The 144,179-nt window shown below is 43.2% G+C and overlaps 1 protein-coding gene across 1 annotated transcript; it reads left to right on the top strand.

Moving 5' to 3' along the window:
- Positions 1–80,821: 80,821 nt before the first annotated feature.
- LOC129825625 (protein eva-1 homolog C-like) lies at positions 80,822–132,193 on the top strand. Its single transcript, XM_055885835.1, has 5 exons — positions 80,822–80,831; positions 102,715–102,938; positions 111,371–111,494; positions 112,857–113,009; positions 131,529–132,193. The coding sequence occupies exons 1-5, from the start codon at positions 80,822–80,824 to the stop codon at positions 131,804–131,806; spliced, it is 789 nt and encodes a 262-aa protein (XP_055741810.1). The 3' UTR covers positions 131,807–132,193.
- Positions 132,194–144,179: the final 11,986 nt, after the last annotated feature.

Here is a 144,179-nt window from a genome sequence, read left to right as displayed (position 1 = left end):
AGCATAATTCATGGCGGAATTATTATTTGACATTTGTCAACATAAGTACGAATTAACAGCATAAAGACTGCTTACTATTTGCTGAGCTTCCATCAGAATCTTGGGCAAGGTGTCCTCTCTCCAGAACAATTGTCTTTTGGTTGAAAGATGTCCTCTTGTCCTGTCGAAATGGCCGCTAACGTTAGCCACCCACTGGAGAAGTGTCCAACTCGTGAAAGCGAATGACAAAGAAATCCAGGAAAATCGCAATAAACTGATATAAACTGCTATAAATCGGTTTAAATTAACAACATTATGATGTCTTTAATACCTATATCGAATAAAAACAGAGCTGGATATATCTAAGAGCTAAAACAGGAGCTTCTAACACGACATGCCAAGATCCTCCCTGCGTCAGAGCGAAGAGTCAAAAGATGGGACACCTCGTTTCCAAGCTATTTATAAACTTTCAGATCTGCCTAGAGACTCCATTTAAAGTCCCTCTATTCGCTGACATCCAGGGGAAGGCGTATGCAGTGCATCTCAACCAATAGAGGACAGGCAATTTAATAAACTGTTCTGGGAACAGCGAGTAGATTTCAGCATTTTCAAATCCTCATAGGGAAATTGCTCTAAGTCCAGGTCTGTTTCACTCACAGACATAATTCAAACGGTTTTAGAAACTAGAGAGTGTTTTCTATCCAATAGTAATAATAATATGCATATTGTACGAGCAAGAATTGAGTACGAGGCAGTTTCATTTGGGCACTATTTTTTCCAATGGGGAAACAGCGCCCCCATATTGACAAGAAGTTAATAAAATATATGGAGAGCTTGTCTTTTACTTAGTGTAACTAGCCTGTTCTGAGGGCAAAAGGTGGGAGAGCAAATCAATATTAGGAAGGCATTCTTAATGTTTTGTACACTCAGTGAATGTTTCCGGACTCGTTATTCCAATCAAATGACCCAAGCCTAGAGGCCAGGGCATGCCTTGCCATTATTCCGAGTCTTCACAGAGATCCCCATAACAATGACTTATAGGAACTTAACCATCACATGTTGAAACTGAAACTTCCAGCCCATATCGGTTTTCCACCTTCGTCTAATGGGAAGGACAGATGTTTAAATGTAAGGAGACGGTGTCTGGTGTGTGTGTGTGTAGGGGCCCCCCTATAGCAGCTTAATCTGACAGAAGGTAATCAGATTGATGTGAGAAGAACAGAGTGCAGTACTGTACACAGAGAGTCACGGAGAGGCAACATGAGCTGGGTGAGAGGGAGAGAGCGATACAGATATAGACTCCGAGGGAGGAAATCAGGTTTACAGGGATGGAGAGATGGAGGGTGATGGAAAGTTACCCGCTAACAAGGACGAGGAAGTCCAGGGAAAGAAAGATAGAAGGAGGGAGAAATGTAGAAAACGAGGGATGTTTAGAAGAGTTGAGAGTTGGAGGGAGATGAAAAGATATCCCAGTACGGTTGATAGAGACTGCACAATAGAGAGAGAACGGTTGTAAGGGGTGAAGAGAAATGGGAGGGGAAGAGAATGACAGAGGAGGGATAAAAGGGGGAGAAGGCAGGAGGGAGAGAAGGAGGGAAAAGGGGGGATGAGAATGAGTCACGTTGGCAAGAGAAAAGGGGGAAACAGCTGAGAGAGTTTTTTAATTGCATATTTGGCTCCGCTCTCGCTTTTATTTTGGCTGAGGTAAGGAGATACTTATGACTGTTGGGTCTCTCTCCTTCCTCTCTCCCCTCTCATTCCTCCCTCTCTCTCTCTCCCTGCTCTCCCCTCCCCCCCATTACCCATTCCCATTTTGAAGTGGTCTTTGGCTCCGCTCTTGCTTTTATTTTGGCTGAGGTGAGGAGATACTTATGACTGTTGGGTCTCTCTCTCGCTCTCCTCTCTCTCCTTCCTCTCTCCCCTCTCTCCATCCCTCCCTCCGTCTTGTTCCCCCTGCCAAGATCTTGTCATAGGTGGTGATCTGAGTGTTTCCACATGTGGTAGCCCTGCCTGTGCTACTGGTTTGGCCTGTAACACTCGCGCTTTCTTTCCACAAAAAGGCTCCACAGAGTAGGGAGCAGCAAACAGGAAAAACAGGAAAAAGCATAGGATCACCACATGCTTACCTCACTGTTAGGAGGTTGGAGAGAAGGTAAAACAGTTGGCTGTAGTGAATCAAATTTGATGGGGGTTGGTGGGCTGGTGGTCTATGGTAAATCATTAATTAGCCTATTACCTATCAGTGAAAGCAAGCCCCTGCCATAAACCCCCCTCAAATGTCCTTACCAACGCGTTCTCTCTCTCTCTCTCTCTCTCTCTCTCTCTCTCTCTCTCTCTCTCTCTCTCTCTCTCTCTCTCTCTCTCTCTCTCTCTCTCTCTCTCTCTCTCTCTCTCTCTCTCTCTCTCTCTCTCTCTCTCTCTCTCTCTCTCTCTCTCTCTCTCTCTCTCTCTCTCTCTCTCTCTCTCTCTCTCTCTCTCTCTCTCTCTCTCTCTCTCTCCCCCCCTCCCTCCCTCCCAATTGAAGATGGCAAAGTTGGCTACTTGGCTAACAAGGAGGAACAGGGTCAAAGGTGAGGGGATAACATGCCCTTTACTAATATTTAATAGGATGGTCTCTGCGCGCCTTAGGGTTGAGTTTGAGTTCTATAGATTGATAAAAAATGTGGAGATGAAAAAAAATGCTAATCTAGCATAACGTATCTGTGTGAGATGGAGGGTGAGGCATGAAGGTAGCTAGCCTTCTCCCTTCCAACTACTTAAGTGGGAGGGAACTGCATAGATACTAGGGGTGGGGCCCTCCACGAACGATGATAGAGAGTATCACGGGGGGGGGAGAGGGGGGGGACCCCCGAGAATGCTCGAGGCTAATCCTGTATAGGGACCCCTGAGAATCCTAGAGGCTAATCCTCATGGAATGCTCTAGGAATGTGAAAGTTGAGTCAGGGATCAAACAAGAGAGAGAGGTGGGAGAGCTGGAGAGAATAGAGAGAAGGGCTAGAGAAAAGCGGCATTGAAAATGAATGAAATGAAAGAGAATGAGAGAAAAGGGGGGAGAGGGGAGGTTTAGATTAGAGAGAGAGCTGGGAGAGAGCAGGAAAGGGGAGCGAAGGATAGGGAGAAAGAAAGGGGTACAAAGGAAGAAGGAGGTCACTGAGAAAAAGAGGAAGGAGAGGTAAAGTCACATCATTTTGGAGGCAGATTGTGGGGAGTGTGTGCGTGCGGTGCATGTGTGTTTGTGTGTGCGTGCGTCCGTGTGTTAGCTCATTCATGCATGTGTGTTTGTGTGTGCGTGCGTCCGTGTGTTAGCTCATTCATGCATGTGTGTTTGTGTGTGCGTGCGTCCGTGTGTTAGCTCATTCATGCATGTGTGTTTGTGTGTGCGTGCGTCCGTGTGTTTGCTCATTCATGCATGTGCGAGTTCGTTTGTGCAAGCGTGTCTGTGTGTGTCAGCCAGGTCACTCGTGATACAAGTCAGTATTCGACGTCCATCCATGTCTGAGGATATCGGGAGATGACATGGAAACCAGCCACTAGGGGCAACAGTGGGCGCTGTTACCTTCAAGTAGGTTTCGGTTTTGCTAGGGCATGGCGGATGGGCCATGCATGTGCCTCTGATTCCAAAGGTTGCAAGTTTGAATCCAGCGATATAAAGTTGTTAACCTTAAGCCTATCCCAAACCTTAACCCTTACCTTAACCATTCAGAGTTAATACCTAACCTTAACATTTCGGAGTTTATACCTAAACCTATCCCTAACCTTATCAATTCGGAGTTAATGCCTAAACGTAACCTTAAACACTTCGGCATTTGATCTCAGCAACTATTTCAAAATTTGACGTTTGAAAAACACGAGACTGTGAGAGCTAGTTGGTGTGTGTAGGCTGTTCTCAAACACTAAGAACGGAATTTGACATTCCACCAGTCATTACAGGAGCAATAAGCCTGATAATCTGAATATTGGGAAATAGTTTTCTTCCTGACCTACAAGTAGATAACACAGCTATGCAGTGGGCATAAGAAACCTGTCATGTCATGAAACACACACACACACACAATCACACACACACACACACACACACACACACACACGCACACACACACACACACACACACACACACACACACACACACACACACACACACACACACACACACACACACACACACACACACACACACACACACACACACACACACACACACACACACACACACACACACACACACACACACACACAGGAAACCTGTCACGTACTGAAACGTGTGCATGGTTTCATAATAACAGCAGTTAGGAGCTAGGCGTACACCATTAGAGCTTATACTTCTCAGGATGTGCCCTTGCTTGTCTCTGGCTTCCTGGTTCCACTCACAAAGAGACTCCCCACGTTGACTCACAGACAGGCAGAGAGACAGACATGCTGACAGATAGACAGACGGACAGGCTGACAGACAGACAGGACAGGACAGGGTAGATGTGGGTAAATGTGTTGTGTGATATGTGATATGCTTGGCCACCTGTGATATACTTGTCTGTGTGTGTGTGGGAGGGAGGGAGGGGGGAGGGAGGGAGGGAGGGAGAAATCGTGGTGTGTGTCTGGCTGTCTGAAAATATGCCTGAAAAGCTGTCTACATCTGTTTCTCTCTCTGTCTCTCTGCTCTTGAGTAAAGGTAAGAAGTTACTGTTAAAACAAAACACAGCACACAACACTTGAGACCTCTGCATGCAACAGCTGCCCTGTCTGTTGACCTCTGTTTATGTGTGTGCATGTGTATATGTGTGTGATGGCCTACATCTGTCCCAAGGAATCCCCCCTTAGTCAATGTAGCAGCATACTGTCTAGTGTGTGTGTCTTCGGGAGGCTGTGAAGTTCAGAGCGGGTTTAATTGTTGTCTGCCAGGCCTCAGTGAAAACCCAGGAGAACGTGGGACAGACTGGGGCACAGAGACAGGAATCCTTTTATTAGGACAAACCTGCCCTCCTCCACTTACTGTAGGACTATCCAGCTCTCTCAGTCTGTCTCTATCTCTCTGTCTCCCTCCTCCAACTCAGGACGTTATCTGTCTCCCTGTTTCTCTTTCTCTATCTATTTTTCTCTCTCTCTGTCTCAATCTCTCACCATCTCTCAATTTCCATCTGTCTTCTCTCCCTCTCTCCCTCCTCGCCCACTCTTTCAGCCTCTCCCTGTCTCTCCATCCCTCTCCAGCCTCTTTATCTCTCAACCGCCCACCTTCCCCCTCCCCCTCCCTCCCTCTCTCGCTCCGGCGGCGGAATAGTTCTTCTGTCTGATGTACGTCCTTGACCGTGTGTCTCAGGGGCATGTAGTGACCATAGCAGCACACGAAGCCAGGCAGCCCTAATGATTGGAGCACTTGCTGGCATACACACGTGCACACACTTGCGCATGCACGCATGCACGTTTACACACACACGCCCGCACACGACTGAGTTTGGATATATAGACAATCCGATTTTTTTTTAAACTAATTTGTTTATGTGAACTCAGTTTAAGGCTTATGGCTTGTCTTCTGCCTGTAGTATAGAGATCTGTTTCTGTCTGTTAGTGTTTTACAGTCTTGATCTCCTTTCTCAGCCACAGGGCCTGAACTTGACTCCAGGTGCAGTGTGGAGCGGAGTCAACCTGAGGGCATGGGCGGGATATACCGTCTGTATCCCATCCCCCCAGGTTTCTCCATCAAGCATGGAGACGAACACGGATGCAAGCACACACACGCACACACACAATCCTATGCCGTCACTCTCTTTTTCCAGGGCCAGTGTGGAATCTTCATTGATAAAAGCCTACAGTCCAGTGGTCCCTCAGGTCAGTTCATCCTGTTGTCTGGTAGTGCTTTTAGAGATAGCGGCAAAGAGGACGGATTTGGAGAGATTGGTGGATTATGGTGTGTGTGTGTGTGTGTGTGTGTGTGTGTGTGTGTGTGTGTGTGTGTGTGTGTGTGTGTGTGTGTGTGTGTGTGTGTGTGTGTGTGTGTGTGTGTGTGTGTGTGTGTGTGTGTGTGTGTGTGTGTTTGTGTGTGTAAATTGGTTAACAGCATGGCACACGCCGGACCTCATTTACTTATAGCTTCAAAGGAAGCCCTGAGATCTCTCCAGAGCTCCTCAGAGAAATTAGAGCAATAAACACACACACACACACACACACACACACACACACACACACACACACACACACACACACACACACACACACACACACACACACACACACACACACACACACACACACACACACACCCCCACCCACATTCTGGAAGAAAACAAACTGTTGCCCTGACGACTGAACCCTGACCATCAAGCCCGCCCTGCTGGTAACCATCTGTTTCCACAATTTGTTTGTTCATTGACACAAACACACCAGAGACTGGACTTTTGGGAGGGGGGGGGGGGTATTTTCTTAAAACTGCATCGTTGGTTAAGGGCTTGTAAATAAGTATTTCACTGTAAGGTCTATAGACCTGTTGTATTCGAGGCGCATGTGATAAATACAATTTGATTTGACTAAGCGGCAGGGGTTATCTTCACATAGGTCCAACTGAAGACAAAAAAAAAATGTAATTAGATGTGATTGAGCCAACCCGAAGGAATTATGGGCCGGCTGATTTGAGTGGTTGAGATAAGCTGTGACCACAGCGGAATGACTAGCCTTAGGGAAATATGGCTGTGTTTCTGGTCACTCGACACTTTCTCAAATCATGACTTAAGAATGTCTGTCCTAAAGAGCAGACATCTAACAGTGTCCGACTTTCTCAATAGTCACGCGCGACATCGGTAACGAGGTCGCTGAGAGTCGGGAAGCAAGTTCAGGGAGTGAGTGTTAATAAATAAACAACATGAATACAAGATAAGAAACAGGAACAACGCACAGACATGACACAGGAACAGAAACAACGACGGCTGGCGAAGGAACCGAAGGGAGTGACATATATAGGGAAGGTAATCAGGGAAGTGATGGAGTCCAGGTGAGTGATGACGCGCAGGTGCGCGTAACGAATGGGACAGTTGTGCTCCCTAATGAACAGGCTGGTGACCTAGAGACCAGAGAGGGAGCACATGTGACAACATCAATGTGAGATTCCCTAAAAAGTTACTTGCATATCTCCAGTTAGAGTTTTTCCCATGTGGGTGAAAGCTCAGCGAAAGACTATGGTTGACTATCAGATTGGGATGCTCAGCACGTGCCAAAGAGGTCGCATTCCCCAGGTCATTGCTGTAAATGAGAATGTGTTCTCAGTCAATTTACCTGGTAAAATAACGGTAAAGATGTACGGTCGTATGTCAAATTTGATGGACGATACGCCTTTTAAATTTGAATTCAATAAATAGCTGTATTTTGAAGGGCACTTTTTCATCTGAGGGTCTCGAAACCTCACAACCACACAACTGTCCGTTCCTGGAAGTAGAGTATATCAATAACCTCCACCGGTGTGTAAAATGCAAACTGCTAGGCCTAACAGCAGCAGAAGCTCACCAGAACACCCTCAATACACACACACACACGCTACATCAGTCTTTTGAGAGGTGTGGAATTTGACAGGGCGATAATGTACACCCTTGCACTGTACGCCACGGAAAGACTAAAAACCTAGCAGAGATCAATCAACACTTTTCTTTTATCTCCTTTCCCAAAGAGGAAATGCAGATAAACACTCTCTCTCCAAGATCAATCCATGCCTGACACTAAAAACCTTAAGTGTGTCCCAAATGGCACGTTATTCCCTATATAGTGTTACCCTAAATAGTGCACTATATAGGAAATAAGATGCCATTTGGGACTTATCCCTGGTCTTTTATCCCAAGTCCCAGACAACCTAGAGAGACGGTGAACATAAATGTTTAAGTTTCGGGAGCTGGGAGGCACTGTGGGGAGTGCCTCCCAGAGCCTGTTCTCTCTGAGATAAATCATGCTGATATCCGATTGCCATGGGAGGAATGTCAACACCGCTGACCTCTGACCTCTTGCCTTGTGTTTTACAGTGTTGTGTTGTGGCGATGACCTCCTGCTGTACTTGCCAGGACCTCCACTCGGACCCGGTCGAATGGAGATTTTATGGGGAGTATTTCGCTCACTCGTGACTAGAAGATGTATCGAACCACCAAGGTTGATGGTGGTGGTAATGGGGATGATGGTGGTGGTTATGGTGATGATGATGGTGGTGAACATGATTTTACGGAGGCTATTTCACTTTGTCCACCTGACTGGATTCTCTGGGAACCAGATTTGTTATATCTAACTAACTAGGCTAATAAGAATGGTAATTAGTGGTTATGATGATGATGGTGATGATGGTTAAGGTGATGGTAGTGATGGTGGTGATGATTATGGTGGGGGATTGTGATGGTGATGAAGTGGTGGTGATGGTAATGGTAATGAAGTGGTGGTGATGGTAATGACAATGATGACGAATGATCCCAATAACTTTGATGTTGAAAGATAATGACGATGATACTGAGCTTGACGATCACAACGAATACACTTGCAACATTCGGACTTCAGACAGGCCTTCTGGATAACATCACACATGTTTCTCCAGACAAAGGACACTCAAAACTAACACTACCCCCTTTTCCCCTTTTCCCTGGCCTTAGAGTGGTTGGGCTACAGAGACCTGGGTAGGCTTTGAGGGGCTCAGTGGCCTGGAGACAGCTTCAACCACAACTGACAAATCCAAAGGGGCCCTCTCATCGCCTTGCTACAGGCACCCGGCACGGGAAAGCACCTGGAATTAATGTCTCAGCTCCCCGGAGGGAATTACTTTTTTAGGAGCGAGGGATGGAGGAAATGATGGCGGGATTGGGGGGGGATTCTCAAAGGAATCCGTCATTCTTCAATCCCAAGATAGAACAAACCTCCAGGGATGCAAAAAGGGGGTACCAGCTCTTTCTAGACTTTCCCATCCTCCCCTTCATTATCTTCCCTCTCCGTACCTTCCTCCACCCCTCCCTCCCTCCATCCCTATGGAGGCGAGTGTGAACAGCTGTGATGCATGTATGTCTGGGGCTCTATAATGTAGCCATGTCGTTAGGGCTGGACATTGCTAACATGTGTGTTTGTGCCTTTTTAAACGAGCCTGCCACAGTTCAAAGAGGCTGCCGCTTAGGCTATCGGCTGCATCCTAAATGGCGTCCTATTCCCTATATACTGTAGTAGCGTACTTTTGGGTGTCATTTGGAACACAGCCCTTGTCCTTTCTGGTCCCGATACCTGCTGTGCCTGTAAAAGACGAATAAAAAAAGTAAGTCAAATGAAATGAATGTTCTACTATTTATACCTCCAAGAGAGAAAACAGGGGAGTCCCCCGGGGCAATTAGGTGTGTGTGTGTGTGTGTGTGTGTGTGTGTGTGTGTGTGTGTGTGTGTGTGTGTGTGTGTGTGTGTGTGTGTGTGTGTGTGTGTGTGTGTGTGTGTGTGCATACTTGTGTGAGGAGGGGGTGTGGGAGGGCAAGAGAAAGAGGGAGTGGTATTTTGAGGGGGAGGGGTCATTTAGCTAAATGTATCTATTGAAGTTCAGGCCCCTTGTTTGACACAGTCCATCTGTAGCCCATTTCCCTTTCCCTCCAGCTGCACATGCTCACATGTACAGGAACAATAAGATTGAGGACCATAAATCATCTCTCTCTTGCACTCCTCCTTTCCCCTCTCTTCTTTCCTCTCTCACCCCCTCTCTTCTGTTCCCCTCTTTTTGTCATCTCTCTCAATTCAATTCAAAGGGGCTTTATTTGGCCTTTATTTATATCCACCTCACTCTCTTTTGCTCTCTCTCCTTCTTCGCTACCCTCCATCTCTCTTTCCGTCTCGCTCTTTTTCATCTCTCTCTCTATCTCTCTCTTTCTTGCTCTACTCCCCATCTCTTTCGGTCTGCCTATTGAATTCCCCTCTCTTTGTTTTCACACTCTCTCTCTCCTCCCCTGTTCTAGTTCCTCCCCTTTCATGTCTCTCTCATCATACAGTAGCTGCTGACTGCAGCAGTAACCCTTATCACAGACACGCCGCCATAAAAGGTATGAATTAATTGATTTCCTCTTAGCGAGAGAGAGGGTCCTATCTCGTTCCGCTCCGGTTTCCAACAAGCCCCCTCCCACATCCATTACACACAAGCGCACGCACTCGGACACATACGCACGATCAAATGAAGACACACAAATGCGCGCCCTTGAATGAACAAACACACATGCACAGACACACTCTCTCTCTCTCTATGTCACTCCGTCCCCCCTCTCCCTCTGTCTCTCATCGCGGTTGGCTCGCGGAGAGTGGAAGTATCAGTTGGCCCCTGGGCGGGTCCCGTTGTGGTCTGGGTGTCCGTGGCGGTAAATGAAATATGGTAGCTGTCGCATTAGGAAATCCATTGATGTTAATGAGGGCCGGTGTACTCTGCGGCTCGGCTGCTGGAGCCACATCTGCTCCTGGTTAGGCGCCCATCCCCACAACCCAGACACCACTATAAGGGGATGGAGAGGTTGGGTGGTGGGGGTGCTGGGAGGGTGACGGTAGTCCAGCAGGGTAAGGCTGGGGTGAAATCAGGAAAATGGACCTCAGGGGTGGTATTAAGTGGTTGGCTTATACGGGTGGTGACATGTTATAGACACGTGACAGGTGATTCAAAATGGAGGTTTCATCTCAAGTGGTACCCTATTCCCTATGTGATGGGAGTTCTCAGAGTGTTCCCGGAACGTTGCTGTGCAAGGTATGCAAGGTCAATGAGAAAAGACATTAGCCTGCTCGCCAAAATATTGTTAAATGCTAACGACTTGTGCAGCGGAGCTGAAAATAGCCACCTATTTGGGGGTACCTTGGGGGTATCTGCTATTGGAGGGTAATCGACTGTAATTGGGCAGTGATCGTGGCCTTGATAGAATGAGGCAGTGAAGACTGGTCTAAGAGCAAAGCTCTTAAGAGTTTAAGAATCAACGATTTACAGTAAGTAGCCTACGTTACACTTCAGCTGATGAACATGACTAAACACTGTTGAACAGACAGACAGATAGGCAGGCAGACAAAGTAATATGTGACAAAGTAATTGCCCCACTGGGAAAACAACGGAATAATGGCGGACGGAAAACAGGGGTGCGGCAGGTGCCGCTTCTCATACGATTGCTGTTATGTTATCGAAAACATCAGGTGTACCCCGACCCCCGCTAAGTAACTCATGCAAAGAGTTAAAGCGCAATTATGTGTTTTATCTCCAGTATTTTGCCATGATTGTCCGTTATGTAGCTGCTCTACTGATAATCTCAGTGCGTCCTTGCTGGGATGACACAATCAGTTTACTACCGGAGAATATCAACACCAAACACATTGGTTCATTGTTCCACGGGAGCGGACAGTACACAGCATACCATAATGTTCTGAATAATGGCCAAGTCTACCTCTCTCCCTATTCCACTGAACCGCTTAGGCGTAACAAACACAAGTCCAACATTTATCGGAAACTTTTAAACTACCTGTTCACTACCCTCCTACTCTACGGGGATGTGCAACTCAATCCTGGGCCTAACATCACCGAGCCAGCGATACTCACCGGAGTGGAAAGCAGTGAATGGCCTCGTCCACTGATCGTCGCCGCTGTGGAAGTGGGTGAGTGCTATGGTCCCATGGTTTCTCTCGACTCACCCGGATCCAGGATAGATTTTCACTCTTCAAACATACCCAAGTCGCTATATGCAATCCCTGACTCTGCTTCTGGTACGCAAGCTGTTTTAATTAGTTCCCCGCATCCAGTGCAGGCGGGAGGGATTGTTAATTGCGCTACCGAACTGCCCCTAATCAAAACGAAACAAAACGGCCTAAACCCAGCCGTCAGAAAACACCGAAAATTAAAAAAATGTCAATGTGTCAATCACTCTCGAGTCACCTGGGACCCACGAGCTAAACCCAAGGGACTACTAGGGGGGCACTTGAACATTCGTAGTGTCATTCCAAAGAGTGATCAAATTCAACATCTACTCACAGACTCCAACCTTGACTTCCTCTGCCTCTCAGAGACATGGCTCCATAAAAACTCTCCATATGCTGTTTTGATTGTGCCTGGCTACAATGTTTTCAGGAGAGACAGGACTGAAGGAAGAGGAGGGGGTGTGATGATTTACATTAAAGAACATATCCGATGTAAACAAGTTGAGTGGTCATGTGATAATGAACTAGAATGTATTGGCCTGAACGTTACACTGTCTCCCCAAATGTATTTTACCCTTATTGGAATGTATAGGCCAACTTCCACAAAAAGTGTGTTTTTTGATCAGTTTAATAACATGCTTAGAGAATGTGATTTTGGGAAAGAGGTCATCTTAATGGGAGATTTTAATATTAATTATGAAGACAAGTCTTGTAGGAAAACCCTCAAACGGATCACTAATACCTTTGACCTTACGCAGCTAGTTAAAGGGCCAACCAGGGTGACTTGTTGCTCTAAAACACAGATTGATTTGGTGTTCAGTAATAAACCAGAGCGAGTGACTAAATCATTCAATATGGTTACTGGGCTATCTGATCATAATCTGACACTTATAGCCAGAAAGCTGTCTAAGAGCAGGTTTAACCTCTCTACTGTTAGAAAGCCGGATCAACTAAGAATACCTAAGAGTGAATAAAAACTATTTTGAAAACGCAATTAAGGGAATTAACTGGAATGATCTCTTGTCCTATACAGACGTGGAAGCTGATAGTCAGGTTTTCTATCCACAATCCAGACTACAATAAATGGTTTCCTAAAGAAAAGAAAATCCAAACCTGGCCAAAAGAGCACTCTTCCTTGGCTAAATGGAGAAATCTGGAAATTGATGAAAGAACGAGATTATGCTCTAAAAATAGCCCTAAGATCCAAATTAGAGCATGACAGACGTAGGTTTACCATGTTGAGAAATAAGGTGATGAAAGAAATCAGACAGGCCAAGGCAAACTTTTCTATAAACATAATTGGTGAAGCAAAGGGAAATTCTAAATTGATCTGGGAGAATCTAAAAAAGTTAACAGGGAAAGACCTTAGTAACACTGCAAAAAGACTAGAAATCATGGTGAATAACAATCTAACACAGGATGCAGTCGAAATAGCAATAGCCTTCAATTCCTACTTTATTGACTCTGTCAGGGTACTGACACAGAACCCCTCCACTGGTTTCTTGGGCTCAGTGAATGACGCTCAACCTGTCTTCATCATAAGGGAGGTTTCTGAGTCAAAGGTGAACAAGGTGATTAGCTCACTAAAGAACTCTAAAGCCAAAGATTTGTTTGGGCTGGACTCTACCTTTCTTAAAAACTACAAAGAGTCACTTATTGGCCCCATTACTAAGGTCACCAACACATCTATTGGTCTCGGGGTGTTTCCAAGGGTATGGAAGTCGGCCATAATAACGGCCATCTTTAAATCGGGCGACCCTGCTGACGTGAGTAACTACAGGCCCATTAGTATACTACCTGTGGTGTCAAAGGTTGTTGAAAAGTGTGTAGCAGAACAACTGATTGCCCACCTCAACAACAGCCCCTTCACATTACACTCCATGCAGTTTGGATTCAGGGTGAAACACTCCACAGAAACGGCCAACTGCTTTCTTCTGGAAAATGTGAAGTCCAAGATGGACAAAGGGGGCGTTGTTGGTGCTGTGTTTCTGGACCTAAGGAAGGCTTTTGATACTGTTAACCATGAGATTCTCATTTCAAAATTGCCCAAGTTCAACTTTTCCCCCGATGCCTTGAGATGGATGAAATCATACCTTGAAGGCAGAACTCAGTGTGTCAGAGTGAGCAAGGAGCTGTCGCCCACTCTTAGCTATGATGTGGGCATGCCCCAAGGGTCAATACTGGGGCCCCTCTTGTTCAGCCTGTACATTAATGATCTGCCTTCTGTCTGTACCGGGTCTGAAGTTCAAATGTATGCAGATGATACAGTGATATATGTGCATGCAAAGAGCAAACAACAAGCTGCACAAGAACTCACTACTGTAATGGTCCAGGTTACAAAGTGGCTCAGTGACTCACTACTGTAATGGTCCAGGTTACAAAGTGGCTCAGTGACTCACTACTGTAATGGTCCAGGTTACAAAGTGGCTCAGTGACTCACTACTGAATTGGTCCAGGTTACAAAGTGGCTCAGTGACTCGTGTTTGCATCTCAATGTGAAAAAAACTGTTTGCATGTTCTTCACAAAGAGGGCAACAGATGCTACTGAGCCAGATGTCTATGTGTCAGGGGAGAAGCTCCAGGTGGTATCTGATTTTAAGTACCTTGGCTCCAACCTCTTTTAAAAAGCATGTGAAAAAGATAATTCAGATAACCAAATTCAACCTAGCTAATTTCCGATTTATACGAAATTGTTTGACTACAGAGGTAGCAAAACTGTACTTCAAATCTATGATACTCCCCCACTTAACATACTGCTTGACTAGTTGGGCCCAAGCTTGCTGTACAACATTAAAACATATTCATTCTGTCTACAAACAGGCTCTCAAAGTGCTTTATAGGAAGCCCAATAGCCATCATCACTGTTACATCCTCAGAAAGCATGAGCTCCTGAGTTGGGAAAATCTTGTGCAATACACCGACGCATGTCTTGTATTCAAGATCCTAAATGGCCTGGGTCCCCCTCCACTCAGTATTTTTGTTAAACAGAAAACCCAAACATATGGCAGCAGATCCACAAGGTCTGCCATGAGAGGTGACTGTATAGTTCCCTTAAGGAAAAGCACCTTTAGTAAATCCACTTTCTCTGTGAGAGCTTCCCATTTCTGGAATACACTGCCATCAGACACACATACTGCACCACATATCACACTTTCACAAAATGCATGAAGACATGGCTAAAGGTCAATCAGATTTGTGAACATAATCCCTAGCTGTGTATTGCCGCTTTCCATGTTGTCTGCTGTCTGTAGCTTGTGAGGTGTGGAAACACTGTTGCTTTAATGAATTTTGTCTTGCTGCTTTTTGTTCTATGTTGCTCTGTCTGTATGCTACGTCTTGCTTGTCCTATGTTGCTCTGTCTGTATGCTATGTCTTGCTTGTCCTATGTTGCTCTGCGTGTGCTCACTGCTCAATGATTGTACATATTGTAATTGTTTTTAATAACCTGCCCAGGGACTGCGGTTGAAAATTAGCCGGCTGGCTAAAACCGACACTTTTACTGAAACTTTGATTAGTGTGCACTGTCCCTTTTTAAAAATCAAATAAACTCAACTCAAATAAACTCAACACACAGATGGATGGACGGACCCGCAGACAAACAGACCCACAGACAGACAGACCCACAGACAAAAATACCTTAAATACCCATCTGACTTCTCTGAGTCCATACAGTAGGAGGTTTTGTAAAGGGACAGATGAAAGGTGTCAAAAGTTTAACTACAGTACGGGTGAAAGTTTGAATGAGTGAACGAGGAAAGCATTGAGACTTAGACAGATGATTCAGTTGCGTTGAATCGACAGTCACAGCTCTTTCAGAAAACGTTCCCAAAAGCACCCCAGTTCAGACAGGAGTCCTAGGGTCATCCCAACTCAGACAAAGAGTGATGAGAACGCTCACTTAACCCCAAACAAACCTCCTACAAACACTGTCCGCTCACCCATGGCAGGAGGTCCCAGACACAAACAGTGGGAGTGAGTCATTCGTCTGCTGACGACGTTTTCAGCTAAGCATCTTCAGTATGTGACTCCGAGACATTGTCATCTGTCTCCGGCCCACATTCGGTGTCTGTCCTCAGTGTGTCGTTTTCACGTCATTTGTCAATAGATCAGAGTGCATCTTCGCTCATTCGTCTTGTGTGTGCATCTACAGGGATCTAAAGAATACTTTCCTCTGGAGAATTACTGCTCATTATACCACAGCATTGTTGAATACTCATTTCTGATTGGCTAAAATTGCATTCTTCTTGTGTGTGCATCTACAGGGATCTAAAGTGTACTTTCTTCCAGAGCGTTACTGCTCATTATACCACAGCATTGTTAAATACTAATTTCTGATTGGCTATAAGGGAATTCCATTGTGAGGCATGGTGGTGGCAGCATCATGGTGATAGGATTTTTTTCAGCGGCAGGGACTGGGAGACTAGTCGGGATCGAGGGAAAGATGAATGGAGCAAAGTACAGAGAGATCCTTGATGAAAACCTACTCCAGAGCGCTCAGGACCTCAGACTGGGGAGGGCGAAGGTTCACCTTCCAACAGGACAACAACCCCAAGCACACAGGCCAAAACAACGCAGGGGTGGCTTTGGGACAAGTCTCTGAATGTCCTTGAGTGACCCAGCCAGAGCCCGGACTTGAACCCGATCGAACATCTCTGGAGAGACCTGAAAATAGCTGTGCAGCGACGCTCCCCATCCAACCTGACAGAGCTTGAGAGGATTTGCAGAGAAGAATGGGAGACACTCCCCAAATACAGGTGTGACAAGCTTGTGGCGTCATCAAATCTATTTTTTTTTGGTCACATACACATGGTTAGCAGATGTTAATGTGAGTGTAGCGAAATGCTTGTGCTTCTAGTTCCTACCGTGCAGAAATATCAAACAAGTGACAGAGTTAGAGAATATTTGACTCGTGGCTGTAATCCCTGCTAAAGGGGATTCAACAAGTACTGAGTAAAGGGTCTGAAGACTTATGTAAATGTAATATTTCAGTTATTTTTTATACATTTTCAATCATTTCTAGGAACTGGTTTTAACTTTGTCATTATGGGGTATTGTGTGTAGATTGATGACGGAAAAAAACAATTGAATATATTTTAGAGTGAGGCTGTAACGTAACAAAATGTGGGAAAAGTCAAGAGGTCTGAATACTTTCCGAATGCACTGTATTATACTTTATAACCGTCACGCCCTGATCTGTTTCACTTGTCCTTGTGCTTGTCTCCACCCCCTCCAGGTGTTGCCCCTCTTCCTAATCATCCCCTGTGTATTTATACCTGTGTTCTCTGTCTGTTTGTTGCCAGTTCGTCTTGTTCGTTCAAGCTTACCCGCGTTTTTCCTGTCAACTCCCAGCCTCTCTTTCCTCATCCACCTGGTTTTGACCTTTGCCTGTCCTGACCCTGTACCCGCCCGCCTGACCCTGAGCCTGCCTGCCGTCCTGTACCTTTGCTCCACCTCTGGATTCCTGACCTCTTCCTGTCCCTGACCCTGAGTCCGCCTGCCGTCCTGTACCTTTGCCGTACCCTGGATTTTTGACCCCTGCCTGCCTTGACCTGTCTTTGCCTGTCCGGTTGCTACAATAAACATTGTTACTTCGACAGCCTGCATCTGTGTCTTGCCTTGATTCCTGATAATAACGTGTTGTTTATTAGCCTTTATAATGTCTCATAACAAGTGTTACTGGATTTTTCACTCCAAAATCAAAGTTATAATATATTGAGATGTACAGATCTCAGCCCATCTGTTGTGTAGATCCACCTACGTGCCTCAATCCAAATTGAATGGGAACCAAAAGCGCCATATGATGTCACGATTTTATTTGGTGGATATCTTTTCAATGCATTTTGGGTCTGGGTTGGGTTACGTAGCTGGATCGACACAATTCATGGTGCGGGACGTGGATTCATCTTTACTTCATGTGATGTCTGAAATAATGATTGACACCCGCGTTCTCATATCGGCAAAATAGCAAGATTTAGTACTATAAAAGGTGATATACTGAACATTCTTTGATTTGAGTGAAACGGAACATCAGTTTCCCTACTTTATCCTTGCAGTGAACTGCACATTCGCAATAGTTATAAAGCAGAGGTCATGCGAGGCAAGCACCCCTACCTCATTCCCTCTTGTGTGTCCTGCCTGCTGCATTCTTGGCAGAGGATCAAGGTGAATACAGAGTAGCGCTCACAGAGCGGGGAAGAGGGAGAGAGGGGGAGAGAGGGAGAAACAAAGAAAGGGGGAAAGAAAGAAGAAAAAGAGATAATGTAGGGAGAGAATGAAAGAGAGAGTGTTGAAAGATGGAAAGAAACTGTCCCATGTTTAAAGTTCTAATTAGCAAATCGCCTGGACTTGACTTCACTGTTTTAACTTGCACTCCTCCCCTTCCCTTTGCTTTCAACCTCTTAATTAAACGAGGCTAATAAACCCCCCCTCCCTCTCTCCGTCCCTCCCTCTCTTCCTCCCTTTCTCTTTTCCTCCGATCCCACCTCTACCTCTTCTTCCCTACACACCTCCCTTTCTGAGACCAAGCCGTTTTTTCCCCCCTTGTTACTCTTTCTTCGGGAATTGGTCATTGTTGCAGGCTAAAGCTCTAGGATTTCCTCCCATTCTCTCTCCTTCCCAGTTCAGCGCCGCAATTAAAGCTTTGAAAGAGGAAGACGACCAGCTGGGAATGAGGAGGTAGCTAGCTTCCATGTCGAACTGTAAGGGCACCACTTAGTGGCCACAGTCTGAAAGTACATCCACTTTCTTTATAGTGATTTTGTGGAAATCCAGTGTTTCCCAACACTCTCCTGTGTAGACCGCCCACCAGACATTCCACATGTTTGTTGTAGCCCCGCTCTAGACTGGTCCTTGATCTGTTTGTCCCAACTCCTGTAGTTGTTGTTATGTTTGGCAATGCAACAACCATATGAGTTTGCTATAGGCTATAGCACTGGCGCACTAAGGTCTCCGTGATTAGTCGATGAGTTGAATTAACTAATTAAATCAGGTGTAGAGTGCAGGGCTAGAACAAAAATGTGGACTGTCTGGCGGGCTATCTAGGAAACAGTTGGCAAACAACACATCAGTATACAGCTAGGTTCACACAGACAAAGACCACACCTTCTGCTCCCCAGAACGTGGTTGGGTTACATTGACCGCACAGGAATTACTACTTGTCAAGGCGATACAATGTGCAAGGTTTTGACCTGGTGCTCAGGTCCTAAGTGCACCAACGGATAAACAAACATGAAAGTAATTAACTGTGCAGCTATTTGGCTTTTTAAATACACTTTTGGGGCAGAACCCTATGTATGTCCTGTTTTATACAATATCGAAGCTCTTTTGCAAAATGGAGATGTGGAGAGGCCCATCTCGCAATTGAGACTGGTTGATACAGAGACACATCCCCACATAAACGTGTCTGTTCTTTTTGTAACTCTGGTTCCATTGCGACTGAAGCTCATGCCTTGCTTTACTGTGGGTTATACAGCAACATTTCAGATGATGTTTTCTGTCAGCTGTGCAGCCAAAATAAACATTTGAACGGTCTTGATGCAAACAATAAAATAGTAGATCATTTACTAGGTAACAAGAATGTAAATGTCTACGCCTAAGCCTGCCATCTTATCCTCCAATGGAGACGTTTCTTTTAAGTGCTTAATTATCCTTTAATAAGCCACTGTACTTTGCCTTTTTTTGTTATTTTGTTGATGCATACATGTGTATAGATTATATTATATATTATAGATGACGCCTGTACCATGTTTGACCATAATTGTTTTTGTGTCTCAAAACTCCATTTGAATAGTCCAATCTGGGCTTTTTTAAAACTGTATTTTGTATTATTGTGGAGTAACACTTAAATACATTGTTCTAACTTTAACACACACACACACACACACACAACGGCGGTGGAAGGAACATGGGGTTATATGAAGGAAATGCAAAGAATATATTAAACAACCTTGGCAGTGCTTATCTTAGACTGCATGTGGGGAGGGACATCCTCAAAGCACAACACACACACAATCACCCGCACACACACACACGCACGCACGCACGCACGCACACACACACACACACACACACATAAAGGCAAAGACACAACAAAGGAATACATGGATTCCACCACCCATACACACACTCACACAAACAGTTTTTTTTTATTAAAGACAAAACTGGACAGCTGGGTGCATCGGGGTGGTTGAATTTGTGTAATGTTATTTTTGTGTTACGGCGTATCAATATAGAATCCATATAAATGCTTGTATGGTAGGCAAATTTGCAGGTCATTCAAACACACATTCATACACATTTGCACATGCACACACAAACACACACACATTATAAATACTTTATTTGAAGATACAAATCACATTTACATCCAATACCGAAGCCTAATATATTCACACATTTTTCAAATACATAAGTAATATGTACACTAATATTTGAAATAAATATATCTAAATACATGTATTATCTATACATGTGTCACAACTTCCGCCGAAGTCGGTTCCTCTCCTTGTTCGGGCGGCGTTCGGCGGGCGACGTCACCGGTCTTCTACCCATCGCCGAACCACCTTTCATTTTCCATTTGTTTTGTCTTGTCTTCCTGCACACCTAGTTTACATCTCTGCTCTCCTGCGCCTGACTTCCATGCACTAGCTACACCCACCATTGACAGAATACCCCACCATCGATAGAGTAAGCCAGGTGTTTGACAAACATTTCACAAATATATTACATTTTAAATATGCTTTCATATTTTTTAAATATACAGTTGAAGTCTGAAGTTTACGTACACCTTAGCCATAGACATTTAATCTCAGATTTTCACAATTCCTGACATTTTATCCTAGTAAAAATTCCCTATTTTAGGTCAGTTAGGATTACCACTTTATTTTAAGAATGTGAAATGTCAGAATAATAGTAGAGAGAATGATTTATTTCAGCTTTTATTTCTTCCATCACATTGACCCAGTGGGTCAGAAGTTTACATACACTCAATTAGTATTTGGTAGCATTGCCTTTAAATTGTTTAACTTGGGTCAAATGTTTTGGGTAGCCTTCCACAAGCTTCCCACAATAAGTTGGGTGAATTTTGGCCGATTCCTCCTGACAGAGCTGGTGTAACTGAGTCAGGTTTGTAGGCCTCCTTGCTCGCACATGCTTTTTCAGTTTTGCCCACAAATTTTCTATAGGATTGAGGTCAGGGCTTTGTAATGGCCACTCCAATACCTTGACTTTGTTGTCCTTAAGCCATTTTGCCACAACTTTGGAAGTATGCTTGGGGTCATTGTCAATTTGGAAGACCAATTTGCGACCTAGCTTTAACTTCCTGACTGATGTCTTGAGATATTGCTTCAGTATATCCACATTATTTTCAGTCCTCATGATGCCATCTATTTTGTGAAGTGCAGCACAACACCCCCACAACATGATGCTGCCACCCCCTGTCACGGCTCTTGTCAGAATGCATGGACCACAACGCAGCGTGGTAAGTGTTCATGATGTTTTATTAATCAAAAAACACTCAAACAAAATAACAAAGAGAAAAACAAGAAAAAAAAACAGTTCTGTCAGGTGCAGACACTAAACAGAAAATAACTACCCACAAAACCCAAATGAAAAAGGACAACTTATATATGATCCCCAATCAGAGACAACGATAGACAGCTGCCTCTGATTGGGAACTACACCAACATAGAAATAAAGAAACTAGAATGCCCACCCTAGTCACACCCTGGTCTAACCAAAATAGAGAATAAAAACCTCTATGGCCAGGGCGTGACACCCCCGTGCTTCACGGTTGGGATGGTGTTCTTTGGTTTGCAAGCCGCCCCCTTTTTCCTCCAAACATAACGATGGTCATTATGGCCAAACAGTTCTATTTTGTTTCATCAGACCAGAGGACATTTCTCCAAAAACTACAATCTTTGTCCCCATGTGCAGTTGCAAACCGTAGTCTGGCTTTTTTATGACGGTTTTGGAGCAGTGGCTTCTTCCTTGCTGAGCGACCTTTCAGGTTATGTCGATATAGGACTCGTTTTACTGTGGATATTGATATTTATGTACCTGTTTCCTCCAGCATCTTCACAAGGTCCTTTGCTGTTGTTCTGGGATTGATTTGCACTTTTCGCACCAAAGTACGTTCATCTCTAGGAGACAGAACGTGTCTCCTTCCTGAGCGGTATGATGACTGTGTGGTCCCATGGTGTTTATACTTGCGTACTATTGTTTGTACAGATGAACGTGGTACCTTCAGGCATTTGGAAATTGCTCCCAAGGATGAACCAGACCTGTGGAGGTCTACAATTTTTCTTCTGAGGTCTTGGCGGATTTCTTTTGATTTTCCCATGATGTCAAGCAAAGAGGCACTGAGTTTGAAGGTAGGACTTGAAATACATCCACAGGTACACCTCCAATTGACTCAAATGATGTCAATTAGCCTATCAGAAGCTTCTAAACATATAGTGTATGTAAACTTCTGACCCACTGGAATTGTGATACAGTGAATTATAAGTGAAATAATCTGTCTGTAAACAATTGTTGGAAAAATTACTTTTGTCATGCACAAAGTAGATGTCCTAACTGACTTGCCAAAACTGTAATTTGTTAACAAGAAATTTGTAGAGTGGTTGAAAAACGAGTTTTAATGACTCCAACCTAAGTGTATGTAAACTTCCGACTTCAACTGTATGTAAGTATATTTACATGTATATCTTATCCATATGTGGTCATGTGAATTTTAAATAAGTTTGCTATTCATATATTTACATATATTTGTTTAAAATATATATATATATATACATATATATGAATAATACATTTTTATATGTGAGTAGTACATACCCTGTAGGTCATACTATATGGTGATTAATGTGCAAGAAATGTTATTAAATGCATGTCAAATGCAATAGAAAAAAAGGCACAAAACACAAACAATTAAGACTCAAAAATGTATTGTTTTCCTTTGTCAGCTCAGAAAGTCACTCGAAGGTCGCACCTGAAAAAATGTACGAATTACCTCTGTGCACTGTCTTTGTATTTGAAAATAAGGTATTTAAACAAGTTGACAGTTACCCTGAGGATAATGCAAAAGAGTTGCATTATGAAGAATTAGGAGTTAATGTGTGACTACCTAGTAAGGTCAGGCTTCCTGATTTGGTTGGGCTCCACTGTTAGCAACGGTTCTGTCGGTCCTAACAGAACTTTCAGCTGTGCTAACATAATTGCAAAAGGGTTTTCTAATGGTCAATCAGCCTTTTGAAATGATCAACTTGGATTAGCTAACACACTGTGCCATTGGAACACAGGAGTGATGGTTGCTGATAATGGGCCTCTGTACGCCTATGTAAATATTCCCTAAAAACTCTGCCTTTTCCAGCTTCAATAGTCATTTACAACATTAACAATGTCTACGCTGTATTTCTGATCAATTTTATGTTGTTTTAACCTGTCTAGGATCAGCGTGGCGCTAGCGGCACACCCCCCCCCCCCCACTGAAAAACCAGTGCCGCAAAATTCAAAAAAAATATTTTTTTTAAATATTTAACTTTCACACATTAAAGTCCAATACAGCTAATGAAAGACACAGATCTTGTGAATCCAGTCAACATTTCCGATTTTTAAAATGTTTTACAGGGAAGACACAATATGTAAAGATGTACATCTATTACCTAAAAACACATTAGCATAATCCACCATCTTTTATTTGTCCACCAACACCAGTAGCCATCACCAATTCGGCTAAACTAAGATATTTATAGCCCCTAACCAACAAAAAAACTCATTAGATGACAGTCTGATAACATATTTATGGTATGGGATAGGTTTTGTTAGAAAAAAGTGCATATTTCAGGTAGATGGCATAGTTTACAATTGCACCCACCATCACAAATGGACTAGAATAATTACAATGAGCAACGTGTTTACCTAACTACTAATCATCAAACATTTCGTAAAAATACACAGCATACACGAATCGAAAGACACAGATCCTGTGAATACAGACAATATTTCAGATTTTCTAAGTGTCTTACAGCGAAAACACAATAAATCGTTATATTAGCTTAGCACATAGCAATTAGCAGCCCAGCATTGATTCTAGCCAAAGTGAGCGATAAAAGTCAACATCGCCAAAAGATATTAATTTTTTCACTAACCTTCTCAGAATTCTTCCGATGACACTCCTGTAACATCACATTACAACATGCATATACAGTTTGATCGAAAATGTTTATATTTAGCCACCAAAATCATGGTTAGACAATGTGAAATGTAGACAAGCTGGTCAGAAAATGTCCTTGCGCCACTTAGACAGTGATCTACTCTTATACATAAATACTCATAAACGTGACTAAAAAATATAGGGTGGACAGGGATTGATAGACAATTTAATTCTTAATACAATTGCGTTATTACATTTTTTAATTTATCCTTACTTTTCAATACAGTTTGCGCCAAGCGAAGCTACGTCAAAAAACATGGCGTCCTAAGCCACTAAAATGTTTCGACAGAAACACGATTTATCATAATAAAAATGTCCTACCTTGAGCTGTTCTTCCATCAGTATCTTGGGCAAAGGATCCTTTCTTGGGAGAAATCGTCTTTTGGTGGAAAGCTGTCCTCTTGCCATGTGGAAATGTCAACTGCGTTCGGGATGAACTGAAAAGCGTGCCCAACTTTTCACATCGTTGCAAAAATAAATGTCCCAAAATCGCACTAAACGGATATAAATTGCTATAAAACGCTTTAAATTAACTACTTTATGATGTTTGTAACTCCTATAACGAGTGAAAAGATGACCGGAGAAATATAACAGGCTAAACTAACGCTTGGAACAGGAGAGGGTCGGTGTCTTCCACGCGCGTTACGCAGCAAGAAAAGACTTGCTAGCTAAAGGTTTTTTTCATTTGTAGTGCCTGTGAACGCGCAATCGACCCCATTGGAATCGTCATCACGTAAAGGCATCCAGGGGAAGACGTAAGAAGTGTCCGTATAGTCATAGCAACGACAGTGCCCTTTTAACTGACTTCAGAAAAGTGGCCAACATTTCTCAAATCTGACTCCATGTCAGGGAAATTGCTGTAGAATGGGCTCTGTTCCACTTAGAGACAAAATTTCAACTCCTATAGAAACTATAGACTGTTTTCTATCCAATAATAATAATAATATGCATATTGTACGATCAAGGATTTTGTGGGAAGCCGTTTAAAAAATTAGCCAAATTAGCATAAATAGTCTAAACAGCGCCCCCATCCCCAACAGGTTAATGGACAGAAAATGTGCTTTTCTTTCAAAAACAAGGACATTTCTAAGTGACCCCAAACTTTTGAACGGTAGTGCACGTCTCGTGTCTGAGCTGTTTAATTATTATAATTTTTATTTTTTATTTAACCTTTATTTAACTAGGCAATTGCGACTCCACTTTGTCTCTGTACTGACGTGTTGCCTGTTTGATTACCTTACAGAGGGAATAGCTGCACTGTTTGTATTCAACCATATTCCCAGGCACCTTGCCGTGGTTAAATGCGGTGATTCACGATTTCAGTTTTGAGTGAATGCTGCCATCTATCCACGGTTTCTCGTTTGGGTAGGTTTTAATAGTCTCCGTGGGAACAACATCCCCTATACACTTCCTGATGAGCTCAGTCACCGTGTCCGTGTATATGTCAAGGTTATACTCAGAGGCTACCCGGAACATATCCCAGTCGGCGTGATTAAAACAATCTTGAAGCATGGATTACAATTGGTCAGACCAGCGTTGAATAGACCTTAGCACAAGTACTTCCTGTTTGAGTTTCTGCCTATAGGAAGGGAGGACAAAATGGAGTCGTGATCTGATTTGCCAAAGGGAGGGCGGGGGAGGGCCTTGTAAGCATCCAGGAAATGGGAATATCAGTGATCGAGTGTTTTTCCAGAGCGAGTACTACAGTCAATGTGTTGATAGAACTTCAGTAGCGTTTTCCTCAAATTTGCTTTGTTAAAATCCCCAGCTCCAATAAATGTGACCTCAGGATATGTGGTTTCCAGTTTGCATAAAGTCCAGTTGTGACGACCCTCCCACTCTGTCTGCCGTATTCTCTCTTTGTTCTTGTTTCCTTATTAGGATGCCGGTGGGCGGAGTTGGGAGGGTCGTCAGCTACATGGGAAACACCTAGGCCCGGTGTCTCCCAGGATAAATACACCACTTCTCCATTCATGGAGGAGACTCTCTCCATGCAGACACCTTTATAGATTTTGTTGTGTTTCTTGGTGTTTTTTTGGTTGTTTGCTTTAGCATCTTTCAACACCCTGCATTATCACATTCATGCATGCAAAACACTCACTTACACTAATGATTACTGATTACACACACCATTGTATATTATACCTAGTTACTTTATTAAATAAATATATATTTTGTTACTCCTTATCTCCACGTTGTCTCCCTTTTGTTACGGGCTTTGAGCCGGTTCGTGACACAGTGTAGTTCCTTGAGGGGAAATATACACGGCTGTGACTGTAACTGAAATGAATACTCTTGGGAGGAAATATGGTCGGCATTTGATTGTGAGGTATTCTAGGTTGACTGAACAAAAGGACTTGAGTTTCTGTATGTTATCACAATCACACCATGAGTAGTTAATTATGAAACATACACCACGCCTTTCTTCTTCCCCAGAGAGTTCTTTATTACTACCTGCGCGATATACTGAGAATCCAGCTGGCTGTATGGACAGGGCCAGTATGTCCTGAGAGAGTCATGATTCAGTGAAACAGAGTATGTTTACAGTCCCTGATGTCTCTCTGAAAAGAGATCCTAACCCTGAGCTCATCTACTTTAAGTAATATACTCGGAAGCGGTGGATGGGTGTGCACCCCTCCTGAAGTGTCAGCTGGAGTGGTGTAAAGCTTGCCGCCATTGGACTCTGGAGCAGTGGAAACGTATTCTCTGGAGTGATGAATCACGCTTCACCATCTGGCAGTCCGACATACGAATCTGGGTTTGGAGGATGCCAGGAGAACGTTACCTGCCCAAATGCATTGTGCCAAATGTAATGTTTGGTGGGGGAGGAATAATTGTCTGGGGATGTTTTTCATGGTTCGAGCTAGGCCCCTTAGTTCCAGTGAATGGAAATCTTAACGCTACAGCATCTAGATTATTTTGTGCTTCCAACTTTGTGGCAACAGTTTGGAGAAGTTTCCGCATGACAATGCCTGCTTGCACAAAGCGAGGATCCATACAAAAATTTTGTTTTTGGAAATTGGTGGGAAAGAACATTACTGGCCTGCACAGAGCCCTGACCTCAATCCTACCGAACACTTTTGGGATGAATTGGAACGCCGCCTGAAAACCAGGCCTAATCGCCCAACATCAGAGCCCGACCTCACTAATGCCCTTGTGGCTGAATGGAAGCAAATCCCCGCAGCAATGTTTCAACATCTAGTGGAAAGCCTTCCCAGAAGAGTGGAGGCTATTATAGCAGCAAAGGGACCAACTTAATATGGACCAACTCCATATTAATGCCCATAATTTTGGAATGAGATGTTCGACGAGCAGGTGTCCACATACTTTTGTTAATGTAGTGTATATCAAATATTTTTGATGTACTCAAAGGTCCATTATTAACATATTTTAATCACTCCTATAAAATGGTCAGATACTCAGCAAGAAGGTCTGATTCTACTATTACTTAAACACGACCCAAATGGTAAATATAAAGATCCAGTCCACCTAAAAAACTGGAGACCCCTTACACTTCAGTGTTGTGATGCCAAAATCCTAGCAAAATGCATAGGGCATAGAATTAAAAAGGTATTGTGAGATATTATTCATCCTAATCAGAAAGTTTTTTTTACATGGACGATACACTGGAGATAATATAAGACAAGTACTGGAAACATTAGACCACTATGAAAAGTCTGGGAAACCAGGCCTGGTATTCATAGCTGACTTTAAAAAGGCATTTGATAAAGTACGACTGGAATTTCTATATAAATGCCTGCACTATTTAAATGTTGGGGAATCTTTTTTAAAATGGGTTAAAGTTATGTATTGTAACCTTAGGTGTAAAATAGTAAATAATGGCTACTTTTCAGAAGGTATTAAACTGGCAAGAGGAGTAAAACAAGGCTGTTCATTATCGGCATATCTATTTACTATGGCCATCGAAATTGTTGCCATTAAAATCAGTTCCAACAATAATAGCAAGGGGCTAGAAATCCAGGGCTTAAAAACTAAGGTGTCATTGTACGCTGCCGATTCATGTTTTCTTTCATGTTTTCATGTTTTCTTTTAATTATGGCTGCAAGGCAAAGTGTTGAGTAGCCAGTGAAATCGTGCCCATTTCAAACGGCCTCCTACTCAAATCTTGCTCGTACAATATGGATATTATTTTTCTTTTTGGATAGAAAACACTTTCTAGTTTCTAAAACAGTTGGAATTATTTCTCTGAGTGAAACAGAAGTCCTTCTGCAGCACTTTTCCTGACCAGGAAGTGAAATGTCAGAAATCGATGCTCTTTTCAACTTGATGCCTATACATGGTCTTGACACTTAGGAGTCTACTTACACTCCATACGCCTTCCTATTGGTGTAAAGAGGATGTGAGAGAATAAATTTTGTGCTCATCTTGGTCTGTGGTGGAAAAAAACCTATTTCTTTGACGTGACCGTCCACTTCCGGTACTCTGAAGGAAGTGGGATTGACTTCTGTTTTGCTGCCGTAACGAACGACTAACATCTCCGTCTCGATTTTTTTTTGATACATGTGACCATATCATCGTAATGTATGTTTTTTCAATATAGTTTAATCAGATTATTGAAATTGTTTTGGGAGTTTTGCCGTGTTCCGTCCTCTGACTGTGTTTACGTTGGAGAAATTTGTGCCACTCGGCTAGTGCCAATGCTAATTGAAGAGGGAAATTTGCCATTCTGAATCCAAACAACGACTCATCTGGACAGAGGACATCTTGTTCAACATTCTGATGAAAGATCAGCAAAAGTAAGACCCATTTTATGATGTTATTTCATATATCTGTCGTGCATGTGAACTGGCCGTGGGCGCCTAATTGTTTCTGTCTATTGTGGCTACGCTAATATAGCGATACATTTTGTTTTTGCTGTAAAACATTTAATAAATCGGAAATATTGTTTGGAATCACAAGATGCCTGTCTTTCAATTGCTGCAGACTATGTATTTTTCAGAAATGTTTTATGATGAGTAATTAGCTATTTGACGTTGGTGTCTGTAAATATTATGGCTGCTTTCGGTGCAATTTCTGATTGTAGCTGAAATGTTAACCTGTTGGGGATGGGGGCGCTGTTTAGACTATTTATGCTAATTTGGCTAATTTTTTAAACGGCTTCCCACAAAATCCTTGATCGTACAATATGCATATTATTATTATTATTGGATAGAAAACAGTCTATAGTTTCTATAGGAGTTGAAATTTTGTCTCTAAGTGGAACAGAGCCCATTCTACAGCAATTTCCCTGACATGGAGTCAGATTTGAGAAATGTTGGCCACTCTTCTGAAGTCAGTTAAAAGGGCACTGTCGTTGCTATGACTATACGGACACTTCTTACGTCTTCCCCTGGATGCCTTTACGTGATGACGATTCCAACGGGGTCGATTGCGCGTTCACAGGCCCTACAAATGAAAAAACCCTGAAGCTAGTCATTCTTTGGGAGCTGCGTCATGAGCCTAGAGGACACCGGCGCGCACCTGTTCCAAGCGTTAGTTTAGCCTGTTATATTTCTCCGGTCATCTTTTCACTCGTTATAGGAGTTAAAAACATCATAAGGTAGTTAATTTAAAGCGTTTTATAGCAATTTATATCCGTTTAGTGCGATTTTGGGACATTTATTTTTGCAACGATGTGAAAAGTTGGGCACGCTTTTCAGTTCATCCCGAACGCAGTTGACATTTCCACATGGCAAGAGGACAGCTTTCCACCAAAAGACAATTTCTCCCAAGAAAGGATCCTTTGCCCAAGATACTGATGGAAGAACAGCTCAAGGTAGGACATTTTTATTATGATAAATCGTGTTTCTGTCGAAACATTTTAGTGGCTTAGGACGCCATGTTTTTTGACGTAGCTTCGCTTGGCGCAAACTGTATTGAAAAGTAAGGATAAATTAAAAAATGTAATAACGCAATTGTATTAAGAATTAAATTGTCTATCAATCCCTGTCCACCCTATATTTTTTAGTCACGTTTATGAGTATTTATGTATAAGAGTAGATCACTGTCTAAGTGGCGCAAGGACTTTTTCTTTACCAGCTTGTCTACATTTCACATTGTCTAACCATGATTTTGGTGGCTAAATATAAACATTTTCGATCAAACTGTATATGCATGTTGTAATGTGATGTTACAGGAGTGTCATCGGAAGAATTCTGAGAAGGTTAGTGAAAAAATTAATATCTTTTGGCGATGTTGACTTTTATCGCTCACTTTGGCTAGAATCAATGCTGGGCTGCTAATTGCTATGTGCTAAGCTAATATAACGATTTATTGTGTTTTCGCTGTAAGACACTTAGAAAATCTGAAATATTGTCTGTATTCACAGGATCTGTGTCTTTCGATTCGTGTATGCTGTGTATTTTTACGAAATGTTTGATGATTAGTAGTTAGGTAAACACGTTGCTCATTGTAATTATTCTAGTCCATTTGTGATGGTGGGTGCAATTGTAAACTATGCCATATACCTGAAATATGCACTTTTTTCTAACAAAACCTATCCCATACCATAAATATGTTATCAGACTGTCATCTAATGAGTTTTTTTGTTGGTTAGGGGCTATAAATATCTTAGTTTAGCCGAATTGGTGATGGCTACTGGTGTTGGTGGACAAATAAAAGATGGTGGATTATGCTAATGTGTTTTTAGGTAATAGATGTACATCTTTACATATTGTGTCTTCCCTGTAAAACATTTTAAAAATCGGAAATGTTGACTGGATTCACAAGATCTGTGTCTTTCATTAGCTGTATTGGACTTTAATGTGTGAAAGTTAAATATTTTTAAAATATATTTTTTTTGAATTTCGCGGCACTGGTTTTTCAGTGGGGGGGGGGGGTGTGCCGCTAGCGCCACGCTGATCCTAGACAGGTTAACTATGGTTTATACATGAAATATGGAAATTTTTCGAACAAAACATATGCTATACAATAAATATGTTATCAGACTGTCATCTGATGAATTTGTTTCTTGGTTAGTGGCTATTTATATCTTTATTTAGTCGAATTTGTGATAGCACCTGATGGAGTAAGAAACTGATGGAGTTAGAAAAGTGGTGTCTTTTGCTAACATGGTTAGCTAATAGATTTACATATTTTGTCTTCCCTGTAAAACATTTAAAAAATCGGACATGTTGGCTTGATTCACAAGATGTTCACCTTTCATCTGGTGTCTTGGACTTGTTAATGTGTGAAAGTTAAATATTAAAAAAAAATATCTTTTGAATTTCGCGCCCTGCACTTTGAGCTGGATGTTGTCATAAGTGTACCGGTGTCGGGCTGCCCACCTAACAGGTTAAATCCAAAATTGTGATCAATAAGAAAATATATACCAGTTTCATTTAATAACCAAAATATTTACAGCTGCACCATACAGGTTGCAAAATAGTTGGGAGGAGATTTTCGGTGTACTGATTACATGGCACATGGTTTATGAACTGATACACAAAACGACTCAGATTAAAAACTTTTTCAATTTAAATAGAATATTATATATATATGGGGGATACAACAATTCCATCACTGCAGATTTTGCTGCAAAGAGACAGAATAATTAGATCACTTGTTTTGGTAATTTTTGGTCGCAGGTTCAGGAATGGCTGAAAAATGTCAACATTTATGGGGGATTGGAAATGATGCAGACAATGACATTTATTGAAGCCACAGTCTATCTGCAATATTTAAGCTGATCTACCCCGCACAAAATGTTTGTTTTTTTAAACAATACTGTTGGTCACAGATACCTTAATAAAAGGTAGGGGCCTGAATCAGAAAACCAGTCAGTATCTGGTGTGACCACCATTTGCCTCTTGCGGCGCGACACATCTCCTTCGCATAGAGTTGATCAGGTTGTTTATTGTGGCCTGTGGAATGTTGTCCCACTCCTTTTCAATGGCTGTGCGTAATTGCTGGAAATTGGCGGGAACTGGAACACGCTGTCGTACAGGTCGAATCAGAGCATCCCAAACATGCTCAATGGGTGACAAGTCTGGTGAGTATGCAGGCCATCGAAGAACTGGGACATTTTCAGCTTCCAGGAATTGTGTACAGATCCTTGCGACATATTCCCGTACATTATCATGCTGAAACATGAGGTGATGGCAGCGGATGAATGGCACGACAATGGGCCTCAGGATCTCGTCATGGTATCTCTGTGCATTCAAATTGCCATCAATAAAGTGCAACTATGATCATTGTCCATAGCTTTGGTTGTGCAAACCCACAGTTTCATCAGCTGTCTGGGTGGCTGGTCTCAGACGATCCCGCAGGTGAAGAAGAAGTACTACCAAATTGTCTAAAATGATGGTGGAGGAGGCTTATGGTAGAGAAATTAACATTCTCTGGCAAGAGCTCTGGTGGACATTCCTGCAGTCAGCATGCCAATTGCACATTCTCTCAAAATTTGAGACATCTGTGGCATTGTGTTGTGTGACAAAACTGAACATTTTAGTGGCCTTTTATTGCCCCCAGCACAAGGTGCACCTGTGTAATGATCATGCTGTTTAATAACTTCTTGATATGCCACACCTGTCAGCTTATCTTGGCAAAGGAGAAATGCTCACTAACAGGGATGTAATCAAATTTGTGAACGGTAAACCATTAACAACATGTGCAACAGACTCCACTACATTTAACTCAGGGTGTAAAATACAGAACGAACCATGTTTTGCAGGGTACGAGTGCTAGGTTGTATTTTGCCGGTATAACTTGCAGCCTCGGCTTAACGGTAAAGGTGAGAATGTCCTCACCAATGGCAGCATTCTGGTACATGGAATAGTAGATCACCACATTCCAGAGCAGAGAGTTTCACCTGCAGCCTCAGGCCAGTCCGTGTCCATCTAAGCTTTATTAACGTCCAGTTGCACAGGTCATTGTGGTTCGGCCAGTCAGACCAGACTTCATCGCCCGCAGCACGAGTATTCCATTGGCCTTCCTCCTGAAGCCCAGGAAGTTGTCCTCAGTGTCCGTGGCCTGTGGGAACTTCCTCCTCCCTAAGTCAAGAACCTGGGAGGGTCTGGCTAACTCCCTAACTGTCACGTCGTCACCGTTGAGCATGTTCAGCAGGTGAGTCAGTCTGGTAGCAGTGTACATCCACTCGACATTTGAGACACCCAAACCCCCACCTTTTCGACTCAGGAAGATAAAGTCACATGTGGTGCGTGTTTAAGCATAGCCACTTTCTCACCACTTGTAAAGTTCTGTTATTTATTTCCCTCGTAACCTTATTTGGGATATGCACATTTGCAAACAGATGTTGAATCTTTGCTATAGGGCCACCTCTCTCACAGCCTCTAGCTTCATGACCACAAGCAAAGGGGAAATGTCAATCACATCAAGCCTGGTAAAATACTAATGGAAAAGCTTCTCGACATGTTCCCCGCCAGAAACATTAAACTTATGTTAAAGATAGCTGTATGTTTCACGAGAAGAGTACACTCTGATTGGTTTATTCATTAGATTAAAGGTCGGGGCTTATCAACCAGTGGTTGCCTCTGCTGCGTATTTCATGGAACACTGCACATTTTGTGTCTTTAATTCCAGCCCAGACCATTTCAAAAAGTAATCTGTACGAGAGAGCATGTTTTTTTTTATAACATGCACCTTTCTGGAGGTGATCTGAATGTCATGAGCATACCCCAGTACTAGGTTCAGGGGCACACTTGCATAGCCATTTCAGCCACTGGTTGATGGCTTGGATGAAGTTAACGGCACTCCATGGGTAGTCTGTTTTTATTCCAACCCTGAGTGGGATGTGTTCATTCAGCTGCTTCCCACAGATAACACGGAGAAAAGAGTCTTTGTACACGTCAGATATCATGTCCACAAAAGGCTGAGGCAGTAGTATTTCCTCAAGTGCATTGATCATTACACTACGTGATCAAGTACCAAAGGCATCTCTAAAGTCCAAAAACACCATGCTTGAAGTCATCGATTCCGGTTTTTAGGCAGAATACATGCTCATTCATGCCCTGTCTCTATATGCTATTTGTTTGGGAGAGAGAATGCCTGTATCTACAAGCCATGGTAGTATGCGGGCAAGCATTCCATGGACACTTTATAGGCAAAGGGGAAGAGAGAGATGTCTCTCCATGTAGATGGATTGTCTGGAACATTGTCTTTTTTGGGGTATTCTGTGGATAAGAGCACCCTTCCGTGAGTACCTTTCCCTTAATCAGACAGGCATTGGAGATATGCATGAGGGCACGGGAGGACTGGGGCCTTGAGGCCTTTAAAGTCTCATAAGTGACGCCATCTGATCCATTTGCCTTGCTGTTTGGTAGTGAAGTCAAAAGATTATCTACCTACTCAAGGATGAAATTGCATGTCTCTGCGAAATCGTCTGGTTGTACCATTTCCATGGTTTCACACCAACGGGACGTGGTCATCTGAGCTCTATTGAACAGGGCTTGGCATTTTTCATTACGGTAGTTCTGTACAGTAGCAACATTACTAGTACTGGGCGGGGGACTGGGGTATACACTATAGCAGCCATATAATGCTTGTATGATAGGCATGTGCACAGGTCAATTAAACACACATTCATACACACACACACACACACACACACACACACACACACACACACACACACACACACACACACACACACACACACACACACGCACGCACACACACACACACACACACTTGTTATAGGTACATGTGAATGTGAGGGCAGTTCCTGCTGTCAGTATGATTAAAATGGTCTTTATTCCCGTCAAATAGCCCTCTCTGCCCTCGGCCATAGTGTTCCCCTGTATATGGCAAACACACACAGACGGCAATATATAGAGAGCTCTGGCATGTCTCAAGCCTTACTGCTCTGTCGTGTCTTTATGGGCTAACACACACAGAGCAATAATGGCCGTAGTCACTACCGCCTATTCTAGATGAAGAGTATAGCCTCTCCATCTTTGCAATCACCCAATCTTCTCTAGTTGGTGGATTGAGTCACAGCCCTCACCCATTCGCTCTCTGTTCTATTCTGTCATACCCCACATTAGAGATTTTCTGAATCGCAAACAAGATGTGAGTCCAAAAAGACACAGAACTCTGTGGCCTTTTGCAGAACAGAAAATGTGTTTTCAAAACATGAATACAAAATTCAAAACAACATTATACCATGGAAATTGAGAACACATTAATCAAAAGAACACGATTGCCTGCAAAAAGATTAACATAGGCTTTACATCAACTGGTGAATTTGATTGAATGTAGCTATGTTCCCATGTTATATCCAAATGTAATGACATGAAAACAATTGGCAGATTATTATCAATGACATATGAACAGGTCCTCAGGAAATCCTCACTGGTACCCTAGTTTATGGAAAGACCCACACAGTATACACTGTCTCAACAGAGTGTACCTGAAGCCTGTATGATATTTACCAATATCCTTTTGCATTTGTCACCGCACAGTTCTCATGCACACACACAGAGAGAGAGAGAGAGAGAGAGAGAGAGAGAGAGAGAGAGAGAGAGAGAGAGAGAGAGAGAGAGAGAGAGAGAGAGAGAGAGAGAGAGAGAGAGAGAGAGAGAGAGAGAGAGAGAGAGAGAGAGAGAGAGAGAGAGAGAGAGAGAGAGAGAGAGAGAGAGAGAGAGAGAGAGAGAGAGAGAGAGAGAGAGAGAGAGAGCAGAAAAGGACAGAATGAAAGACAGAGAGAGCAGAAAAGGACAGAATGAAAGACAGAGAGAGCAGAAAAGGACAGAATGAAAGACAGAGAGAGAGAGCAGACAAGGACAGAATGAAAGACAGAGAGAGAGCAGACAAGGACAGAATGAAAGACAGAGAGAGAGAGCAGACAAGGACAGAATGAAAGACAGAGAGAGAGAGCAGACAAGGACAGAATGAAAGACAGAGAGAGAGAGCAGACAAGGACAGAATGAAAGACAGAGAGAGAGAGCAGACAAGGACAGAATGAAAGACAGAGAGAGAGAGCAGACAAGGACAGAATGAAAGACAGAGAGAGAGAGCAGACAAGGACAGAATGAAAGACAGAGAGAGAGAGCAGACAAGGACAGAATGAAAGACAGAGAGAGAGAGCAGAAAAGGACAGAATGAAAGACAGAGAGAGAGAGCAGAAAAGGACAGAATGAAAGACAGAGAGAGAGAGCAGAAAAGGACAGAATGAAAGACAGAGAGAGAGAGCAGAAAAGGACAGAATGAAAGACAGAGAGAGAGAGCAGAAAAGGACAGAATGAAAGACAGAGAGAGAGAGCAGAAAAGGACAGAATGAAAGACAGAGAGAGAGAGCAGAAAAGGACAGAATGAAAGACAGAGAGAGAGAGCAGAAAAGGACAGAATGAAAGACAGAGAGAGAGAGCAGAAAAGGACAGAATGAAAGACAGAGAGAGAGAGCAGAAAAGGACAGAATGAAGACAGAGAGAGAGAGCAGAAAAGGACAGAATGAAAGACAGAGAGAGAGAGCAGAAAAGGACAGAATGAAAGACAGAGAGAGAGAGCAGAAAATGACAGAATGAAAGACAGAGAGAGAGAGCAGAAAAGGACAGAATGAAAGACAGAGAGAGAGAGCAGAAAAGGACAGAATGAAAGACAGAGAGAGAGAGCAGAAAAGGACAGAATGAAAGACAGAGAGAGAGAGCAGAAAAGGACAGAATGAAAGACAGAGAGAGAGAGCAGAAAAGGACAGAATGAAAGACAGAGAGAGAGAGCAGAAAAGGACAGAATGAAAGACAGAGAGAGAGAGCAGAAAAGGACAGAATGAAAGACAGAGAGAGAGAGCAGAAAAGGACAGAATGAAAGACAGAGTAGACAGAACGTGAAATTGAATCCAGGCTGTATCTCAACAGGCTGTGATTGGGAGTCCCATATGATGGTGCACAATTGGCCCAGCGTCATCTGGGTTTGGCCAGTGCAGGCCGTCATTGTAAATAAGAATTTGTTCTTAACTGACTTGCCTAGTTAAATAAGTAAAGGGTTAATAAAAAAATAAAAAAATATCACAGTAAGACACTACAATCATGATGGTACTGTAGCCATAATCGGCCCACCATACTTCTGGCTGGGTTGTTATAGAGGGACAGGATTAGAACCTGCTTGCCTACATGACCCTGCCTGATGTCACGTTGACCACCAAAAATGCCTATCAGCTTTCAAACAGTGATCTCAGAGAGAGAAAATTGTGTTTTGTAGCTGTCTGCCTGTCTGCCGGTCTTTCTGTCTGCAGCCTGTTCCGTCTGTCTGTATGCGTCCGTTCGTCCGCAGTTGTCCGTCGGTCAAACTGAGTTTGGATACAGGATATAGACCGTCTGAAGAAATGTAGACTCATTTGTCTGTGGGAACTCAGTTTAAGGCTTATAGCTTGTCTTCTGCCTGCAGTATGGAGATCTGTTTCTGTCTGTTAGTGTTTTACAGTCTTGATCTCCTTTCTCAGCCACAGGGCCTGAACTTGACTCCAGGTGCAGTGTGGAGCGGAGTCAACCTGAGGGCATGGGCGGGATATACCGTCTGTATCCCATCCCCCCAGGTTTCTCCATCAAGCATGGAGACGCACACGGATGCGAGCACACAAACACACACACACACACACAGGGAAAGGACGCTTCCTTTCAGTCATAACTCAGGGGCCTGAAGTTCCAACTGGTTCACTGGCTCAGTAGTGTCACCTTGGTATGTCGACATTTCAAGAGCGAGACATGTTTTGCAACCGCCTACATACATAAAGTATATGACCATCAATTAGGCCTGAAACTAGTACTGAAAGAGGAGAACTTTGAAGATCCAGCAGGAGATAAATCTTTACAATGACAGGTTCTTTTTTTTTTTTAAGAACAAATATGTCCTACATACTTGATTTGTTTCTTGCTGTTTTATTGAGATTGAGCAATTAGGATTGAAAGGAGACATATTAGAGAGTGAAGTGACAGATCAGTATTTGACCCGCGCCAGTAGGGACAGTGTGCAGTCTCTGGAGACGGCAACACCACCACTAGACCAGATTACACCAATACACTTTTAAATTACGAGAGAGGCTGGGTGGTTGGAGGAGAGGAAGCCATGCATGGGGACTCGACTCGGACTCATTCTCATAGACTTGGTTCTAATTTACGCTCATAGAATTGATTCTGACTTGCCTAACGTGACTTGTCTGGCTGGGTTACATAACACTGGGAGACGGAGAGAGATGAAACAGAGCGAGTTAAATCCGTATTTTCTTTCGGGGTTTTTTTTTGGTCAGGGACGAGCACAACAAAAAACATACGTCTCAGAGCACTGAGAAACACAGTCACATCAGATTTAGCCAATAGCTAATTTTCATCTGTAGTCCCTAAAACATTCAGACACAGGTGAACATCTAGACATGGAAACATTATATGCAAAACAGAAAAACAGAAATATATCACACATTTAAAAAATAAATAAAATGAGATACATGCAGACTTGTTTCAACACAGATGTCAAAACATTGCACATAGAAACAAACACATTGCTATTGGATAGAAATGGCAATATACATATTAATAAAAATGCAATATTGTACATAGCCCAGCTATTGCACATATTGCAATTACACCTGTGTATGTATTAATGTGTCTTCTGTTGCATTTACAAGTTAGTATGGCCCTTTAAGTTCAAATCAATGAGTGCATGACTGATTGAACTTGATCATTTATTTTGTCTCAGTCGAGAAAGGCTTGGACGCTGCTAACTGTTTTCAGAGCAGAGGGGAGGCCATTCCATCTCTCGGCTACTTTGAACAACGAAGGTTGATTGTGCAAAGGTAGCGGGACCGTTTGGGGAGGCTACAGTCCCCCCTGGTGGAGGTTCTTCTTACCCTGCTATTTTGCTCAGAGCCTAGGTTTACAAACACCCTCGGGGGTGAGGAGATAGATTGTGAGTTATCTTGTAAACCAGGCAGATGATGGAGAACAGAATGGAGTTGTAAAAACTCAACAGGTTGAACTTGGTGATTATATTGCAGTGGTAGTAGTGACGTGTTTTTTTTTTGTCCAATATTTTCAGTGTTATTTTAAGTTGAGGGTAGGTATTGAATTCTAAAACAGTTTAGATATTTTGGACATCTATGAGGATGTCGGGGTAGACCTGCTGCTTTTGATTGACGGAGAAACACATGGCCACTGTTTTCCCCACATTTAGGGTGAAACAGGAGTCATTGAGCCATTGTGAAACATTCTCCATAACTGATGTTGACTTGGCAGCCACTTGCTCAGCACTCTTTCCATGGATGTAGATGACCGTGTCGTCAACGTACATTTGGATCTCCACTCCCTGGCATGCAGAAGGAAGATCATTGATATATGAACTGAACACAGGGGCCCATCCCATAGTGCATCTCATTGGGGGTGAAAGGTCATTGTTTCTCGGGACACACTGGACCTGGTCAGCTAGATGGGACTCCAAGTTTCACAAGTCTTGATTAACAGGTTCTAATACGGATAATATCCAAGTATTGACAGAGATTTTATTCTGTCACAGCTTCACATTGTGTATGTGTTGTGGCACCAGCTGGGCGTGCCCCTGTGTGTGTGTGTGCATATGTGTGCGTGTGTTTGTAAGGGTGTGTGGTCCATAATGAGTTGAGTAAACATCTGGTGCTCCTGTATTAGAGACTGCTCCTCCTGTAATGTGGGTAAATTAGAGAGTGTAGGGGAGAGTAATTCCCAGCACACACACACACACAGATCACAGACATGACATACTGGCTCCAAGTGTGTTTACAGTGCTAACTGGAACTAACACTATGGAACATGTCGTCTCTAACAAAACCACAAGGTTTTTCCACTTGTAATGTCCACTAGTAATGCACGGGTTGACTCGTAACACGCACAGGTTTATAAGCTTTGGGCCTAACTGTACACACGGCAATCGCCAAATGCTTTTGGGGACAGGCCGAAAAAATGTTTATGTCCGTCCACAGAGTCAAAAAGGACCATGTCTGAGTTTCATAAGAGAATAAGAGAATAACAATGTCTTATTCTCATAAGAGGGGAGGGCCAGAAAAGTCATGTTTGGGAAAGATTTGGTGAAGTGGTAAAATAGGATGATAGCAGTGCCGGCTATTTATTTGTGATGATTGTGAGGAGCTATACAAATTCGACAGACACAAGGTGGGAACTTCAAATAGGCTTATGGAAGGTAAAGGGAACTGTTGCCTACTGTTCAGATGGGTTGAATGGAAACTGAAATCTGGACACTGACTTCAGGTCTATAACCTCTCACATATCCTTAGTATTAACTCCGGCAGAATTAAGCATTTCTCGCAGTGAAATTACACACCAAATAAATGTAGGCAAAATGTAGACTCGGGGACAGGAGTGGAGAAATATGATTTCTTTCTTTCAGCATCTTGAGAGAATGTGAATGCACAGGTAGATACCGTCTGCAGAGGTGTTATCTTTATCAGCACAATAAAAGCTGATAGTGTTTCAACCACAAAATATGCATCCAAGCCAAACTGAAATCTAATCAGAAACATATTGGGTCGTTTTCCCAGCTTTCTATTTCCTTAGGGAATGAGCGCTCCCCGCTCCCCGCTCCCCGCAGCCTGTAACATGTCACATTTCTGAAATGGCAGGCTATAGCCATGAAATAATAATAATAATAATAATAATATAGCCGAAATAGTTTTATTCCGTTAGGCTACCGGGCTTTCTCCAGACCGATTTAGAGTTAGTATGCTGTTGAATAGCCTGTTGAAATGTCAAACGTCAGTTTATAGTGGCAGAATCACACAAAACTTCCCAAGCAAAGTCCGTTTTTTGTCTCCTCGGCTACAGAAGCACAGCCTCTGAATGTCATAGACACAAACCAACGATATCTCATATGCTTCGGAGTCAGGTCTTTCCCCAGCATTTTACAGCTTGTTTCTAACAGAAAGCATTGCGCACTGAAGACCAGTTGTAGATAAGCTATTTGCCATTTTCTTTAACAAAAGCCACAATATTTTCACATTCCCCCTCAATTCAAGCCCTGGTTTTAACTTAACACACTGAGCTCTTCACTGACACAGATATTTAAGGAGTGCATGGTGACTTCTCTGGGATATGTGGGACGCTAACGTCCCACTTGGCCAAAAGCCAGTAAAAATGCAGAGCGCCACATTCTAATAAATTACTATAAAAATCTAACTTTAGGGGCCTCCCGGGTGGAGCAGTGGTCTAGGGCACTGCATCGCAGTGCTAGCTGCGCCACCAGAGTCTCTGGGTTCGCGCCCAGGCTCTGTCGCAGCCGGCCGCGACCGGGAGGTCCGTGGGGCGACGCACAATTGGCCTAGCGTCGTCCGGGTTAGGGAGGGTTTGGCCGGTAGGGATATCCTTGTCTCATCGCGCTCCAGCGACTCCTGTGCCCGCTAACCAAGGGGGCCAGATGGTGTTTCCTCCGGCACATTGGTGCGGCTGGCTTCCGGGTTGGAGGCGCGCTGTGTTAAGAAGCAATGCAGCTTGGTTGGGTTGTGCTTCGGAGGACGCATGGCTTTCAACCTTCATCTCTCCCGAGCCCGTATGGGAGTTGTAGCGATGAGACAAGATAGTAATTACTAGTGATTGGATAACACGAAAATTGGGGAGAAAAGGGGAGAAAAAAAAAAAAAAAATACAATTTAAAGTAAAAAAAAAAATCTAACTTTCATGAAATCACACATGAAAGATACCAAAATAAAGCTACACTTGTTGTGAATCCAGCCAGCATGTCAGAATTCAAATAGGCTTTACGACGAAAGCACACCAAACGAATATGTTAGGTCAGAGCCAAGTCACAGAAAAACACAGCCAATTTTCCAGCCAAAGAAAGGAGTAACAAAAAGCAGAAATAGAGATCAAATTAATCACTAACCTTTGATGATCTTCATCAGATGACACTCATAGGGCTTCATGTTACACAATACATGTATGTTTTGTTCGGTAAAGTTTATATTTATATCCAAAAATCTGAGTTTAGGCGGGACGCTACTGTCTCACTTGGCCAAAAGCCAGAGAAAATGCAGAGCGCCAAATTCAAATAAATTACTATAAAAATCAAACTTTCATTAAATCACACATGAAACATACCAATTTAAAGCTACACTTGTTGTGAATCCAGCCAACATGTCAGAATTCAAATAGGCTTTTCGGCAAAAGCATACGATGCTATTATGAGGATAGCAACAGAGTAAACAAAGAAAGAGAAGCATATTTCAACCCTGCAGGCGAGACACAAAACGCAGAAATAAAAATATAATTCATGCCTTACCTTGTCACGAGCTTCTGTTGTTGGCACTCCAATATTTCCCATAAACACCACAAATGGTCCTTTTGTTTGATTAATTCTGTCGATATATATCCAAAATGTCCATTTATTTGGTGCGTTTGATCCAGAAAAACACCGGTTCCAACTTGTGCAACGTTACTACAAAATATCTCAAAAGTTACCTTTAAACTTTGCCAAAACATTTCAAACTACTTTTGTAATACAACTTAAGGTATTTTTTTACGTAAATAATCGATAAAATTGAAGACGGGATGATCAGTGTTCAATACAGGATTAAAACAAACTGTAGCTAGCTTTCTGGTCACGCGCCTCTAACAAACAGTACACTTTAAGTGACCCTCGTTCGTGCTGGCCGTACTTCTTCATTACACAAAGGAAAAAACCTCAACCAATTTCTAAAGGCTGTTGACATCCAGTGGAAGCGGTAGGAACTGCAAGAAGGTTAATTAGAAATCTGGATTCCCAATGAAAATCCATTGAAAAGAGAGTGACCTCAAAAAAGAAAAATCGGAATGGTTTGTCCTCGGGGTTTTGCCTGCTAAATAAGTTCTGTTATACTCACAGACATGATTCAAACAGTTTCAGAAACTTCAGAGTGTTTTCTATCCAAATCTACTAATAATATGCATATCTTATCTTCTGGGGATGAGTAGCTGGCAGTTGAATTTGGGTATGCTTTTCATCCAAACGTGAAAATGCTGCCCCCTATCCTAGAGAAGTTAAGGAATTGGCTGGCAAAATCTATGAATAGTAGACTATAATTTCATCTGTCAAACAGTTAGGCCTACCTCTTATTTCTTGAATAGGATGAAATAGGCTCCAACACAAAGTTGGAGCCTATTTAAAAAAGTCCTTAAAAATTTAAAAAAGTCCTTCTCAAATTAAAAAAGTCCTTCTCAAATTAGCCTCTTCGCGGCTGCCGCTTCATAGTTACGTAAGTTATGTAAAATACTCAAATATGGCTTATTGTGAGGTCAATAACTCTGATAAATAGCTTCATTATTGGCAACGAAACACATTGTTTTTATTGAAATCAGTTATAACAGTAGCAAGTTTACCTCCGGTCCTCCTTCTCATCTTTGTGCCCTCACTTTCGAACTGAACATGGCCAGTTTCCTGATAGCGATGGAACTTAGGCTTAACAATGCATCTTTCTTACAACAGCTGCAAATGTAATATGCGTTTCCCAAAACAACATGCAGAGAGTACGATTGCAAAGACAATGGTAGTCAACTTTATTCTGAAGTTATCCGATGTCACAGAGAGATGGATAAACCATGTGATTCTATGTTTAGCAGAGGTCCTCTGTGTATAAAGTGACGCGGGAGGGGAAAAAAGCATCTAACGACCCACCTAGCATGTTCTAGGAGTGGTCTGAGGCAGGTGGTATATTATGAGCATTTTCAAGTGCAACGGTAATAACGATGGTTTTGGGAAACAGCTCGAATGTTTAAAGATGCTCCTACAAAGCTTCTAACGTTGAGCTTAGCCTTAATTAAGATGCTTTCGGGAAACTGAGCCCAGGACATCTGTAGGCCTAGTCCGCATGCACAGATGCTACATTTTTGAGACAAATTAAAAAGTATTTTCGGAAGAAGCCTTTAACTCGCCTCCTGAAGTGCCATTGTAAAGAGCACAGTCATTGTTTAAGGGAAAGGGAAAGGGGGATACCTAGTCAGTTGTACAACTGAATGCATTCAACTGAAATGTGTCCTTTCACCCAACAGGCAGCACAAAAGGGTTTACATCAGCAAGAGCACTGCGGGCAGGGGCTCACGATTGGGAATGCCTATCCATTGCAGTGTGCAATGCAGTGTAGCCTAGTTTCATATAAACCATCGAGGCAGTGCAAAAACTTGGGAAGGAAGTACATTTAACTTTGCCCTGTGCTTCTCCGAGCACCCCCTCATGTGCATTTTACCTGTAAGCCTATCGCCTCATGAGTCTTCTTAAGTACCCCCTGTGGATAGGCCAAGTACCCCTAGTGGTCCTAGTACCCCAGGTTGGTAAAGGCTATGGATCATTTTATTGAGACCACACTTGATATTGCTCGCCCAGGGATTAGGGGTATCATCGGGCACACGAGATACCATAATAAGCAACTTATTCTCAAACCCTGAACAATATGGCATTTAATCGATTACAAATGACATGACCCTCCCCTAGACTAAATAAAAACAACACTAAATCATCCCCCTGACTGAAATTGAAAAAGCATGACCCTCCACCATCTTCTTCCAGGTAACAAGTGTGTAAATTTAGGCCGCTCGCTTACAACCGGTCAAACTGATGAATATTTTGCACATAAAATCTTTTCCTTTTTTGTTGTTGTGTTATTCCATTTTCTCCCAGGTCCCTAAACATCTTTGCTCCGAGAATGAAGCAGACAGGACAAAACTTTATCGACGTCAACTAGGCTGAAGCGTTCATTCTATCGATTTATGACATTATTCTGGTTTGCAAGGGTTTATTGAGTCTTCTAGGGCAACATAATGGCTAATGGCAGAAGAGAAGCTGCATGTATCTAATTATAGACAAGTTGACTAACGAATAGCCTATGAAAAACAGTGGTAGGTAGCCTAGTGATTGGAGCGTTGGGCCAGTAACCAAAAGGTTGCTGGATCAAATCCCGGAGGTAAAAATCGTCGTTCCGCCCAGTTAATCCACTGTTCCCCGGTAGGCCGTCATTGTAAATAAGAATTTGTTCTTAACTGACTTGCCTAGTTAAATAAAGGTTAAAAAAATAAATGTAGTGTTTCAATATGGTATTGACAAAAGCAAGTTCCTTGTAACTTTACAGTTTACTAAAACACAAAAAGTCATAGTCCTCTATACCTCAGTTGGTAGAGCATGGTGTTTGCAATGCCAGGATAGTGGGTTAGATTCCCAGGACGAATTGTACGTTAAATGTAGGTGCACATGACTGTAAGTAACTTTGGATTAAAGTGTCTGCTAAATGGTGAGATGGAAATTCTTATGTTTGTGCTTTTCTAATAACCAATTTCTGTGTTTCATTTATGTGCTTTTCTAATAACCAATTTATATGTTCATGCAAGTGACTGATTGAACAAATCCTCACTATCAGTATCTGCAATTTGGCAGTACGCCCAGAATCTTGTTTTGAGAAACATATCTCCGTTTCAAGGTCTCAGTTTAGAGAGAAGAAGCTTCGTGAGGTATTGGTATGTCATATGCATGACCCACTATTGGTCAGTCACATGAGTTAAGCAAATGTTAATTATGAATGAATGATGAATAAGCTAAATCATGCAAATATAACTTGTCTGTATATAACTAACGGGACTGCCCCGGTGAAGCTCCTGATCGACATGTTTATTTGGTGCATTGAGTTGGTTGGAACCTCTTCAGCATGCTGATAAGGAACTATGATTCATTTAAGATTGACTTTGAGTGTCCGCATGTAAGAATTTCCACAACAACGGCATGTAAAAAATGTATTAAAAAGGTTTATTATTTGACTACAATAAGGTAGAGCAGGGGGTGGGTTGGGAGCAACCTTCACACTGAAAAGCTTCAGGCTTTAATTTTTCCAATGAGAATGGAAAATGAATATGACAGCCTGGCATTGAAAGCATACTCATTTGGGATCATTCATACTGCATGACATTCTATTCTTGCATACACAAAAGATATATGTAAGAATATTTTAAGAGACAACGCAAGAGGACTAAAGGTCAAGAGGGAATTAACAATCAATGGAAATAGTTGTCATCTGACCACTTGAGCGAGTCACTGGTACTCCCTGCTTTAGTTTTTGCTTGTAAGCAGGAATCAGAAGGATAGAATTACGTTCAGATTTGCTAAATGGAGGGCGAGGGAGAGCTTTGTATGCGTCTCTGTGTGTGGAGTAAAGATGGTAGAGACGTTTACGCACTCTGGTCTGGAGGGAAGAATGGGGCAGATAGATATAGGGGGTCAGAAAAATGCCTCTAGGGGTTTAACTCATTATTTATTGAATTTCTTATCTCTTGTCAACATTCACTCTCTGCTAGCTAGCTAGACGCCAATGATTTGTTTAGCATAGCAACGTCGGATTAATAGAATAATTATAATTAACGACTGGGTCAAAACAGGAGAAAAAAATGTATGACCACCCCGCTTGGGTAGAAACATGAGACAAGATAGTAATTACTAGCGATTGGATACCACGAAAATTGGGGAGAAAAGGGGATACAATTTTTAAAAATAAAATAAAAATAAAATAAATAAAACACTGATTGCTATGCTCAACAAATACAGTGATACAGCTTGAATTCAAAATGGATCACATTTTGATTTTAGATTTTTAGACACAATGCCTCATAATACGTTTATTTTTTTACAAATGAATAATAAATGAAAAGCTGAAATGTCTTGATTCAATAAGTATTCAACCCCTTTGTTATGGGAAGCCTAATTTAGGTATTTATTTTATCCTTAATTTACCAGGTAAGTTGACTGAGAACACATTCTCATTTACAGCAACGACCTGGGGAATAGTTACAGGGGAGAGGAGGGGGGATGAATGAGCCAATTGTAAACTGGGGATGATTAAGTGGCCATGATGTGATATTTAGGTGGCCAGATTAGGAATTTAGCCAGGACACCGGGGTTAACAACCCTACTCTTACAATAAGTGCATTGGGATCTTTAGTGACCACAGAGAGTCAGGACAGCCTGTCACGTCGTGTATGTAGGTGGCAGGGAAGTAAAGCGCAGGAGAAATAAACTTGTTATAAATGAATTATTTTAATAACTTAAAGCATAAACTCCAAAACCAAAGTCCATAATAAAAATAAATGTGGGTACAAGAACCCGTCGCACACCAATCCATAAAACATGAACATAACAATAAACAATCTCTGACAAGGACATGAGGGGAAACAGAGGGTTAAATACACAACAATGAATGAATGGGATTGGAACCAGGTGTGTAAGAAGACCAGACAAAACGATGGAAAATGGAAAATGAAACATAGATCAATGATGGCTAGAAGACCAGTGACGTCGATCACCGAGCACCGCCCGAACAAGGAGAGGCATCGACTTCGGCAGAAGTTGTGACACAGCCGTTTAACATCCCATCCGAAAGACGGCACCCAACACAGGGCAATGTCCCTAGTCACTGCCCTGGGGTAATGGGATATTTTTTTAGACCACCGGAAAGGGTGTCTCCTACTGGCCCTCCAACACCACTTCCAGCTGCATCTGGTCTCCCATCCAGGGACTGACCACGACCAACTCAGCTTAGCTTCAGAAGCAAGCCAGCAGTGGGATGCAGGGTGGTATGCTGCTGCGTATAGAATGTGCATAATGAGTTGCATGGACTCACCCTGTGTGCATTAATAGTTTTTAACATGATTTTTTAATGACTGCCTCTTCTCTGTACCCGACACATACAATTATCTGCAAGGTCCCTCGGTCGAGCAGTGCATTTCAAACACAGATTCTGTCAGTGGTGCGTAACTGGTGGCATGGAAGTCAAACACAGGAGAGCAAAACTTGGTAAATAGCTGGAGCCGTTTAATGTACATAACTACCGGCATACAAAAATAACAAAACACATGGACACAAAACCCGTATCTCACCAGTCACATAAAGCACACGTACTTACAATAAACAATTCCCGACAAGGACATGGGGGAAACAGAGGGAACATATACAACATGTAATTAGGGAATTGAAACCAGGTGAGTGTGAAAACAAGACAAAACAAATGGAACATGAAAAATAGATTGATGATGGCTAGAAGACCGGTGACGTCGACCGCCGAACACCGCCCGAACAAGGAGAGGAACCGACTTCGGAAGAAGTCGTGACAGATTCAACCACATAGACCAGGGAGGTTTTCCAATGCTTCGCAAAGAAGGGCACTTATTGGCAGGTGTAACATTTTTTAAACGCAGCCATTCAATATCCCTTTGAGCATGGTAACGTTATTAATTACACTTCGGATGGTGTATCAATACACCCAGTCATTACAAAGATACAGGCGACCTTCCTAACTGAGTTGCCAGAGAGGAAGGAAACAGCTCAGGGTTTTCACCATGAGGGCAATGGTGACTTTAAAACAGTTACAGAGTTTAACAACATTTTAGTTCTCCACAATACTAACCTCATTGACATAGTAAAAAGAAGGAAGCCTGTACAGAATACAAATATTCCAAATCAGGCATCCTGTTTGCAACAAGGCACTAAATGAATACTGCAAAAAATGTGGCAAAGCAATTAGCTTTTTGTCCTGCATACAAAGTGTTATGTTTGGGGAAATTCCAATACAACCCATTACTGAGTACCACTCTCTATATTTTCAAGCATAGTCATGGCTGCATCATGTTATGGGTATGCTTGTAACCGTTAACGACTGGGGAGCAGAGGCAAATTCTTAGAGGAAAACCTGGTTCAGTCTGCTTTCTAACTGACACTGGGAGATTACAAAAACCTAAAACACAAAGCCCAATCTACACTGGATTTGCTTACCAAGAAGACAGTAAATGTTCCTCAGTGGCCGAGTTACATTTTTGACTTAAATCTGCTCAATAATCAACGGAAAGATTTGAAAATGGTTGTCTAGCAATGATCAATAACCAATTTGACAGAGATTGGAGAGTTTAGTAAAGAATAATGGACAAATATTGTACAATCCAGGTGTGCAACGCTCTTAGAAACTTACCCAGAAAGACTCACAGCTGTAATCACTGACAAAGGTGATTTTAACATGTATTGACTCAGGGGTGTGAATACTTACAGTATGTAAATTAGATATTTCTGTATTTAATTTTCAATATATTTGCAGAAATGTCAAAAAACATGTTTTCACTTTGTCATTATGGGGCATTGTGTGTAAAAAATATATTTACTCCATTTGGAATTCGGGCTGTAAACACAACAAAATGTGGAATAAGTCAAGTGGTATGAATACTTTCTGAAGGCACTGTATATTATTCTTCTGGCTCTATTTGTGATATTTTACCTTGCCTCGCTGGCTTGCTAGGTAATCAATCCTCTGATGACATCTGAAATGTTGTTGACGATAACCATCTGATTACGTGTTTGCCAACTTGCATGAGCTGCATCTGAAGTCGACGTGATCGTATTTACTTCTATATAAACAAACAGGTTTCTGATTTGGAAGTGCGGGCGCAACTGACATGGCCGAGAAATGGGCCTATACTGCCTAGCAGCACAAGCCTGTTACATTAGCAATCCAAGAACAGATTTAGAATAACAACAATGCAAGTAGCTATACTGCAACAGAACATCACACAAGCGCTCAGCATGGGTCGTTGAATGGAGCTCTCAATAGACTATGTTCTGTACAGGGCTGGCTAGCAAATATGATGGTGTGTATTGCAATATGATTTATAAACCAACAACTGTCTCAAATGTCTCTTACCAAAATAAACCTCTGCTGGATCATGTCTTTGCGCTCGAAAGAGAACTTCAGTGGATTTATTCTCTGTCGGGGAAGGATGAATTCTGGACTCAGGAACCTGTGTTCAAAATCAGAACAGAAGCAAGCATTATTAATTGAGAATGGCATAATTGCCGATGAAAAACAAGAGGAACTGCAAAAGTAAAGTCAGTGTTACTATAGCTAAATTGCATTATATAAGTGAGGCAGTGCCAGACTGTTTGTGCCTTCATGCCAATGACAGCAATGAAGTTGGAAAAAGTGATAGGCCTAAACAAATAGCCTTCACGCCCATATATGGGACCAGGCTAGCCTCACATCACTATGGTCTCAATGTTATGAACACAGCTTGTTGGCTAGAAAATCCTTAGCTACTTACTTTTGCAAGTGAAGCCTCGGACTGTGTTTTGTCAATGATGACAGGTTTTGGTGGAGGGGTGAATTTAGTTGGCTTTGCCATTGTCACTCCCCAGCATGAGGTGACACATACAGTGCCTTGCAAAAGTATTCACCCCCTTGGCGTTTTTCCTATTTTGTTCCATTACAACCTGTAATTTAAATAGATTTTTATTTGGATTTCATGTAATGGACATACACAAAATAGTCCAAATTGGTGAAGTGAAAAAAATACTTGTTTCAAACATTTCTAAAAAGTTAAAAACAGAAAAGTGGTGTGTGCATATGTATTCAAACCCTTTGCTATGAAGCCTCTAAATAAGATCTGGCGCAAACAATTACCTTCAGAAGTCACATAATTAGTTAAATAAAGTCCAATTGTGTGCAATCTAAGTGTCACATAATCTGTCACATGATCTCAGTATATATACACACCTGTTCTGAAAGGCCCCAGCGTCTGCAACACCCCTAAGCAGCATCATGGTGTGGGGGTGTTTTTCATCGGCAGGGACTGGGAAACTGGTCAGAAATGAAGGAATGATGGATGGTGCTAAATACAGGGAAATTCTTGAGGGAAACCTGTTTCAGTCTTCCAGAAAATTTGAGACTGGGACAGAGGTTCACCTTCCAGCAGGACAATGACCCTAAGAATACTGCTAAAGCAACACTCAAGTGGTTTACGGGGAAACATTTAAATGTATTGGAATGGCCTAGGCAAAGCCCAGACATCAATCCAATTGAGAATCTGTGGTATGACTTAAAGATTGCTGTACACCAGTGGAACCCATCCAACTTGAAGGAGCTGGAGCAGTTTTGTCTTGAAGAATGGGCAAAAATCCCAGTGGCTAGATGTGCCAAGCTTATAGAGACATACCTCAAGAGACTCATAGCTGTAATTGATGCAAAAGGTGCCTCTACAAAGTATTGACTTTGGGGGGTGAATAGTTATGCACGCTCAAGTTCTGTTTTTTGAATTATTTCTTGTCTGTTTAACAATAAAAAATATTTTGCATCTTCAAAGTGGTAGGCATGCTGTGTAAATCAAATGATACAAACCTCCCAAAAAATCAATTTTAATTCCAGGTTGTAAGGCAACAAAATAGGTAAAATGCCAAGGGGGTGAATACTTTCGCAAGCCACTGTAGATGTGGACAAGAACCCTAAAGAAGAAACAAAAACACTCAGTCTGTTTATAACATTGAACATTTCAATAGCAATCTCACACTAGCACAGCGCTAGCTAGCTAACATCAATGTAATTTCGTAACAGTGGCTAGCTAGCTCAATATTGGAATAAAGGAACCTAGCATTATTCTTTAATCCAAGGACCTTACATGTTCTGTTTAATGGGTGAATTGGCTTGAAGTCAAAACAGCCAAATACTCCATCTAAACGTGAATCGATTCTCAATTGCGGCACAGTTCCAGAAACACAAATTCCTCTACTTTCTTATCCCATCAAAATAATTTCACAAATGCAAGATATAATATTTTCTACAGTTTTAAAAGCTGCAATATGTAACGTTTTGGGCGACCCAACCAAATTCATATAAAATGTGAGTTACAGATCTGTCATTCTAATTCAAAACAAGACTATGTCTGCTATTTTTATGCTTCCCGTTAAGTTTAGTTTTTGCGTCTTTCATTTTCAGTTTTGTACACCAGCTTTTTTGAAATATATGTCCAGAATATATACTGAACAAAAATATAAACGCACATGTAAATGTTTCATGAGTTGAAATAAAATATCCCAGAAATTCTCCATATGCAAAAAAGTTAATTTCTCTCAAATATTGTGCCCAAATTTGTTTACATCCCTGTTAGTGAGCATTTCTACTTTGCCAAGATAATCCATCCACCTGACAAGTGTGGCATGTCAAGAAGCTGATTAAAGAGCATGATCATTACACAGTTGTGTAAAAGGCCACTAAAATGCACAGTTTTGTCACACCACACAATGCCACAGATGTCTCAAGTTGAGGGAGCGTGCAATTGGCATGCTGACTGCAAGAATGTCCACCAGAGCTGTTGCCAGAGAATTGAATATTACACAGGCCACAATCAACAGCCTGATCAAATCTATGCGAAGGAGATGTGTCGCGCTGCATGATGGTGGTCACACCAGATACAGACTGGTTTTCTGATCCACACCCCTATTTATTTATTTTTGGTATCTGTGACCAACAGATACATATCTGTATTCCCAGTCATGTGAAATCCATAGATTGGGGCCTAATGAATGTATTTCAATTGACTGATTTCCTCATATTAACTGTGACTCAGTAAAATCTTTGAAATGTTGAGTTGATATATTTGTTCAGCGGAACTAGCAGTTAGTCCATCATGTCGTCCGGCTGTTTTCTGTAACATGGAAATATGTCAGTGTGGGAACCCCAACCCTATAAAGATGTGTATCAATTCATGTATTTTATTTTATTGCACACATTTCCAGATGATGCAGCATTATGCCTCGATCACACCGACTGTGTCATTGCATTTCGGTACACCAGAAGTACATCCATTTCCAATGAAACACTTTATTTGCCTTGCAGCATTGTGTTGCCATGTGTTCTGTGTGGTGCATATGTAACAGTATAACTTTACGTCGTCCCCTCGCCCCGACACAGGCGCGAACCAGGGACCCTCTGCACACATCAACAACGGTCACCCACAAAGCGTCGTTACCCATCACTCCAGAAAAGCCGTGGCCCTTGCAGAGCAAGGGGCAACCCTACTTAATGTCTCAGAGCAAGTGATTTAACTGATTGAAATGCTGCTAGCGCGCACCCGCTAACTAGCTAGCCATTTCACATCCGTTATACATACTTTGGATTTTTGGAAGGTATGCATCAAACGGTATGCTGACGCTTCGATCACACCGACAGTGTTATTGCGCAAAATAGTAAGCAGCGTTCTCTGGATATGTACGCCACAAAAGTTCAACATTCACCTTCTGCTAACATTTATGTCAAGCCATCTATGCATACATTCGATACATCGGTACGCACCACGCCAAACGTACTGCAACTGCCTCTGCAACGCAACGCTGCAAGGCGAACGCAGTGTTCCGTTGGAAATGGATGTAATTCTGGTGTGCCAAAATGCTGTTGGTGTTTTCAAAGCTAGTCAAGCCTCCCTGTGTAGACAGCCACGCTGACCTTGCGTGCTGTGAATTGTCACAGAACCGAAAAGGGACATATTTTTCAGGAGACTAAACATGCAGTTTATCCTTTCGTCCACACGATGTCACTAAAGACATACATCAAAAGGGGGCCATCAACAGAAATGTAGGAATGAGAGAATTACATCCCATGCATGCATGCTTCTGATCCTAGAACATTTCACATGCAAATAGCTCTTGATTGAATATTTATAACTCCAGGAATTACACTTTTTAGTTATTCAAAATCAAGATATACTATATATGGAAATCCTACTGTGGCTGATGATGTAGGGCAGTCTAATTCTGAACGGATGATAATGATGATGTGTTGGTGTTGGATCTCATTTCAATCAGTCATAATCATTTCATTTGATTTAAATACTGAAGAAATAACCTACTCTGCAGGAGCAATGCGGGGCGCCCGAATGACGCAGCAGTCCAAAGGCACTGCATCTCAGTGCCTGGTTCAATTCCGGGCTGTATCACAACTGGCCGTGATTGGGAGTCCCATTGGGTGGCACACAATTGGCCCAGCATTGTCCAGGTTTGGACGGTTCTTAACTGACTTGCCTAGTTAAATAAAGGTTAAATAAATAAAACATGTAAATGAGGAGGAGGATCCACCATAGGAGAACTTGAACCACTCACAGGGTGAGTAGCCTACACTACCACCTGTGATATAAAAGCCTGGGCCTCTTGGTAGAGGCAGTATACCTTCCCATACAGGTGCTACATGTCCCAATACCAACGAGGGAACATTTCCAACAAAGGCCTGAGGGACCACGGGGATCTCATCACTGCCAACAGTGTAGCAATTGAGGAGGAACAGCCAAAGCCAGGCTTGAACCAGGAACCCGGTAGTTATAGGGTGAGATGCGCTAACTTTGTCATGAAAGCCTAGGCCTAGAGACATCCTTCTCACAAGCAGGCTAGTGACATTCGGTGACAAGCTCAGTTTGATGTGAGTGCAAGTAAAATTGTTTTCAATTCCATAGATAGACCAATGTAAGCTACATCTTTTCTTATTACTTTTTATTTATCTTGTTTTTATTTTGTCGGCCTACCTGTCATGTTTGAATTGTGGTGTTATCCTGTTTTTTTTTCTAATCTGAATGCCACTACCGAAATTGCCCCTCGGGAAGAGGTAAAGTTAATATATTCTATGCTATTTCTGAATGGATACAAAAATGGTTATAGCCTAGTGCCCTAGTCACTTGCATGGAGTGGCTGTAGGGATTATAGTGATGCAGCAGCCCAAAATCGGAGGCTTTCAGACCATGCAGACACCACTCCTACAGGTGGGCAAAGATTGTCTATTATATTAACAAGATAGTCAATTGACCGCTCTAACAATGGAAATACATGTCCTCAAAGATGGAAGGCAGGCCAGATCAGCTGGGACCATTCTAGCCAATAAGAGGGCAGATACACATTTTAACAACAGGTCATAGAGATAGATAGATGACTCATTTTTGTATCTGTGCCATTATAGAATCTGTAACAGCATTCTCCATATTAAAATAGTCAATTTTCTTCTTCTTCATTAGCGGATTGCGCCCAACTCATAGGAATCCCCACCCAGTTGACTACTTTAAAATGGTGGAAGCCCTCAATGGCAATGTCCATGCTAAAACCGGTTTTATATAACAGGTGGTTTGGAATTCCCAGTGTTAAAGCCTATCCTGCCCATGTTATACTAGACAACATACACATAGCCACTACATTCATAAAAAGTGTCATTGTTTACATCGTTACCTAGCAACGCACTACTACTACAACAATGTTGCAATATTGAAATTCGATCTCCAACTAGTAATGGGAGTCAGGAGTCAGGACGAGACAGACAGGCAGTTTTTCTTAGCCAGTCAAAATCATGAATCAACATACTTCTATGGATCTATGCAAAGAAATGTCAATAGAAAAACAGGTAAAACGAAACGAAATGCAGCTCGTTCTCTGCCTTTCCAGCTTCAGTCTGAAGTGAATGTGTTAGCTGTGTAGTTGGCTAGCTCACAAGGGGGAAATAGCCTCCATATCAATGATTTTTGTTTGCCATAGCAACCTGCAAAGTTCTTGAACTATCAACCATCGCTTACAAATGGAACTAACAAACATAGAACAACTAAAATTGCACTTGACAACCAGTTTTGGTGAATGTAGCATCATGTTTTGTTGAAAAATGAATGGTTTGGGAAATACATGAAAATACATGAAAGGCCATGCGTTCTGACATTTTTATCGTGGCTTTGGTGGTCTACACCAGTCAGCTTCGCCTTGTGGCTATGACCACTTCACAGCCATTATAAAAATGTCAGAACACATGGCCTCATGTATTATTGCTTAAATATCCATGCGTCCTATATCTCTAACAAAAGGCACAACTCTGAAATAAAGTCGTTTTTCTCAAAGTTGCCAAAATGCCACGTGCGTCCACTTATATTAGTGCATTCCTAACAACCTAAACATTACAAAACGTATATTTGATCAAATAAGCGACACGTAGCAACTTAGCAATTATTTTTTTCTTGCTGATCAAATTCGATACTCTCTCGTTGACCGTACCAAAATTCCTCACTTCGTGGGCTTATTTTCGTAGACAGATTTTGGCTTCGTAAAACCTCTCGCTTCATCTTTTCTTCTCTGAGATGGGCCAGCCACTTGGACACGCAGTTCGAAATAGAAGTTCCCTAGTGCATCGCCGCTTGGCTTGAGCTGTCGTTCCTTCTCTTCCTCTCAGGGATGATGAGGTGATTCGGAGCATGAGCAATGGGACTGAGCGTATACTGCTGCTTGCGACACAGAACCTAAAGCAACGCTGGACTTTCAGAACGTGGAGAATAAGAAACTCGAAACTTCTCGCAGTTTCAAGGATGTTCTTCCCAGATGTGCCTCCAGCCATCAATTACGCACTCTTGTTGGGAATAACGTGTCTGACGGTCTTCTGCAACTTCACCAACAGTTCCTCTGAGTTTTCAGGTTGGGAAAGCATGCTTACCCCCTGTATAATTAATGCTGCTTTTGTTTAACCGTTGTAGTGTGCATTATGTATATGTGACGTAAACGCGTTAAAGAGTTGTTTTGGGCTACAGCAAGTGATACAGAAAGCCATAGTGCATGGTGGTCAGGGGATTTTATTAAGTCGTGGTCATTGCACAGGAAGTATTGTGGGCTACTTTGGCTGCCTTTAGACAGGCAGCCCAATTCTTATATTGTTTCAAACTAATTTGTATTTTGACCAATCACATCAGATCTTTTCACATCAGCTCTTTTTCAGAAATGATATAAATTGGTCAAAAGACCAATTAGTGAGAAAAATATATATTAGAATTGGGCTACCAGTCTAAATACAGCCTAGGTTTCAGATTTGCAGAATACAGTGCAAATTGTTATTGGTTGCAGTTTTTTACTAGCCTTCTTGTTTTGTAGTCAATGGGCCCGCATTGGCGTGTTGCAACCTGTCATGCGTGTGTATGTTTCATAGTAGGCTAAAAGACCATAGCTTTTAAAAGGTAAGATGTGCATGCCATCAAAGAGTGGACCACCAACACAAACGTAAACAATGGTGGTAACGTATCCCATGGCTTCACATGCAAGTGACATTGATATTATAGGCTATATCTAGTGCTTAAGGCATGACATTCCATAGAGTAACAGTAACTGTTTTTTTGCTACAGTATTCGTCAGAATATGACAACTAAGCCCGAAAACAATGTTTTTTGTTGTTGTTATAAGGTAAAGAGTTGCACTAATTTCAACAAGGTACAGTCATATTATTCCAAATGAAGTGTAGGCCTATTTCGTTCTATGATTTTACAGGGAATGTTACTGGCTTTAAACATGCTGGAAGCCTCATGTGCTCGGTGCCCTGGATAAACATGTGCCCTATTGTTTTGCTGCTTGTCAATGACCCACATGCACTTCAAAATAACTCTTTTGCTTTTACTGTAGCCAGTGCCTCAGTATCAGGTGTTGTAAGCCTAGTATACTAACTCACATTTGTAAATAGCACACATAACTTGCTGATCATGTGTGTAGACTAAGACATGACACAAATGGAGTTAATGTTTTACTTCGTGAACGCTTATGCTACTACCTCACCCGGTGGAAAAAATAAATAACCCACATTCTTCCGACTTCCAACACAGCCATATTGAGCATATTGCAAGAGCATTGGCAGATATGGACACACGTAACATTACTCATGTGGATGTTTTCTTGCTATTTGCCACGCGGTAAAGAGCAAGCCCTAACTGGGGTGGTCTATTGTAATGAATGGAAACGTAGCGCGCAAAGTTTCATTATAAATTCGGTTCATTTCACATGCAGAATACACAGTACCACTACAACACAGTAATACTTGTTTAACCTTTATTTAACCAATAGCTGTCCCTTGGGATAGAAAACCTCCTTTTCCAGGGAGACCTGGCAAGAAAGTCAGCAAGGGAAACTTCAGAAGACACCACTGTTCTCTCATTTGAGGTTAGAGGCCAACTCTTCTCCAGCCCCCAGGCCAGGCCAGCTACCTTGTTTCAGACTGAGTAGCAGCAGCAGGGATGGAAGTTGTGTTTACAGTGCCATAAACCAGGAAGAGAGCTTTGTGTCAATGTGAATTGGCTTCTAATGGGTCTCCTAATGGTTTTAAATGAGCAGACAAATGCCTGACCGGGGGGGCCAAGGTTTTAAAGAGCAGATGTGTTAAGTTAACTTGTGTGTGAAGTTTGAAGTTAACTTAACCTTACTTTTGCGGCCTGCTGCGTAGGTGACAGCTGTCATTACATCTTAAACGGCTGATAACTTTACATCTAGAGTCTCTTCCGCTCAATATTGTCAAGAAATAGATTGAGTCAATCGATAGGCCTTTGATGCAACCTCAGAGAAAACATGTTACACTATTATCAAAACATTGGGTCAGAGGCAGGAGTTAATTCTGCGAAATCTAGAAAATCTCTAATTCGGCAGCTTTGTGGCAACATAAACACATTTCTTTCATTGGGAGGACTTTGCCATAAGGAATTTCCAATGGTCTATTGATTCCAGTACTTTGTCCCATTGGGGGATGGGAAAGGAAATGCAATTCCTGGTTCCTAAACTCCTAAATGATATTAGTAATAGGGCCGGGGGTTCGGAATTTGAGACCCGAGTCCCCAAAATCAATCTTGTTTGCTCAACAGGACCACTCCAACGCAACAAGCAAAAACTGATGACTAGGCAGCATTCAATTCAATGTGAATTAAGAAAATAATTCTGCTTCCAAATGCCATCTGGGGGACTGACAGAGAACTTTAGCAATAAGGCACATTCTTGGCCAGCTGTCGTCTCCCTGGAGACCAAGTACCAAGCCTCTGATTGACAGCTGCTGCTGAGCTGAGGAGGGTGACAGAAGCTGATGAAGATGGCCGTCTCTAGGCCTAGCATACATCTGCAGGGAGGAGAGGCTAGACGATACGTCTCATGGTTGGAAGCTGCAACTAAATTGTACTTAATGGCTTCCTTTCCTGTCTCCTTCCCCTTCAGAGGATAGGTATAAGGACGAGTTGGTTTCCAATTACTTTTCACCGTAACTCTTAGGTCTATCGTGTTGTCTTAGGTCAGGGGTCATAAAGGAGAGGAGATGAGATGAGCAAGGCCTGGATCCTAATGCACTTAAGTCAAATGCTTTTTCAAATCGCACATTGACTGTAATGAATGATTTAGGCTGAAGTCCAACTTGTGTGCACTTATCTCAAGTAAGGATGTGTACATATAACCAGTGCATATCAGTGCATGCATTTCCAGTTGTCATAATGTCATGTTCGCTCTAGAAACCTAGAAATCAAAGCTAAACCAGTGCTGACAATGTTAGCTTAAATAGCATGCAAGTATAGGTGATAGGGGGACACCTAGTTAGTTGTTCAACTGAATGCATTCAACTGAAATGTGTCTTCCACATTTAACCCAACCCCTCTGAATCAGAGCAAGCGTTGAACTATTTAATTCACCCTTAGATATAAAAAAAAATGTTGGTGGTAGGTAATTGAGTTCTATCTCTCCTTATCACCTCTGTCATTCCAACACACAGCTGCCTGAATGACTCATTTAATGGCGCCGGAGGAGATGGGTGCCGTTTTGCGGGCTCTTAACCAATTGTGCTATTGCGTGTGTTTTTTCGCAACTTATTTTGTACATAATGTTTCTGCCACTGTCTCTTATGACCCGAAAAGAGCTCAGGATCAGGATAGTGATTACTCACCTCGTACTGGACAAAGATTTTTTTTCTTCAAGGGCTTGTTAGTAAGTATTTGACTGTGAGGTTGTACCTGTTGTATTCGGCGCATGTGACAAATACAATTGTATTTCGTTAGAAGTGGGGAGTGAGCGTTTAATGTGGAAGCCCCCCCTTGGGCTACGAGCTAGCTCTTTAAAGATGCAGTCGGTCATGTCAGAAGCTAGCAGATTCATTGCTGACCAACAACAGCTGCAAATTCCAATACAACTTTATCAGCGACGAATTCCCAAGATTTGTGAATCCGATCGGACCGGACAGCTGAAATGGCTTTGAAGAAACATGATTTCAGCTAATAGGGATAACTACATTATGGTATTCACTAATCATAAACTATTCACATATAATAGACATTTCGGTACATTTGTGGACTAAATTCATACTTATTGAACCTTTTAATATTAAAATACCTTTATCTTATCCCAAGCTTTTCTTGGGGAATTAGAATCGTCGTCATTATCAGTACTTGGACATTGAATCATAGTGCTTGAAGGGTCGGTCCTTTTCCCAGCAATGACAGGTATACAACATTGGAACTTTAAAGGGACAGTCCATCCAGATTTCAAGTCAAAGATTCTGAAAATCATTTTGTCTCGCTTAAATTACTTGTTTTGAAGTTTCTTTGCACGTAAACATTACCTTAATTCACATTTTCTATGCCTTTGGGATAACACATTCTCTCAGGCACACATTGTCTACCAGTGTGACATATGACCCCAGCTGCAGAAAGTATTTGACCCACTTTTTGACCCACTTTCTTTCGGTGTCGTCCAGCCTAAAGCGTCATGCAGGGTTGCTCCATAGGTCTCTATTATTGTAGACCCACCAGGGTGTTACAGTGAAAACTTTCCCCCTCTCTCTCTCTTTCTGTGTCTCGTAAACCTGTGGCCGGGAGACCCGTTTAACCTCAGTCAATGGCTGTTAAACGGTCACGGGGTCAACAGAGGTCAAACCCTCTTAACTAATGTGTGTGTGTGGCTGGAGGGCTAATGATCCATCTTGCCTTCCTATCTCTGCTCTTGACGTGAGCATACATGGCGATTCAAAACCCACAGTTTTGCGTTTTAATCAAAATTTTCCAAAGAGGGCCACCCAAATCTTAGCATTGTGTTTGATTGTGTTCCCGTTACCAAATGTGATGTCTGATTTAAAAAAGTGTTGGAAGCTTTGCTGGTTGCTCGTGTACATGCATGGAGTAGCAAGATTTAGCAACAGCAGCCCACTTGGAGAGCATGCTAACCTAACCTCACCCGGGACCTCCATGTAAAACCAGCATGGGAACCACTGGGTTCTCCTGGCGAACTGGGGATACCGTGCGTAGAGCTGGTGCACGATAACCCGGGCCGAAGAGATGCACCGGAGACCAGGAGCGCTGAGCCGGCACAATCCCTCCTGGCTGAATGCCAACTCTAGCACGGCAACTGCGGGAAGCTTGCAGAGAGTGCACCGGGCTATGAGAGCGCACTGGAGACACACGGCGCAGAGCCGCATAACCTGGTGCCTGACTAGTCACTCTTTCCCCACGGTAAGCACGGGGAGTTGGCTCAGGTCTATAACCTGACTCCGCCAATCTCCCCATGTGCCCCCTCCCCCCTCCCCCCAGGCCTCTCGTGCCTGCTTCGCTGACTTGCCTCCTCATATCGCCGCCGCTCTGCTCTCGCTGCCTCCAGTTCCTCCCTTTGACGGCGATACTCCGCAGCCTGCCTCCAGGGTCCCTTACCGTCCAGGATCTCCTCCCATGTCCAGGAGTCCTGAACACGCTGCTCCTCCTTACCACACTGCTTGGTCCGTTGGTGGTGGGAAGTCCTGTCACGGCCGTCAAAGGAAGTAGACCAAAGCGCAGCGTGGTGAGCGTACATACTTTTATTTTAATGATGTCGCCAACAAAACAATAAACATACAGAAATGACCGTGAAGCTTAACCTGGCTATAATGCCGCTAACAAAGATAACTTCCCACAGCGACAGGTGGGAAAAAGGGCTAACTAAGTATGGTTCTCAATCAGAGACAACGATAGACAGCTGCCTCTGAGAACCACACCCGGCCAAACACAAAGAAATAGAAAACATAGAAATAAAGAAACTAGAATGCCCACCCTAGTCACACCCTGGCCTAACCAAAATAGAGAATAAAAGCCTCTCTATGGCCAGGGCGTGACACTTTAAATGTAGCCAAGGCTATTTATTTATTTTAGGGGGAAAATCTGTCGGTCGGAGGATGCAGCTCTTTTCAAGTTAATATATTTTTCCATGTTTGACTTTTAATTTTTATTCAGGACACTTAATGTGTTTACTTTCTTTCAACATATCCAATTATAATTTATTTTGCACAATAATCAGTGTTGTTGAGTAAGAAATAAACTGAGTTTAAATGTTTCACAATTCCTGACATTTAATCCTAGTAAAAATTCCCTGTCTTAGGTCAGTTAGGATCACCACTTTATTTTAAGAATGTGAAATGTCAGAATAATAGTACAATGATTTATTTCAGTTTTTATTTCTTTCATCACCTTCCCGGGGAGTCAGAAGTTCACATACACTCAATTAGTATTTGGTAGCATTGCCTTTAAATTGTTTAACTTGGTCAAACGTCTTGGGTAGCCTTCCACAAGCTTCCCACAATAAGTTGGGTGAATTTTGGCCCATTCCTCCTGACAGAGCTGGTGTAACTGAGTCAGGTTTGTAGGGCTCCTTCTTCGCACACACTTTTTCAGTTCTGCCAACAAATGTCTGTAGGATTGAGGTCAGGGTTTTGTGATGGTCACTCCAATATGTTGACTTTGTTATCCTTAAGCCATTTATCCACAACTTTGGAAGTATGCTAGGGTCATTGTCCATTTGGTAGACCCATTTGTGACCAAGCTTGAACTTCCTGACTGATGTCTTGAGATGTTGCTTCAATATATCCACATAATTTCCAACCTCATGATACCATCTATTTTGTGAAGTGCACCAGTCCCTCCTGCAGCAAAGCACCCCCACAACATGATGCTGCCACCCCCATGCTTCACAGTTGCAAGCTTCCCCCTTTTTCCTCCAAACATAACGATGGTCATTATGGCCCAACAGTTCTATTTTGTTTCATCAGACCACAGGACATTTTTCCAAAAAGTACGATCTTAGTCCCCATGTGCAGTTGCAAACCGTAGTCTGGCTTTGTTATGGCTGTTTTGGAGCAGTGGCTTCTTCCCTGCTGAGCAGCCTTTCAGGTTATGTCGATATAGGACTCGTTTTACTGTGGATTTAGATACATTTGTACCTGTTTCCTCCAGCATCTTCACAAGGTCATTTGCTGTTGTTCTGGGATTGATTTGCACTTTTCGCACCAAATTACGTTCATCTCTAGGAGACAGAACGCGTCTCCTTCCCGAGTTGTATTGTCACGTCCTGGCCTTAGTTCCTTTTTTATGTCTCTATTTTGGTTTGGTCAGGGCGTGAGTTGGGGTGGGCATTCTATGTTTTTCATTCTATGTTTTGTATTTCTATGTGTTTGGCCTGGTATGGTTCCCAATCAGAGGCAGCTGTCTATCGTTGTCTCTGATTGAGAACCATACTTAGGTAGCATTTTCCCACCTGGTGTTTGTGGGTAGTTGTTTCCTGTTTTGTGTTGTGTCACCTTTCAGGACTGTTTCGATTTTTGTTGTTTCACTTTTGTTATTTTGTATTCAGTGTTCAGTTATAATAAATTGAACATGGACACGTACCACGCTGCATTTTGGTCCGATCTTTCCTGTTCTTCAGATGAAGAAGATCGTTACAGGTATGACAGCTGTGTGGCCCCATGGTGTTTATAATTGCGTACAATTGTTTGTACAGATGAACGTGGTACCTTCAGGCGTTTGGGAATTGCTCCCAAGGATGAACCAGACTTGTGGAGGTCTACAATTTTTTTTCTGAGGTCTTTGCTGATTTATTTTGATTTTCCAATGATGTCAAACAAAGAGGCACTGAGTTTGAAGGTAGGCCTTGAAATATATCCACAGGAACACCTCCAATTGACTCAAATTATGTCAATTAGCCTATCATTAGCTTCTTTAAACCATGACATAATTTTCTGGACTTTTCAAGCTGTTTAAAGGCAAAGTAAACTTAGTGTATGTAAACTTCTGACCCACTGGAATTGTGACACAGTGAAATAATCTGTCTGTAAACAATTGTTGGAAAAATTACTTGTGTCATGTATAAAGTAGATGTCCTGACCGGCTTGCCAAAACCTATAGTTTGTCAACAAGAAATTTGCGAAGTGGTTGAAAGATGAGTTTTTATGACTCCAACCTAAGTGTATGTAAACTTCCGACTTCAACTGTAAAGAGACGGCAGCAGCATAAAAAAATAATTTAAAATGCCCATCCCTAACACACACACACACACACACACACACACACACACACACACACACACACACACACACACACACACACACACACACACACACACACACACACACACACACACACACACACACACACACACACACCTCCCTTCATTATCCAGATCCCCTTGAAGCCTCTCATATCTTAATCCTGCTCTGATTTTTGAGAGCTGGTTGGAGTGCACCAGGCCCCCTCCCCTCTTTTACCATGTAACCCCCTCTCAGCACCTCTCCACACTCCTCTTATTTGCATCCCCATCCCTTCTTCCCTCATCCCTCCCCATTCCCTCGCTTCTCCAAGCTTCTTTCCTCAACACTTCCCTTACCCCCTCTCCACTACCCCTCTCCTCCTCCTCCTCCTTTCCTCACAATACCTCCCCTTTCTAACACACCTCTCCTTTCCCCACTCAGCGCCTCCTCCACAGGGCTTTTTCTTGAGCACTACTGTCTTTCTGTGTCTGTGTGCCAGGTGAGCTCTGTCCAAACAAATCCCCTGCTTCGCCTCCTGCTTCTTTTGTCTACGGCGGGCCGAGGCAGGTGGCTGGGGGGAGGGGAGGGGGGACAGAGTCAGTAGGAAGGAAGGGGGATAGTATTATCTTAAACAGACAGGAAGAAGAAGAAACGGAACTATAAAGCAGCTCGCTGATGCTCCATGGAGCCAGATTGTGAAATACTCGATTCATCGCTATCGACAGTCTCGAGCAAAAGTCATAAAATCCCATCGGCAGGGCTGTAGTTGAGTTGGTCGAGATCTTCGAGTTCTTCTGTGTCCACATCACTAAGGAAGTATCATGCTCCAATACAGTCGTGTAAAAGATACGACAACTTCTCTTCCCCCTCAACAAGCTGAAAAGAATTGACATGGGCCCTCAGATTCTTGGGAATCTGCACCATTGAGAGCATCTTGACTAGCTGCATTACTGCTTGGCAGGTGGTGGTCCATACAGCCCAGTACATCACTGGGGGTGGGATCCCTGCCATCCAGGACCTCTATACCAGGTGGTGGTGCATACAGCCCAGTACATCACTGGGGACGGGATCCCTGCCATCCAGGACCTCTATACCAGGTGGTGGTGCATACAGCCCAGTACATCACTGGGGGTGGGATCCCTGCCATCCAGGACCTCTATACCAGGTGGTGGTGCATACAGCCCAGTACATCACTGGGGACGAGATCCCTGCCATCCAGGACCTCTATACCAGGTGGTGTCAGATGAAGGCCCTAAAAATTGTTGAAGACTCCAGCCACCCAACAGTCATAGACTGTTCTCTCTGCTACCGTACGGCAAGCAGTTACCGTTACCGATACACCAAGTCTGGGTCAAGGGTCAATCTCTGAATTGACCCTTTTAACTCTTTTGACTCATCACATACGCTGCTGCTACTGTTTATCTATTCTGTTGCCTAGTCACTTTATGCCTACAGTACCAGTCAAAAGTTTGGACACACCTACATTGTAGAATAGTAGTGAAGACATCAAAACTATGAAATAACACATATGGAATCATGTAGTAACCAAAAAAGTGTTCAACAAAAAAAAGATATATATTTGAGATTCTTCATAGTAGCCACCATAGCTTTGCACGCTCTTGGCATTCTCTCAACCAGCTTCATGAGGTGTGTCATCTGGAATGCATTTAAATTAGCAGGTGTGACAAGGTATTGTGGTATACAGAAGATAGAGCTATTTGGTAAAAGACCAAGAACAGCTCAAATAACAAAAGAGAATCGACAGTCCATTACTTTAAGACATGAAGGTCAGTCAATCCGGAAAATTTCAAGAACTTTGAAAGTTTCTTCAAGTGCAGTCAGAAAAACCATCAAGCACTATGATGAAACTGGGTCTCATGAGGACCGCCACAGGGAAGGTAGACACAGAGTTAACTCTGCTGCAGAGGATAAGTTCATTAGAGTTAACTGCACCTCAGATTTCAGCCCAAATAAATGCTTCACAGAGTTCAAGTAACAGACGCATCTCAACATCAACTGTTCAGAGGAGACTGTGTGAATCAGGCCTTCACGGTCAAATTGCTGTAAAGAAACCACTACTAAAGGACACCAATAATAAGAAGATACTTGCTTGGGCCAAGAAACACGAGCAATGGACATTAGATCGGTGGAAATCTGTCCTTTGGTCCAAATTTGAGATTTTTGGTTCCAAACCGCCGTGTCTTTGTGAGACGCAGAGTAGGTGAACGGATGATCTCCGCATGTGTAGTTCCCACAGTGAAGCATGGAGGAGGTGGTGTGATGGTACTTTGCTGGTGACACTGTCAGTGATTTATTTTGAATTCAAGGCACAGTTAACCAGCATGGCTACCACAACATTCTGCAGTGATACTCCATCCCATCTGGTTTGGGTTTAGTGGGACTATCATTTTATTTTTCATCAGGACAATGACCCAACACACCTCCAGGCTGTGTAAATGTTATTAACCAAGAAGGAGAGTGATGGAGTGCTGTTTCAGATGACCTGGCCTCCACAATCGCCCGACCTCAACCCAATTGAGATGGTTTGGGATGAGTTGGACTGAAGAGTGAAGTTAAAGCAGCCAACAAATTCTCAGCATATGTGAGAAGTCCTTCAAGACTGTTGGAAAAGCATTCCAGGTGAAGCTGGTTGAGAGAATGCCAAGAGTGTGCAAAGCTGTCATCAAAGCAGGTGGCTACTTTGAAGAATCTATACTATATTTTGATTTGTTTAACACTTTTGGTTACTACATGATTCCATATGTGTTATTTCATAGTTTTGATGTCTTCACTATAATTCTACAACATAGAAAATAGTACAAATAAATAAAAACCCTTGAATGAGTAGGTGTGTCCAAACTTTTGACTGGTACTGTACCTACAGTTCCTTCAGAAAGTATTCATACCACTTGACTTATTCAACATTTTGTTGCGTTACAGCCTGAATTCAAAGTGGATTAAAATATTTTTCACCTTAAAATATTTTTAATCTTCACACAATACCCCATAATGCCAGTGAAAACATGTTTTTGGAAATGTTTGCTAATTTATTGAAAATTGAATACAGAAATATGTCATTTACATAAGTATTCACACCCCTGAGCCAGTACATGTTAGAATGACCTTTGGCAGGGATTACAGTTGCGAGTGTTTCTGGGTACGTTTCTAAGTACTTTGCACACCTAAATTGTACAGTATTTGCACAATATTCTTCGGAAATGTCTTCAAGGTCTGTCAAGTTGGTTGTTGATTATTACTAGACAGACATTTTCAAGTCTTGCCATAGATTTACAAGCTGATTTTAAGTCAAAACTGTAACTAGGCCAATCAGGAACATTCAATGTCGTCTTGGTAAGCAACTCCACTGTGGATTTGGCCTTGGGTTTTAGGTTATTGTCCTGCTGAAAGGTGAATTCATCTCCCAGTGTCTGGTAGAAAGTAGACTGAACCAGGTTTTCCTCTAGGATATTGTCTGTGCTTAGCTCCATTCCCTTTATTTTGTATCCTGAAAAACTCCCTAGTCCTTAACCATTACAAGCATATCCATAACATGATGCAGCCACCACTATGCTTGAAAATATAGAGATGGTACTCAGTAATGTGTTGTATTGGATTTGCCCCAAACATAATATTTTGTATTCAGGGCTAAAAGTTAATTGCTTTACCCCATTTCTGCAGTATTAATTACGTGCCTTGTTGCAAACAAGATGCATGTTTAGAAATATTTGTATTCTGTACAGTCTTCCTTCTTTTTACTATGTCAATGAGGTTATTATGGTGGATTAACTACATTGTTGTTGATCCATCCTCAGTTTTCTCCCATCACAACCATTAAACTCTGTAACTGTTTTAAAGTCACAATTGGCCTCATGGTGAAATCCCTGAGCCGTTTCCTTCCTCTCTGGCAACTGAGTTAGGAAGGATGCCACAGTGTGATTAATTACCATGCTCAAAGGGATATTCAATGGCTGCTTTTTTATGTTGACCCATCTATCAATAGGTGCCCTTTTTTGCGAGACATTGTAATACCTTCCTGATAGTTGTGGTTGATTCTGTGTTGGAAATTCACTGCTCGACCAAGGGACTTTACAGATTGTGTGTGTGGGGTACAGAAATGAGGTAATAAAAAAAGAAACATTGTTATTTCACACAGTGAGTCCATGCAGTTTATTATGTGACTTATCAAGCACGTTTTTACTCGTGAACTTATTTAGGCTTTCCATTACAAAGGGGTTGAATACTTAGAATAAAGACATTTCATCTTTTATAATTTTTTTTTGAAATGTCTAAGAACATAATTCGACTTTGACATCATGTGGTGTTGTGTGTAGGCCATCTCAATTTAATCCATTTAAAATTCAGGCTGTAACACCAAAATGTTGAAAAAGTCAAGGGGTGTGAATAATTTCTGGAGACACTGTACATCTCTACCTCAATTTATCTTGTAACCCTGCACATCAACTCGGTACTAGTTAGGGATTAACACAGGTAACTGGGATCCTGGGACTGTCCTGGGACCACTCTTCACATATCCCGAAAAAATGTAATGATAAGACCCGGGAAATTATAAAATTTTCCTGCAATTCTACAAAATACACAACATGTGCAGCAGATTGGCAAAAAATCTAATAGCACATTATCCAAACAGGTTATCACATGGAAGCCTTTAGCCTAGTGTATTTACTTCACACAAAGTCCACATAAATTCAAAGCACGCGCATAATTGACACTGCCGGACTGCACACGCGACCCGAATGCAGTTTAGAGTTCTCATCAGAACTGAAAATTTGATTCCCGGTCGGACTAAAGCCCGGTGAGCTGAAGCCTGAGCCCAGGCCTGGTCTGACCTCAAAGAAATGAAATGAGCCGAAACCCGAAAAAAAGGCAGATTACTAGAAAACAATAGGTTATATTGATTTAAACTGGCATTGAGAACAATGCGGTGGAGGTGGGCGGCAGCAGAGTGAGGAGACGAGGAAACAGCTAGTGGGCCTTGAAAAAAGCAAAGAGAGAGGAAAAGTCACCTTAGTTAGGATCAACTGAATGATTCAAATAGTGGAATAAAGTAGACTAATGCAATTGAAGGCATGTATCAAATCCTTGCTGAAACTGAAACTCCCAGTCATATATAACCGTTATACTCATTGAAAGCAATAGTCATTTGTGGTCATCTAGATCACAATTTCAGCACCGTTTTTATTGGGACAGCGCCACCACGCTCTTTTGGCGACAAGCTTAGGGACTCATCAAGATAAATCAATCGATGTCAGATATTTGTTTTCACTGAATCCCTGTTTGGATATTTGGTAGCAATTAGGCTGGGGAAATGCTAGCTAAATTGAGTTGAGTGCTAATGATGATCTTTTTTCCAGTTTACTCACGTATTAGCTGATCAGAACATGTTGTACTCCTGTACCAAAAGCCCGTGACTTGTTTGATAATCAATCAATGTGATTTTGTTTCACGGAATCTCTTGTCTTTATATTTGGTTATTTGATCTCTTGCTGGACAAGTGGCAGTGGTAGCTCATGAGTAGCTCATCACTGATCAGACACATTTAGCATGCAATAATGTAGCCTAAATGAAGTGAATTATATATCTGTTGACTCACATAGTGTAGCAATGTTGACGTTACTCATATTGATGTTACACAGGAAACGGCAACCAATTGTTACTTACCTTATTTCATGTGCTGGTTGACAACATGCCTAGTAAAGTTTGCTTAACTATACATCTTTGTCTGTCGTGACTACAACCAACACAAGCATATTGAAACACATAGTAGCCTTATATGGCTTAATATAGATCCTAGGCTATTTTCTTATCGTCCCAATCCCACTGAAACCCAAAATACTGACTCCTGTCTCGCGTGAAAATTATCTAATCTATAGGTTGCATTATCAATGCACGTCGCGCCTTTGCATGTCAAAATAAGCCTACAACATTTCCCCTGCTTCTCTGCGCTGTCTTGTATTGCTATCCATGTGAGAGCTTTGGTAGAAAATGTCCGATCAACAAACGGTATGAGAGTAGATATGGATTTTTTTAAACAGAGTTAAGATATCTGGATATTTAAACAAACCGTTTCCTCTCTTCACCCCCCGTTATTCATGAGCTGATCTGCTATCTGTATCATCATCAACTCAATTTTACCAAATAGTAAACTCAGCAAAAAAAGAAACGTCATTTTTTCAGGACCTTTCAAAGATAAATCGTAAAAATCCAAATAACTTCACAGATCTTCATTGTAAAGGTTTAAACCCTGTTTCCCATGCTTGTTCAATGAACCATAAACAATTAATGAACATGCACCTGTGGTACGGACGTTAAGACACTAACAGCTTACAGACGGTAGGCAATTAAGGTCACAGTTATGACAACTTAGGACACTAAAGAGGCCTTTCTACTGACTCTGAAAACCACCAAAAGAAAGATGCCCAGGGTCCTTTTTTGCTGCGTGAACGTGCCTTAGGCATGCTGCAAGGAGGCATGAGGACTGCAGATGTGGCCAGGGCAATAAATTGCAATATCCGTACTGTGAGACGCCTAAGACGCTTTGGTCATTTGACTTTTGTCTGACTGGCGTTACAAAGCTGGTATGATTTGACAACGCTATGGCCTACTCGGGGTGCGCTCTGGCGTCCCGAGCGTGGTCCGTGTCAAGATGGCCTACTGCTGAAATGCTCTGAATTAATTGAGGAACACGATAACGCTCATTGGCACAGCAACAATCTTATTTTGGGAGAACCCTGGCATAGTGACCATATCATGGTTTTTAACACTTTCAATGAGCACTTCCGATTTTTTGATTTTTTTATAAATATGAATTAGTCCCAATATTGACATTTCCTGGAACATATTAATCCCTAGTACCCTATGTTCTGTGTATAGCCAAGTTATCAATACTCGTCGTGTATTTATTCCTTGTGTTATTATTTCTCTTTTTCTTTCTCTCCGTATTGTTGGGAAGGGCCCATAGGTAAGCAGTTCACTGTTAGTCTACACCTGTTGTTTGCGAAGCATGTGTCAAATAAAATTAGATTCAATTTTTATTGTAGATAGCACGGGATGCTACATATCAGTGGAGTGTTTTGTGACATTGTGTACTCTGTATGTCATTTAGTGTAAATGTGTCTCTATTTTATCACACAGACGCATATTTCTGGTCATCTAGCAGCAGTCTGTCAAGCCGTAATGACCAATATCCTGTCATATTGTCACGCCCTGGCCTTAGTATTCTTTGTTTTATTTATTATTTTAGTTAGGTCAGGGTGTGACATGGGGAATGTTTGTGTTTTGTCGGTTTTGGGTGATTATATGGTAAAGGGGGTGTTGGGTGTAGTGTATGGGTTTGTGTTGAGTGCATGTGTCTAGCTGTGTCTATGTTGGTTTAGTTGTCTAGGAGAGTCTATGGTTGCCTGAATGAGTTCCCAATTAGAGACAGCTGATTTCTGTTGTCTCTGATTGGGAGCCATATTTAGGGTAGCCATAGGCTTTCATTTGATGTGGGTAATTGTCTATGTTATACGTTTGTAGCCTGTGTGTGCACTTCGTTCTTAGCTTCACGATCGTTTTCTTGTTTTGTTTAGTGTATAAGTGTTTTTGTTTCATTTTGCCTTCGTATTCATTAAAAGGAATATGGCTTATTTTCCTACTGCTGCGTTTTGGTCTGTCAATCCTCCACACGATCGTGACACACACACACACACACACACACACACACACACACACACACACACACACACACACACACACACACACACACACACACACACACACACACACACCACAAACACTTCTATATTTGTGACTATATGATAGAACTCAAAGTATGACACTCAATTGTAAGAGTGCGTCATATGGAGGAGCTGTGTTGGTAGTCTATATCCATTTATCTTTAACACTTAGCACTGGCAGGCTTTTTTTTTGGCAACCAGGCTCTAAAGAGTCTCAGGGAAATGTGAACCTTAGGGGCCTGGAGGCAAAAGAAACACACACCTGTTTAGGTGAGGTGCTTGCAAGCAGAGTAGAAACACTTGAAATTAAAGGAGAGCCGCACACTATAGGAACTCAGATGCAATGATTTAATAACCTAATATCCAACGTTTCAACAGACAAGCTGTCTTCATCAGGGTATAATGGCAACCACTGTGGGGGACTAGTTTATATAGTGTCAAAGGACACACAGGTGTCTGTAGTCATGGCCGGGTGTGGCCTGATAGCATTGGTTCATTCTCAGATATAAAAAATAACATACAAAAAGCATGGATGGATTGCATACGATCATAGATACAATTTGGCTACAAAGGCCTACAAATATTTACAATAGCGAAATCACTATAATCACAGAAATGGCTTATGATCAAAGTCTACATTGAGACCAAAGGGAGCAAGGGTTTTTAAATTATAGATCCAGGCAGCCTTTCGTTTTAACAAAAAATGATTGAGGTCACCCCATCTCCTAGGGAGGGTGACATGTTCGATGCCGATATAACGTAGGGACGAAATCGAGTGGTTCGCTTCCAAAAAGTGGGCCACAACTGGGTAAGTCGAGTTTTTGCACCTAATGGTGCTACGATTCGTACTTTTAATTCACACTTTGTTTTACCCACATCATTTTAATACATTTTAAGATGAATTACTGCCTTAGTGGAGCACGTGATAACACCTTTTGATTGGGATCTGTTTCCCTATTTGGGGGTGTTTGAAGGATCTGCGTTTATAAGTGCCATTGCATTGAGCACAGCCATTACGCTTGTAGTTTCCATCCGGTAGGGGTGCAAATAGACATGGTGCAGGGATATCTTGGGGTGGTAAAATCAGAGTTTACCAGTTGATCTCTGAGGTTTCTGCCCCGCGAGAATACGACCAAGGGAGGGTCCGAAAACACATTACCGATACTATCATGGGATTTTAGAATGTGCCAATGTTTGTGAACAATTCCCTTAATTTGTCCAGAGCTCTTTGAATAGCGGGTAGTTAGAATGCAAGAATGCTTATTTTTGCGAGACCGACCTTGAACGAGATCATGTCTCGGTTTGTTTCGAATTTTCTCAGTGGTGGTATTATTCTGAACATTTTTGTACCCCCTCTCTTTGAATTTTATTTGCGTGTCAGCCATATTTCTGTCAATCTTATTGTTTTTTGCAAATTCTTTTGATTCGACAGAATTGGCTGTAGGGCAAACTATTTTTCAAGGTAAGCGGGTGACAACTATCAGCCCTCAACAAACTGTTATGATCAGTATGTTTCCTGTAAAGCTCAGTGTATAACCTTAGGGGCCTGTCAGCATAGAGCTGGGGGACTTCCAACTTGATGTTAGAGTGTGTGTGTGTGTGGGGGGGAGAGGTGAAGCCGAGCTTGTCAACACTAACGGCTATGCCATTCTCCTCCTATCCCACGGAGAGAGTGTGACTCATGGGGAAACAGAGAGCTGTACTAGTGATGAGAGACACCTGGGTGTGTTCTTGACAAAAGGAAACACTTTTCACTTCTCCCCGTGTGAGGTCAGCATGCAGGGAATCATTTGGGCTGTGTCCATTAGGGCACACTGTTACAAAACACTTTACAACAAAAACTAAAATGAGCATTTCTTATTGGCCAGAGTCAGGTTGGACAAACCCCTGTTTTCTTCTATTTGGTGCATAATGAACACAACCCAGTTTCAATCATGCACCACTACAAGGCCGATTTTTTTGGGGGCCTTTTTTAGGATAAGGATTGACATATGTAATGTCCCACACTATGTCTATAATCCTACTGTCAAAATGAGTTACTCATTTTGGTTTATTTTAGTTGAGTGTGGAAATGCGTCGGCCTAAAGTGCTCGAAGAAGTAGCCTACGGCCTTAACGTGATTAGGATGTCCCACAAAACTGTGTGTAATCAAGTCAAACTCTGCAGCATTTCCTGATACGCAAAATCCCGACCTAAGCTAAGAAACCACACACACACACACACACACCGCACCGAATGTTGATCTGACGGTCATCTGGCGTTCATCTGACATTCGTTCGCTTGCTGACTACGTGTGTTTTGGAGACCACACTGCCTGACTAACAAAAATGTTCTAGCATTTTTACATGTAGAATCGGTTTCCCCCGTCAGCGACAGACATTTCTACTCTGAGCCAATCAGATAATGCGAGAAGGTCAACGAGAGCAAGGAAAATTGGTAACTTTCCAGCGTGCCATATTTAAATAGCTAGGGCAGCTCTGGCTTCAGGAGGACACAGTGGACCGTTTCTCTGCAAGATAGACAAGTAACTACAAGGCATATTTACATTTTCTGGACCAAATAGCACAGAAATGGTGGAGCGATAACCAGGAGGAGATCATACGCTCTGGTGAAGGAGAGCTCGGTTCTCTAGGATATATCTTGTCACCAGTATTCCCACAGAGACACTAAAGTCCCTCTCTGGCAGTGGATTGCAAGCCATCTGGTCTTTTCAGGCTAGTTAATTGCTGAACTTGCTATGAAGACATTTTTAGGTAGACTAGTGACTTTGCCAAAAAAACGTCTGCCCATAGTTACCCAACTAATGTTATCGGGGTAACTAGCTACACGACCACTAGCTACCAACGTAGCTTGCTACCTGTCCCTTTTGTAGCTGGCATTGTTTAGACTTTGTTGTGGTTGCCTTGCTACTGCATGTAGCTAGCATGCACCATTCCAACAACACTGAACAATAGACACGTTGGCTATGTCTGGTTTTGTTTATTCGTTTGTTTGCTAGCTAGAATGGAGGGAGATCATTGCTAGCCTGTTAACAAATCGACTTAAACAATGTGTCGATTGTTTTGTTTTCTTTCATAGCTTAATGTTGATAAATGTGTGTCTGCTCTGCAATTAAAAAAGTGAGTCTACGAAGCTTGGAAGTATTTGCAGAAGATCATGCTCAATATTTCCCCCTTTGCTTTGACTTTCAGTGGAAGAAGTCGATACGAGGTGGAAGATTCCGAGGACACAGTACACCTATGCCAGGAAGGCGGCACCCTCGGGTAGTGCTAGTGGAAGGGGCAACGGAAGACAAATCTCCATCCTTCAGAGACTGCACTTTCTGGAGCCCCATACTGCATAACGGATGAGGCCCATCCAGCAACAGTCAGTACAGCCTGCATTTTCCTCCCTTGCCCACGGATGAAGCCAAACACCAGTCAGCAAAACCACAATAACTCACGGGTTGGGATGGCTCCTTGTAGAAGCACCCCAAGGCACAATAGCAAGAAAAGGCACTGGCACAATGACGAGGAGGAAGATGAGTTTGGGAAGGTAGAGGACCAGGGCTCTCAGCACCATTTTGAAGGCCTTGGATGAATTCTGCCATACTGATGAGGATGGTTCCTTTTGTCTGATCCCTGGAATGAAGAACGCAAAGCCTTTTACCAACAGCAGGTGGATGAGATTGGGGCACACTGGCAGATGATGCACCTGGAACAGTTGCGTCAACAGCAGTAGCTAGTGAACCAGCAGCTGCCCTTATCTCCATGTAATGAAGTCCCCATCAATATTGCACAGACAATTTGTTCAACTTATTGCATGTTTATATACAAACGTTTCTGGATTTGGGGATTTGGGGTTATTCTTTACTTATATATTTCAATGTAACTGATTCAGTTTTGCACAATTAAAAGTGACTGAATTACCACTCAATGTGTCTGAAATGATCATACAAAAAAGGAAGCTCAGACTTTCGCATGGGTTAAATTGAACAATTCTTAAGATCTGCCTGGCTAGTCAGTTCTATCAGATGAAAAGTGAACACGCCCAATTCTATCTTCATAAAATACATGCTAAACAAAAGTAGTCTCGGTAACGCTGTTGGTTATGGCATGAATTTTGACGCAGAAACGCAGCCTATCCAGCTGTGATGCACACTGCTAATATGCGCATGGAACAAGAGTAGCCTAATTTGCTTTTGGTGCCTGTATACTTAATATTTAGAAGCATAACAACAACAAAAAAATCCCCATTTTTTAAATTTTTTTTATTCGGTTAAAAACCAAGCATAGCCTCCTCTCCTCTCAATGAAGGCTTTTTTTTGTCCTGCCAAATGCAGTTGCAAAGTAGTCAAGCCTATCGATAAAGGGTTTGGCTCGTGAGCCCGCTTGGAAATAAATCTTCCTGGTTTTATGGCTACAACGTGCTGCGCAAGCAATGCAACTTCTGGAGATGTGTGACTGCGATGTGAACTGTAAGATGGTTCCAATTACGTTCATAAAACAGACTTATTTGGGAGCATTAAAACCGGGAGTGGAAACTCTCCCTTTCTCTTTTATATTGGATCTTTGTCCAGCTACTGTGAACAGTTTGGATGTGCGTAAAACTCTCCACAGTCTGCATTGTCTTAATAATATATGCCCATGGGGAGAAATGATGGTGCCTGTAAGTGTGACATTTTGTTTAAAAGTATTCATTCTCTTTTTATGCCTTATGAGTAATTAATTTATTCTTGCTTATTGACAATGTTTGGCATGTCCATACCCAGTCATAATGCAATGTACAGTAGGCCTAGCCTCTATATCAGTGTGAATGCTATTGAAGCTATGCAATTACTTAGAACAATGTGAACTGCAAATGGGTTCAATTTAACATATTTAGCAAAGCTAGGTTTCCATTTTGTTATTTGGTTTCTTACACCGTTTAACAAAACTATAACGGACTAACGTTTGAATTGGAGTTGATTCCGAGGTGATATATAAAAGACCTTATTAAATACATAACTTGAAGCAACCGCACACTTCGCCATGGTGCACGTTCTGATTGGCCAGTGAGAAGCCAAGTCTCGACACACTCACACCTTGTTTATGCATCAAAACCCAGCCCTTTCTCAGCAATGCCAGTGAGTCCGCCGATAATTATGATATAGCTAAAATATTGCTGACACGACACGCCACTGAAGCTATAGCGCTACCGCCTGTGCTTAGATTTACCATTGTGTTAGATTTGTTAAAAGCCCAATTAGTCACAGTAGCATTTTAATGTTGTTTCTGTCTCGCATGGGTTACAACCGACTTAAACACCAGCACAGAAGTAAAAAGGTGTACACTCACTGAGCAAAACAGAATTAGACTCCTTGCTTTTAAACATGCCCCATGAATGACTATGGTGACTATGTTGGTGACTGCTAGGCTTAATTTCTAATCACTTGGGCTAGGCTGTAGCCATCTTTTCCGACTGAAAATGCAATGCACCAACGTCTCATCACTAAGCTAAGGACTCTGGGACTAAACACCTCCCTCTGCAACTGGATCCTGGACTTCATCAAGCAGGCAACAACACGTCTGCCACGCTGATTCTCAACACTGGGGCCCCTCAGGGTTGTGTACTTAGTCCCCTCCTGTATTCCCTGTTCACCCACGACTGCGTGGCCAAACACAACTCCAACACCATCATTAAGTTTGACGACAAAACAGTGGTAGGCCTGATCACTGACAATGATGAGACGGCCAGAGAACAGAGAACTGGCAGTGTGGTGCCAGGACAACAACTTCTCCCTCAATATGAGCCACACAAAGGAGTTGATCGCGGACTACAGGAAAAGGCGGGCCGAACAGGCCCCATTTAACATCAACGGGGCTGTAGTGGAGCGGGTCAAGAGATTCAAGTTCCTTGGTGTCCACATCACCAACGACCTATCATGGTCCAAACATACCAAGACAGTCGTGAAGAGGGAGCGACAAAACCTTTTCCCCCTCAGGAGACTGAAAAGATTTGGCATGGGTCCCCAGATCCTCAAAAGGTTCTACAGCTGCACCATCGGTAGTATCCTGACCAGTTGCATCACCGCCTGGTATGGCAACTGCTGAGCATCTGACCGTAAGGCACTACAGAGGGTAGTGCGAACGGCCCAGTACATCAAGCTTCCTGCCATCCAGGACCTATATAATAGGCGGTGTCAGAGTAAAGCCCATAAAATTGTCAGAGACTCCAGTCACCCAAGTCATAGACTGTTCTCTCTGCTACCGCACGGCAAGCAGTACCGGAGCGCCAAGTCTTGGACCAAAAGGCTCCTCAACAGCTTCTACCCCCAAGCCATAAGACTGCTAAACAATTAATAAAATCACCACCAGACAATTTATACTGCCCCCATGCCCCCCCCCCCCCCCCCCCCCCCCTTTGTACACGGCTGCTACTCGCTATTTATTATCTTTGCATAGTCACTTCACCCCTACCCACATGTACAAATTACCTCAACTAACCTGTACCCTCGCACACTGACTCGGTACCGGTGCCCCCTGTATATAGCCTCGTTATTCTTATTGTGTTACTTTTTATTTTAGCCTACTTGGTAAATATTTTCTTAACTCTTCTTGAACTGCACTGTTGGTTAAGGGCTTGTAAGTAAGCATTTCACGGTAAAGTCTACACTATTCGGCGCATGTGACAAATAAAGTTTGATTTGATTTTGACATGAAGTAACTACTTAGCTCTCACTGCAGTGTTCGTGGTGGTTGGCAGAGAGGCTTGAGTTAGGAGAGGGTCTCCATCTTCCTGGAATAGTTTAATGATTGGGCCCTCCCCTGTCAACACTGTCATGTGTGTTTCAGTCCATGCACTCACTCCACATAAAGTTGTGTAGAGCGCAGCAAGCCAAAACATCTTCATCCACTCTCTCAGGATGAACGTTGATGGTGGTCGGGAAGACTCTGAAATGATTGGCTAGGATGCCAGAGGCTTTTTCCATGATCCTCCAAGCATGTGCCAGCCTGTAGTTGAAGACGTTTTTGGGATCTTCAAGTTGCCAGTGTGGATAGGGCTTCATGAGGTATGGCCTCAGGGGAAATGCCTCATCTGCAGTGATGGTGTATGGAGACAGATGGTCAGTGCTAGGAAGGGGCACAGCAGCAGGGATGTCGGCAGTCCTCTTCATCAGGGCATTCTGTAAAGAACATCCGCCATCCGAAACCCCTCCATTGCGTCCCAACATCAACGTACAGTAACCTGTCGTTCCTGTCCACTAGTACAGTACCATCAACACAATGGAGAAGTTGTGATTGTAGAATGTGGATCCGGAGAGCATCAGTCCAAAACACATTTTTTAGCAAGAAACATTCCCTGAAAATAAGGGAATGACTATTTCAGTCGGTTCCCTTTCGGGTTTACAGTTAGGCAACATTGTGCAACATTCGCCAACTCAATACCAGTTCTATTGTCTGAAAGCTGTCGGAAAGCTCCAGACACTGCAGTATGGAACAGAAAACAAACGTTGACAGAAACCATAAACGGCGACGGCCCAGGCTTGCTTCTACAGGTAGGGGGAGTGGGGTGTAGTGCACAGCCTGTTGGACACAGTCCGTCTCAGTCTCACTATTCAGACTATACTAATGAGAGATGCATTATGGCATCGCTCTCTTGACTCACGACTGTGCAGACTGCTATTGAGAACAATGTAGCCTGTTATCTCTGCTCAGATTTTGACGAGAATAATACGTTATCATCATATGTCTCTCCAAAATTTGCTATTGAGTGTGACATTATGGTAGTGGATGTAGCTAGTAACAATGTACTGTAGCTAGAAATGCCACCGATTATCTCCTCTCGTCCGCCCCACTTACGTGAGGCTATCAAATTATCCTTTCAACACGGCCCGTTGCTCCTGTGTCTGAGGGAATGTCAGCCACGCTTTGATGCCCTCCGTCCTCACTCTCTCACTCCTTCCCTTTCTTTCTTTCTTTCCCTCTCTCTTTTTTTCTTATTCACTTGCTTCCTGGGAGCTGATTTGATGTTGCTTTTAAAAAGCTGACGTGTGTCTCAATTCAGCCCTTTTACAAGTTATTATCCCTCCCTTCATCCACCCATCCAGCTCTCTTTTCTTTCCCCTTATCATCCCCCTATTTCTTGTTTTATGTTGTGTTTATGAGAGACAATAAAATCACAGTCGGGGGGGGGAACAGGATATTTTAAGGCCCATCAGACTTATGCAGAGGTATGGCCGGAGGAGAGAGAGGGATAGAGAAAGCGAGTTAACAGAAAGTGAGGTAGAGAGCCCCAAAGAGAGATAAGTATGAAAGGGAGACAGAGAGAGAGAGAGGGAAAATAAAGAAACACATGAAAGGTAGAGAGAGGAAAGAAAGTGGTAGAGAGAAATAGGAAAGGTAAAGAGAAAGTGAGAAATGTAAAAAGAAAGAGGGAGGGAAAGGTAGAGAAGGGGTGTGGGGTGCATTGGAACAAGGAGGCATTGTGTACCTGGTAAAGACTGACGGTCGGAATTACACCATGCTACAGCGGAGTCCTCAAAGCCATTACAGTCTGCTTCTGTTCCGTCTCCCTTGGCCTGTGGCAACCTCGGGTAAGCTCAGAGAGAGGGAAGAGAACAGCGAAAGAAAGACGTAAAGAAAGAAAAAGGGAGCCCTGCCAATGATTGTTTTGGCAACCTCAGGTAGGCTCAGGATGAGGGAGAGGAAGAGAGAGGGAGAAATGATGATAAGAGATGGAGCTGATGTAGCGAGATGAGAAGAACAGGCAGCGGAGATGAGAAAGGAGGAAATAGTGAGGAAAAGAAAGGTCCCACTCCTCAGCCTTATCCCTCCATTCAAACAGTAATACCCTGTGACACTGTCTCTGTCTGTCGTCTGGGTCTTTCGATCTGTCTGTGTGTGCATGCACTACGTGTGTGTCCAGTGAGCCAAACAATAAGAGAGACTCTTGTTGGCTAGCTGCTAGCTGTTCCAACAGGCCTTTTGTGGGTGGGGATCTCCCTGGTTAAGTCCTATTGAACATGCCTGTGTATAGGCTTCCCTCAGCCCCTGTTCTTTAAACCCTCGGAGGTGCTACTCTGCCCCTCCACGTGTTGTTCTCTCCTCTGTGAACAGCCCTTCGGATAAGCCTGTTTAAACCAGGCAAAGCTCTCCCTTTCAGGGCCCACCCACTCCCCCCTTTTTGAATGGAAATTCCTCTTCTCCTCCCTTTCTTCCCGCCGGGGCTTTTGAACCTTCCGAAAAGGTATGTGGTTGTAACTGTTAATGCATTAAATTGATGAATGGCGACTGTCAGCGTGTGTGTTTATCTCCCGTGCCCCCCCGCCCCCTCATCAACTCTCCCCCCCCCCCCATCTCTCAGAGTGAAAGTGTCCCCTTGCCCACATGGGTCAGCGGGACAGGCACGCGCTAGCCGAGAGGTCAGTGGGGAGACCATTGTTTGTGTTTGGGGAGGGCGGATAGGGGGGGAGTTGTGGACACTCCCTCAACACCCCCGAGAATGGTAAGCGGTAAGTAGCCTCTAGCGTGCTGAGAGGGGGGCTTTAAAGATACTATCTCAAGCCCCAACTGATGTTAACAGCACAAACTGGGGGTTGAATGGCAATCTGCAGATTGTTGCTTTAAAGTTCCCATTCAGAGCCCCAGGAGAAGCTTAGCGAGCAGGCTCCCAGGTGGACGTTCTCTCCTTGTCTAAAGTTTACACACAAAGCCCACACATATGCGCACACACACACACAGTCTGTTCTGCCTCGAGCGGGGCTCGAACTCGCACCATTCTGCACAACAACATGCTAGCGGAAGCCACCGCCAACAGAGCAAGGGTCTACTAGTCTGTCACTTTGGAGTGCCCGTTCGCTTTAGAGTACCTTCGGAAAGTGTTCACACCCATGGACTGACGGAATTTTAAATGGATATAAAAAACATTTGTCACTGGCCTACACACGGTACCCATAATGTGGAATTATGTTTTTTTACAAATGAATAAAAAATGAAAAGCTAAAAATGTCTAGAATCAATAAGTATTCAACCCCTTTGTTATGACACACCTACATTTGCTTAACAAGCCACATATCAAATCACATTTTATTTGTCACATGCGCCGATTACAACAGGTTTACCTTACCGGAAATTCTTAATTACAAGCCCTTAATGAACAATGCAGTTCAAGAAATAGAGTTAAGAAAATATTTACTAAATCAACTAAAGTATAAATTAAAATAAACAGTAGCACAATAATGAGGCTATATTCAGGTGGTACCGGTACCGAGTCAGTGTGCAGGGGTACAGGTTAGTTGAGGTAATTTGTACATGTAGGTAGGGGAGAAGTGACTATGCATAGATAATAAACAGCGAGTAGCAGTGTAAAAATAAGGATGGGGGTCAATATAAATAGTCTGGGTGGCCATTTGATTAGTTGTTCAGCAGTCTTATGGCTTGGGGATAGACGCTGTTGAGGAGCCTTTTGGTCCTAGATTTGGTGCTCCGGTACCGCTTGCCGTGCGGTAGCAGAGAGAACAGTCTACGACTTGGGTGACTGAAGTCTTTGACAACTTTTTTGGGCCTTCCTCTGATACGGCCTATTATATAGGTCCTGGATGGCAGGAAGCTTGGCCCCAGTGATGTACTGGTCCGTACGCACTACCCTCTGTAGCGCCGTAAGGTCAGATGCCAAGCAGTTGCCGTACCAGTCGGTGATACAACCAGTCAGGATGGTCTCGATGGTGCAGCTGTATAACCTTTTGAGGATCTGGGGACCCATGCCAAATAAAAATCTGTATCCTAAGGGGGAAAATGTGTTGACATGCCCTCTTCACAGCTGTCTTGATATGTTTGGACCATGATAGTGATGTGGACACCGAGGAACTTGAAACTCTCGAACCGCTCCACTTCAGCCCCGTCAATTTTAATGGGGGCCTGTTCGGCCCTCCTTTTCCAATAGTCCACGATCAGCTCCTTTGTCTTGCTCACATAGAGGGAGAGGTTATTGTCCTGGCACCACACTGTCAGGTCTCTGACCTCCTCCCTATAGGCTGTTTCATCATTGTCGGTGATCGGGCCTACCACTGTTGTGTCGTCAGCAAACTTAATGATGGTGTTGGAATCATGCTTGGCCGTGCAGTCGTGGGTGAACAGGGAGTACAGGAGGGGACTAAGCACGCACCCCTGAGGGGCCCCAGCGTTGAGGTTCAGCGTGGCAGATGTGCTGTTGCCTACTCTTACCACCTGGGGGCGGCCGGTCAGGATGTCCAGGATCCAGTTGCAATGGGAGGTGGCCAGTCCCAGGGTCCTTAGCTTAGTGTTGAGCTTGGTGGGCACTATGGTGTTGAACGCTGAGCTGTGGTCAATGAACAGCATTCTCACGTCGGTTGGAAAGAGCAGTGTGGAGTGCGATTGAGATTGCATCATCTGTGGATCTGTTGGGGCGGTATGCGAATTGGATTGAGTCTTGGGTTTCCGGCATGATCGTGTTGATAAATGGGTTTGGGAGCTTGTCTGCAGAAATAAATGGACAGGCAAAGAAAATATTAGCTGCAATACATAAGAAACGCTTTCATATCCATACCATAATTTGCTAGATTGAAACTGATTCTAGATTACTTTTTGATTATAGACTGTAGTGACATAAAAATAGTTATTGGTAAGCCGTAGCCCAATCAACAGCCAATGTTTACTTTTTTATTTGGGGCCATGAGAGTCTATTACAAATCAGACAGTACTTTGACTGTATGTCAATCTGAAGGAAGTATGGTTTGAAGTGGCTGAAATGATTCAGAAAGGTATTGGGTAGTGATACACCGATATGACATTTTTGGCCGATATTTTCCTTGCCGAAAAACCCGATACCGATATTTAAAATGTTTGCGGTCTTTTAAGCATTCTAGTACAGTTAAATAGTTAACACACACACACACGGACACAGCGGTCTAAGGCACTGCATCTCAGTGCAAGAGGCGTCACTACAGTCCCTGGTTTCGAATCCAGGCTGTATCACATCCGGCCGTGATTGGGAGTCCCATAGGGCGGCACAATTGGCCCAGCGTCGTCCGGGTTTGGCCGGGATAAGCCATCATTGTAAATAAGAATTTGTTCTCAACTGACTTGCTTAGGTAAATAAAAGGTTACACACACTCACCACACTGACCAGAAAGAAATTTTGTTGTCATTTACGCATGTTCCCATTACCAGTAAAACATAATCAAAACCTATTTCTTTCACCTACTTGCTGTGCTGTTTCGTTGCTCATTTGTTCAGTCGTTTCATTCTCAACCAGGATTTCTATGGAACGCCGTTTGGGTCAAATAACACGACATAATCTGTTTCAATTGCTATAGTTAGCTAGCTAACTATATAGCTAGGTGTCATCATCTAAAATAACCATCATTTATAAGAGTTCTTATTTGATTAATGGTGGTTGGACCCATCTATGTGAAGCTAGCCACAATAAGGATTAGCCACAATAGTGGACTTTGCGGTTAGCCTTCAAAATAAAAGTAAGGCATTCTACTATTTGTATTCATTTGCATCACTGTCAATGACGGCCTTACTGACTTTCAACGTGGTACCGTCATAGGATGCAACCTTTCCAACAAGTCAGTTCTTCAAATTTCTGCCCTGCTAGAGCTGCCCCGGTCAACTGTAAGTGCTGTTATTGTGAAATGCAAACGTCTAGGAGCAACAACGGCTCAGCTGTGAAGTGGTAGGCCACACAAGCTCACAGAACGGGACCACCGAGGGCTGAAGAATCATCTGTAAAAAAAAAAGAAGATATATATTTTTTTTTAATCTGTCCTCGGTTGCAACACTCACTACCGAGTTCAAACTGCCTCTGGAAGCAACACCAGCACAAAAACTGTTCGTTGGGAGCTTCATGAAATGGGTTTCCATGGCAGAGCAGCCCTGGAGTGATGAATCACGCTTCACCATATGGCAGTCCGACGGACGAATCTGGTTTTGGCGGATGCCAGGAGAACGCTACCTGCCCCAATGCATAGTGCCAACTGTAAAGTTTGGTGGAGGAGGAATAATGGTCTGGGGCTGTTTTTCATTGTTTGGGCAAAGCCTACTTAGTGCCAGTGAAGGGACACTCCAGACAATTCTTTGCTTCCAACTTTGTGGCAACAGTTTGGGGAAGGCCCTTTCCTGTTTCAGCATGACAATGCCCCCATGCACAAAGCGAGGCCCCTTACAGAAATGTTTTGTTGCGATCGGTGTGGAAGAACTTGAGACTGGCATGCACAGAGCCCTGACTTCAACACCATCGAACACCTTTGGGATGAATTGGAACGCTGACTGCGAGCCAAGCCTAATCTCCCAACGGCAGTGACCGACCTCATTAATGCTCTTGTGGCTGAATGGAAGCAAGTCCCCGCAGCAATGTTCCAACATCTAGTGGAAAGCCTTCCCAGAAGAGTGGAGGCTTTTATAGAAGCAAAGGGGGGTACCAACTCCATATTAATGGAGCCAGGGCCAGGGTTCTGACCACAGTACGCCTCCTTTTTTTTATTATGCATAGTTGATCATGAGCGTTTATTACATTAGCACATACATATTAACTCAATGCAACTCAATGCATCTCTCTCTCTCTCTCTGCTGAACCATGTGGAAAGCCTGGATCCCACATCTCTTTGACCTACGGCAGGCCTTTATCGAATCAGTGAGTCCTGCACAGGAAATCCACGTGTGACGGTGTTGACAGCAACACAGCAGCCCATCCCTAATCTCCGTCCTACCTGACCCACTCCAACGCCGGGGTCAGGCCACGAGACCATCACATGACCGCAAATGAGGAACTAATTGCCGTCGGGCCTCAGGTCCTCCGGTTTCCAGCTTTTTGATAGGCTGACAGGGGGGTAGAAGATCACATGACGGGGGTGGAAGCACAATTACCTCCGAGGTCTGGACATTCCATAAAACTGTCTGGCAGGCCGATTCTTAACGCATGACTTGGGTGTTATAACACGGTGTATAAAGTGGAAGCTGCATCTCTACAGCAGCTGTTTTGAGGGCTGGTTGTGTTGTCATGCATCACACATATGCCCTTAGTACCTGCTTGTGTATTACATTCGTGCATGTGTGCCTACGTTTAATTATCTTGAAAACAGATCAAGTCCTCTGCTTACCAGTTTGCGCACGCTAAACCAGTCTCGATACCACCGCGCTGTCTTGTGAAAACAGTGATGTGATGAGATTGTTAACGTGGCTATAACGAGCTGTGTCTCAAAGCAGCCTCAAACGTTTTCAGTCCGACATTCACGATTGCCGTAATAGAGTTGAAATATCTACCCAACATTTTGAATTGAATAACGTTGCTTGTGAACTTCAGAGCTGTAATGATTTGACACGTTAGCTTTGTTTAAAGGCCAGTACAAATGCATGCTAGCAGTAAGGTTGCCGTCCGAGCTGGTCGTGTTGTTGTTTGTGTGTGTGGTCCTGTCATGGGGAATGCCAAGTTCACCCTTACTCTCTCTGCAGCGGGCAGGGCTATGCCAGCTGGCCTCTGTGTGTGTGTGTGTGTGTGTGTGTGTGTGTGTGTGTGTGTGTGTGTGTGTGTGTGTGTGTGTGTGTGTGTGTGTGTGTGTGTGTGTGTGTGTGTGTGTGTGTGTTTTTGTGTGTGTGTGTATTTGTGTGTGTGTGTGTGTGTGTGTGTGTGTGTGCGTGTGTCCACGCATTAAGCTTACTGGGTGCCAAAGAAACACTGTGTGCTATTCACACCAAGCTAACTTCACTCTGCATTTTTATGATCAATGAAATCGTCAAGGCAAACCCTGCTATACCTGACTGCAAACATCTAGCCCTTGATTATGGCAATCCCTTCAAAGTAGCCTACTGTTATAGTTAAAAGCTTAAAAGTGAAATGTTCTTGGTTTAATTTCAAGTGCACTTGAAAAGGTACACAGGTAAGGCAATCAATAAGACAGTGAAAGATCAGAGGCTCCACTGTTGTCTGTTTATGTCCCAATGTTCAACTGTTCCTTTGAGCTATGAGAGTTTCATGACCAAGCTCCGTGGAGCTACTGCACCGTTAAGAGGTAACCATGGTAATGGTAAAAGATGATTGTGTGTGCGTCACTGTGTATGGCGATAGTTCGTACCTCCTCTAATGTTCCTGTAATGTTTGCAAAGCACTCAGCAGTGGGAACCTGACATGTTCAGCTAGCCGAATCAAAGTTGCAATTCTTCTTAGCTGATACTGTCAGTTTTGAACCAAGAGATTGCGTACGGCTTTAAAATGATACTAACAAGTCTCCTTGTTTTGGATAAAGTCTGCGCAGGCTCTTATGCGTTTTTGTAACACTTTGTTTTAAAGTAATTTGTTATAAGCTGACATGAACAGGCATGACGGTAAATTACATCTGTTACGTCATTGGTAAGTCCTTATGGTCGATGGGTTCAAGTAAAGTGGAACGTTGGTTTCAAACATTATCGCACCGGGCCTGTATTGCGAAAGTCACTAGTGAAAGCACTTCCCCTCTCCCATATGACGAAGTCTGTCTCAGTCCCAAATGGCACCCTATTCCTGCCAGGAATAGGGTACTTTTGACCAGAGCCCGATGAGCCCTGGTTAGAAGTAGTGCGCGTTACAGGGAATGGGGTGCCATTTGGGACACATCTGTTTATCTTGAGGACTTTTGTCCTAAATGGTCCACTGCCAGCTGTCAATCATTTGTCTGAATAGTTCTGGGGGGAAAAAAGGAGTAAAAAAGACAGAGGTGAAAATAGGAAGGAAGGAAATGCTCGCTCCTTTATCTGCACTCTCCTTCTCGTCGGCAGGAATGTTAATGGTGCCGGTGCTTTGTGATGGGGTTCAGTTCTCCTGACGGACTGACTGACTGACTGACTGACTGACAGGCCGGTGCCTCACAATGACAGGAATATGTCAATAGAAATGCCAGAAAATGCTGGCGAACACCGGAATTAGCTTTAGGATTAAAGATTAAAAGAGGCATGCTAGGCCTGTGGGGTTTCACCTAACAGGCACGTGTCAAGTGATATAACATTAATAACATAAAAAGTTTTCAAATAGGCTGCGCTGCGCTGTTTTTATACACTTAAAAATATGGAATAAGGTTCAAAACATGGTGGTTGGCTAACTTATTGGTTGGCTAAACAGGTTTCCAACCTTTTTATGCGAATAAAGTAAATGTCGGATAAAAAAAATGTAAGGACAAGCCTGATGGAAACAACATTTTTCAGTTAACTTTCCAAATGTCAACAAAACAAAATATGCTAGACAAGGTGGGATCTTTTTGTGTCGGTTTAATTAATTATGCAAGAAATGTTTGTGGAAATATTGATATAATAACCATCGTATAGAAGTAATCTTGGAGTCATACTCGTCGGGAGAGCATGCCGTTTGTTAGGCTACAGACTAAATAAGCTGCGGTGAACTTCACAGGGTGGTGAAAGTGCAAGGTGATGAGCTTGGTGCTCCTTTCCAATAGATATTGAGGGTGTTATTCTGGTGACATGATCATCAATACTTGGCTGCCATTTGACAAATAAGAAATAATCTTGCTATTTTGTCCATAATCTCATCATGTAGGCTATACGTACGCTCTAGTCAACAACGTGAGGGCTGTGCTGTTGGTTAGAGCACATTAGCCAACACCAGAGTGGGCACACTCACTATATAACACACGTTTTGTTGTTAGAAAACTATCAATAGAGTTAAAAATGCAATGGAAACCCATTAAAAACATTTATTTGGTACATGGGAATTTAACTGCAAAAGGTATTTTTATGTGCACTACGTCATCACGAACAGCCTTTTATCTGTAACAAGTCGATTTGATAGTTAGCTAGCTCTGCAGTGCATAACATTTTGTGAGTAGTTAACTCAGAGAAACAAAGACAATAGTTGAACAGTTAACTAATTAATTTCTTCCAAAATGAAGGAGAAGCAAGAGAGAGATGGAGTGTCATTTTTTTTCACTTGCAGATTCACTTAGCTAGCAAATGCAGCTAGCTAGTTTAGCCTACTCAAACACTGCTCAAACAGATGGATGCTATGTTAGCTAGCTGGCTATGATTATCCAACACAACACTGGAACTCTTCCAAGTCAAGGTAATCTTTTGGTTTTACTAATGTATTGCCACGGGGCCCGCCGGTGTAAGTGCTAAACTGCTTACTGACTGTACACTAACATTACTGCATGATTGGAACGGGTTGACAATACTTTAGCTATGGTGACAACGATGTAGGCTGTGTGTGGCGGTTTTGTTATGGTTTGACTTTGAAAGATTTTTTCGCCTGGTGTGTTGTGCATTGAAGTCCACAAGCGAAGGGAAAAGGTGAGAGGAGGAGAGCACATGGATGCGAGAAGGAATTTAAGGTGGCTGCTATACAAGTGAACCGTGTTTATGCGTGATTGGGGTGTATTCATTCCGCCGATTCTGTTGGAAAAACTTTCCTTAAATGGCAACAAACGGAACGAGACGGGGATAAACATGCTTGAATTTGTCCAATAGAAACTTTAGTTTGCAACTGTTGGACTAATGATTACACTCTAGATCAGTTCGATGCAGGCAAGAGTGTGCAAGGCAGCATTGAATGTGTCACTGTCTGTCACTTCAACTTTTTCTCCCGACCTGTGTCCACCCACATTGTAAACTTTTATTCCTAGGTTTGATTGTAGCAACCTCATGATTGGTATAGGGAACATTTTGGTTTCACGTAGTAGCCTAAACATATTCATGTTATATTGAGCTGGGTGAATGGAATATGAATGACAGTGATCCAATTTGCTGTAATACAAATAAGGCCATACTCATGAAAAAATAACTCTTAATTAAATGTAATGGCAAAATGTAGATTTCCACCTAAATAGACATACCCAAAAGTAACTGCTATTCATGCGTAATTACATGATTCTGACATGCCAGAACTTGGTGTATTTGGAAATAAGACATCTGGGAGACTATGAGGAAAAGATCAGAAGAAAGATTGGAATGACATAGTTCAGAATACACAAGATCAAGCACACACACAAAAGAAGTTTTATTTTTATTTTGAAAGTCATCTTTCATTGAGAAGCTATATGTGAATTATTGATTCCCATAGCTAGAAACACATCAGATGGCTTCCGCAACATGTTAACAATTTCAGAATAAAAAAATGGGATTGATAGACCTAACAACTAGAAACGGGCAGATGTTTTTGTAAGTGATGTCCCTAAACCTCTCCAAAGTGGACTATGTCTGTAAATTAGATCATTCAAGTACTATTACATATTTGCAATCCCTAAATGCTATTCGTTCAGTGTAAAAACAATTTCTACCATATCAACCTCTTTCTGTACAGCACTTTGTGACTGATGTAAAAAGAGCTTTAGAAATACATTTGATTGATTGATTTCCACCTCTCCAAAGTGTCAGAATGTGGTAATTGCACTGTTTTTGCACACTGGATGTGCCAAAAAGTTGTTGTTCACTATAAAACAACATTTCTACAACACCAACCTCTCTCAAACGTTGTGGTGGTGTCGGGGGACATACAGGGGATTATCCACGTGTTTCTTTCAACCCAATGTATTGGTCCTTCATACAAATAAACTGTTTATTAAAAAAAAAAAAAAACTTGGTTACACACGTGTCCTTCGCTAAGAAAAGGTGCAAAAATAGAAATAAGCGGAACTATTTACAAATGGCATTCGTGTTCGTTTTACATCCCAGGTGGCACCTTCACCGTAGCGTGTGCATGTCGTGATAGTCTTTGAAGCAGTCTCTCTCTGCCCGGGACAAAAAAAAGCCAACCGGCGTTTCGGACAGAAGATCTGTCATGTCACTTTTTCCCCCGTGTTTTGTGCAGTGCTTGCAGTTCTTCCTTTTGTCTTTTGTCATGTGTGTTGGATTGTGGTGCTCACTTTGTGTGGGGGGGGTCTTGTGATGGTTGTGAGGTTGCTTTGGGCCCCCAATTCAGCCATTTCTAACACCCGCTGCTCTCGGAAGGCCAACTGGGAGAGAGGTGTTTGACCTTATGCTATGGCCATCTGCTTGTGGGGAATGAAAGCATTTAAGGTAGCAATGTCCACAAAGTGGTTAACAAAAAAGTCTGATACCACTTCCTGGTCTTGCAGAGGACCTGGTAGTAGCCTATCAGAGCATCAGATAGGTCGGCAGCCCCCATGCTGGCATTGTAATCCTTCACAGAAATGGGGGACATAATTCCTTTTTTACCCTCCTTGAGACATGGTTGTTATTAAATGCCTTATGCTGTGTGGTGAGCATGGTTACATACCTAGTGTCCTTCCATTTCACAAAAGCAGCTTGTTAGTCCTGATCCAACGTATCGTCCCCCTCTCTAGCGTCTTTGTCATGTCATTTACGGTTGAAGTCGGAAGTTTACATACACCTTAGCCAAATATGTCTGCAAGCAACGTTTCTATGATGGGCTATTAGCAGGACATTATATATTGGTCATATTGATCGTGGCGCTGTGGTCTAAGGCACTGCAGTGCAAGAGGAATCACTACAGTCCCTGGTTCAAATCCAGACTGTATCACATCTGACCATGATTGGGATTCCCATAGGGCGGTGCACAATGGGCCCAGCATCATCTGTGTTAGGGGAGGGGTTGGCTGGCCTGGATGTCCTTGGTTTCTCTCCCTCTAAAAACATAAATAAATATTTTGGGCTTCATAAATATTATTTTGGCCTTTATTCAGATTACAATCGCTCACTTTAGTTTTTTTGAAAACAAAATAATCTCCAAAATACTGTTATATATAGCATACCCGCTCTGGTAAACTATTTCAGCACTGTTTCGTGCAGCTCTGAGACAAGCATGGAGAAACGAAAATGTTCAATTATATTCTATGATATTCTTAAGATATGTGTTGACTGATTATAAAAGCAAGTGATGTCTGCTAAATAATCAAATTGATGGCACAGTCATATAGCATCGGCACCTACATAAAGCTGAGTGATAAAAATAAATAAGTACCAACATTCTTTCTGAAATATTTTGGTTATCCTGACCTGGACACCATGTACAGTATTATAATAGCCCATTATGGGCTATTAACAGGACAATATACGCTTACCAACACCTTTCTGTAGTTTGATACTTTGTGCAAGGCAATTGATCAGCATTAAAAACTTTTTGAATGGGGCCTCCCGAGTGGCGCAATGGTCTAAGACATTGCATCGAAGTGCAAACTGAGTTGCTAGAGATGCTGATTCGATACCCGTGCTGGCTGCCACGAGGAGACCCATGAGGCGGCTTTTGGTTTCTCTCTCTCTAAAAACAGAAATAAATCATTCTAAATAACAAACTGCCTTTATTTACAAATTAGTGAGAATGTCTCACACCATGTTCAAGAATGGCCTTTTTCTCGCTCACTCTAGGTTAAATGAAAACGAAAAAATCTCCAAAATATCGTTATTTTTTAAACAAAGCTATTATTAGTATTATTATTAATTAATTTAGAATGATATAAAAGCCCCTTAGATATTCTCACAGATCAGATTTACCCTCACTAAAAATTGCCCCTTAGATATTAATGTTGAATACTCCAATGCTCTTATGCTCTTAATACTGTAGCCTACTCCCGACCGTCACTTTGTACGGCGCCATATTTTCCTTTCCGTCCTAATGGAAACCCTGAGGGTTTAGTTTTTTGTTTTTCTTGGAATAGAAACACCATAATATTAATCAAATTAATTAAGCTACATTTCTTAAAATCAATCCCATATACTATGTTCTTACAAAAAAAAATGTAAATTCTCTAGTAACGTTAATGTTGAAGACTATCAAATGCTTCTCAAAGATGTCCTCTGGTGGTCAAACTAGAACAAATTGGGGCGGCAGCCTAGTGGTTAAAGTGTTGGACTAGTAACCGAAAGGGTGCAAGATCAAATCCCTGAGCTGACAAGGTAAAAAATATGTCCTTCTGCCTTTGAACAAGGCAATTAACCCACTGTTCTTAGGCTGTCATTGAAAATAAAAATTTGTTCTTAACTGACTTGCCTAGTTAGATAAAGGTAAAAATGTCTGACAATTAAATAACATACCATAGAATTCTGCTGTCCTGCAGTCTGACACAACTTTTAAAGTAGGAACCACTGTAAGACAGCATGCTAAATGTTACACGCTAGCTCTCTCATTATGACATCATCACAATGAAATGAGGGATTACATTAAAGGAGAGTGTTTCTTCCAAGGTGGTCCAGCCCAGGCGAGACAAAGCTAAGCTTGGCACGCTGTGTTTGTGTGTGTACTTGGGTGCGTGAGTATCTCATCGGCAATGCTGATTGCCCTATACTCCAGGATGTTTTCTGTTACTCTTTTATGCCAGTTGACTGAGAGAACTGTAGCAGCGTGCCACACAGTTCTTAATTAAAGTATTTCAAGGTGCAACACCCATGGCTTTGTCCGTTTGAACTTCCTGGGTAATAAGATGGAGGAGTGAAGGGTTTCCTATTCAGATAAGCTTTGTTTGCAGTGAATTCTCATGTTCATTGAGTATCTTTGTTTGCAGTGAATTATCTCATGTTCATTGAGTATCTTTGTTTGCAGTGAATTATCTCATGTTTATTGAGTATCTTTGTTCGTAGTATGATTTTAAACTTTGGGCGCATTCCAGATTGTATTTAATGCAGTCGCGTGCATGATCATATTTCACAACGCCTGGAAAAGGGATTAGCATCTCGGGGAATATTGTGCATTGACATGATATAGCAATCTGCTGAAAGGCGCAGTGCTTCTTCAAACAAGACAACGTGGAATGCCAATAAAGGGTTGATTACTGTATGCCCTGTATACATTTAGCAGTGGCGCACCACCACTGTTTTTATTTTAATTTTAATTAATGTTGTTATATTTGATTTTTATTTTTTTTATTTTATTTCACCTTTATTTAACCAGGTAGGCTAGTTGAGAACAAGTTCTCATTTGCAACTGCGACCTGGCCAAGATAAAGCATAGCAGTGTGAACAGACAACAACACAGAGTTACACATGGAGTAAACAATAAACAAGTCAATAACATGGTACAAAAAAGAGAATCTATATACAATGTGTGCAAAAGGCATGAGGTAGGCAATAAATCGAGTAATTACAATTTAGCAGATTAACACTGGAGTGATAAATCATCAGATGATCATGTGCAAGAAGAGATACTGGTGTGCAAAAGAGCAGAAAAGTAAATAAATAAAAGCAGTATGGGGGGTGAGGTAGGTAAATTGGGTGGGTAGTTTACAGATGGACTATGTACAGCTGCAGCGATCGGTTAGCTGCTCGCATAGCAGATTTTTAAAGTTGTTGAGGGAGATAAAAGTCTCCAACTTCAGAGATTTTTGCAATTCGTTCCAGTCGCAGGCAGCAGAGAACTGGAAGGAAAGGCGTCCAAATTAGGTTTTGGCTTTTGGCTTTAGGGATATAATGTATGAGTGTACAAAACATTAGGAACACCTGCTCTTTCTATCACTTAGACTGGCCAGGTAAATCCAGGTGAAAGCTATTATCACTAATTGATGTCACCTGTTAAATCCATTTCAATCAGTGTAGAAAGAGGGGAGGGGACAATAACCTCTACAAGTCTAAGCCGTTGGGGGGATGGGGTACCCAAGCTAACATATGGAATTGTTGGTAATGTTAATACAATGGATCATTTAGCTATTTGTTTTTTAATTTTAGGACCCCTTTAGCTATCAAAAAAATAGCTATACATATTTTTTTTTCATAAAATATTGAATATAGCATTTACTACTATAGCCCGTAGAAACGCATTGAGTTACACATTCCTAAATGGCAAAAAAGACAGTCCAAAAAATAAATCATAAGGAATAAGGTTTTACATTTTCGGGATGTCTTATGGTCTGACAAACACTGCTGTAGCTCAGCCACCTTCCACCACAGATACAGAAGGCCAACATAGGCGGATTTGCTGGATTGAGACACAGCCCATGCTAGCTTAAATTGATGGGGATTGTTTTGTTATGTTACTTAGATAGACTCTCAAGGATTTTAAAGAAGGATTTTTAAGCCTTGAGACAATTGAGACATGGATTGTGTATGTGTGCCATTCAGAGGGTGAATGGGCACGACAAAATATTGAAGTGCCTTTGAACTGGGTATGGTAGTAGGTGCCAGGCGCGCTGGTTTGAGTGTGTCAAGAACTACAACGCTGCTGGGTTTTTCACGCTCAACAGTTTCCCGTGTGTATCAAGAATGGTCCACCACCCAAAGGACATCCAGCCAATTTGACACAACTGTGGGAAGCATTGGAGTCAACATGGGCCAGTATCCCTGTGGAACGCTTTCGACAGCTTGTAGAGTCCCAGCCCCAACGAATTGAGTCTGTTCTGACGGAAAAAGGCGGTGTAACTGTAAGGACCGATGCTGGGAGACGAGAAGCAAGTACAGGAAGTGAACATTTAATGGATAATAGACAAGAAACAATCAAGGACAGCATCTGGACAGGGGAAAATGTAACAACATCAATGCTGACACAGGGAACAAACTGAGGAGCAGACAGATATAAAGGGGCAATCAACAAAATAATTGAGTCCAGGTGAGTCCAATATTGTGCAGATGCACGTGGTGATGGTGACAGGTGTGCGTAATGATGGGCAGCCTGGCGCCCTTGAGCGCCAAGCATGGGAAGCGGGAGCAGGCGTGACAGTAACACAATATTACGAAAGTGACCCTAATGTTTTGTACACAGTGTATGTTATATAATGTACACTGAACAAAAATATGAACGCAACATGTAAAGTGTTGGTCCCATGTTTCATGAGCTGAAATAAAAGATTCCAGACATTTTCCATGAACACAGAAAGCCTATTTCCCTCAAATTTTGTGCACAAATGTGTTTACATCCCTGTTAGTGAGCATTTCTCCTTTGCCAAGCTAATCCATCCACCTGACATTTGTTTCATATCAAGAAGCTGAATAAACAGCATGATCATTACACAGGTGCACCTTTTTCTAGGTACAATAAAAGTCCGCTCTAAAAATGTAATGTTTTGTCATACAACACAATGCCACAGATGTGTCACGGATTCCCCCGGTACTGCTGCTCATTCCGTTCACCAGCTCCAGAGGTCTACGTCACCAGCCTTCTAGGCGTCATTGAACTAGATTCATTACCACCAACCCCGGACTGTCTTGTCTCATTACGCACACCTGGTTCCCATTCCCCCTGATTAGTATGTGTATATATGTGCCCTCTGTTCCCCATTGTCCTTGTGGATTATTGTCTCATATTTTTTATTCCCAGTCATGTGAAATCCAAAGATTAGGGCCTAATGAATTTATTTTCAATTGACTGAACTTTAACTCAGTAAAATCTTTGAAATTGTTGCATGGTGAGTTTATATTTTTGATATATAGATGTATGCCACAGGAAGACTCCACCGCCCCCAGTAACTCTGACACCGCTGCAGAAAAAATTATAGGGTTGATGTACTCAAATAGAATTGTATGGTGTAGACCTTCCCGTGAAATTCTTACTTACAAGCTCTTAACCAACAATGCAGTTCAAGAGATAGAGTTAAGAAAATATTTACTAAGTAAACTAAAGTACAAAATCAAATAAAAAAGTGACAATAACGAGGGGGTACCGTTACCGAGTAAGTCTGCGGGGTACAGGTTAGTCGAGGTAATTTGTACATGTAGGTAGGGGTAAAGTGACTATGCATACAGTAGATAATAAACAGCTAGTAGCAGCAGTGTCAAAACAAGGGGGGAGTGCTGCAGAGATGATTGTCTTTCTGCAAGATTCTCCCATCTCCACAGAGGATCTCTAGAGCTCTGTCAGTGACCATCAGGTTCTTTCTCACCTCCCTGACCAAGGCCCTTCTACCCTGATTGCTCAGTTTGGCCGGTGGCCAGCTCTAGGAAGAGTCTTGGTGGTTCCAAACTTCTTCCATTTAAGAATGATGGAGGCCACTGTGTTCTTGAGAATCTTCAATGCTGCAGAAATGTTTTGGTACCCTTCCCCAGATCTGTGCCTCGACACAATCTTGTCCCGGAGCTCTATGGACAATTCCTTCCACCTCATGGCTTGCACTGTCAACTGTGGGACCTTATATAGACAGGTGTGTGCCTTTCGAAATCATGTCCAATCAATTGAATTCACCACAGGTCAAGTTGTTTTTTATTTTTTTATTTCACCTTTATTTAACCAGGTAGGCCAGTTGAGAACACGTTCTCATTTACAACTGCAACCTGACCAAGATAAAGCAAAGCAGTGCAACACAAACAACAACACAGAGTTACGCATGGAGTAAACAAACATACAGTCAATAATACAATAGAAAAAGTATATATACAGTGTGTGCAAATGAGGTAGGATAAGGGAGGTAAGGCAATAAATAGGCCATAGTGGCAAAATAATTACAATATAGCTGTAACGGTCCTGACCTGTTTTATGTTGTTTTTGTATGTGTTTAGGTCAGGGCATGTGTTTTGGGTGGGCAGTCTATGTTATCTGTTTCTATGTTGGTTTTGGTTGCCTGGTATGGCTCTTAATTAGAGGCAGGTGTTTTGCGTTCTCCTCTAATTAAGAGTCATATTTAGGTAGGGTGTTCTCACTGTTTGTTTGTGGGTGATTGTCTCCTGTGTCTGTGTCGAAGTTACACCATACGGGATTGTTTCGGTTTGTTCGTGCGTTTATGTAGTCTGTTCCTGTGTCAGCGTGCTTCGTGTATTTGTAAGTTCGTTTGTTCAGGTCTGTCTACATCGTTTTGTTATTTTGTTAGTTATATCAAGTATAGTTCGTTTTCGTCTTTGTCTGTTTTGTTTATTTAATAAATCATCATGTATTCACAACCCGCTGCGCCTTGGCTCGATCACTACTCCACCTCTTCTTATGAAGAGAGAGAGGAACGCCGTTACAGAATCACCCACCCTTCCAGAGCCAAGCAGCGGAGTAATTGGAGTAAGGGACAGGAAAACAAGGATTTCTGGACTTGGGAGCAGATATTGAATGGAGAAGGTCCCTGGGCTAAGGCAGGAGAGAATCGCCGCTCTCAGGAAGAGAGGGAGGCAGCTAAAGCCCAGGAGCGGTGGTTTGAGGAGGCAGCAAGGAGACGGGGCTGGAAGCCCGAAAAGCCATGGGAGCAGCTGGAGGCACTGGGGAGAGCAGAGGCTACCGGAGAGAGGAACCGGAGGGAACGCGTCTGGTACGGAAGCCCAAAAAGCCCGTAAGTAATTCCCAAAAATTTCTTGGGGGGAGGCTAGGAGGTAGTGGGCCAAGGGCAGGTAGGAGACCTGCGCCCACTTCCCAGGCTTACCGTGGAGAGCGGGAGTACGGGCAGGCGCCGTGTTACGCAGTAGAGCGCACGGTGTCTCCTGTACGAGTGCATAGCCCAGTGCGGGTTATTCCACCTCCCCGCACTGGTAGGGCTAGACTGGGTATTGAGCCAGGTGTCATGAGGCCGGCTCAACGCGTCTGGTCTCCAGTGCGTCTCCTCGGGCCGGCATACATGGCACCTGCCTTACGCATGGTTTCCCCGGTTCGCCTACATAGCCCGGTGCGGGTTATTCCACCTCCCCGCACTGGTCGGGCAACCGGGAGTATTCAACCAGGTAAGGTTGGGCAGGCTCAATGCTCAAGAGTGCCAGTACGCCTCCACGGTCCGGTATTTCCGGCACCACCTCCCCGCCCCAGCCTAGTACCTACAGTGCCTACACTACGCACTAGGCTATCAGTGCGTCTCCTGAGCCCAGTTCCTCCTCCACGCACTCTCTCTGTAGTGCGTGTATCCAGTTCGGTGCCTCCAGTTCCGGCACCACGCACTAAGCCTCCTGTGCGTCTCCAGAGCCCTGAACACACTGTATCTTCTCCCCCTACTAATCCTGATGTGCTTGTCCTCAGCCCGGTGTCACCAGTGCCGGTACCTCGCATCAGGGATAGAGTAGGCTTTGAGAGTACAGTGTGCCCTGTCCCTGCTCCCCGCACTAGTAGGAAGGTGCTTATCCTTAGCACGGTGCCTCCAGTTCCGGCACCACGCACCAGGTCTACAGTGCGCCGTATCCGGCCAGAGCCATCCGTCTCCCCAGCGCCATCTGAGCCATCCGTCTCCCCAGCGCCATCTGAGTCATCCGTCTCCCCAGCGCCATCTGAGCCATCCGTCTCCCCAGCGCCGTCTGAGCCATCCGTCTGCCATGAGCCTGCAAAGCCGCCCGTCTGCCATGAGCCTGCAAAGCCGCCCGTCTGCCATGAGCCTACAGAGCCGTCCGCCAGACAGGAGCCACTAGAGCCGTCCGCCAGACAGGAGCCGCTAGAGCCGTCCGCCAGACAGGAGCCGCTAGAGCCGTCCGCCAGACAGGATCTGCCAGAGCCGCCAACCAGACAGGATCTGCCAGAGCCGCCAACCAGACAGGATCTGCCAGAGCCGCCAACCAGACAGGATCTGCCAGAGCCGCCAACAAGACAGGATCTGCCAGAGCCGCCAACAAGACAGGATCTGCCAGAGCCGCCAACCAGACAGGATCTGCCAGAGCCGCCAACCAGACAGGATCTGCCAGAGCCGCCAACCAGACAGGATCTGCCAGAGCTGCCAACCAGACAGGATCTGCCAGAGCCGTCAGAGAGCCATGAGCGTCGAGAGCCGTCAGCCCGCCATGAGCGTCGAGAGCCGTCAGCCCGCCATGAGCGTCGAGAGCCGTCAGCCCGCCATGAGCGTCGAGAGCCGTCAGCCCGCCATGAGCGTCGAGAGCCGTCAGCCCGCCATGAGCGTCGAGAGCCGTCAGCCCGCCATGAGCGTCGAGAGCCGTCAGCCCGCCATGAGCGTCGAGAGCCGTCAGCCCGCCATGAGCGTCGAGAGCCGTCAGCCTGCATAGACCTGCCAGAGTCCCTCAGCCAGGATCTGCCAGAGTATATCAGCCGGGACCTGCCCCTTGTCCCGGTGTTGCCCCTTGTCCCGGTGTTGCCCCTTGTCCCGGTGCTGCCCCTTGTCCCGGTGCTGCCCCTTGTCCCGGTGCTGCCCCTTGTCCCGGTGCTGCCCCTTGTCCCGGTGCTGCCCCTTGTCCCGGTGCTGCCCCTTGTCCCGGTGCTGCCCCTTGTCCCGGTGCTGCCCCTTGTCCCGGTGCTGCCCCTTGTCCCGGTGCTGCCCCTTGTCCCGGTGCTGCCCCTTGTCCCGGTGCTGCCCCTTGTCCCGGTGCTGCCCCTTCTCCTGGTGCTGGCCGTTTATTTAGGGGATGTGAGTTTTAGGGTGGTCATTGGGAGGGGTAGACAGAAGCGTTGGGTGACTATGGTGGTGTGGGGACAGCGTCCAGAGCCGGAGCCACCACCGTGGTCAACTGCCCACCCAGACCCTCCCCTGGACTTTGTGCTGGTGCGCCCGGCGTTCGCACCTTGAGGGGGGGGTTCTGTAACGGTCCTGACCTGTTTTATGTTGTTTTTGTATGTGTTTAGGTCAGGGCATGTGTTTTGGGTGGGCAGTCTATGTTATCTGTTTCTATGTTGGTTTTGGTTGGTATGGCTCTTAATTAGAGGCAGGTGTTTTGCGTTCTCCTCTAATTAAGAGTCATATTTAGGTAGGGTGTTCTCACTGTTTGTTTGTGGGTGATTGTCTCCTGTGTCTGTGTCGAAGTTACACCATACGGGATTGTTTCGGTTTGTTCGTGCGTTTATGTAGTCTGTTCCTGTGTCAGCGTGCTTCGTGTATTTGTAAGTTCGTTTGTTCAGGTCTGTCTACATCGTTTTGTTATTTTGTTAGTTATATCAAGTATAGTTCGTTTTCGTCTTTGTCTGTTTTGTTTATTTAATAAATCATCATGTATTCACAACCCGCTGCGCCTTGGCTCGATCACTACTCCACCTCTTCTTATGAAGAGAGAGAGGAACGCCGTTACAATAGCAATTAAACACTGGAGTGATAGATGTGCAGAAGATGAGTGTGCAAGAAAGAAATATCTTGTAGAAACATCTCAAGGATGAACAATGGAAACGGGATGCACCTGAGCTCAATTTCAAGTCTCATAGCAAAGGTTCTGAATACTTATGTAAATGTATTTATTTTTAGTTTTCTTATATAAATTTGCAAACATTTCAAAAAACCTATTTTCACTTTGCCATTGTGGGGTAGTGTGTGTAGATTGTTGAGCAAAATGTTATATTTAATAGATTTTAGAATAAGGCTGTAACGTAACAAAATGTGGAAAAAGTCAAGGGGTCTGAATACTGTCCAAAGGCACTGTAGGTCCTGGATGGCAGGAAGCTTTGCCCCAGTGATGTACTGGGCCGTACGCATTACCCTCTGTAGTGCCTTGTGGTCGGATGCCGAGCAGTTGCCATACCAGGCGGTGATGCAACCGGTCAGTATACTCTCGGTGGTGCAGCTATAGAATCTTTTGAGGATCTGGGGACCCATGCCAAGTCTCCTGAGGGGGAAAGGTTTTGTCGTGTTCTCTTCACGACTGTCTTGGTGTGTTTGGGCCATGATAGTTTGTTGGTGATATGAGGACCAAGGAACTCTCGACCCGCTCCACTACAGCCCCGCTGATGTTAATGGGTCTAGGGTTTCTGGGATGATGGTGTTAAATGTGAGTCATGACCAGCCTTTCAAAGCACTTCATGGCTGCCGACGTGAGTGCTACGGCTCAGTAGTCATTTAGGCAGATTACCTTCGCTTTCTTGGGCACAGGGACTATGGTGGTCTGCTTGAAACATGTAGGTATTACAGACTTGGTCAGGGAGAGGTTGAAAATGTCAGTGAAGTCACTTGCCAGTCGCGCCGCGCATGCTCCGAGTACACGTCCTGGTAATCCGTCTGGCCCTGCGGCCTTGTGAATGTTGACCTGTTTAAAGGTCTTGCTCACATTGGCTACGGAGAGCGTGATCACAGTCGTCTGGAACAGCTGGTGCTCTCTTGCATGCATCAGTGTTTCTTGCCTCGAAGTGAGCATAAAATACATTTAGCTCACTGGACAGCTTGCGGCTGTGTTTTCCTTTGTAGTCCTTAATAGTTTGCAAGCCCTGCCATATCCGACGAGCGCCAAAGCTGTCAAAGTAGTAGCATTCAATCTTAGTCCTGTATTAATGATTTGCCTGATTTGATGGTTCATCTGAGGGCATAGCGGAATTTCTTATAAGTGTCCAGATTAGTGTCCCGCTCCTTGAAAGCGGCAGCTCTAACCTTTAGCTCGATGCGCATGTTGCCTGTAATCCATGGCTTCTGGTTGGGATATGTACGCACGGTCTTCGTGGGGACAACGTCATCGATTCACTTATTGATGAAGATGGTGACTGAGGTGGTATACTCCTCAATGCCGTTGGATGAGTCCCGGAACATATTCCAGTCTGTGTTAGCAAAACAGTCCTGTAGCGTAGCATCCACGTGCATCATTTCCGTATTGAGCGAGTCACTGGTACTTCCTGCTTAAGTTTTTTCTTGTTAGCAGGAATCAGCAGGATAGAATTATGGTCAGAGTTTCCAAATGGAGGGTGAGGGGGTTTTGTATGCATCTCTGTGTGGAGTAAATGTGGTCTAAAGTTTTTTTTTCTCCTCTGAAGGCACATGTTACATAGTGGTAGAAATTAGGTAAAACGGATTTAACTTTGCCTGCATTAAAGTTCCCGGCCACTAGGAGAGCTACTTCTCGATGAGCATTTTCTTGTGTGCATATATACAGCCATATACAGCTCGATGAGTGCGGTCTTAGTGCCAGCATCGGTTTGTGGTGGTAAATAGACGGCTACGAATAATATAGATGAGGACTCTCTTGGTAGACAGTGTGATCTACAGCTTATCATGAGGTACTCTACCTCAGGCGAGCAATACCTTGAGACTTCTTTAATATTAAACATCGCGCATGAGCTGTTATTGACAAATAGACACACATCCACCCCTCATCTTACCAGATGTAGCTGATCTGTCCTGCCGATGCACGGAAAACCCAGCCAGCTCTATACTATCTGTGTCGTTGTTCAGCCACAACTCGGTGAAACATAAGATATTACATTTTTTTATGTCCCGTTGGTGGGACAGTCTTGAACGGAGATCATCCAGTTTATTCTCCAATGATTGTATGTTGGCCAATAGAACGGATGGTAGAGGCGGGTTACCCACTCGCCAACGAATTCTCACAAGGCACCCCGATCTCTGCCTCCTGTATTTCCGTCTTTTCTTTACGTGAATGACGGCTATTTGGGCCTGGTCTCAGGGAAGCAGTATATCCTTCAAGTCAGACTCATTAAAGAAAACATCTTTGTCCAGTTCGAGTTGAGTAATCGCTTTTCTGATATCCAGGAGCTCTTTTCGGTCATAAGAGACGGCAGCAGCAACATTATGTACAAAATATATTACAAAGTGCGAAAACAAATAAAATATTACAGTTGGTAAGGAGCCATCCCCTCCGGCTCCATTATCTGTAGATAGATGTAGGTGTGCTGCTGTTTTCGTGGTAAACGTCGGTAACCATGGTGTTTTTCTCATCTCCTAGGTTACCTGTCCAAAGTGTTGAGGAACTACACCGAGCAGGCGGGCGACGGCGACTTCCTGTCGGTCCGCTGCCCGCCCCGCACCACCATCACCGTCCAGTCGGCTTTCTACGGCAGGAGTGGCCCCCTCCACCCCCAGCAGGGCCCGTCCCACCACAGACCCACCCTTTTAGGGACACTCCCACTGGAGGATGACTTGCATTGTTACATGTCCACAGCACTACAGGTAACTGCCCTTCCCTCCATATACACTTACTTTATAGACATTTATCCTTCTCTAGTACAGTAACAAAGGTCATGAAATAATGGTCATCTGCTGGTATTGACATTTGTCCAGGGTGATTTTCCCAAAGCCTTGTAGCAAAATGTGCAAAGGTGACACCCGAGAAACACCCACGTCAAACCACACCCCCAAGCCAACTCACGTTTGGCTTCCTGTCATGGCCGCCAGCATTTCTTGATGAGCACGACAAAAAAAACGAGGTGACATTCCCCTTTAAGAGCCTCATGTTAGAAAGCTATTGTGCATCTCTGCTGCTTTTTCCGGATAGTCCTGTGTGGAGTGGCATACAGTGTACGGCACAGCCTGAAACACTGCCTTCTTGGAAGTCCTCTTTTCAATGGCTCGGGTGTGTAATGTCATAAAGTCTTCTCCCATTCCTCACCATATACAAAAAAATGGTCTATATCGATACCGCTTCAGGACCCACATGTAGGTTAGCATAGCTCAGAGCAAACGTGGAGCTTATCAATGTTCCATTCGTTTGGAGGTAGTATTCATCATCAAACCTGAAATAGTTACATATCAAAACATATTCAGCCGGCTCGAAAATAAAGTTTGTTGGTCGGTATTCATTCGCATGTCGGTCTCTTAGGTAGTGAGCTAGGGTTGCCAGACCCACCGTGTGGGGGAATGCTGGAGTACAGACTCTCGACATCTAATGTGACCAGAATTCTATTAATCCATTATTGGTGAGATCTTGGTTATACATTCTTTCACATATGATGGCAATGATTGCACATGAGATTTTATGAAGGAGTCTACAAAGTTTGACAATGGATCTAGCAGTGAACTTATTCATGTGACTACTGGTCTGCCTGGATAATTGTCTTCTTATATTTTAGGTTTGTGTAATTTAGGCAAAATATACAGGCATGGACCTATGACACATGGGAAGGAAAATGTGTATATATATATATATATATATATATATTTCACCTTTATTTAACCAGCTAGGCCAGTTGAGAACAAGTTCTCATTTACAACTGCGACCTGGTCAAGATAAAGCAAAGCAGTGCGACACAAACAACAGCGTTACACATGGGATAAACAAACTTACAATCAATAACACAATAGAAAATATACACAATAGCTTCTTACAGATGGGCTGTGTACAGCATTGGCAGCAGAGAACTGGAAGGAGAGGCGGCCAAAGAAGGAATTGGCTTTGGGGATGACCAGTGAAATATAACTGCCGGAGCTCGTGCTACGGGTGGGTGTTGCTATGGTGACCATTGAGCTAAGATAAGGCGGAGCTTTACCTAGCAAAGACTTATAGATGACCTGGAGCCAGTGGGTTTGGCGACGAATATGTAGCGAGGACCAGCCAACGAGAGCATACAGGTCGCAGTGGTGGGTAGTATATGGGGCTTTGGTGGCAAAACGGATGGCACTGTGATAGATTACATCCAATTTGCTGAGTAGAGTGTTGGAAGCTATTTTGTAAATGACATCTCCGAAATCAAGGATCGGTAGGATAGTCAGTTTTACGAGGGTATTTTTGGCAGCATGAGTGTAGAATGCTTAGTTGCGAAATAGGAAGCCGATTCTAGATTTAATTTTGAATTGGAGATGCTTAATGTGAGTCTGGAAGGATAGTTTACAGTCTAGCCAGACACCTAGGTATTTATAGTTGTCCACATATTCTAAGTCAGAACCATCCAGAGTAATGATGCTAGTCGGGCGGGTGCGGGCAGTGATTGGTTGAAGAGGATGCATTTCGTTTTACTAGCATTTAAGAGCAGTTGGAGGCCACTGAAGGAGTGTTGTATGGCGTTGAAGCTCGTTTGGAGGTTTGTTAACACAGTGTCCAAAGAAGGGCCAGATGTATACAGATGTATATTCATATTCAGGTTTTGAGATAAACTTGCTTAATTAGGGCTTGCTCCAGATTTGAGCTAATATTCATTTAGAACACCTGTGTGGGATCAACACTCAGTTTTCCACAGAAACATGAATTACTGAGTTTTCTCTGAATCTCCTCATTGTATTTTTCATTGTCTAAAACGACCACAGTACCCCCCTGCAGGTTTGCATGTTTGATAACCAGAGATGAGTGTTTCATTAGTTCATTGATTGCCTGTTCTTCTGTCCTGGTGAGGTAATTCTAAATATGTGTTGTTTTTCTCATATATACAGACATGACTTCTTGTTCGACTAACCTACAATCGGTGTTAATCGAGGAGTTGTTAACCATAGGACAGAATTAGCTTTTGGGATTACAATTAGTAACAGTTCTTTTGGCTGGGGTTCTAGGCCAGAACGTTAATCTTACTAAATATTTTTTACAAATCAACTTTTGCTTTATTAGATCAAGCATTTTTTTTTTTATATTCAATTAAATTGTTTGCTAACTGAGATGATACTGTATATTGCTGTCAGCTGCGCTCATTGCACTCACCTGGACTTCTTCACTTTGTTGATTACCCCCTGTACATCTGTCTGTTCCTTGGCTGTGTTCCCTGTGTCCGCATTATTCCGTATCGTGTTTGTTATGTGTTCCTGTCCAGACGCGGTTCCGTTTCATGTTCGTCAGCTATTAAACCTTCACTCCCCGTATCTGCTTCTCATTTCCTGCGGCGCCTCCTTACAATTACTGTGACATGAAATAACAGAAATTGCATGCAAATCTCCTGGATATTGGTGAGGCTCTACCCCACCTGCCCCACATGTTTTATTTGTATTTATTTAAACTAAATTTAACTAGGCAAGTCAATTAAGCACAAATTATTATTTACAATGACGGCCTACCAAGAGGCACAATGCCTCCTGCGGGCTCAGGGGCTGGAATAAAAAACATATACATTTATGTAGGACAAAACACACATCCCGACAAGAGAGACGGCACAACACTTCATAAACAGAGACCTAAGATAACAACACAACATGGCGCAACACATTATAACACAGCATGGTAGCAACACAACATGACAACAACATGGGAGTAACACAAGAGGGCAGCAGCAGAACATGGTAGCAGCACAAAACATGGTACAAACATTGTTTGGCACCGACAACAGCACGAAGGGCAAGAAGGTAGAATCAACGATACATCACGCGAAGCAGCCACAAGTGTCGGTAAGTGAGTCCATGATTGAGTCTTTGAATGTAGAGATGGAGATAAAACGGTCCAGTTTGAGTGTTTTTCGTAGCTCGTTCCAGTCACTAGCTGCAGCGAACTGAAAAGCGGAGTGACCCAGGGATGTGTGTACTTTGGGGACATTTAACAGAGTGTGACTGGCAGAACGGTTGTTGTATGTGGAGGATGAGGGCTGCAGTAGATATCACAGATAGGTGGGGAGTGAGGCCTGAGAGGGATTTATAAATAAGCATCAACCAGTGGGTCTTGCGCCAGGTATACAGAGACGGACAGTTTAAACAGGAGTATGGAGTGCAGTGATGTGTCCTATAAAGAGCATTGGTGGCAAATTTGATGGCCGAATGGTAAATACCATCTAGCCGCTCGAGAGCACCCGTACCTGCTGATCTATAAATTACGTCTCCGTAATATAGCATGGATAGGATGGTCATCTGAATCAGGGTTAGTTTGGCAGCTGGGGTGAAAGAGGAGCAATTACGATACCAAGTCTAGATTTAACCTTAGTCTGCAGCTTTGAAATGTGCTGAGAAAAGGACAGTGTACCATCAAGCCATACTTCCAGTACTTGTATGAGGTGACTACCTCAAACTCTAAACCCTTGGAGATAGTAGGCTCAACGGTGGAGGAGGCAGGGGCCACGTGACCTTTTGTAGAGGTGTTCAGAACAAGGTTAAGGGCATAAAGCTTGTTGGACATTCAGAAAGCTTTGTTGTAGAGTGTTTAACACAAAAATCTGGGAAGGGGCCAGCTGAGTATAAGACTCAGCTGAGCTATGTTGTTGATGGAAATTGAGAAGAGCATGGGACCTAGGATCGAGCCTTGGGGTACTCCCTTGGTGACAGGCAGTGGCTGAGACAGCAGATGTTCTGACTTCACACATTGCACTCTTTGAGAGAGGTAGATGCATCACAACTGCAGGTAAGCATAGGCTACTTGCCAGCAGCATACCACCCTGCATACCACTGCTGGCTTGCTTCTGAAGCTAAGCAGGGTTGGTCCTGGTCAGTCCCTGGATGGGAGACCAGATGCTGCTGGAAGTGGTGTTGGAGGGCCAGTAGGAGGCACTCTTTCCTCGGGTCAAAAAAAAAAATATCCCAATGCCCCAGGGCAGTGATTGGGGACACTGCCCTGTATAGGGTGCCGTCTTTCGGATGGGACGTTAAACGAGTGTCCTGACTCTCTGAGGTCATTAAAGATCCCATGGCACTTATCGTAAGAGTAGGGGTGTTAACCCCGGTGTCCTGGCTAAATTCCCAATCTGGCCCTCAAACCATCATGGTCACCTAATAATCCCCAGTTTACAATTGGCTCATTCATCCCTCTCCTCTCCCCTGTAACTATTCCTCAGGTCGTTGCTGCAAATGAGAACGTGTTCTCAGTCAACTTACCTGGTAAAATAACGGTAAAATAAAATAAATAAACTTTGTAGTAAGCGTTTAATTGAGAAGATTTTTGAGAAAGCCTTTTCATCTACCAGAAGACGGTTGTCATTAGGGTTGGGCGATATCCAGATTTTCATATTGTCATACCGTCCTTTTCTTATCTTGGGATTAACGGTATTACCGGTTTAGTACACAAGGGGGTGTGTCAACAACAAAAAAGCCCATTGGGCATCTATTACCAGAATGCAATTAATAGCGAGTTTCCGTGGAGCCTGTTAGGTAAATATGCCAATGAACACAAACGGAAAATAAAATCATTGTAAAGACAGACAATCCAGCTCATAAATGTATACATATATAGGTAGGGGCTACCGAATGTCATTTTTTAGGAGTTTGGATATTTACAAGCAAATGTGAACAAGAGACATTGTGCAAATGAACAACGTTTGGATGCGTGCTTGTCTGAAGGAAGAACAGTCCTGGCTCTGGAGCAGCATGTGTGCACGGTGTGTCTGTGTGGAGTCTTCCTGCTCTGCTCGGAGAAGATGGGGGAGGAGCAGACGGACTGATAACGGAGAGTAGAAAAAAACGCAAGGAAATCAAGATATCCTACAGATAACTCATCCAAAGGGCTTTGACTTCTCAAACACGGCAGAAAGCTAACAAAATATGATGCCCCATCACCTTATTAATTCAGCCACTTACTAGCAAACAATTTAATAAAAAATAAAAAATGCTTGATCTAATAAAGCAAATGTTGATTTGTTCTCAGAATATCCAATAGTAATGTTCTAGACACACTTCATGCGAACATTGCAAGAACGTTCATGTGTCCAGTTTTCTGAGGGAGGAGAATATTCCGTCCTACCAAACATACACAGAACACGGTTGCCATGTTCTCAGAACATAAGATATGAATGTTCTAGACACGTTCATGGGAACGTTGCAGGAACATTTCTGTGTATCAATTGTCAGGACGTCAGCTGATGGTCGCTAAGAAACTTCCCCCCAGAAAGAAAATGTCATCACACTTTGCTTCTGTTGTCAAGCTAATCCAGGCCCTGATTGGTGAACCACTCATCCAGTCATAGCTCTATGTCTGTAGGCAAGGTTAGAGATATCCTCACACACAGTGCTTTAACATAGTGTGTTTTACTTACATATTTGGCACGTTCATTTATACAGTAATTATTATTCAACATGTCCTCACCTGGGATTTGAACGCACAACCTCTTGGTTCACAATACTCAGATCTTCCCGCCACACCAACATGTTCATGTCAGGTATCGTTTAATCTGACTTTTCTCATCATTGGGCTTTCAGTATAGTTGTCTGATGTTGGTGAGGCATGTTAACTTGTTTTTAAAGCGCTCCTGAATCACTATGATCAATGAAATAGTTTTCTTGAGTGTACTTTTAACAGAGCTGAGATTGACTTCAAACTGCATTCACCCTATTGCTTACACCTATCAACTTGTTTCAGTAAGTTCCTAGGGAGGAGAGGTTAGGGTTTTTCTGGACAGGGCCTAACTCTTCTGGCCCAATAAGCACATGCCCTAAAGAATCCCTTATTGGGACAGTGGTTAGGGCGTACGTCTTTGGTGCTGGTGGCCTGGCTTCGAAACCCGCTCGGGGAGTCACCCTACTCTCACATTCTTAGCAATAGAATATCATTACAACACAACACAACTCATAATTTGTGCTCTAGGGGAAATCCTACAGATTCCTATATTTCAATGAGAAACTCATTTTAATTAGATCAGATAGGTGTGTTGTAACTGTTGCCAAATAATTCCATTAACATATTTTGCTAAGAATATCAGAGTAGGGGGACTGCCCTAGCGTGTCTTGAACAAAGGCCTCCAGCAGCAATGATGAACTCCCTAACCACTGTCCCAATAAGGGATATCTCTAGGACATGTGCTTATTGGACCAGTATAGTTAGGCTCTGTCCAGAATAAACACTACCCCTTCCTCCCTAGACACTAGTGTAGATCTGAAACAACTGGATAGGTGGAAACGATAAGGGATATCTCTAGGACATGTGCTTATTGGACCAGTATAGTTAGGCTCTGTCCAGAATAAACCCTACCCCTTCCTCCCTAGACACTAGTGTAGATCTGAAACAACTGGATAGATGGAAACAATAAGGGATATCTCTAGGACATGTGCTTATTGGACCAGTATAGTTAGGTTCTGTCCAGAATAAACCCTACCACTTCCTCCCTAGACACTAGTGTAGATCTGAAACAACTGGATAGATGAAAACGATAAGGGATATCTCTAGAACATGTGCTTAATGGACCAGTATAGTTAGGCTCTGTCCAGAATAAACCCTACCCCTTCCTCCCTAGGCACTAGTGTAGATCTGAAACAACTGGATAGGTGGAAGGCTGTAAAAAATAGGGTGATTGCAAATAAATCTCAGCTCTGTTAAAAGTACACTCAAGAACAACTTGTATCGATCATAGTGATTTAGGAGTGTTTTAAAACAGGTTAACATGCCCCACCAACACTAGACAACTATACCGAAAGCCCTTAAATTGCTGAAATAAGTAAATCAAATCAAATCCATGATGAGAATAGTCAGATTAATCGATAGATGACACGGACATGGTGGAGTAGCAGGAAGATGGGAGTATCGTTCAAATCCCCGGCGAGGACAATAAATACTGTATGAACACACATGCACGATGTAACCATGTATGTCAAAGTCTGTCAAATATGTAAGATGAAAACAGTTACACACTGTTTGTGTGAGTGTCCCTAACCTTGCCAACAGTCAAAGAGCTATGAATGGATCAGTGGTTCGCCAATCAGGGCCTTGATTGGCTCGGCAACGGTAACTAGGCTTGAGGTGTTAAGCGAAACTTTTCATTCATTATGTTCTGAGAACATGGCAACCGTGTTCTGTGTATCTTTAGTGGGATGTTGATGGAATATTCTCCTGACCCTCAGAAAACTGGACACGTGAACGTTCTTGCAACGTTCCCATGAAACGTGTCTCGAACATTAATATGGGATGTTCTGAGAACATAGTAACCATGTTCTGTGTGTGTTTTTGTTTGACGTTCTAGAATGTTCCCCTAACTTTTCCTCAATAAAGCAGCTAGCTTGAATCCTTGTAATCCCCGTTTCAACAGCGCAGACATAAAACGCTATGAAGACATGATGTCACACGCTGTTTTTTTACCACTATGTTCATTTTGGGGGGTATGACGACACGAGCTGCTGTACCTTTTCTAATATCATCACATCCCTGGCCATTGTGTCTCCTTAATGAAGCGCGATCACATGACATACACGTCAGCGTGCAACCGTGCTTGAGATTTACGGTCTGGCAGCACACACCGGAAGAACACTGGGAGGTTGTCTTCTATACGTCTCTGTTTGTTTTAGTGGAACTCGCTGCTCAAGTGCTAGCTTTGCCCGGTTGGTGGGCCCCGACCTACCCATCACAACTCCCAGTGCCACACTCTGTGGTCAATCATAAATGGGCACCTCCCAGCATAAGGGTGGCCCGTGTCGACAGTGTGATGCGTTCTGGGGGGGGAAATGACTGAGCTCCTGCCTTTTTTGTTATTTTTCAATAAACTTCCAGGGAATTTGGGGAGAGGGAGGAAGGGGGGGAATTCCTCAATTCCTTGCTGTGGAATGTGGTAGATTCTAGAATGTTACTCAGCTGGTGTCAAAACAAGAAAAAGAAGGAAAGGTGTACGACTGTGAAATCTGATACATGGAAGTGACTGGAGTGTAGCTAAGGGGACGCTAGGGTGTTTTGAAGTGGTTTTAGGTTTGTGTGCCGCCAATCTCACCGACGCTTGCTCATCGCTCTCTCTCCCTCTTCCTCTCTCTCCCTTCCTCCCTCCCTACCTCAATCTCTCCCTCTCTCATAGAAAATGTTGGATGAGTGCCAGGACAGGAGGAGCTGTAAGGTCCTTGTCAACAGTCGTCTCTTTGGGATGGACCCATGCCCCAGCAGCAGCAAACACCTCATCGTGTGGTACAAATGCAGGCCTAGTAAGTCCCTCATCACCCCCCCCCCCCCCCCCCCCCCAACGTCTCTTTATAGTTTATACTCCTCCTTCAACTGTCTGTCTGTCTAGCTCTCTCTCTCTGACACACTCAGAGAGACCTGCACGCACGCACACAGAAAACCCAGGTGACAATATATATACGGTTTGAATCCCATTCATACTAAATGAGCAGAAACGGAAGCGGGAGCCTTCACAATGTGGACTATGTTTCGCCATGCACAGGTATTCCACACACAGAGTCCAGTGACAGTGACCCGTGACAGAGCTCAATACCCAAAGTACCTCGATCAACCATGATATCAAAACTATGGACATGGGGGGAGTAGAACAGGAATGCAACGGAGAAGAAGGTGACAGGGAATGAAAGAGAGAGTAGAGAGGGACACAGAGAGAGAGAGAGAGAGAGAGAGAGAGACACACACACATACACAAAGAGGGAGAGAGAGAGAGAGCAAGAGGGAAGGAGAAAATACTGAGAATACTAATACGTATGTATTGAATGCAAACCCAGCTGTCTCTTTCTCCCTTTCCGTTTCAGAGGAAGTGACACCTTCTTGTTACGCCTCACTAAAATCCCACTTAGGTCACACTGAGACATTTCTCTCTCGCCAGAAGTTCTTGGTTCAGTGACAGGACAAAAGAGCTGTTGATTGGTTCAGGGTCAGGGTAGGGGAGGGGTCAGTGGAGTGAGTGCGAGTGACCGTACCACACCTCAGGAATGACATGAATGGACTTAAAGCTGTGTCCCAAATGGTACCCTATTCCCTAGAAACAATAGGGCACTACTTTTGACCAGGGCTCATAGGGCTAGTATGTAAAATATTGCATTACATAGGGAATAGGGTGTCATTTGGCACACTACCTTAGTTACTACAACACTCTGGGTGGTGGGATTACTTCACTGTTATTCTGGGTCTGCCTGGAATTATACACTCCACTGTGAGAAGGAAAGAAAGAGGGAGGGGAGGAAAGATGGATGGGGAGAGAGGTTGAAAGTTGGGATGGAGATTTCAGTGTTGTAGTACAGAAGGATTGAGAAAAGGCTAAGGGCGCTTGGAAAGGGATGAATGGAAAGAAGTATGAAAAACACACACGCTTGAATATGTGCATTTGTGCATTTGCACACTCACATGGAAAATATAAAGTCAAACTTCAGAGTAAGCCTGAGACTGACAAAAAGGGTTAAAGTGTGTGTGTGTGTGTGTGTGTGTGTGTGTGTGTGTGTGTGTGTGTGTGTGTGTGTGTGTGTGTGTGTGTGTGTGTGTGTGTGTGTGTGTGTGTGTGTGCGTGTGCGTGTACAATAACACTAAGGTCTCTCTCTCTCTCACCCCATCTTCTAAACCAGATGAGTATAAGAGTAAGGTGGCGTGCGAGGAGGAGAGAATGAAGCTGACCTGTAAACAGGGAATGCAGATCACCGTCTACTCGGCCATGTTCGGTCGAACCCAGCAGGGTACCCTGGAGTGTCCTACCCACCACAGGAGGGCGTCGTCCGTAGGTAAGACCATCACCCATGTATAGAACCTGGAGTTTTCCCTGCCCACTTGAACTCTGGACCTAAAGCATCTTTGTAACTAGGACCTAGAGTTTCTCCTGGGTCCTAAACTTGGGGTATATGATGCATTGGTCCGGAGCCAGGCGTTTTTGGCGGAGAGTCACTCGTACTCGGAGAGTCAGGCGGAGAATGGCGTGTTGAAGAGGGCGAGGAGCGAGATGGAGTCACAAACCATGCCAGGCACACCGGTGAGCTCTGGCACTCCACCTCCGACAGGCTGAGTCAACATACCTGGCGGGTTCAATCGCTTTATTGTTGAATTATTTAAGGCTCCTTTCTCTTCACTGTGCTGGAGTTATTTTGAGAATGAAGTAGGCTAGTGAAGGCAACAAAGTGTTGCTTACTGGAACACCCAAAGTCATCCAATTGTTATAACAGGATTTGAAGCAACAGCCTACCCGCGTGTGGTCAACTATTTCAGCATCACTTTCACACTGCTCTGAGTAGCCTAGGTCCACTCCCGACCGGTCACTTGTACAGCGCCAAAAAACGTGCCAAAAAACACAAGGGAAATATCACATTTACATAAGTAGTCAGACCCTTTACTCAGAACTTTGTGAAAGCACCTTTGGCAGCGATTACAGCCTTGAGTCTTCTTGGGTATGACGCTACCATTCTTCTCTGCAGATCCTCTCAAGCACTGTCAGGCCACTCTACCAAATAGGCCTGATTGGTGGAGGGCTGCAGAGATGGTTGACCTTCTGGAAGGTTCTCCCATCTCCACAGAGGAACTCTAGAGCTCTGTCAGAGTGACCATTGGGTTCTTGGTCACCTCCCTGACCAAGGCCCTTCTCCCCCGATTGCTCAGTTTGGCCGGGCAGCCAGCTCTAGGAGGAGACATGGTGGTTCCAAACTTCTTCCAATTTGCACCTGAGCTCAATTTCGAGTCTCATAGCAAAAGGTCTGAGTACTTATGTAAATAAGGTATTTCAGTTTGACTTATTTTTCAAATTAGCAAAAATGTCGAAGAACCTATTTTCGCTTTGTCATTATGGGGTATTGTGTGTAGATTGCTGAGGAAATGTCTTTATTTAATCCATTTTCGAATAAGGCTGTAACGTAACAAAATGTGGAAAAAGTCAAGGGGTCTGAATACTTTCCGAAGGTACTGTATAGGGCTAAATATCAATCTAGAACAGGATGATCTATTTTGGATGCAATTTGAATGGAGTTGATGGAGAGAAAGACTGTGAGTGTGCTCGAGCGTGCACTGATTTAAAGCAACTCTAATTTAGGGATAGGCTGTTTTAAAACTCTGCTGCTCCAATTAAAATGAGTTTAATCCTTACAATTAAAAAAACAAGGCGAACTCCGAAAAGCCAGATGGAGATGGGTAAATTACATCCACATTCGTTCTTAATATTACTGTAGCAAATGTAGGCCTACCTGTCACAAGCAAAAAAAAGTTACCATGATGAGATGATAGGTCTACATGCATTGTGAACTGTCCCCACCCTGAGCGTTGATCGCATAGAATTGAACAGTTCCCTTTCATGCCATGCTGTTCATATAAATCATTTCTTATAATTTTACCGGTTTCTCGCAGTTATTTATCCCTGGAAAAGGGAGGGGTTTTGGGTGGTAAATCTCGGTAACCGTGTACCCGCCATTCAACCCTAATCGTAATGCAGCGTTAGATAGTGGTTTCTGTCGATGTAGCACGTTTAGAGATCGATTTATAGCCAGTAATCAAAAAATAATGAACAGATTTTAAGATGAATACATTCATATGAGATGAAAGGCGACTCACTAACAAGTTCAGAAGGTCAAGTTCTAGCTCTGAGTTCTAGCTCTGTGAGACATGGGGGCAGACATTTTGATCAAGAGTGACCTTTACAAAATATGCATGTTTTCTCAAACACTAAATATACAAATAAATATTTTACAGTTAGGAAGGTGGAAGGAATGTGAAATATTATAATTTGTTGTTTTATAAATGGAATATATTATATTTAGAAAGGGAAAAAAAGTTATTTCAAGCCTTATTCATAATGTTTTGTTGAATAGGAAATATTTCATATTTTTATCATATCTGTACTGTGTACTTGAGCTTATGTTCTCAAAAGTGACTACACCTCAGCAAATTATAACTATTTTTACCAGAAAGGTGAGATGTTAACCTTTCTTGGAGTATGCAGCATTACCAGTTCTTTTTTTATCGTCCTCTCATGATAAATCATTACTTTTGGGGATTACATAGATTACATTTTAGATTACATTTAGTTACATTTAAGAGGCCATACGGTTTCACTACCATTAAGACAGAAGAGTGTGTGTGTGTGTGTGTGTGTGTGTGTGTGTGTGTGTGTGTGTGTGTGTGTGTGTGTGTGTGTGTGTGTGTGTGTGTGTGTGTGTGTGTGTGTGTCAGACTTATGTCACGATCGTCTTGCTGAGAGAGAGAGGACCAAGGCGCAGCGCGTGAAAAATATATCTTCTTTTAATGAAGGAAAAAATAAACGCTTACAAAATGAACAAAACAAACGATCGTGAAGCTAAACCTGAACTAAGTGCACACATGCAACATAGAACATAGACATAGACAATTACCCACAACCACCTAAAGCCTATGGCTGCCTTAAATATGGCTCCCAATCAGAGACAGCTGTCTCTGATTGAGAACCAAATCAGGCCACCATAGACTTTCCTAAACTGAACACAACCCCATACATACTAAAAAAAAACTTAAACAAAACACACAAAGACAACCCACCCCAACTCACGCCCTGACCAACTAAATAAATAAAAGAAAAAGGAACAATAGGTCAGGAACGTGACAACTTAGTTCACGTTACTCCTCTCTTTACAGCCTAATACACTCAGGGTGACATATCATCCATCATCCAAAAGCGCACAAAAAAAAAAAAAATGTGGTGAACCTCATAATCTGTAAGAGTTTGTTCATTTGAAACCTTCTCAACAATGGCCGTTGTAGGGAGGGTAAACAGAACATTTTGCACAGATCTGTGGTCTTTTATATGACGGAAATCTCTCCCTCAATTCCTTTCTGTCTCATATTCTCCCTGACATTGGTACTTTCCCTCTCTCCCCCCCCCCCCCAACTGCCCCACAAACTGTTCACTTACTTGATCCCCCGTGTCGTCTTGTCTTTGATGTGGCTTCCATGTCACCATGCAGAGGAAGTGAGGGTGCTTGAGTGACAGGCCACACAGACAGTGTTAATGATCTTTAATTGCTTTTCCCTTCCGTGGAATATTACGACAAATGTGTGTGTCTGGGAGAGACTGTCTGTGTGTGCTTGAGTTTTCTAGGTTGGTCTTAAAATGTGGTGTAAAATAGAGCCTGGAAGGTATCTACAGGAAACATTTGTTCTTCTTCTGTAATGAGGTCAATTTGAAATTGTGTGTGTGTGTGTGTATGTGTATGATTAGCCCAACATTCACTAATGGAGAAATCAGAGAAGGGAATCCTGCTCAGGTGTGTGTGTGTGTATGTGTGTGCCAACATTAACCCAACATTCACTAATGGAGAAATCAGAGAAGGGAATCCTGCTCAGGTGTGTGTGTGTGTGTGTATGTGTATGCCAACATTAACCCAACATTCACTAATGGAGAAATCAGAGAAGGGAATCCTGCTCAGGTGTGTGTGTGTGTATGTGTGTGCCAACATTAACCCAACATTCACTAATGGAGAAATCAGAGAAGGGAATCCTGCTCAGGTGTGTGTGTGTGTATGTGTGTGCCAACATTAACCCAACATTCACTAATGGAGAAATCAGAGAAGGGAATCCTGCTCAGGTGTGTGTGTGTGTGTGTGTGTTGCCGTGTGTACATAGGGAGTACAGTGAAGAGCAGGAAGGATTTTATTCCAGAATAGCTTTCCAACACACACACACACACACACACACACATGCCCTGTGATCTGTGCGCTCCCCTTATTTGGAGGAGGAGGGGGTGGCGGTGGTATCTGAAGAATCTTCAAAGCGACGGGGACAGGGCCAAGTTCAGGACTCTGTCATCTGAACCATTAGCATCACACACACCCCCTGACATCTAAATTGTCCTCAATGTAACTTTGGCTAGACAAATGAAGATCTATCGAATACCAAGAGAAAGCCAGTTTGATAGCAGGGTTGCAGTCAATTCTGTTTACAATTCAGTCAACTCAGTAAATGAATTAAAATGCAATTCATGACAATTCATTTTTTTTTTTACCCCCCCTTTTCTCCCCAATTTCATGGTATCCAATTGTTAGTAGTTACTATCTTGTCTCATCGCTACAACTCCCGTACGGGCTCGGGAGAGACGAAGGTCGAAAGCCATGCGTCCTCCGAAACACAACCCAACCAAGCCGCACTGCTTCTTCCCAGAGTCTCTGGTGGCACAGCTAGCGCTGCGATGCAGTGCCCTAGACCACTGCGCCACCCGGGAGGCCATGATGATTTGAGTATTAACTTAATTAGAACATACAGGAACTATGTTATGTGTTCTTTCTGTACTGAAACAGTCAGTGTGTGTTTGACTCTACTCTGGTTGTCTCTATAATAACAGATAGAGTCGGAGACCTTGTGCAGAAGTGACGAATCGCTTGAATGCCAGGAAATGACACAGGAGGGACATTCAGTGGCTGTGACACACACACACACACACACACACACACACACACACACACACACACACACACACACACACACACACACACACACATTGTGTTTAGGCGTCACATGATCGTTTCCATACCCATCCCCTCTGACTCAACAGATAATCTAATATCAGCTTACAGGTGTGTACAGTTTACAGGCGCGCGCGTTTGTACCAATGCACACATGCGTGTGCGAGCCAGTGTACTCACGGTTTTAGACGTAGGCCTACAGAATGTTAATATTTTTATACAGTACCAGTCAAAAGTTTGGACACACCCACTCATTCAAAGGTTTTTCTTTATTTTTACTATTTTCTACATTGTAGAATAATAGTGAAGACCTCAAAACTATGAAATAGCACATATGGAATCATGGAGTAACCAAAAAACGGTATATTTGAGATTTTTCAAAGTAGCCACCCTTTGCCTTGATGACAGCTTTGCACACTCTTTGCATTCTCTCAACCAGCTTCATGAGGTAGTCACCTGGAATGCATTTCTATTAACAGATGTATCTTGTTAAAAGTTAATTTGTGGAATATATTTACTTCTGTGACAAGGTAGGGGTGGTACACAGAAGATAGCCCTATTTGGTAAAAGACCAAGTCCATATTATGGCAAGAACAGCTCAAATAAGTAAAGAGAAATGACAGTCCATCATTACTTTAAGACATGAAAGTCACTCAATTCGGAAAATGGCAAGAACTTTTAAAGTGCCGTCGCAAAAGCCATCAAATGCTATAATGAAACTGACTCTCATGAGGACTGCTACGTGAAAGGAAGACCCAGAGTTACCTCTGCTGCAGAAGATACGTTCATTAGAGTTAACTGCATCTCAGATTGCAGCCTAAATAAATGCTTCACAGAGTTCAAGTAACAGACACATCTAAACATCAACTGTTCAGATGAGACTGCGTGAATCAGGCCTTCATGGTCGAATTGCTGCAAAGACACCACTACCAAAGGACACCAATAAGAAGAAGAGACTTGCTTGGGCCAAGAAACACGATTATTAGACTAGTGGTAATCTGTCCTTTGGTCTGATGAGTCCAAATTTGAGATTTTTAGTTCCAACCGCCGTGTCTTGTGAGATGCAAAGTAGGTGAACGGATGATCTCTGCATGAGTGGTTCCCACCATGAAGCTTGGAGGAGGAGATGTGATTTGCTGGTGACATATCTTCTGAATACCACCCCTACCTTGTCACAACAGAACTGATTGGCTCAAACGCATTAAGAAGGAAAGAAATTCCACAAATGAACCTTTAACAAGGCGCACCTGTTAATTGAAATGCATTCCTGGTGACTACCTCATGAAGCTGGTTGAGAGAATGCCAAGAGTGTGCAAAGCCGTCATCAAGGCAAAGGGTGGCTACTTTGAAGAGTCTCAAATATCTTCTGATTTGTTTAACACTTTCTGTTGTTATTTCATAGTTTTGATGTCTTCACTATTATTTGAGAATGTAAAAAATTGTTCAAATAAAGAAAAACCCTTGAATGAGTAGGTGTGTCCAAACTTTTGAATGGTAGTGTATATATATATATACACACAGAGACATCATCTTTATACCTGCTTCTGTGTGAGAGGAGTTATGGGCCTATCCCACACATCATAGTGTTTTTATAGTCATGTGCTACTGAGATGAATGTCACTACAACACACGCGTGGACATACTGGCAAGCACCCGTCAAGCACCCGTCACTTCAACTTACACACGCACACACACACTCGTCTTTATACAGAGCATGATTAGGCATCTTAGCAGCAGAGGCCATTTTGTAGTGGTACCAACCAAAAAACTAAAACAATGTGATTTAGAATGGTTTAATGTCGACGTTTTCAGCACAATGCCTTTCTTAAGACCGGTCTCAATTAACAATGCACTGGAAGTGGCCAACGGGGAAGGGGTCAGTTCCATTTCAATTCATTCAATTCACAAAGTAAAGAGAAGCATTGAGGATAATTGGAATTGTTTCCTGGATTGAAATGGAATCGACTGTGTTGTGGTCCCTTTGAAATACCTTTTCAACTGTAAGCACATCATTCAACACCATATATATTTGGACAGTGAAGCTACAATTAAAAATGTGCCTCTGCATTCCAGCATTTTGGATTTGAGATCAAATGTTACATATTTGCCGACGATACACCTTTTGGTTTATTTTCATGCGTGCCTGTTTGACTGTTTAGGATCGAAAGCACTTTATATGACAACCGTATAAGCCGTTACCAAACTGACTGGTGGTCAGTGTGACAGGCTGGTTTCGTGCGGGGAGAGAGAGAGTTTAGTGAGTAGAGGGGGCTCAACGAGAAAGCTGCAACCTATTGACGTGTGAAAGCATTTACTCCGCTCTGGTTTCAACATTCCCACAACGTTCAGAAGCTGCCAGGGCGACACATCCTGGTGGGGAATTACAGCGTGTCCGGTCTGGCCGGGGGCGTTCAGGAACGTCTGCCCGGCAGCCTCTCCGGGATTGACACGGATGTCGGGATGGCACTCTGCAGGGTTCTGCCCGACTATCTATAGACCGCGCTGGGTTGGATTTGGGTCGGATGTTTAGACATGTGTTTCGAAATGGCGTAGTTCACTACCAACCTGGAAGGACGTTAACGGTTGATTCATTTGATTGATTGATTTTATTGAAGAGTCATACACCAATTGGTGCCCAGCACGTATGGGTTCACAAGACATTATTTATTTAAGTACACAGAACAAAATGACAGTCATTTGAGGGTGGCACTTCAGAATCATTTCACTGTCTCACCCTTACGTCCTCCTTAACTTCCGTTTCTAATGGCTCAGTGGGTCAGAGCACAGTTTATTCCTGCCTGGACCACATACTGATTAAAGGTGTCAGTTAATGTTGCCAGTTCTGTCAGTTGCTTTGTATAGAAGTGTCTACTGAATGTATAAGGACACGAGGCGAGACCCAAATGCAGACACGGGAGGCAGATGGTTGAGCTCCGATATTTATTCTTTCAAAAGGGGTAGGCAAAAGACAGGTTCTGGGACAGGTGAGAGTTCATGTGAGAGTCCAAACAGTACCAGGCGATAGGCAGGCTCGAGGTCAGGACAGGCAGGAGTTCAGTGGTCAGGTCCGAGTCCAAACAGCACAAGGGGATAGGCAGGCTTGAGGTCAGAACAGGCATAGTGGTCGGTCAGGCAGGCGGGTTCGGCGTCAGGACAGGCAAGGGTCAAAACCAGGAGGGCTAGGAGAAAACAGAGACTGGGAAAAATAGGAGCCAGGAAAACACTGGTAGACTTGGTAAAACAAGACGAACTGGCACAGAGAGACGGGAAACACAGGGATAAATACACCGGGGAGTAATGGGGAAAACAGGACACACCTGGAGGTGGGTGGAGACAATCACAAAGACAGGTGAAACAGATCAGGGTGTGACAAAATGGCCATATTATTATTATCAAGTAGTAATGTATCTAAGTGGGGTCTCCACTATCATAGCTTCCTCCAATTCAGTCATACCAGATCAGTAATGGTCTTACTTCAAAGAAAGGATGAAGGATTCAACTGGTGTCTGTGTTGCTCTTTAGCTCCTGAGCTGGGCTATTTTACCTGTGACCTCCATCATCATTCGTCCTGAGTCTGTTGACGCCTGAGGAGTGGCCTGTCCTCTCTCATCTCTCTGGGGCTGGAGTGTGGGATGGCAGTACACACACACACACACACACACACACACACACACACACACACACACACACACACACACACACACACACACACACACACACACACACACACATGCATGAACACACACAATGTGAGTGAGTTCAGTAGTGTCTGTTTTCAAAGGGAACTCCCCCATCTCTCTACAACTTGGTCTGTTTTGGGTTTTTATGGTCTGTGTCTGCCTAAGGGCATCCATGCAGAACCAGGGGCAACATTCCCAAATGGTTTTGTGGGTGTCCGGTTGTCCCAACCAAACCTTGGTTCAAACAGTCAATTTTGTTTTCTTTCAAATACTTTGATGTATTCAATTGGGCTAGCCTGGCACATTAGAAACAATGGAATAGTCCCGAAAGTGCAAACTCACCCGTCTGGCAATGCTAAAAGTATACAATTCTGGACCCTCCTTACCCAGCAAGCCTTATTCATAAAGCGTCTCAGTGTGAACCTGCTTTCATCTGTGAAGAGCACAGGGGAGTGCAAATGTAGGATCAGTTTGACCTTTAGATCACAATTAATATAATTTCATGGACAGGAGGACCTGATCCTAGATCGCACTCCCACTCTGAGATTTTTGTGGAAACGGGCCCTGGGCTTCTTTACTACAGCAGTCCTTTTGGGATTCTTTGCTATCATTAAACGCATATCAGTAATATATGATATATGAGTAATATATCAGTAATACAGTAGAAGTCGGAAATGAACATACACCTTAGCCAAATATATTTAAACTCAGTTTTTCACAATTCCTGACATTTAGTAAAGTTAGGATCCCCACTTTATTTTAAGAATGTTAAATGTCAGAATAAAAGTAGAGAGAATGATTTATTTCAGCTTTTATTTCTTTCATCACATTCCCAGTGGGTTAGAAGTTTACATACACTCAATTAGTAATTGGTAGCATTGCCTTTCAATTGTTTAACTTGGGTCAAATGTTTCGGGTAGCCTTCCACAAGCTTCCCACAATAAGTTGGGTGAATTTTGGCCCATTCCTCCTGACATAGTTGATGTAACTGAGTCAGGTTTGTTGGCCTCCTTGCTCGCACACACTTTTTCAGTTCTGTCCACAAATTTTCTGTAGGATTGAGGTCAGGGCTTTGTGATGGCCACTCCAAAATGTTGACTTTGTTGTCCTTAAGCCATTTTGCCACAACTTTGGAAGTATGCCTGGGGTCATTATCCATTTGGAAGACCCATTTACAACCAAGCTTTAACTTCCTGACTGATGTCTTGAGATGTTGCTTCAATATATCCACATATAATTTCCATTCCTCATGATGCCATCTATTTTGTGAAGTGCACCAGACCCATAGTCTGGCACCAGTCCCTCCTGCAGCAAAGCACCCTCACAACATGATGCTTCACGGTTGGGATGTTGTTCTTTGGCTTGCAAGCCTCCTCCTTTTTCTTCCAAACATAATGATGGTCCTTATGGCCAAACAGTTCTATTTTTGTTTCATCAGACCAGAGGACATTTCTCTAAAAAGTACCATCTTTGTCCCCATGTGCAGTTGCAAACCGTAGTCTGGCTTTTTTATGGCGTTTTGGAGCAGTGGCTTCTTCCTTGCTGAGCGGGCTTTCAGGTTATGTTGATATAGGACTTGTTTTACTGTTGATATAGATACTTTTGTACCTGTTTCATCCAGCATCTTCACACGGTCCTTTGCTGTTGTTCTGGGATTGATTTGCACTTTTCGCATGAGTCCTTTCATCTCTAGGAGACAGAACGCGTCTCCTTCATGAGTGGTATGACGGCGGTTCCATTGTGTTTATACTTGCGTACTAATGTTTGTACAGATGAACGTGGTACCTTCAGGCATTTGGAAATTGCTCCCAAGGATGAACCAAACTTGTGGAGGTCTACAATTTTTTTTCTGAGATCTTGGCAGATTTCTTTAGATTTTCCCATAATGTCAAGCAACTGAGTTTGAAGGTAGGCCTTGAAATACATCCACAGGTACATCTCCAATTCACTCAAATTATGTCAATTAGCCTATCAGAAGCTTCTAAAGCCATGACATAATTTTATGCAATTTTCCAATCTGTTTAAAGGCACAGTCAACTTAGTGTATGTAAACTTCTGACCCACTGGAATTGTGATACAGTGAATTATAAGTAAAATAATCTTTCTGTAAACAATTGTTGGAAAAATGACTTGTCATGCACACTGTAGATATCCTAACCGAGTTTGTTAACAAGAAATTTGTGGCGTGTTTGAACAACGAGTTTTAATGACTCCAACCTAAGTGTATGTAAACTTCCGACTTCAGCTGTATATAATATGAGTAATATATCAGTAATATATGATCCTACACATTTGCTTTTACCTAACCTGCACTTTTAAGGGTCAGTGTTATCTGGGATCCTTGGGTCGTCCCTACCCTAACCCCTAACCTTTACCTATCCCTAACCTTAACCCTTACCATGGCCATTTTAAATGTCAACTTCAATGGGGTAGGGATGTCCCAATGATGCCTGATAGCACATACCTTTAAAGTACACCAATTGAATAGATGTGGTCACAGCATGTTAGTACGTCAGACAATATCTTCTGAATCTCCAGCGTAGAGAGTGGAGGAGGAAAGGAAAGGAAAAGAGCCTTCTGTCCATTTCCTCCAGAGAAAAGAGGAGCCTCATCTGTACATCATTCCCCAGAGGATGAGAAGAGCAGTGGAGAGGGTCTGAAGATGTAGGAGGGGGTCTGGCAGGCTCTTAATGATGATGAATGAGTGCCCCCATCTATCACTCTGACAGGTGTCTGTGTGTGTGTCCCCCGCACACACCCTTACAAGATCAGGTGTCCCTTTTCACAATGGGGGGCCTGCGCAGGATGTCCCTGGGCTGGGTCTGGATAGAGGCCCCCGAAGGAGGACAATGGGGGGGTCAGAGGCTTTGTGGGGAAGAGTGTGTCAGAGATGTCACCTGGTCCCCTAGTCCCTCTCTCTGTGCTTGTGAGTGAGGCTCTCCCTACTTTGAGTCTATAGAAAATGGACTTAGTCCGTGTTGTACGTTGACAGAGGCTCATGTAACGCTTTGTGCCCCTCTGAGGTGCCGACGATTCATCAAACACTCCGAAGAGAGACAGAGAAGGACACACACAACACTTAATTTGCCAATAAAACGAATCGCATCGATACAGTTGCGGTCAAATATATCGGCACCCCTGCACTATTTCCTCTAAAATAAGTCAAAGTTGATTTTCAACATTGCAGAAACAATTTCATTTTTGTGAACTTAAGTCGGATAAAATTATTGGCACCCCGGAGTACTTGTTTTCACAGTCCGGCCACAACAAGGCAGGCAAACACTCTTTGTAGCCATCAATGAGCTTGATGCAGTGTTCTACTGGCAATTTGGATCACTTTTCAGCAACAAACTGCTCTAATTCTTCAACGTTTGAGGGGGTGCTGTTTTCATCTTTTGCCATTGGTTATGGATGTATTCAGATCTGGACTATACGTTGGCCACTGCAGAACAGTCCAGTGTTTCTTCTGGAACCATTCCAGGTTGCTTTTGATGTGTGTTTGGGATTATTGTCCTGCTGGATGATCCACAACCTTCAACTGACACGCAGTTTTTGGACAGTTGGGTTGAACATTGCACTCCAAAACACACTGATGATCTGCTGAATTTAGGACGACTTGCACAAGTTCAAGGCCCCTGTACAAGTGGCAGCAAAGTCACACCACAGCATTATTGAACCTCCCCCTCATGCTTGATTGTAGGGAGGTTGTTGTTTTTCTTTGAATGCTTAATTTGGTCGTCGATAAACAGAAAGACCCCATTGCTGAAGGAGACACTAGAAAGCCTGATTGAACTTCTCAAAAACCCACCTAAAACAAACTCTTTGGCAATACAGATCAGTGCTGTGTTTACCGACAACCAAAGGAAGCTACTATCAAACATGGGGAGGTTTTTTATTTTTCCTTTATTTAACTAGGCAGGTCGGTTAAGAACACATTCTTATTTTCAATGACGGCCTAGGAACAGTGGGTTAACTGCCTTGTTCAGGGGCAGAACGACAGATTTTTACCTTATCAGCTCGGGGATTCAATCTTGCAACCTTTCGGTAACTAGTCCAACACTCTAACCACTAGGCTACCTGCCACAGCAATACTGTAGGGTTGCTTTGCTGCCTCTGGTACTGGGTGCCTTGAAAATGAGGCTGTTGATCAGACTGTTGATTGTGTCCTGTGGAATGTTGTCCCACTCCTCTTCAATGGCTGTGCGAAGTTTCTGTGTATTAGCGGGAACTGGAACACGCTGTCGAACACGACGATCCAGAGCATCCCAACCATGCTCAATGCAATGGGTGACATGTCTGGTGAGTATGCAGGCCATGGAATAACTGGGACATTTTCAACTTCTAGGAAATTATCATGCACAGCCCTCATAAACATGAGGTGAGGCTGATGAATGGCACGACAATGGGCCTCAGGATCTCTTCACGGTATCTCTGTGCATTCAAATTAGCATTGATAAAATGAAATTGTGTTTGTTGTCCGTAGCTTATGCCTGCCCATACAATAACCCCACCGCCACCATTGGACACTCTGTTCACAACATTGATATATGCATGTGGGGAGGCAGGTAGCCTAGTGGTTTAAGTGTTTGGCCAGTAACCGAAAGGTTGCTGTATAAAATCCCAAGCTGACAAGATAAAATAAATATCTGTCATTCTGCCCCTGAACAATGCAGTTAACCCACTGTTCCCTGGTAGGCTGTCATTGTAAATAGGAATTTGTTTTTGACTGACTTGCCTACTTTAAATAAAGGTTAAATTAAAAAATATAAAAAATGTGTATATACTGTTATCTATGCTATTCTATGGTATCTCATTCACTAAATAATGTTTACATATCTTGAATTACTCATTTCATATGTACCGTATATACTGTATTCTATACTATTCTACTGAATCTTAGTCCGTACCACTCTGACATCGCTTGTCCATAGGTATGTTGTCTTAATTCACTCCTACTTAGATTTGTTTGTATTGGGAATATGTTGTGTAATTTGTTAGATATTACTGTACTGTCGGAGCTAGAAGCACAAGCATTTTGCCACACCCGCAATAACATCTGCTAATCACGTGTTTGTGACCAATAAAATGTGATTATATATCAGCAAACCACTCACCCCCACTACGCCATCTACCTGGTACAGTTGAAACCGGGATTCATCCATGAAGAGCACACTTCTCCAGTGTACCAGTGGCCATCGAAGGCGAGCATATGCCCATTGAAATCGGTTACAACGTCAAACTGCAGTCATGTCAAGACTGATGGTCTGGACAACAAGTACACTGATTTTTATTACATTATTAAACCTTTACTTAACTAGGCAAGTCAGTCAAGAACAAATTCTTATTTACAATGACTGCCTACCGGGGATCAGTGGGTTACGTGCCTTGTTCAGGGGCAGAACAACAGATTTTTACCTTGTCAGCTCAGGGAGTCGATCCAGCAACCTTTCGGTTATTGGCGCAACGCTCTAATCATTAGGCTACCTTCCAACCCCAGATAAGCTTCCCTGAGACGGTTTCTAACAGTTTGTGCATAACTTATTCTGTGGCGCAAACCCACAGTTTCAGCAGCTGTCCAGGTGGCTGGTCTCAGACGATCCCGTAGGTGAAGAAGCCAGATGTGGAGGTCCTGGGATGGTGTGGTTACACGTGGTCTGCAGTTGTGAGGCTGGTTGGATATAATTCTCTAAAATAACATTGCGGCTTATGGTAGAGAAATTAACATTACATTCTCTGGCAAGAGCTCTGGTGGACCTTTCTGCAGTCAGCATGCCAATTGCACGCTCCCTCAACTTGAGACATCTGTGGCATTGTGTTGTGTGACAAAACTGCACATTTTAGAGTGGCCTTTTATTGTCCCCAGCACTGTGTAATGATCATACTATTTAATCAGCTTCTTGATATTCCACACCTGTCAGGTGGATGGATAATCTTGACAAAGGACAATTGCTCACTAACAGGGATGTAAACAAATTTGTGCACAGAATTTGAGAGAAATAAGCTTCTTTGTGCGAATGGAACATTTCTGGGATATTTTATTGCAGCTCATGAAACATGACCAACACTTTACATTTATGGTTATATTTTTGTTCAGTGTATTTACATAATATAAATGTGGGTACATTTGTGAAGACAAATCTTACTTACTCAACCTTTAAGTTTACACAAATACAATATGTTCTGTAGTTTTGTTCAATTTCAACCTATTTCAGACGAAACAGGGAATTGTTTAAAAAAAAGGGTGAGAAAATATTTGTCCGTAACTTTATACAGTGTCTTCGTAAAGTATTCACACCCCTTGACTTTTTCCACATTTTGTTACGTTACAGCCTTATTCTAAAATTGATTAAATAGTTTTTTTCCCTCATCAATCTACACACAATACCCCATAATGACAAAGGAAAAACAGGTTAAAACCTCTTACAGCTACCCCCCCCTTCTTTCAATTTCATTCTGAAGACATACCCAAATCTAACTGCCTCTAGCTCAGGCCCAGGAGCAAGGATATGCATATTCTTGGTACTATTTGAAAGAAAACACTCTGAAGTTTGTGTAAATGTGAATTGAATGTAGGAGAATATAACACAATAGATCTGGTTTAGATAATACAATGAAAAAAACATACGTTTTTTCTTTTTAATTGTTGTATGATCATCTTTAAAATGAACAAGATAAAACAAACATTCAGATATGAATATGGGGACAATTCCAGTGAAAAACATAAGAGGGCAGCAGTACTTGTGCAAAGTTTCAGAATGATAACTTCCAAAACGAGTGCACTACATGACATTTATCATGAGGTCACCCCGGTGTCCCACACAAGTAGCCCAAATGTACCCAAGTGGCCAAATTGGTGAAGGTATACATTTTGAAACAAATAACTATATACAAAATACCAAAATGGTATTCTAACACACACACCCAAAAAATGGAGGGGGAAAAATGGAGGAAAAAATAAGAAAAAAAATATGTACATTTACAAAATAACATGGGTAACTATTTACACACTTTCAATATTTGGAAGACCCTCAGTCCTCTATTAAATCAAATCTATTTATATATCCCTCAAGAGTAAATATGAACAGTTTACCTCTAGATGGCCCGGGAGGTGTGGAGCCAGAGACAGCAGGGGTCCAGCTAGATGAACCAGCTTCAGAGGGGGGTGGACACGTTGGCGGCAGACACACGCATCTCGACCATGCTCCCTCTAATCCATAATATGTAGACTGAGTTGAGGAAGCTTGCCGCTGGAGGAAGTATAGCCAATGTGTACTTTACACATTTCATTACATTTTTATATATTGCAAATAAAATGTAAAAACAATCACAAATAATATTTTATATTATTAATTTCAAACAACGGCATTAGCATGAGAAGAACTTACCAGTCCAAAACAATGTCCTCTCCATTCAAAAAATATGCTTCCATTTGAGTCATGGTCGCTAACTGAGTCGTCTTCCAAAAGCATATGTTTCACTTTCACGATCAATTTCCTCTATGATTTTGTTTACATTTGTATATTTAGTCTTAGATTTAGCTTTCCCTGACTTATTCGCCATGATATTCGATATAATAAACAGCTGAAGATGCGTGTTACTGAAACAGTGCTGTGCGTACTGAGTTTGGCTCCTTCCAGTATGAATCTTCAATGGCGAATGATGGTCTTTACGCCAGAGTTTACTACATGGGTTGGTCTTCCAAAACACAAACATTACATATTGCCGTTTACCTCTGCTCATTGGCTATCTACCCAGCTAGATTTCAAGACGATTAGTGGTCATTGGGTTAAAATACAGTCAATCAACGAAACAGCGGTCATATAATTGGTGCACAATGAGGTCATTACTTGTTGTCTTCCAATCGGTTTCTTTGGGTCAATACGTCCCGCGAAATGACCCATCAAGTTTGGTTGTGTTACAAACAAACAGTTGATTGCAAGGAAACCAAACATGACTGGATAAAGTTTAGTCTGTTTAGTCTGTGTAAGTTAAAAGTTTAGTCAGGTTTAGTCTGTGTAATTACGTCGAATGTTTCGTCGAAAATTGAATGACATGAAATTCAACGAGATAAGCGTTCACAAAATGTTTCGTGTTAGGCTATAAAAATGGATTTAACCGAACAAAAGACCATTCATTGTGTAACAATGAGCCTTGGGATTGCAAACAGAGCAAGATCTTCAAAGGTAAACGATTTATTTCATTGCAATCTGTGATTTTGTTACGCCTGTGCTGGTTGAAAAAGTATTTTGGTATGGGGCTCTGTGCTCAGATAATCGCATCGTATTCTTTTGCAGTAAATCCTTTTTTTTTTAATCTGACAACACAGTTGAATTAGCAAGATTCTAGGCTTTTGAAGCATGTGAGACACTTGTATTTTCAGGAATGTTTAATATGACTATTTGTGGCAATCACCGTATGTTGTCGAATTTAAACCCGCATCCGGTATCTGTAGATCAGAGAAGTTAATGATGAAGGAAAAACAGGTTTTTAGAATGTTTTGCTCATTTATAAAATCTTAAAAACATATCACATTTACATATGTATTCAGACCCTTTACTCAGTACTTTGTTGAATCACCTTTGGCAGCGATTACAGCATCGAGTCTTCTTGGACACGTGTATTTGGGGAGTTTATCTCATTCCTCTGTCAGGTTGGATGGGGAGCATTGCTGCACAGCTATTTTCAGGTCTCTCCAGATATGTTCAATCGGTTTCAAGTCCGGGCTCTGGCTGGGCCACTCAAGGACATTCAGATACTTGTCCCGAAGCCACTCCTGCGTTGTCTTGGCTGTGTGCTTAGGGTCGTTGTCCTATTGGAAGGTGAACCTTCGCCCCAGTCTGAGGTCCTGAGTGCTCTGGAGCAGGTATTCATCAAGGATTTCTCTGTACTTTGCTTCATCTTTGCCTCAATCCTGATTCCTGACTAGTCTCCCAGTCCCTGCCGCTGAAAAAACATCCCCACAGCATGATGCTGCCACCACCATGCTTCACCGTAGGGATGGTGCCTGGTTTCCTCCAGACGTGACGCTTGGCATTCAGGCCAAAGAGTTCAATCTTGGTGTCATCAGAGGGATGGTGTCTGGTTTCCTCCAGACGTGACGCTTGGCATTCAGGCCAAAAAGTTCAATCTTGGTTTCATCAGACCAGATAATCTTGTTTCTCATGGTCAGAGAGTCTTTTGGCAAACTCCAAGCGGGCTGTCATGTGTCTTTTACTGAGGAGGGGGATCCGTCTGGCCGCTCTACCATAAAGGCCTGATTGTTGGAGTGCTGCAGAGATGGTTGTCCTTCTGGAAAGTTCTCCCTTCTCCACAGAGTGACCATCGGGTACTTAGTCACCTACCTGACCAAGGCCCTTCTCCCCCGACCCCATGGCTTGGTTTTTGCTCTGACATGCACTGTCAACGTTTGGACCTTATATAGACAGGTGTGTGCCTTTCCAAATCATGTATAATCAATTGAATTTACCACGGGTGGACTCCAATCAAGTTGTAGAATAATCTCAAGGATGATCAATGGAAACGGGATGCACTTCAAGTCTCATAGCAAAGCGTCTGAATACTTATGTAAATTAGGTATTTAAAAAAAAAAAAAAAAAGTATACATTTACAAAAATGGCTAAAATCCTGTTTTCAATTTGTCATTATGTGGTATTGTGTGTAGATTGCTGAGGATAAAAAAAAAAAAAAAATCGTCCATTTTAGAATTAGGCTGTAACGTGACAACATTTGGAAAAAGGGGTCTGAACACTTTCCGAAGGCACTGTATATAGGCCTATAGAGATGGAGAGAGAGAAAGAAGAAGTGATCTGTACACCGCATCTGCTGACACTTGCCAACATTAGCATTTCACTTCATGTGGAAATGAACAGACGGAGGAATGAATGAGCAATACATCTGGCTATCTGTGAACAAATGTAAGATTCCACTCAGCTAAATGATATGGAATGTAGCCTGCATGCCTGTACCGAATGCATAGATATAAGGGTGCCATATGGCTCACAGATTGTGCAGTCCCTCCCTGCCCTGTGTATGTCAATTCTTAGTAAATGCGTCCTACGAGACCCCTCCGTTTTTGCTTACTGGTATTCTCTATGGACTCATTGGGCCTCTCTCTTTTTTTCTCTCGCCCCCCCCCCACCTCTTTCTGTCTCAGACTGCCAGTCGGGCGTGGCTCTCCAGGTGTTGACGACACGTTGTCAGGGGAAACAGAGCTGCTTCGTCCAAGCGTCCACGCAAGAGTTTGGGGACCCCTGCTACTCGGGCACCAGGAAATATCTCAGTGTCATCTACGCATGTGGTGAGTCTCCAGTTGTACCGACACCTGAGCAGCAGTTTTTTTCTTTTTTTTACATGACACCTAGTCAGCAGTTCTGTATGCAGACAGTAGAGGGCGGTGTTCTCTCGTGTATGTGGATGGGTGGGGCTGATTGATACAGCTACGTTCTGTCTCTTAGCTCTGTCGTCTGTCTGTCAGTATCTCTCTCGCTTTCTCATTCTCTCTCTCTCACTCTCTATTTTGTAATTAATGTCAGATGACTCTCTGATGTTTATGGAGTGGTGCTCGTCCGCCCGTTTATGCTTTCTGTCTCGACGGAAGAGAGGGGCTTCCTCCCTGTCTACCTAGCCACCACAACCCCAGGCTAATCCCGAGCTGTCACACTATAACTCATTAACACACACACACACATTCACAAACTAATGGACACATACACACACATACACACACACACCCCCAGGCTAATCCTGAGCTGTCACACTATAATTCATTAAAAAGCTGGAGAACACCCAGAGAACATTATTTTGTGTGGTGGTGCTGACTAACGGCGAATAAACTGTAAGCTATAAAAATAAAGAGTTGCACGCTCTCTCTCTCTCTCTCTCTCTCTCTATATATATATATATTTTTATAACCTCACAGTAATTTATTTGGTAAAACACCAACGCTTCGGCATCACTGTGCCTTCTTCAGGGTTTCTGGGAGGTTATAAATATATCTAGTGTGTGACTCTCTATATTTATTTGTACACTATAATTCATTAACACACACACACTCACACGTTCACAAACTAATGGACACACACACACACACACACACACACACACACACACTCTAATCCTGAGCTGTCGCACATTCATTAACATGAAGATAAAGGAGAGTCTAGGAGCTCAGATGCAAAAATGTAATATCCAACGTTTCGACAGACAAGCTGTCTTCATCAGGGTATAATCACAAACACTGCTGGATGACTCATTTATATAGTGTCAAAAGACACACAGGTGTCTGTAATCCTGGCCAAGAGTGGCCCAATATCATTGGTTAATTCTCAAATATTAAAATGGCATACAAAGAACAGCATACAAAAAAACAAATGGATAGCATACGATCATAGATTCATTTTAGACTACACTAACTTACAAACAATTACAATGGCAAAGTCACAATAATCACAAGAATGGCTTCAGATCAAAGTCTACGGTGAGACCGAAGGGAGCAAGGGTCTTTAAGTTAAAGATCCAGGCAGCCTCTCGTTTTAACAATAAATGATCAAGGTCACCCCCTCTCCTAGGGAGGGTGACATGTTCGATGCCAATATAACGCAGAGACGAAATCGAGTGGCCTGCCTCCAAAAAGTGGGCCGCAACTGGGTAAGTCAAGTTTTGGCACCTAAAGGTGCTACGATGCTCTGAGATACGTACTTTTAATTTGCGCTTTGTTTTACCCACATCATTTTTACCACAAGGACAAGTTAGAAGATAAATAACTGCCTTAGTGGAGCACGTAATAAAACCTTACATTTATAAGTGCCATTGCATTGAGCACAGCCATTACACTTGTAATTTCCATCCAGTAGGGGTGCAAATAGACGTTGTTCAGGAATATCTTTGGGGTGGTAAATCAGAGTGTACCAATTGGTCTCTGAGATTTCTGCCCTGCGAAAATACGACCAAGGGAAGGTCCGAAAACACATTACCGAGACTATCATCGGATTTTAGAATGTGCCAATGTTTGTGAACGATTCCCTTAATTTGTTCAGAGCGCTTTGAATAGCGGGTAGTTAGAATGCAAGAATGCGTCTTTTTGCGAGACTGCCCTTGAAAAAGGTCATGTTTTGTTTTGAATTTTCTCAATGGCAATATTAATCGGATAATTTTTGTACCCCCTCTCATTGAACTTTCCTTGCGTCTCAGCCACATTTCTGTCGAAATCTGATTGTTTTTTGCAAATTCTTTTGATTCGACAGAATTGGCTGAAGGGCAAACTATTTTTCAAGGGAAATGGGTGACAACTGTCAGCCCTCAACAAACTGTTACGATCAGTAGGTTTCCTGTAAAGATCAGTGTATAGAACATTATTTTCACACAAGATCAGAAGATCAAGGAAACTGATTTGACGTGTATCAGATTGCATAGTAAATCTCAAATGTTCAGAACAGGAGTAAAGAAAAGCATGGAACGACTGGATCTGTTTTGCATCACCCCTCCATAGAACAAAAACATCATCAATATACCGTTTCCAAATAATGACGTGAGGCAAGATTTTTTTTTTTTGAGGATTGAAAATAGACTTGTTTCTCCATGTAACCCACATACAAATTAGCATAGTTAGGAGCCATGGGAGATCCCATAGCAGTACCCTTAATCTGAATAAAGAAATAATTTAGAAACATGAAATAGTTGTGTGTGAGTACTAGTTCAGCCAATGTTATAATGCAGGCACTGGAAGGTAGTTCATTCGGGTCATGTTGCAGAAGAAAATGTTCCATAGCTTCAAGACCGCCCTCGTGTGGAATATTTGTGTATAACGACTCAACATCAAAAGTAACTAACAAGGTATTCTCAGGGAGAGGATCAAGAGATTCAATGATAGAGATCATACTGCTGGTGTCCACACGGGGGCGGTATTGAAGCTATGGAACATTTTCTTCTGCAACGTGACCCTAATGAACTACCTTCCAGTGCCTGCACAGGGACTATGGTGGTCTGCTTGAAGCATGTTGGTATTACAGACTCAATCAGGGACATGTGTAAAATGTCAGTGAAGACAGTTGGTCAGCACATGCCCGGAACACACGTCCTGGTAATCCGTCTGGCCATGCAGCCTTGTGTATGTTGACCTGTTTAAAGATCTTACTCACGTCGGCTACGGGGAGCGTGATCACACAGTCGTCCGGAACAGCTGATGCTCTCATGCATGCCTCAGAGTGTGAAAGAGTGTGAAGAGTGTGAACGTGTGTGTATGTGGGGAGTGTGTGTGGGTGGTGTCAATATACATGTGTGTGTGTTTGTGAGCATATGTAGTGTGTGTGCATTAGGTGTGCATTGAAGTGTCAGTGTAGTATGTGTGAGGGTAGTCCAGTGAGTGTGCATAGAGCCAGTGCAAGAGTGTCAGTGCAACAAAAACTGAACCAAAACACACACACGTTGTCCAAACACCTGCTGATCCAGGGACTCGATCTATCAGTACCAGGGTCTGGAGCCTCTCAGACCGGACATGTCAACAAACACACACACAATTTCTAAGCCCACCTAGCGCACACCTTTATACACCACCCCTTAATGGTGATCAAACTCTGCCCCGGATCCTGTTTGAATGGTCTCCAACAGCTGTCCAGTGCCTATCATAATAGCAACAGTGGAACTCAGATTTGAGACTCTTTTTGGTCTTTTTCATGTTATTGGAGACATTTAGGCTCAAACTCTGTCTGACCTTCCTTATCTGTATTCGATAACCAGAGTGCCAGAGTGTGCTGTTGGACAGTTTCAGATATGTGAAGGGTGTGAGGAGGGGGCCACACAAACACACACACACACACACTTCCAGTGTTGTGGAGTGTGTGTCAGGTAGGGGCTAGGTAGGGGGAATGGGGGGCCAAGGAAACTAAAGGGTGTAGGGCAGGGAGAGAGGGGAGACTTTTGGCATAAGGAAATCACTCCAGCTTTAGTAGACATGAAGTCACCAGGAGCTTGAGGCATTAGGTAGTGGTCATTTTGGAGTAGTCTCATTCACGGCTGGTAATATTTATGATGTATGAGTGTGTGTCTGTGACCCCGTGTGTGTGTGGGGGGTTGGGGGGGGGGGGATTGTGTTTTTGCATACGTATGTGTGTGTCACGAGGGCAAAATGGGTCTCAAAGGTGCTTATAGCATGGGGTCAATCGCTTTGACCATTTGTATTGTCCTCCATATGAATTTACGTAGTCAACATCCAAGGAATAGCCAACTCCTCATTCACACATGCATGCATACACACACACACACACACACTCACTCACTCACTCCACTGTCAGGCATCATTTGAACCCAAGTCCCACATGAGGAAATCCCTAAGGCTTGTTTATTTGTGAACGAGAGACACTTTCACTTTCATTACATTGACCTATGTAGGACTCTATAGCAGCTGAGAAGTTAGAATATAGGTTTCGCCTTTTTCGAATGTTGTTAATTCTTTCCAATGTGTCAAGTGATTATCTTTTTGTTTTCTCATGATTTGGTTGGGTCTAATTGTGTTGCTGTCCCGGGGTCTCTGTGGGGTCTGTTTGTGTTTGTGAACAGAGCCACAGGACCAGCATGCTTATTAGGGTACTCTTCTCCAGGTTCATCTCTCTGTCGGTGATGGCTTTGTTATGGAGGTTTGGGAATCGCTTCCTTTTAGATGGATTTACTTTTTTACACTTCTACTACACCTTGAAGAGGTATAAGGGAACATTTGATAAATGGGCCTTTTTATTAAAGAGGTTGATACCACCGAGATCCTATTGCATTTGCATTCGTTCTAATATGTACTTCTATGGTTTGATACTGTGAAGTTGATCTTGTAGTGGTGCATTTTCCTCTGTTCATTCTAGCATCCACAGGTGGTAGTTCAGCAGCACTCTGCAAACTAGTTTGTCCATTCTGTCTTGCGCTTCCAGCCCTGTCAATGATTTGTGAAGCATCTACTGTGCATTCGGACAGTATTCAGTCCCCTTGACTTTTGCCACATGTTGTTACGTTACAGCCTTATTCTAAAATGGATTAAATAAATACAAAATCCTCAGTAATCTACCAACAATCTACACACACTACCCCATAATGACAAAGCAAAAAAATTGTTTTTGAAATGTTTTGAAATATCTTATTTACATGAGTATTCGAACCCTTTGCTGTGAGACTCGAAATTGATCTCAGCTCCATCCTGTTTCCATTGATCATCGTTGAGATGTTTCTACAACTTGATTGGAGTCCACCTGTGGTAAATTCAACTGACTGGACATGATTTGGAAAGGCACACACCTGTCTATATAAGGTCCCACAGTTGAGCGTGCATGTCAGAGCAAATACCAAGCCACGAGGTCGAAGGAATTGTCCGTAGAGCTCAGAGACAGGATTGTGACGAGGCACAGATCTGGGGAAGGGTACCAAAACATTTCTGCAGCATTGAAAGTCTGCAAAAACACAGTGGCCTCCATCATTCTTAAATGGAAGAAGTTTGGAACCACCCAGACTTCCTAGAGCTGGCCACCTGGCCAAACTGAGCAATCGGAGGAGAAGGATCTTTGTCAGGGAGGTGAGAAAGAACCCGATGGTCACTCTGACAGAGCTCCAGAGTTCCTCTGTGGAGATGGGAGAACCTTCCAGAAGGACAACAATCTATGCAGCACTCTACCAATCAGGCCTTTATGGTAGAGTGGCCAGACGGAAGCCACTCCTCAGTGAAATGCACATGACAGCCCGCTTGGAGTTTGCCAAAAGACACCTAGGGTAAAGAGAGAGGGCATGAGCAGATGAGCTCCCACATTGTTCAGCATGTTTAAAAAAAAAAATAGATTAGAGTTAGAGTTAGACAAACTTAGATTTTTTGGGCAGGGACATATACAGGATGCTACCCTAAACAACATAACCTTCACACTGTTTTTAGATTTTCAGTGGTATTGTTAATAAGCACACCCCCATAAAGAAAATGAGATTTAAAAAACAGGTTTCAGCCCCTGGTTCGACTGTGATTTTGCAGAGTTACTCCACCTCAAGAATTGCATTTGGCTTTCTCTGCCCTTAACCTTGTTCTGAACACCTCCAAAACAAAGGTCATGTGGTTTGGTAAGAAGAATGCCCACAAGACCCACTGGTTGATGCTTATTTATAAAAGCCTCTTAGGCCTCACTCCCCCCTATCTGAGATATCTACTGCAGCCCTCATCCTCCACATACAACACCCGTTCTGCCAGTCACATTCTGTTAATGGTCCACAAAGCACACACATCCCTGGGTCGCTCCTCTTTTCAGTTCGCTTGCAGCTAGCAACTGGAACGAGCTGCAACAAACACTCAAACTGGACAGTTGTATCTCAATCTCTTCATTCAAAGACTCAATTATGGACACTCTTACTGACGGTTGTGGCTGCTTTGCGTGATGTATTGTTGTCTCTACCTTCTTGCCCTTTGTGCTGTTATAATGTCCAATAAGGTTTGTACCATGTTTTGTACAGCTACCGTGTTGTGTTGCTACCCTGTTGTTGTCATGTTGTGTTGCTACCATGCTTTGTTGTCATGTGTTGCTGCCTTGCTATGTTGTTGTCTTAGGTCTCTCTTTATGTAGTGTTGTGTTGTGTTGTCTCTCTTGTTGTGATGTGTGTTTTGTCCTATATTTATATTTATATACATATTTTAATCCCAGCCCCCGTCCCCGCAGGAGGCCTTTTGCCTTTTGGTAGGCTGTCATTGTAAATAAGAATTTGTTCTTAACTAAATTGCCTAGTTAAATAAAATAAATAAATTAAACCTAAAGACTCTCAGACCATTCTCTGGTCTGATGAAACCAAGATCGAACTCTTTGGCCTGAATACCAAGCATCACGTCTGGAATAAACCTGGCATCATCCCTACGGTGATGCATGGTGGTGACAGCATCACTCTGTGGGGATGTTTTTCAGCGGTACGTACTGGGAGACTAGTCAGGATAGAGGCAAAGATGAACGGAGCAAAGTACAAAGAGATCCTTGATGAAAACCTGCTCCTGAGCGCTCAGGACCTCAGACTGGGGCGAAGGTTCACCTTCCAACTGGACAATGACACTAAGCACACAGCCAAGACAACGCAGGAGTGGCTTTGGAACAAATCTCTGAATGTCCTTGAGTGGCCCAGCCAGAGCCCGGACTTGAACCCAATCTAACATCTCTGTAGAGACCTGAAAATAGATGTGCAGCAACGCTCCCCATCCAACCTGACAGAGCTTGAAAGGATCTGCAGAGAACAATGGGAGAAACTCCCCAAATACTGGTGTGCCAAGCTTGTAGCGTCATACTCAAGAAGAATCGATCGAGGCTGTAATCGCTGCCAAAGGTGCTTCAACAAAGTACTGAGTAAAAGGTCTGAATACTTATGTAAATGTCATGTTTCAGGTTTTTATTTTGAATAAATTAGGACATTTTTCTTAATAACCTGTTTTTCCTTTGTCATTATGGGTTATTGTGTGTGGATTGATGGGGGAAAAAAACAATTTAATCAATTTTAGAATAAGGCTGTAACGTAAACATTTTTGGAATAAGTCAATGGGTCTGAATGCACTGTATTTAGGCCTAATAAAGTGTTTACGTTGGATTGTGTGGCAGTATATTCCTGTATTGGGGTCAGTGTTGGCTGTGGGGGTCCCAGTGACCGACCCCTCAGCCCTACTGTCTCAGAACTTCCATTCCCAGATGGCCACTCTTCTTATCTCACCACCACTTCCTTCCTCTCTGGGGCCAAACACTGCCTGCATGGCCTCCTGCACACAGCGAGAGACACAGCCACAGGGTTTCCTGATATGTGTGTGTGTGTAAATTGGTACTAAATAGCACGGCACACGCCAGACCTCATCTACTTCAGGCTTCAAAGGAAGCGTTAAGATCTCTCCAGAGCTCCTCAGAGAAATTAGAGCAATAAACACACACACACACACACACACACACACACACACACGCACACACACATCCTGGAAGAAAACAAACTGTTGCCCTGACGACTGAACCCTGACCATCAAGCCCGCCCTGCTGGTAACCGTCTGTTTCCACAATTTGTTTGTTCGTTGACACAAACACACCAGAGACAAAGTGGCAGTATGTGTGTGTGTGTGTGTGTAAAGCAACCCGTTGGACCCTTTCTTCAGTGTACCTAACACCAGTGTAACCACCGTATCTAGTTCACTGGGCCCTAGCCTCTGGTGCTAGCCTCCAGCCTGTAGCATGCGCCTGTCCCCAGTCCTCACCCCAGGCCCCTCCTCCTCTCTTCTCTATCCGATCTCATCTCAGCCACTTAAAGTGCTGCAATTAATCCATTTCCTGTAACCAATCACTTGCGTTTAATAGTCATTCCATTTTTTATCCCCTGTAGACACCTACAACTAACTTGCACTCGTCCACAGACTTGTCCTGGCATTCAGGGGGCCATTCGGGGATATCCATTACGCTAGAGCGCAGTGAGAGGAAGTCTATTGGAAGTTGGGAAGTTTAGGGAGACTTTATCTTGATAAGCCCATGGTCTTTTAAAACCTGAGGGAGGAGGGCTGTGTGTGTGTGTGTGTGTGTGTGTGTTCAGCTGTAGGCCAGCTAGGCTGCAAAGGGTCCACTGGGCCGCCCTCTGCCTCTGCATCCTGTCTGTTAAAGATACATGTAGTTCTGTCCTTGAGCTGTTCTTGTCTATTACTGTTCTGTGTTATGTAATTTTTCCTTTTTTGTGACCCCAGGAAGAGTAGCTAATGGGGACCCTAATAAAATACCAACTACAGTTTAAACACACACACATAGATCTAAAGGACTAACCACAGGTCTCTAGTGGTTTGATGGTCTCCGTTGCCTGTTGAGCTTTGCAGACGACACTACAGTAGTGGGCTTGATTACCAACAACGACGAGATGGCCTACAGGGAGGAGGTGAGGGCCCTCGGAGTGTAGTGTCAGGAAAATAACCTCACACTCAATGTCAAAAAAAGCAAAGGAGATGATCGTGGACTTCAGGAAACAGCAGAGGGAGCAGCCCCCTATCTACATTGACGGGACAGTAGTGGAGAGTTTTGAGTTCCTCGGCGTACACATCACGGACAAACTGAAATGGTCCACCCACACAGACAGCGTGGTGAAGAAGGCGCAGCAGCGCCCCTTCAACCTCAGGAGGCTGAAGAAATTTGGCTTGTTACCAAAAACACTTACAAACTTTTACAGATGCACAATCGAGAGCATCCTGTCGGGCTGTATCACCGCCTGGTACGGCAACTGCTCCGCCCACAACCATAAGGCTCTCCAGAGGGTGGTGCGGTCTGCACAACGCATCACCGGGGGCAAACTACCTGCCCTCCAGGACACCTACAGCACCCGACGTCACAGGAAGGCCATAAAGATCATCAAGGACAACAACCACCCGAGCCACTGCCTGTTCACCCCGCTATCATCCAGAAGGCGAGGTCAGTACAGGTGCATCAAAGCGGGGACCGAGAGACTGAAAAACAGCTTCTATCTCAAGGCCATCAGACTGTTAAACAGCCATCACTGACATTGAGTGGCTGCTGCCAACATACTGACTCATCTGTAACCACTTTAATAATTAAAATTTGGATGTAATAAATGTATCACTAGTCTCTTTAAACAGTGTCACTTTATATAATGTTTACATACCCTACATTACCCATCTCATAGGTATATACTGTACTCTATACCATATACTGCATCTTGCCTATGCCGCACGGCCATCGCTCATCCATATGTACATATTCTTATTCATTCCTTTACACTTGTGTGTATAAGGTAGTTGTTGTGAATTTGTTAGATTACTTGTTAGATATTACCGCACGGTCGGAACTAGAAGCACAAGCATTTCGCTACACTCGCATTAACATCTGCATTAACCATGTGCATGTGACCAATCACATTTGATTTGAGCTGTATGAGAAGTAGAAGAATCCTAAGCCGCGTCCAAAATGACACCCTATTCCTTGTATAGGGCACTACTTTTAACGACCGTCCTATGGGCTCTAGTTGCAGCCCTAGTGTCTGTTCCAGTCAGCGGAGGGCGGTGGGAGGAGCGACAAGGGGACATGTCTGGGATGGAACATATGGTGTCAAACACATCACAGGGTACCTGCTGGAAAACGTATGCACTCTACGGTAAGTCGCTCGGGATAAGAGCGCCTGCCGAATGACTCACGTGTCCAATGTAAACATCACACATACGGGGAAACCACACGTTTCACGCCGTTCCATTGGCGCCATTCTAGCCCTCACCGTGAGCCTGTCCTTCCATAGCTCCTCCCACCGGCTTCAACTGGTTCCAATTTCCCCGCGAGCCACTACTACTACTCCTACTTAGCACGAAGTCAAATCCAATCACATTTGTGACATGCTTCGCAAACAACAGGTATAGACTAACGGTGAAATTCCTACTTACGGAGCCTTCCCAACGATACGGAGAGAAGAAGATAAATAATAACACAAGGAATAAATACACGACGAGCATTGATAACTTGGCTATGCACACGGGGTACAAGTACCGAGTTGATGTGCAGGGGAACGAGGTAATTGAGGTAGATATGTACATATGGGTAGTGATAGAGTGACTAGGCAACAGAATAGATCAACAGTAGCAGCAGCGTATGTGACGAGTCAAAAGAGTTGGTGCAAAAAGGGTCAATGCAGGTAGTTAAATAGTTAACCAAATAGCTACCTGCACTAAGTATTTAGCTGTCTTATGGCTTGGGGGTAGAAGCTGTTCAGGGTCCTGTTGGTTCCAGACTTGATGCAACAGTATTGCTTGCTGTGCGGTAGAAGAGTCAAGTTCAGGCCAGTCAAGTTCTTCCACATCGATCTCGACAAACCATTTCTGTATGGACTTCGCTTTGTGCACAGGGGCACTGTCCTGCTGAAACAGGGAAAGGGCCTTTCCCAAACCTTTGCCACTGTTGGAACTCACTAGTGAGCGCTGCGACCGAGGACAGACGATTTTAATGCGCTACCCACTTCAGCACTTGTTGGTCCCGTTCTGTGAGCTTGTGTGGCCTACCACTTCTCGGCTGAGCCGTTGTTGCTCCTAGACGTTTCCACCTCACAATAACAGCACTTACAGTTGACCGGGGCAGCTCTAGAAGGGCAGAAATGTTACGAAACTGACTTGTTGGAAAGGTGGCGTCCTATAACGGTGCCACGTTGAAAGTTACTGAGGTCTTCAGTAAGGCCATTCTACTGCCAATGTTTGTCTATGCAGATTGCGTGGCTGTGTGCTCGATTGTTTACACCTGTCAGCAACAGACGTAGCTGAAATAGCCGAATCAACTTATTTGAAGGGTTGTCCATATAGTTTTGTATATACTGTAAAGTGTATGACCCCGCGACTCTGACCAGACATTCTACCTGGCTGTGTGTGTGTGTGTGTGTGTGTGTGTGTGTGTGTGTGTGTGTGTGTGTGTGTGTGTGTGTGTGTGTGTGTGTGTGTGTGTGTGTGTGTGTGTGTGTGTGTGTGTGTGGCTGGATACCATTGTCCATAAAAGGTAGTGAATCCAATTGGTAACGCCATTCCTGTTTCTCTCTGGCACACACACACACACACACACACACACACATTGGTTTTGTGTGTTTTTTTTTTTAGCAAATCACTGTCCACAAAGCTGACCTTTTAGCAGGAACATCAACTTTTCAGCAAGAAAGTGACGTTCAAAAGCATGTGAAGGATGTCAATGCAGCATATCAAATGGAGTCCGACTATCTATTGAGCCGAGTTGCGTTTTATTTCAGTTAAGCGTTGCTTTACGGCTGTGGGCTGTGCACTTTACCCAAGCTCTCCCGTCAGCGAATCAGACACGGAGGAAGGCACTGGAGGCGTTTCGGCACTCGTTGGTGGGTGGCTGAGTGGGTGGTTGCCATGGTGATTTGCTGATGCCAGGTGGTCAGGGGGATTGTGCTTGGTCAGCATTTTTTATCAGCTGATGTCTGTCCCGCTCTTCCACACAAACTAGCTTACTCACATTATACAGTAGCGGCTGGCACACACACACACACACACACGGACACGTGCGTATGCAACTATGCACGCACACACATACTGTACGTACATGCGCACACACAGAAACGCACGGACTCTCTCTCTCAATCTCTGCCTCTCTTGCACGCACGCACACACACACATAACACAAAACACAATGCACTTTCTACAGCTCTCAGTTTAATACACGTTATATGGGATCGGTGTTTGGTTCCATACAGTAAGAGCTTTGATCAGATTAGAGTGTTTTTTAACAAAGTGGATTACATGTTAAACGGTGTTTTATGCCCTATGTTCCATTTCATGTTCCAGTGGGTTCGAAAACATATTCAGTTTCTCCATTTCTCTCTGCTATCCCTCTCTGTATCCTTCTCTCACTGCGTCTGTGTCTCAGTCACTCTTTCTCTCTGTATCCCTCGTTGTAACACTCTCTCACTCTGTACCCATCTCTCCGTCTCTCTTTCTCTCTGTATCCTTCTCTCACTGCGTCTGTGTCTCAGTCACTCTCTTTCTCTCTGTATCCCTCTCTGTAACACTCTCTCACTCTGTACCCATCTCTCCGTCTCTCTTTCTCTCTGTATCCCTCGCTGTAACACTCTCTCGCTCTGTACCCATCTCTCCGTCTCTCTTTCTCTCTGTATCCCTCTCTGTAACACTCTCTCGCTCTGTACCCATCTCTCCGTCTCTCTTTCTCTCTGTATCCCTCGCTGTAACACTCTCTCGCTCTGTACCCATCTCTCCGTCTCTCTTTCTCTCTGTATCCCTCGCTGTAACACTCTCTCGCTCTGTACCCATCTCTCCGTCTCTCTTTCTCTCTGTATCCCTCGC

Source organism: Salvelinus fontinalis, chromosome 27 (assembly GCF_029448725.1).
Source record: "Salvelinus fontinalis isolate EN_2023a chromosome 27, ASM2944872v1, whole genome shotgun sequence".
Taxonomy (NCBI): Eukaryota; Metazoa; Chordata; class Actinopteri; order Salmoniformes; family Salmonidae; genus Salvelinus; species Salvelinus fontinalis.
This window is presented reverse-complemented; position numbering and strand designations above follow the sequence as displayed.

Coding starts and splice junctions, on each gene's coding strand:
- LOC129825625 (XM_055885835.1), top strand. Junction 111,495..112,856: donor GTGGTACAAATGCAGGCCTA/GTAAGTCCCTCA, acceptor CTTCTAAACCAG/ATGAGTATAAGAGTAAGGTG. Junction 113,010..131,528: donor CAGGAGGGCGTCGTCCGTAG/GTAAGACCATCA, acceptor TTTCTGTCTCAG/ACTGCCAGTCGGGCGTGGCT.